The sequence below is a fragment of the Phacochoerus africanus genome, chromosome 5 (assembly GCF_016906955.1).
Source record: "Phacochoerus africanus isolate WHEZ1 chromosome 5, ROS_Pafr_v1, whole genome shotgun sequence".
Classification (NCBI taxonomy): domain Eukaryota; kingdom Metazoa; phylum Chordata; class Mammalia; order Artiodactyla; family Suidae; genus Phacochoerus; species Phacochoerus africanus.
Window position 1 is genome coordinate 62,600,575 of NC_062548.1, and position 144,179 is coordinate 62,744,753.

The following is a 144,179-nucleotide window of genomic DNA, read 5'->3' on the forward strand; positions in this document are numbered from 1 at the left end:
ATATATTTTCCAGGTCTCAAAGGATTCACTCCAACTTAAAAAAAATTTTTTTTATTATAGTTGATTCAGTTGTTTTTTTTTTTTTTTAAAGGGCTGCACTTTAAGCATATGGAAGTTCCAGGCTGGGGTTGAATCAGAGCTACAGCTGCCAGCCTACATCACAGCCACAGCAATGTGGGATCCCAGCAGCATCTGTGACCTATGTGGGGCAGCTGCAGGAACGTTGGATCCCAGTGAGTGAGGCCAGGTTCTTAATTAATTGGGTTCTTAACCCGCTAAGCCACAATAAGTCCCACACCAACTATTTAATATTAGAACTATAAATAGTTTGAGGTCTTTTCCTCCGAGGAAGTGAGAATGGAGGTTTTACTTTTTATAATGAACATGTACTACTATTTTTTAAGAGAACTTTTTGAAGTATGTTGACATAAAGTGTACATATTTAAAATGTCCATTTTTAAAAATTATAGTTGATTTACAATGTTCTGTTAGCTTCAGGTATACAGCAATGTGATTCAATTATATATATGTGTATGTCATTTTTTTCAGATTCTTTTACATTGTATGTTATTACATTTTATATACTTCCCTATGCTATACAGTAGGTCTCTGTTATCTATTTTATATATAGTAGTATGTATATCTATCTATTAATCCCAAAGTCCTAATTTATCCCTCCCTGCCTTTTCCCTTTGGTAACCATAAGTTTGTTTTCTGCCTGTGAATCTATTTCTATTTTGTAACTAAGTTCATTTCTACCACTTTTTTAGATTCAACATATAAGTGATATCACATAATATTTGTCCTTGTCTGACTTACTTCACTTACTATGATAATCTCTAGGTCAAACCATGTTATTGCAAATGGCATTATTTTATTCTTTTTTATGGCTGAGTAGTACTCCATTGTGTGTGTGTGTGTTTGTGTGTGTGTGTGTGTGTGTGTGTGTGTACACACATGCATGCACACCCCACATCTTCTTTATCTATTCTGTTCGACATTTAGGTTGCTTCTATGTTAAAGTGACAAATTTTTGATACTGCATATATGTGTGAAACCACCCCCACAAACAACATATTATCCATCACCCCCCAAATTTTCCTTATGTCTCTTTGTAATCCCTCCTTGCCGCCTCTTGGGAAACCAACCCCTGTCTCCTAACAACCATTAATCTACTTTCTGCCATTATAGATTAGTTTGCATTTAGTAAAATGTCACATAAATGAAATCATACAGAATGTACACTTTTTTGGGGGGGCTTCTTTCACTCAGCAAAATTATTCTGAGATTCACCCATGCTGTTGCATGTATCAACAGTTTCTTTTTTTATTGTCAAGTAGTATTCCACTGTACAGATCTAGCACAATTATTTTATCCATTCTCCTGTTGAGATGGACATTTGGATTACTTCCATTTCTTGGCAATTACAAATAAGGATACTTGTGTAAGTCTCTGTAAGGACATATGTTTCCCCCCCCTTGGATAAATAGCTAGCTGTGGAATGGCTTGAGATAGACATGTTTATTATTTAAACAACTTGCTAAAATATTTTCAGAATGGTTGTATCATTTTCCATTCCCACCAGAGATGGGAGTTGGGGTTGAGGCACTAAATGAGTGGACGCTTCACCATCAGCAAAGGAAGTAATTGTTGGTTCAATCAGGCTGCCCAGTAAAATGCGACCAGTCCTTTTTCGTCACAGATTCCTTTGAGAATTTGATTAAGGTTATGGTCTGCGTGGATTGAAGGACCACACAAGCACACACACAAATGGCTGGTAGGAATCATCCACGTTGGAAATGGCGATGGCCTGAACAAAGCTGTGACATTTGGCATTAGAAGGCTGGAGTTAAAAAGAAAAAAAAGTTACAGTTGTTGGGACCTGGTAAGAGGGGGAGAAGAGATGATACCCAGGTTTAGTGACTAAGTGATGGCAGAGACAACATAGGGAAGGAGAAGGTCCGGCGAGAGGAAGAAGAGGTCACTGCTGCCTTGCTACAAGTAAGGTACCTAAGGGACAGAAGGGTGAAGCCGTTGGGAAAGTGGTTGTAAAAGTACCTTGTTGGTAAAGATAAAGAATTCCGGCGCAACAATACAGCGCGAGCAACGCAGCTGTAATCACCAGGTGCAGTCAATAAAATCGCATCTTTCGGAGGAATCACCTCCCAGGCCTAAGAAAACACAGCTAACTCATCACCTGGGTCAGCAAATCCCCTCCCATAAAGTGCGCAATCGCGTCGATCTTTCAGCGTTGACTCCGCCGACCTAAGTCTGCGCATGAGTTCGGCGCATGCGCACCAGGATCCCAGCGGCCGCTCCCGACTCCGGGCGTCCAGCCTCCTCTTCTCTTACCCGCCCCGCCCAGGCGGCTGCCCGTGACCTGCCTGGGCGCAGGGAACGGAGAGCCGGAAGGGGCAAGACGAGTTCAGTTTACCATGGGGCTGTTTGGTAAAACCCAAGAGAAGCCGCCCAAAGAGCTGGTAAGGGCTACGGCGGCGGCACTGAGTGGGTGGGTTTGTGAGGGCTCAGTGGAGTTGGTGGTGGACTGGACCTTTTTTCCCCGCGGCTGGCCAGGTACCGCTCGGCCCCCATTTCCGGGGCCTCCCACTCGGCCGAGGGGCCGGAGGAAGTCTCTTAGGAGCCGGTTGTGGCGAAAGAAAACCTCGGTACCACAGCGCTCCGCAGAGGAGCCGAGGGCTGGGTTAAGAGTTATGCAGGCTCGGCACGGGGCGCGGAGGCAGCAGCGCCGTCCTGGCCTCTGGAACCCCTTCCTCTGCCGGCGTTGGTACGTCCCTCCCGGAACCTATCCCGGGCGCAGGCCCCGCCCCCTCAGTCCGCCCACGGGCATGGGCGTACCTGCCCGTGGCAGGTGATCTGTCCTCGAGGACCCCCTTCCCGATCACAGAGCGGTATGGGTGCCTGCCGCCCTTTCCCCACCCAGTGCGGCGTGTTGAGAGGTAGGCTCTGGTTCTCATTCCGCTTCCCAACAACGTTATGTTGACACCAACCGCACAGTCATAGCCCAGACCCCACTCCGAAGAGTGGTACTGAAGATAATAACTCTGGACCTGGCTTAGAGTTCTGAATCTGCCTGTCAGCTGAGATCACGTCGGGATACTGTGGAGCTGTTGAGAGTGCCCTGCAGAGGCAGTGTGCCTCAGTTTGAATCCTGGTTCTCCACATAATCAGCTTTGTGATCTAAGGAAATTTCATCTCTGTGTGCCTCAGTCTTGGATATCAAGCTGAAGGCGAAAGCATGATAAGTTTTAGCTACTGGTGCTAGTTAGGATAAATTATATATTCTACAACCCTCTAAAGTGCAGACCAACAGCATCAGCAGCAGCAGCATCACCTGGCAGCTTGTTAAAAAAATCTTGGTTCCTGTCTAAGATCTATTGAATCATAACGTTAATTCTGACAAGAGCGCCAGTGGTAAATATTTATGTTAAAGTGTCAGAAGCTTTACAGTACCCAGGCTAGACTTATACACAATGGAAAAAAAGCCTAAAATCTTTGAAGAAGTGATCTCACTTGTTCAGCTCTGGCAGGCAGATTTTAAAAACCAATGTGGAGTTCCCTGGTGGCTCAGTGAGTTAAGGATAGGGCATTGTTGGTAGTGAGGCTCGGGTGACTGCTCTAGTACAGGTTTGATCTCTGGCCTCAGAAGTTTTGTATGCCCAGGGCACAGCCAAAACAAAAAAATCCCAATATAGTACATCATACTGGCACATAATACATGTGTTGATGTCAATTGTATGTTAATTATTGGCTCTGAATAATAGATATTAGCTCCTTCAGGCAACTTACTCAGTTTTACTCCCTGGTAAAAATAAACATTGTGGAGCTTAAATGAGGTAGGAGTGTGTGACATTATTATGCAAACTCTAGAGCATTATATAGATGCATGTTTGGTGGCATATATATTCTAAGGTGCTTATTATTGTAGAAGTGTATTTTTGATGCTGGGAAAGACCATTACCTTCAATGTTTGGCCTTGGCTTTGCCATTTCATAAAATGAGAAGATTCCAGGAAAACAGTTTCATTACTATTTAAACTGATCTCTAGTATATATATATTACTTGTATAGCACTTAAGACTACTTTAAATGATAAATGTAAATTTATCATTGTAAATTTATCATTGTAAATTTATCATTGTAAATTTATCATTGTAAATTTATCATTGTAAATTGCTAAGAGCTTGATGTCAGTATAACTCTTGGGTAGGGTAACCTACCTGGGAAAGTAAATTAACACCTAAAAATCACAGGGTTGATGCCTGAGATTTGGTTATTTTAAATACACCTGCTAGAGGAATATTGTAAAGATGAAATAAAAAGCCGAGGAACTTAGCATCTAGAAAGTAAGATAAGCATTTCAAGAACAACTCTTGGGAGTTCCCTTTGTGACTCAGCAGTAACAAATCTGACTAGTATACATGAGAATGCAAGTTCTATCCCCGGCCTCACTCAAGATTAAGGATCTGGCGTTGCTTTGAGCTGTGGTGTAGGCCAGCAGCTGCAGCTCCAATTCAACCCCTAGCCTGGGAACTTCATCCATATGCTGCAGGTGCGGCCCTTAAACAAAGCAAAAGAAAACAATTTATGTGGATTGGGCATTCAGAGGTTGAAGTGATTTCCTCAGACTGGTGTGATTAGAAATGATGTGGCTCCACTATCATATTTTCCACACACCTCCCACCTGTGAATTGCTTCTTAGCTATTTAATAGGATTTTTAGTATTACTTACTTTAACTGGTTCTGGAAATACCCTGCCCACAATTTTCTTCAAGCCCCCTTCACAGTACTCCAAGCTCTCCTTTGAATTCCGATTATGTCTTGTTCTAATTTGTCAGAAGAGCGTCTCTGTTTACTTTAGGTTCAGCTACTACCAAGCTCTCTTTATACTTTGTGATTTATGACCAAGGAACGTATTTTGTCACCTGCCACAGTTATTTGGCATTGAATTTGTAATTCCAGGAAGTGCCAATAAAGCAGGAATGAGAAATACTTTTTTCCTCTGTAGAGCAGTGGAAACACAAGTATTGAGAAACAATATGTGAATAAGAAGACAAGTAATGTCTGATATTTTAGTTTTAGTTAGTTTGGCATTTTGTTAAGAGGGAGAAGGAGAAAAATTGATAAGTTCAACTTTATAAAAGCCAAGAAAAGGATACTTTAAAAAAATCAAGATAATGTTGGCAGGGAGAAGAGTTAAAGGAAAAAGTTAAAGGAATTGACTAAATGTTACAGAGTCAACTGGGCAACTCTTGAGTTAAGATAAATTTATAGGGAGTTCCTGTCATGGCTCAGTGGTTAACAAATCCATCTAGGAACCATGAGGTTGTGGGTTCGATCCCTGGCCTCACTCATTGGGTTAAGGATCTGGCGTTGCTATGAGCTGTAGTGTAGGTTGCAGATGCAGCTCGGATCTCGAATTGCTGTGGCTCTGGCCTAGGCCGGAAGCTGCAGTTCCAATTGGACCCCTAGCCTGGGAACCTCCATATGCCACAGGTGCGGCCCTAGAAAAGACAAAACAAAAACAAAAACAGATAAATCTATAGTGTGCCTTATACCAGAGGCTGGAAGATGAGGATGTGTGGGTCCCGGTGCCAGCACAGAATAAGCAGGGGCCAGATGCAGCCATGCCACACCATCATGGTTGTCATTTGGGCCATGTCGTCAGGTCAAGTAATATAAACATGTTATGGGTGGTGGTCCCAGAGCACAGAGTAGGTGCTACATAAATGTTGTGCGATGTTGAGTGAATGAGTATCTCAATAAGATTAAGATTCAAAATCAAGTAGTCCTGGGAATACCCATTGTGGCTCAGTGCTAGCAAACCTGACTGGTATTCACGAGGATGCATGTTCAATTCCCTGGCCTCGCTCAGTGAGTTAAGGATCTGCTATTACCATAAGCTGTGGTGTAGGTTGCAGATGCCGCTCAGATCCCACGTTGCAGTGGCTGTGGTGTAGGCTGGCAGCTGCAGCTCCAATTTGATCCCTAGCTCAGGAACTTCCATTTGCCACAGGCACGGCTCTAAACCCCACCCCCCACAAAAAAAAAAAAAACCCAGAAAAAAACAGTCAAGTCCTAAGATGGGCATTGTTTCAAGGGATATTTCAAAGAAACATTAGCTGTATAAGGGGCTTGACAGACTAAAGTCTTTGCCCCCAGACATCTCAGATACTTTGATGGAGACATCTTAGTAGTGAAACTTGTTCTATCTTAAAGTGTCAATTTAAGACCAGATTGGGTGGGCTGAGGATGAGGAGCCTTATAATCCATTTAGAGACCTTAGGATGTCTTGCAATAGGAATCAGAAGGACATGAGATTCTGCTTGAAAGAGATTCCTCTCTTGGACTTGAGGTTCTGCTGGAAAATTGTGCTATCCTTACTTAAGGACTTTGATGATTTAGCCTTTGGGTGGAGTATGTAATTGCCTTTTATGACATCAGAATTCTGAAATCTCCTAATATCCATAGAGTGAGTCATGATTCATTGTTGTGAGATGCTATCCAAAGGGAGAGGAAAATGAGAAAGGGAGATGGAGATGAAGAGAAAGTTTCATTCACTAAATTCATACACCAAACATTTATTGGGATATTTTAGTGTTCATTGGGTTGGACACCAGGTTTGCGAAAATAAGACACTGGATGACAACTTCAAAGAATATACCAAGTTTTGGAAGAAACATGTGAACAAATGCTTGTATTTTAGGGTAAGAGCAATAAGTATGTACAAGATCTTTGATGTCACAGTGGGGGGCGTGATTAACTGCTCAGAGTAGGGAAGAGGACCTGGTCAGGGAGGCTGTCGGGGACCTTTCACAAGAGGTGTTAGCCAGGTGGATGGCTTGGTGTAAGATTAGGCAAGGGGAGGCATTACAAGCAAAATGAAGTGCAAATGCAGGATATGTTTGGGTGGAACATAGATTAGAGGAACCAGGACCACTTTTTCCCCCTAAAGAGATCCTTTGATTTCTCATGCAGTGTTGAGAAGTTGAAAATTTGACAAGAGCTATTGAGAGACCCTGTGGTTAGGGCGTTCAAAAATTTTAGTTCAGGGTACATGAAGGATGAGGGAGTCAGTTAAGTTTCCAGGGCTTTTGGTGGGAACTCTGAAAGGATACGCCTTAGTAGTAACAGCTGGAAATAAACTGGCCTTTACAAAGACTGAAGTCCAGTTTCAAATTACCCCTATCACTAACTGGATTCATTAGGGTTAATGAAGAATCAGTTGCCGGTGTTCTTAGGCTAGATGCTTGCCAGAAGCAAATTAGGTCTTTGAAGAAGTAACATCCAGAAACAAATTCATCCTGTGGATTTGCAGATACAAAGTTTAGACTTGAATTAAAAAAAAAAAAAAAAGTTCCTGCTGTGGCTAGAAATGAACCCAACTAGTATCTATGAGGATGCAAGTTCGATCCCTGGCCCCACTCAGTTGGTTAAGGACCTGGCATTGCCTCGAGCTGTGGTGTAGGTCGCAGATGCGGCTCAGATTGGCTGTAGCTGTGGTGTAGGCCGGCAGCTGCAGCTCCAATTTGACCCCTAGCCCAGCAATTTCCATGTGCTGCACGTACAGCCCTCAAGAGAAAAAGATGTTCATTCCTAGGAAATCTTTATATATTCTGGATACAAGTCTTTATCAATGCTTTTAATTACCATTTATATAGTTACAAATGTCTTCTCCAAATTTCTGACCTTTTCCCTCCTTTAAGTGGTATCTTACAATGAATTAAAATTCTTAATTTCATTATAGATGTCTGTTCCTTAATTCCTTTTTATTGTCTTATTTAATAAATCCTTTCCTAATCTGAAATCATAAAGCTATTCTATATTGTCTTCTTTAAAGAAACAGTTTGCATTCCATATTTAAGTCTTCAGTCCTCTTAATTTCAGTGAAGGATGAAGACATTCAGTCATTTTGTTTTCCATTTCACTTAACTTTGTCTCCACACTATTTGTAGGAAATGGCTCTTACTTTAGTTTCCTGTGCCTACTTTGCTTGACATGGAGTAGACTCTATGAATACATTTGAATAAAGTATATATCTTGATAGTGTGTAACTCTCTGTAGATTTCTTGTGGTTTTCAGAGCATGCTATCTAATTTACAATTTGACTTCTTTATATCATACTTTTTGCTTATGTTCAGTTTAACTTAAAAGTTCTAAATTCTTTTGTTACTACAACCCCATTGGTTGTAAATAAAGGTTTATTAATTTTCCTTTTTATCAGTTTTCAGTTTCTTGTTTATTGTAGTGATCTTTCCAGTTATGAGACTTGTTTGATTTGATACAGTTTCTAGAACTCTTTCTTACAGGATTTTGTTTCACACTAACAGAACATTAGATTTACCTGGAGAAATGTTAAGTACTGCCTATCACTTGGGCTCTATTACCAGCCTAATTAAATTGGTATCGAGTGTCCCAGGTGACTTCTATTTGCAGTCAGGTTGAGAACCACTGATCTGGGTCATGGCTGGATAATTTTGGTTCTTCCCATTTCTCTTAGGTTAAGTTTTTCTTCCAGAAAAATCCCTTTTGATTTAGTAAGTTAAAAAAAATTGTTGACAGGTTTTATGAACCTTTTTATCTCTGACATTTAAAGACATACATAGAAAGTTTCTGTAGATTTTGGTAAATTGTTTCTGATGACAGAAATTTTTTTTTGTCTTTTTAGGGCTGCACCTGCAGCATATGGAGGTTCCCAGGCTAGGGGTCAAATCAGAGCTGTAGCTGCCAGCCTACACCACAACTCAGGGCAGTGCCGGATCCTTAACCTACTGAGTGAGGTCAGGGATTGAACCTGTGTCCTCAAGGATACTGGTCAGGTTCATTAACCACTGCACCACCAGGGGAACTCCTCTGATGACAGAAATTTTATGCTGTTTCCTCACAACACACACTTCATGCATTTAAATTCAGCAGGTAATTATTGAGCCTTTTCTTTGTACCAGACATTGTGCAAGGGGTTAGTGAATAAAAAAAGGTCTTTGAGGGAGTTCCAGTTGTGGTTCAGGGGGAAGTAATCCAGGTAGTATACCTGAGGATGCAGATTCAATCCCTGGCATTGCTCAGTGGATCAGGGATCCAGTGTTGCCATGAACTGTGGTGTAGGTTGCAGACACAGCTCGGATCCCACTTGGCTGTGGCGTAGGCTATGTCATAGGCTGGCAGCTATAGCTCCCATTCGACCCCTAGCCTGGAAACTTGGATATGCCCCAGGTACGGCCCTAAAAAGGAAAAAAAAGTCTTTAACCTTCTGGAGCATACATCCTATAATGTGTATACACATTAATATCAGTATATTATATATCATTAGATTAGTTTAACATAGTTAATACAGTGTTTACAGAAGAGAGGAGGTACAGGGTTCTATGTAATTATACTGTAAGTGGGATTAACTTATCCTATGGGTCATGAAAGGCCTCCAAAGTAGCATTTAAGCTGAGACTTAAAGACCAAGTTCAGAAAATGTTCTTTTTTGCTGACCATTGCTAACATTTAGGGAAAGAAAGATTTTCTGTTCTATTAGCTAGTTGCTACCTTTTGCATAGTTATTGAATTGCTTGAGTTCATGCCTCAGTGAATTAACTGGAGCCTTCTAATCATAGATATACTTCACCAAGTATAAATGTAAGGTAAAATTTATCATTTTAGGATGTTAATAAAATGGAGATTGAGCTTAATCAACACTATTAGAAAATTTGAATTTAGGCCGTTTCAGAGTTCCTTAGTGGCTTATTGGGTTAAGGACCTGATGTTGTCACTGCTGTGGTGTTGGTCCCTAGCCAGGGAACTTGCTGTGTGCTGCAGGAGTATCCAAAAAAAAAAATTAGGGCCATTTAAAAACTAGTTTTCTTTCATTGTGGAATGAATATCTATTTGTTATATGATCATTTGCATGTATTTGTGTGGGTCTAATTCTAGGCTTTCTATTCTGTTCCATTGATCCATGTGTCTGTTCTTTAGCCAGCTACTCTATCTTAAAATACTGTGGCTTTATACTGTCTTGAAATTGGGTAATGTGTAATCCTCCAGCTTTGTTTTACTTCACTGTTACCTTGGCTATTCCAGGATACTTGCCTTTTCATATAAACTTTAAAATCCATTCGAAGTCTACAGAATAGATTCTGGTGCTTTTGATTGGGATTACATTGAATCTACAAATGCAGTCAGGAAGAACTGATAGTTTAATATTTAATTTTATAGTCCATGAACATGGGATATCTCTCCATTTATTTTATTACTCAAATGAATTTATCACATCTGTAGTTGTATAATGATCATAACAATCTGATTTCACAGGATTCCCATCCCACAGCCCAAGCACATCCCCCCAACCCCCAAACTGTCTCCTCTGGAGACCATAAGTTTTTCAGTGTCTGAGTCAGCATCTGTTTTGCAGAGAAGTTCAGTCTGTCCTTTTTTCAGATTCCACCTGTAAGTGATAGCATATGATGTTGGTGTTTCATTGTATGGCTGACTTCACTTAGCATGATAATTTCTAAGTCCATCCATGTTGCTAAAAATGCCAGTATTTCGTTCTTTTTAATGGCTGAGTATTATTCCATTGTGTATATGTACCACATCTTCTTGATCCACTCCTCTGTCGATGGACATTTAGGTTGTTTCCATGTTTTGGCTATTGTAATACTCTGATAGGTGGATCTGAGAAGATGTTGCTGTCGTTTATGTCAGAGAGTGGCCTATGTTTTCCTCTGAGTTTTATAGTGACTGGTCTTACATCTAGGTCTTTAATCCATTTGGAGTTGATTTTTGTGTATGCTGTTATGGAGTGTTCTAATTTCATTCTTTTCCATGTGGCTGTCCAGTTTTCCCAGCACCACTTATTGAACAGGCTGTCCTTTCTCCATTGTATATCCTTGCCTCCTTTGTCATAGATGAGTTGGCTATAGGTGTGTGGGTTTAATTCTGGGCTTTCTATCCTGTTCCAGTGATCTTATTTCTGTCTTTGTGCCAGTACCATATGGCTTTTTTTTTTTTTTTTTGCTATTTCTTGGGCCACTCCCACGGCATATGGAAGTTCCCAGGCTAGGGGTCCAATTGGAGCTGTAGCCACCGGCCTACACCAAAGCCACAGCAACACCGGATCCGAGCCGCGTCTGCAACCTACACCACAGCTCACGGCAACGCCGGATCGTCAACCCACTGAGCAAGGGCAGGGACCGAACCCGCAACCTCATGGTTCCTAGTAGGATTCGTCAACCACTGCACCACGACGGGAACTCCCAACCATACGGTTTTGATGATTGTTGCTTTGTAGTATAGTGTGAAGTCCAGGAGCCTGATTCCTCCAGCTCCATTTTTCTTTTTCAGGATGTCTTTGGCTATTCTGGGTCTTTTGTGCTTCCAAACAAACTTTAAAATATTTTAAGTTCTGTAAAAAATGTCCTTGGTAACTTGATAGGGATTGCATTGAATCTGTAGATTGCCTTAGGTAGTATAGTCATTTTGATAATATTAACTCTTCCAATCCATGAGCATGGTATGTCTTTCCATCTATTTGTGTCATCTTTGATTTCTTTCATCAGTGTCTTATAATTTTCAGAGTACAGGTCTTTTGTCTCCTTAGGTTTACTCCTAGGTATTTTATTCTTTTGGATGCGATGGTAAATGGGATTGCTTCCCTAATTTCTTTTTCTGCTCTTTCATTGTTGTGTGTAGAAATGCCGTCGATTTCTGTGTATTAATTTTGTATCCTGTAACTTTGCCAAATTCGTGGATGAGCTCTGACAGTTTTCTGGTAGAGTCTTTAGGATTCTCTAGGTATAGTATCATGTCATCTGCAAATAGGGATAATTTCTTCCTTTCCAACTTGGATTCCTTTTATTTCTTTTACTTCTCTGATTGATGTGGCTAGGACTTCCAAAACTATGTTGAAAGAGTAATGGTGAGAGCGGACATCCTTGTCTTATTCCTGATCTCAGCGGGAATTCTCTCAGCTTTTCACCATTGAGAATGATGTTTGCTGTGGGTTTGTCATATATGGCCTTTATCATGTTGAGATAGGTTCCCGTTATGCCCACTTTCTGAAGGGTTTTTATCAGAAATGGGTGTTGGATTTTGTCAAAGGCTTTCTCCGCATCTATTGAGAGGATCGTATGGTTTTTATTCTTCAGTTTGTTAATGTGTTGTATCCCACTGATGGATTTGTGGATATTTAAGAACCTTTGCATCCCTGGGATAAATCCCACTTGATCATGATGTATAATCCTTTTAATGTATTGTTGGATGAGGTTTGCTAGTATTTTATTGAGGATTTTTGCATCGATGTTCATCAGTGAAATTGGCCTGTAGTTTTCTTTTTTTGTGGTATCTTTGTCTGGTTTTGGTATCAGGGTGATGGTGGCCTCATAGAATGAGTTAGGGAGTATCTCTTCCTCTGCCATTTTTTTGAAATAGTTTCAGAAGGATAGATGTTAGCTCTTCTCTAAATGTTTGATAGAATTCACCTGTGAAGCCATCTGGTCCTGGACTTTTGTGTGTTGGAAGTTTTTTAATCCCAGTTTCCATTTCAGTTCTTGTGATGGGTCCATTCATCTTTTCTATTTCATCTTGGTTTAGTCTTGGAAGATTGTACTTTTCTAAGAATTTGTCCATTTCTTCTAGGTTTTCCATTTTATTGGCATATAGTTGCATATAGTAGTCTCTTATGATCCTTTGTATTTCTGTGATGTCCATTGTTACTTTTCCTTTTTCATTTCTAATTTTATTGATTTGAGTCCTCTCTCTTTTTTGCTTGATAAGTCTGGCTAGGGGCTTATCAATTTTGTTGATCTTTTCAAAGAACCAGCTTTTTGTTTCATTGATCTTTTCTATGGTTTTGTTTCTATTTCATTGATTTCTGCTCTGATCTTTATGGTTTCTTTCCTTCTACTAACTTTAGGTCTTGTCTGTTCTCTCTTGAGCTGCTTTAGATGTAAAGTTAGCTTGTTTCTTTGAGCTTTTTCTTGTTTCCTGAGATGGGCTTGTATTGCTATAAACTTTCCTCTTAGAACGGCTTTTGCCACATCCCATAGGTTTTGGAGTGTCGTATCTTCATTGTCATTTGCTTCTAGGTATTTTTTAATTTCCTCTTTCATTTCTTAAGTGATCCATTGGTTGTTTAGTAGCATGTTGTTTAGTCTCCACGTGTTTGTGTTTTTTGTAGTTTTTTTCTTGTTGTTGATTTCTAGTCGTATAGCATTGTGGTTGGAAAAGATGCTTGATATGATTTCAATTTTCTTAAAGTTACCAAGGTTGGACTTATAGCCCAGGATGTGATCAATCTTAGAGAATGTTCCATGTGCACTTGAAAAGAATGTGTATTCTGTTGCTTTTGGATGGAATGTCCTATAAATATCTATTAAGTCCATCTGGTTTAATGCATCCTTCAGGGCCTGTGTTTCCTTATTGATTTTTCTGTCTGGTTGATCTGTCCATTGCTGTAAGTGGGGTGTTAAAGTCCCTGACTATGATTGTGTTATTGTCGATTACTCCTTTTAAGGTTGTAGGCAGTTATATATTGTGGTGAACCTGTGTTGGGTGCTTAGATATTTAAAATTGTTATATCATCTTCTTGGATTGATCCTTTGATCATTATGTAATGTCCCTTAGAATATTCTTCTTTTTAAAGTCTACATTGTCTGTTATGAGTATTGCTACTCCAGCTTTCTTTTGATCCCCGTTTGTATGAAATATTTTCTTCCATCCTCTCACTTTCCATTTGTATGTGTTCCTAGAAGTGAAGTGGGTCTTTTGAAGACAGCATAATATGGGTCTTGTTTTTGTATCCATTCAGCCAGTCTATGTCTTTTGGCTGGGGCATTTAGTCCATTACCATTTAAGGTAATTATTGATATGTATGTTCTTATTGCCATTTTAATTGCTTTGGATTTGTTTTTGTTGCTCTTTTTTCTTTCCTCCTTCTCTTGCTCTTTTCTGCCTATAGAAGTTCCTTTAGTATATGCTGTAAGGCTGGTTTAGTGTTGCTGAATTCTCTCAGCTTTTGCTTACCTGTGAAGGTTTTGATTTCTCCTTCAAATCTGAATGAGAGCCTTGCTGGGTAAAGTCATCTTGGTTGGAGGTTTTTTCCTTTCATCACGTTTAGTATATCATGCCACTCCCTTCTGGCCTGCAGAGTTTCTGCTGAAAAATCTGCTGATAACCTTATCGGGGTTCCCTTGTATGTTATTTGTTTCTTTTCCCTAGCTGCTTTCAAGATTTTCTCTGTCTTTAATTTTGGTCAGTTTGATTAATATGTGTCTCAGTGTATTCCTCCTTGGTTTTATTTTGTATGGTACTCGTTGTGCTTTCTGGATTTGAGTGAGTGGTTCCTTTCCCATGTGAGGTAAGTTTTCATCTATTATCTCTTGGAATGTTTTTTCTGTCCCCTTCTCTCTCTCTTTTCCTTCTGGCACCCCTGTAATACAGATGTTGGTGCGTTTAACGTTGTCCCAGAGTTCTCTGAGACTCTCTTCATTTGTTTTCAATCTTTTTTGTGTTCTGCATCCGTAATTTCCACTGATCTGTCCTCCACCTCACTTACTCATTCTGCCTCCTGTATTCTGCTGTTAGCTGCTTCTAGTGAATTTTTTATTTCAGTTATTGTATTCCGCATCTCTTCTTGTTTAAGTTTTGTATCTTGTATCTCTTTGGTCAGGGTTTCCTGTAAGTTATCCATCTTTGCCTCCAGTTTATTTCCAGTGTCTTGCATCATCTTCAGCATCAACAGTCTAAAGTCTTTTTCCTGGAGGCTGAGACTCTCCTCATGGCTTAGCTGATTTTCTGGGGTTTTTCCTTTCTCCCTTGCCTGAGTTACAGTTCTCTGTCTTTTCTTTTTATAGGTTTTTGGTGTGGTGACCTTTTTACAGATAAGAGAGTTGTAGCCTGTCTTACTTCTGGTGTCTGCCCCCCTTGTGGCTGAAGTTGGTATGGGGGGCTTGCTGTAGGCTTCTTGATGGGAGGGGCTGATGCCTGCCCACTGGTGGGTGGAGCTGATTCTAATCCCTCTGGTGGGTGAGGTTTAGTCTCTGGATGGGATTAGAGGCAGCTGTGTGCCTGAGGGGTCTTTAGGTAGCCTGTTTACTGAGGGGCAGGGCTGTGATCCCACCTGGATTGTTGTTTGCCCGGGCCTTCTCAGCGCTGATGGGTGGCACCCGGTTTTCCCAAAATGGCCACCTCCAGAGGAAGGCATAGCTGCTGAATATTGCTGAGAGCTTTGCTTCCAATGTCCTTCCCTCACAACAAGCCACATTCACCCCTGTTTTCCCAGGAGGTCCTCCAAGAACTGCAGTCAGGTGTGACCCAGATTCCTATGGAGACTTAGCTTTGCCGTGGATGGAACCCAGTACATGTGAAAGTCTGTGTGTGCCTTTTAAGAATGGGGTCAAGAATGCGCACAAGCCCCACTGGCTTTCAGTACCAGATGCTCCAGGGGCTCTTTCTCCCAGTGCCAGATCCCTACACGTGAGAGTTTGATGTGGGGCTCAGGACTCTCACTCCTGTAGGTGAGTCTCTGTAAACCAGTTAGTTTCCAGTCTGTGGGGCTTCCCACCTGGGAGGTGTGGAGTTGCTTATACCACGAAACTGCCCCTACTACCTCTTGATGTGTCCTCTTCTTTTTCTTCTGGAGTTGGATATCTTTTTTTTTTTTGTCTTTTGTCTTTTTTGTTGTTGTTGTTGCTATTTCTTGGGCCGCTCCCGCGGCATATGGAGGTTCCCAGGCTAGGGGTCCAGTCGGAGCTGTAGCCACCGGCCTACACCAGAGCCACAGCAACGCGGGATCGAGCCGCATCTGCAACCTACACCACAGCTCACGGCAACGCCGGATCGTTAACCCACTGAGCAAGGGCAGGGACCGAACCCGCAACCTCATGGTTCCTAGTCGGATTTGTTAACCACTGCGCCATGACGGGAACTCCTGGATATCTTTTTTAAGGTTTCAGGTCCATTTGGGTGAAGAATGCTTAGTCTTTAGTGGTGAGTTTTGTTGCTTTTAGGAGTGAAGTTGAGCTCCAGTCCTTCTATTCCGCCATCTTAATCCGTTCCCCCTCCATTTATTTATTTTCTTTGGTTTCTTTTATCACATTTTTGTAGTTTTCTACACATAGATCTCTACATACTGTTAGATTTGTACTGAGTATTTTAGTGTTTTGTTTAGTGCTATGGTAAATATCAGATGCCATTTATTTATTACTGGTATATTGCTGAAAGGCAGTTGACTTTTATTAATCTTCTTCAGCGTTGCTATACTTTTTTCTTAAAATGATTTTTATTTTTTTCCATTATACCTGGTTTACAGTATTCTGTCAATTTTCTACTGTAAAGCAAGGTGACCCAGTCACACATACATAATATACCTTCTTTTTTCTCACATTATTATGCTCCATCATAAGTGAGTAGATATAGTTCCCAGTGCTGTACAGCAGGATCTCATTACTTATCCATTCCAAAGACAATAGTTTGATCTATTAACCCCAAATTCCAAGTCCATCCCACTCCCTCCCCCACCCTCTCCCCCTTGGCAACCACAAGTCTGTTCTCCATGTCCATGATTTTCCTTTCTGTGGAAAGGTTCATTTGTGCCATATATTAGATTCCAGATGTAAATGATATATGGTATTTGTCTTTTTCTTTCTGACTTACTTCACTTACTATGAGAGTCTCTAGTTCCATCCATGTTGCTGCAAATGACATTATTTTGTTCTTTTTTATGGCTGAGTAGTACTACATCTCCTTAATCCATCTGTCTGTCAGTGGACATTTAGGTTGTTTCCATGTCTTGGCTATTGTGAATAGTGCTCCAGTGAACATATGGGTGCATGTGTCTTTTTCAAGGAAAGTTTTGTCCAGATATATGCCCAAGAGTGGGATTGCTGGGTCATATGGTAATTCTATGTGTAGTTTTCTAAGGTACCTCCATACTCTTTTCCACAGTAATTGTACATGGAAACAACCTACCAACAGTGCAGTTACTGTGGAAAAGAGTATGGAGGTACTTTAGAAAACTACACATTCCCACCAACAGTGCAGGAGGGTTCCCTTTTCTCCACACCCCCTCCAGCACTTGTTATTTGGGGCCTTATTAGTGATGTCCATTCTGACTGGTGTGAGGTGGTATCTCATAGTAGTTTTGATTTGCACTTCTCTAATCAGTGATGTTGAGCATTTTTTTCATGTGCTTTTTGGCCATCTGTATATCTTCTTTGGAGAAATGTCTATTCAGGTCTTTTGCCGATTTTTCCATTGGGTTGTTGGCTTTTTGCTGTTGAATTGTAGAAGTTGTTTATTTTAGAGGTTAGGTCTTGTCGGTTGCATCGTTTGAAACTATTTTCTTCCATTCCGTAGATTGTCTTTTTTTTTTTTTTTTTTTAATGCTTTCCTTTGCTATGCAAAACCTTGTCAGATTAGGTCCCATTGGTTTATTTTTGCTCTTATTTCTATTGCCTTGGGAGACTGACCTAAGAAAGCATTTGTAAGGTTGATGTCAGAGAATAAGTTTGCCTGTGTTCTCTTGTAGGAGTTTGATGGTGTCTTGTCTTATGTCAAAGTCTTTAAGCTATTTTGAGTTTATTTTTGTGCATGGTGTGAGGGTGTGTTCCAGTTTCATTGATTTACATGTGGCTGTCCAGTTTTCCCAGCACCACTTGCTCAAAAGACTCTTTTTTCCCATTTTCTATTCTTGCCTCCTTTGTCGAAGATTAATTGACTGTAGGTGTCTTGGTTTATTTCTGGGTTCTCTATTCTGTTCCATTGGTCTATGTCTGTGTTGGTACCAGTACCACACTGTCTTGATTACTGTGGGTTTGTAACATTGCCTCAAGTCTGGGAGAGTTCTGCCTCCTGCTTGGTTTTTGTTCCTCAGGATTGCTTTAACTTTACCGTACTTGTTTGTTAATTCTTGGAGATTTTTTTTTATTCTTTTTGGGATATATATATATGTATTTATATATGTGTGGATATATATATATATATTTATATTTATGTAAAATTTCATTGGAGAAAAAGACAGTTTAATTGTTTTGTTCTAAGTGCATATGCCTTTATTTTCTTATTGTGTTCTTTAGGACTTCATCACAGTGTTGAAGAGGAATAGAGAGATGGTATCCTTGCCTTGTTCCATACCTTAGAGAAAGCCTCTAATTTCTTGCCACTAACTATTACGTTAACTATAGTTTGGGGTGAGGAGGTTTGCAGGTTTTTTTTTTTTTTTTAATTGAGGAATTTTCCTTTTATTCAGGCTTCTGGAGAGTTTTTATTCTAAGTTTAGGATGTTGTCAGATGGTTTATCTGTGTCAATTCATGTGATGTGTGATGGATTACAGTGACTGGTTTTTGAATGTTGAACCAGCCTCGCATACCCAGAATAAATCACACTTGGTTGTAGCTTATAACTGTTTTTTATACATTTTTGCATTCAATTTGCTAACATCTTGTTGACGATTTTTGCATCTATATTCAGGAGAGAGATTGATTGGTCTTTAGTTTTCTTGTAATGAATGTCATTATCTGGTTTTGATATCAGGATAATGTTGGCCTCATGAAATGATTTAAGAACCATTTCCTCTTATATTTGCTTGAAGATTTTGTAGAGCATTGTTATTTCATCCTTAAATCTGTGGTAGAATTCACCAGTGAAACCTTCCGTGCCTGGTGCTTTTCTCTTTGGGAAGTTAGTAAGTACTGAAGCAATTACTTTAATAATAGTCCTGTTTAGATAATCTACTTTTCCTTGTGTGAGTTTTCGTAGGTTTTCAAGTAATTTACCAAATTCGTGAGAATAGAATTGGGTGTAATATTCCTTTATTATCATCTTATTCTCCACGGGATCAGTAGTGATGCCCTCTTTTGTGTTTCTGATGTTGGAAAACTTGTCTTCACCCTTTTTTTTTTTTTTTCCCCCCATGTTAGCCTGGCCTAGAGTCTTACTTATTGTATTGATTTTTTTTTTTTTTTGGCTGTATCTGTGACATATGGAATTTCCTGGGCCAGGGATTGACTCCAAGCCAGGGCTGTGACTTGTGCCATAGCTGCAGCAACACCAGATCCTTAACCCACTGTGCAGGACCGGGGAGCAAACCAGTGCCTCTACAAGGACAAGCTGGTTTGTTAACCCACTGCACCAGGGCAGGAACTCCATATTTTATTATTTTATTTTTTGGCTTTTAACTCAGTGAATTTTATTATATTTATAGTTGTGCAGTGATCATTACAACCCAGTTTTACAGCATTTCCATCCCAAACCCCCAGCCCATCCCTCCCCTCCCAGCCTGTCTCCTTTGGTAATCATAAGTTTTTCAAAGTCTGTGAGTTAGTATCTGTTCTGCAAAGAAGATCACTCTATCATTTTTTTTAAATTCTACATATAAGTGAAGCATTATGACATTGGTGTCTCACTAATTTCACTTAGCATGATAATTTCTAGGTCCAACCTTGCTGCTGCAAATGCCATTATTTCTTTCCTTTTAATGGCTGAGTAATATTCCATTGTGTTATTGTGGATATGTACCATATCTTCATCCACTCCTCTGTTGATGGACATTTAAGTTGCTTCCATTTCTTGGCTATTGTATATAGTGCTGCAGTGAACATTGGGGTGCATGTATCTTTTTGAGTCATAGTTTTCTCTGGGTAGATGCCCAGGACTGGGATTGCTGGATCAAATGGTAACTCTATTTTTAGTTTTTTTGAGGAATCTCTATGCTGTATTCCATAATGGTTGCATCCATTTACATTCCCACCAACAGTGTAAGAGGTTCCCTTTCCTCCACACTCTATCCAGAATTTGTAGACTTTTTGATACCTCATAGTAGTTTTGATTTGCGTTTCTCTAAAACTAGTGATGTTGAACATCTTTTCGTGTGTTTTGGACATCTGTCTTCTTTGGAGAATTGTCTGTTTAGATCTTGTGCCCATTTTTGATGGGGTTTGGTTTTTTTTGTTTTGTTTTTTTTTTGTCTTGTTGTTGTTACTGTTGTTGTTGTTGTTGTTGCTATTTCTTGGGCCGCTCCCACGGCATATGGAGGTTCCCAGGCTAGGAGTCGAATCGGAGCTGTAGCCACCAGCCTACGCTAGAGCCACAGCAACGCGGGATCCGAGCCGCGTCTGCAACCTACACCACAGCTCACAGCAACGCCGGATCGTTAACCCACTGAGCAAGGGCAGGGACCGAACCCGCAACCTCATGGTTCCTAGTCGGATTCGCTAACCACTGCGCCACGACGGGAACTCCTGTTTGTTTGTTTTTTTATTGAGCTGCAGGAGGTATATATATATTTTGTAGATTAATCCCTTGTCAGTAGTTTAATTTGCAAATATTTTCTCCTATTCTGTGGGTTGTCTTTTCATTTTGTTTAGGGTTTCCTTTTCTGCACAAAAACTTTTAAGTTTAATTAGGTCCCATTTGTTTATTTCTGATTTTATTGTCATTACTCAAGGAGGTGGATCTGAGAAGATATTGCTGTGGTTTATGTCAGAGAGTGGCCTATGTTTTCCTCTAAGAGTTTTATAGTATCTAGTCTTAGGTCTTCAATCCATTTTGAGTTTGTTTTTGTGTATAGTGTTAGGAAGTGTTCTAATCTCATTCATTTACATGTAGCTGTTTAGTTTTCCCAGCACCATTTATTGAAGGGACTGCCTTTTTGCCATTGTAAGGAACACTATATTTTATTGATCTTTTTTTAAAGAGCCAGATTTTGGCTTCATTGATTTTCTATTAGTGTTCTCTTTTCAATTTCATTGGTTCTATAATTTTTATTATTTCTTTTCCTCTGCTTGCTTTAGGCTTAAATTGCTCTTTTTTCTGTAGTTTTCTAAAATAGAATCTTAGATTATTGATTTTTGTTTTAGATCTCTTCTAATACATGAATTTAATACCATAAAAAATTTCTCAGTGCTTTCACCGCACTCTACACATTTTGATAAGTTGTATTTATTTTCACTTTCATTTAATTCAAAAAATTTTAAGTTTCTCTTGAGTTTTTCTTTGTTAATTTAGGTGTGTGTCTAATAGCCAAATATTTGGGGATTTTCCAGTTATTTTTCTGTTTATTGATTTCTGGCTTAATTTCTTTGTGGTCTCAGAACATACTTTGTGTGATTTATTTTTTAAAAAATTTGTCAGAGTGTGTGTGTTATGGCCCAGAAAGTGGTCTGTCTTGAGGAGTGTTTCCATATGAGCTTGAGAAGTCATAAGTATTCTGTTGTTGGATGAGTAGTCTTTAAATGTCAGTTAGAAAATTGGATTGTGATGATCATTGTACAACTATAAATGTAATAAATTCATTGAGTAATAATAAAAATAAATAAGTAAATGTCAGATCAAGTTGATTGATAATTCTGTTCAGGTCAGCTGTATCTTTACTGATTTCCTGTCTGTTCCATCTGTCAGTTATCTAAAGAGAGGTTTTTAATGTTCCATCTGTAATAGTGGATTTGTCCGTTTCCTCTTTCAGTAGGATCAGTTTTTCCCTCATTTGTTTTAATGCTCTGTTTTTAAGTGCATTCACAATAAGGATTGGATTCTTCGAACTGAATCTTTACTTAATGTCTGTTACCCTGATAAGTGTTCTTGTGTTGGAATCTTTGTCTTAACGACAGCTACCCTCCTTTCTTCTTTTCTCCCTCCCTCCCTTCCTTCCTCTTACCCTCCTTCCCTATTTTTTCTTTATTTTCTTTGATGTATAAATTTACATAGCATAAAATGGACCATTTTACACCCTAAACAAATCTGTGGCATTTGGCACATTCATAATGTGTAGCCACTACCTCTGTCTTGTTCCAAAACATTTTCATCACTCCAGAATAAAATCCTGTACTCTCTAAGCAATTACTGCTTATATTCTCATCTCCCCACAGCATCTGGTGACTACCTATCTGCTCTTGTAGTCTAATTTCTTATAAAGGAAAATCATACAGTATATGGGCCTTTTATGTCTGGCTCCTTTTCTTTACTATAATGTAAAGATGTAGCTGAATATCAGAAAGAGGGAAAAAAAGAACACAGTACAGAAAAATATCTGAAATAATGGCTGAGAACTTTCCAAAATTAATCATGGACACCAAACCACAAATGTAGGAATAAACAGAACAAAAGGTGAGTTAACAATTTAAAAAACAACAACTAGTTATACTCAAAATGCGGAACACCAAAGCAAAGAGGAAATTTTGAAAGAAGACAGAGAAAACAATACCTCACTTATAGAGGAACAAAGAAAAGAATTACAAAAAACTTCTTGTTAGAAACTATGTAAGCAAAAAGAGTGAAGTGAGATATTTAAAGGTTTTTTTTGGGGGGGGGGTGTCACCAACCTCTAATTATACATCCAGCTCTTTCAAAAGAGGTGAAATAAAGTCTTTATCAGACAAACAAAAATTGAGGGGAATGCACCACAGCAGATCTGGGCTAAATGATTTTAAAAAGGTCTTCAGGGAGAAGTAAAATTATACAGGTAGAAATTGGGGCCTATATGAATACAGAGTATTATGGAAAGAATAAATGAAGACAAAATCCTTTTCTTTTTTGGTGGGGGTTGGCCCAGCACCCGTGGCATATGGAAATTCCCAGGCTAGGGGTCAAGTCGGAGCTACAACTGCCGGCCTACACTGCAGCCACAGCAACGCCAGATCCAAGCCACTTCTGCAACCTACACCACAATTCTCAGCAACGCTGGATTCTTTTTTTTTTTTTTTTTTGTCTTTTGTCTTTTTTGTTGTTGTTGTTGCTATTTCTTGGGCCGCTCCCGCGGCATATGGAGGTTCCCAGGCTAGGGGTCCAGTCGGAGCTGTAGCCACCGGCCTACACCAGAGCCACAGCAACGCGGGATCCGAGCCGCGTCTGCAACCTACACCACAGCTCACAGCAACGCCGGATCGTTAACCCACTGAGCAAGGGCAGGGACCGAACCCGCAACCTCATGGTTCCTAGTCGGATTCGTTAACCACTGCACCACGACGGGAACTCCTGGATTCTTAACTCACTGAGCGAGGCCATGGAGCGAACCCGCATCCTCATGAATCCTAGTGGAGTTTGTTAACTGCTGAGCCGCAATGGGAACTCCTATTTTTCTTAACTGTTTAATAATAGTGGAGTGCCCTTCGTGGCTCAGCAGCTAATGAACCCCACTAGGATCCATGAGAATGCAGGTTCGATCCCTGGCCTCACTTAGTGGGTTAAGGATCCGGCATTGCCATGAGCTGTGGTGTAGGTCACAGACGTGGCTTGGATCTGGCGTAGCTGTGGCTGTGGTGTAGGCCAGCAGCTACAGCCCTGATTATTAAACCCCTAGCCTGGGAACCTCCATATGCCACGGTGCACCCTAAAAAGACAAAAGACAAAAGAAAGTATCTGCATTGCCTATGAACCAATATAACGACATTTGAAGTTAAATCAGTTAGGAATGTATATTTCAAAATCTGGGGCAATGACTAAAAACTTTTGAAGATACTTAATTGATGTCTTAAAAGATGAGATAAAGTGAATCTTATAAAATGTTCAGTTGAAACCAGACAAGGGGAGTTCTTTTGTGGCCTAACAGGTTAAGCCTCTGGTGTTGTCACTCTTGTGGTGTGGGCTCAATCCCTGGCCTGAGAATTTTTGCATGCCATGGGTGTGGCCAAAAAGTATTCCTCCTTGAAGAAGCAGGCTACCTTTGCAAAAATCTGGATCCATTTTAAAACAATAAAAATAAAAAAATTTTAGTAGACAAGGAAAAAAAAGGAAGAAAACGGGAAAAGAAACAAAGAATGAGTGTAACAGAGACAACAGCTACAACACCAAAGATTAAATTTAGTTATATCAATAATTTTTTTAAATGTGAATAATGTTTTAAATGCGAATAATCTAAATGAAGCAATTAAAAGACAGGAGAATAATAATTTAAAAAGAACCAACTATATGTTGTCTACAAGACTAAGGTTAAAAGTAAAGCAATGGAGGGAGTTCTGTTGTGGCTCAATAGAAACGAATATCACTAGTGTCCACGAGGATGCAGGTTCAATCCCTGGCCCCGCTCAGTGAGTTAAGGATCTAGCGTTGGGTGAGCCGTGGTATAGGTCGCAGATGAGGATGAGATCCTGCTTTGCTGTGGTTGTGATATAGGCTGGCAGCAGTAGCTCCAGTTTGGCCCCTAGCCTGGGAACTTCCAGACGCTGCAGGTGCAGACCTAAGAAGCAAAAAAAAATTTTTTTAATTAAAAAAAAGGAAAGGGATGGAGAGAGATACCATGTAAACACTAATCAAAACCAAGCTCTAATCCTGTCTTAAACAGTATATAGAAGTTAACTCTATAATCTAGATAAAGGAGCTAAAACTGTAATACTTTTAGAAGAAGGGAGTTCCTGTTGTGGCTCAGTGGTAATGAACCCAACTAATATTCATGAGGTTGAGGGTTCAATCCCTGGGCTCGCTTAGTGGGTTCAAGGATCCAGCATTGCTGTGGGCTGTGGCATAGTTTAATGATGAGGTTCAGATCTGGCATTGCTGTGGCTGTGGTATAGGCCAGCAGCTATAGCTCCGATTCAGCCCCTAGTCTGGGAACTTCATATGCTACAGGTGCAGCCTCCCCCCCCCAAAAAAAAAATTAAAAAATTTAAAATGGTATATCAAAGGATATTGTCAGAAAAACAATAAGATAATCTATAGAATAGGGGAAAACATTTGCAAATTATGTGCCTGATAAGGAACTTGTGCAACTCAACCTCAAAAAGCCCAATTAAAAAACATAAGGCATAAGACATACACAGACACTTCTCAAAAGGAGATACACAAATGGCCAATAAGCACAGGAGAAGGTATTCAACTTCATTTGTCATTAAGGGAATGCAAATAAAAACCACAAGATACCACTTCACATGTAACAGATTGACTGTAACAACAGAATTGCCTATAACCTAAAGTTTAAGTGTTGACAAAGATATAAATAAATAAGAACCCTTGTACATTGCTGGTGGAAATGTAAAATGGTGAAGCCACTGTGAAAAACAGGGATTTCCTCATAAAGGTAAATAATTCTTTATCAGGAGTTCCCGCTGGCACAGTGGGTTAAGAATCCAATTGCACTGGCTCGGGTCGTTGTAGAGGCTTGGGTTCGATCCCCAACTCAGCACACTGGGCTAAAGGATCCGGCATTGCTGTAGCTGTGGCTTGGATTCAATCCCTGGCCCAGAAACTTTCATAAGCTGCGGGTACAGCCATAAAAAGAATTATCACATGATCCAACACATCTAATCTTAGGTATATACCCAAAAGAATTGAAAATAGCTACTCAACTAATATTGGTATGAGAATGTTCCTAGCAGCACTGTTCACGACGGCCAAAGGTTGAAACAACTCAAATGTCTGTCAGTGGACAGATAGTCCACTGTATGCAACTCATTTATCTATTTTTCAGCCGTAAAAAGAAAGTAAGTACCAGCCTCACCATAGATGAACCTTGAAAACATTATCCTAAAGAGAAGATGTAACTGTGCTAAGAATGACCCTAGATGAGGAATTAAATCTGAGGCAGCCATTTCGTGAGGTTGTCGGATTTGCGCCTTGGGCACTCGTGTGACTATAGTACATGTACTTGACCAATGTCCTGGAAGCACCAGGCAGGTCACTGCCACATAAGAAGTATCCAGGTCCTAATAAAGAGAGGGCAGTAGTGGTGGCAATGGAGGCGTCTTTCTATGACTTCCTGTGAAATATTGATCTGGGCATAGGACGGTGTGGAGGCTACCTGTTTTTCTTCCTTGTTGTCTTTTTGCCTCTACTTTTGGAGAGTGCTGACAGCAGATTTTGGAATAAAAGATGAAAGAGGTCATTTTTTGGGCCAGTTGAGGTAAAACTTCCATTAGCCAAGGGTTGGTTGAGAGTCTGTTTAATCAGTCCAAAGGGTGTATATAGTGTGAGAGTTATTAAAGACAGATTATGTTCATATGTTTTTGTATGGCACTTTGGAAATTTTCTAAATGTTAGAGCGTGTTGCCCGCCAGGCATTTGGGGACCCATAGGCATCCATGTACCTGTAGTTGCATTGAGTGAGAGTGTGTGGTTGCAGTAAGAAATGTTCAGGAGTCCTAGGGGTAAGGACTGGTTGTAGTCTTATCTATGTTAGAAACTGAGAAAGGTCTTCTCAGCCAAATGAGTAACTTCCCCTGTCAGTTGAGAGACTCCTGGAAATTTACTTAAATCAGTCTCAAGCTATTGATCTTTTGGGAAAGTGGAGGCTTATGATAATTTAAAGTTAGGCTAAGAAGGATCTCAGTACTTAAAAAGGCCCATAAGACTGTTGAGGACTCCTGAAAAGTTTTCAGACAAATCCAGCCCTTGGTTAGATTAGTAGCCTGTGCTCTAGTCTGGACAGTAGGGGTGAGGGGATTGACGAGACCCTCCAGGAGAGGGCAGGTGTTGAGAGAGAAGTATGAGGGTTAGTAAGGTGGAAAAGGAAGATTTGGGGCTCTCATGCATGGGACAGTCCTTCAAGAAGGATCCAGAAGGCGCGTGATCCATCTCCATGGGTAGTCGCAGTCTGTGTAGTAGTGGTTCCCACAAGAAGCTGAGGACATGACTGTGAAGATACAAAGAGGCAGCAGCTCGTATAGATGGTGTTTGTAGAGGGAGGGGACAAGGGGGGTTAAAAGTTCGGTGGAAGCAGACTGGATAAGGACAGTATGGTCTCTTCATAGAGGACTGTTAATCTAGAGAGAGGGATCTGTTTTCCCAATAAATGCTTGGTGGAAGAGTATAAGAGGATCGTGTCACAGGGAAGAGTGAAGAAGAGAGAGAAAATGCCCCGAGTGCCTTCAGAGTTGTTAGAAAGGATTTTACCCATTGTTTGGAGAATCACGAATGTCCCTTAATGTGTGCCGAGCTTGATCCTTGGGTAGGAGGTACTTTGCTTGTATTGTTAGTCCCGCACCTTCCCTGACTGTTCCAGATGCTAAGAAGGATTGCTCTTCCAGGAGTGTTGTGCTGTAACATATGGAAGAGCTAGGAGTTGAGGGGAAGAGGCTTGGAGTAGAGCAGCCCTCTCAGCTTCTGTGTCTGCCTCATGGTTACCCTGAATGAGGGGATCACATCCCACGTGATGCCCCATAAATGAATGACAATAGCTGCCTTGGAGAAGCTTAAGGATTAAGGGAGCTTTGATTATGGGGAGCCCTTCGTGGTGAGGAACCCCCTCTCTTCCCAGATCTCAGCATGAGAGTGAAGGATATGGGAGGCATATTTGGAGTCGGTGTAAGTGTTTGCCTCTTGTCCTGCAGCTAAGACCAGGGCTCGAGTAAGGGCAATTACTTCTGCCTTTTGGGAGGTGGTTCCTCTTGGAAGGGGGTTAGATTCTGTGACCTCCTCAAGAGAAACCACCACATATCCTGCCACCCTCTTTCCGTCCTGAGAGGAGCCACCATCAATAAACCAGTTATGAGAAGCCTTAGGCAAGGGATGGTGTGAAATGTTAGCGAGGTACGGTGTTTTGAAATCTAAAATTTCCTCGCGGAATGTAAGGTTTCCTGTCTGGGATGGGTGAAAAGGTAGCCAGGTAGAGTCGGGCGGGGGCCTCTGGCTAAATGTATGTTGGGTGACGTGATAAAAGCCAGATAAAGCTCCTGTCTACCAGAGGGAGAAAGACTTTGAATGGCTTTATATGAGAGAAGGTCCGGGGGTTATATGTGGAATAGACTCTGGTACACTGTCCGAAGGTGAGTTTTTTTGCTCTCGAATGTTAGGAGGGCAGCTGCGGCTGGGGCTCTCAGACAGGCTGGCCATCCCCTGACCGTGGCATCTACCTGCTTTGAAAGGTAGGCAACAACTTGACTATCTGGTCCCTTATCGTGTCCCAACAGACCAAGTGCTCTTCCTTCTCTTTCTCTTGTAGAGTTTGAAGGGTTGTGATAAGTCAGGAAGGGAGCAAATAGGGGCGGAGATAAGGGCCTGCTGTAATTTATGGAAGGGAGCTGTAATAGTGACAGCAGGGTCCATTGGCTCCGTTAGAGCCCTTTTGTGGTTTGGTATAAGGGATGGACCAAAAGCCTGAAGTTGGGGATCCAGATATGGAGGAATTCCGCAAGGTCAAGGTAAGATAGGAGTTCCTGTTAGGAAGTGAGAAGAGAGAGAGAGGCAGTGAGCTGTTTTCTGTCCACAGTGATAGCACGATGTTGGGGCTGGGTGAGGTGGGGGTAGGTGGGTGGGTGATAGAGAGTCCGAGATATTTGACCTGGGGCAGAAAGTTGAGCTTTGGTGAGAGAGACCCGATATCCTTTGTTGGCCAGGTGATTTAAAAGTGTTGCCGTGAGTTGAAAAGAAGTGTCATGAGATGGGCTACAGAATAAGAGGTCATCTACTTGTTGAAGGAGGGTACTGGGGATGAGATCAAGAGTGGTGAGATCAGAAGCTAGGGCCTGTCTGGAAAACCCCGGGGAAGGACTATCCAGGTAAGCTGACTTGATTGGTAGGTGTCGGGATCTGTCCAGGTGAAGGTGGAAAGGTCCCAAGAGTCTGGGTGTAAAGGGATAGGAAAGAAGGCATCCTTCAGATCGAGTACCATGAAGTGGCAGGTATCTGGGGGAATAAGGGGTAGGATGGTGTAGGGGTTAGGAACCACAGGGTGAGTTGTAAGGACTGCCTGGTTTTTAATGGGGAGATCCTGGGCGAGGCAGTAAGGGCCTTCTGACTTTTTTACTGGTAGGATTAAAGTGTTCAGTGGGGAATGAGTGGGTTAGAGTAAGTTAGGAGAAAGAAGGTGGAGGCACCTTCTACTTTCAAGGGACAAAGGATATTGGGGTTGGCAGGGGTCTGTGGATGGGTCTTTTAACTTAATTTGAATGGGAGCATGCTGTCGAGCTGTGGAAGGGGTGGAGGTGTCCCATTCTTGGGCGAAACAGCGGAGTCTGGGAGAGGTGGTTTCTCAGGTTCTGGAGGAGTGAGAAGGAGGAGGAGGGGTTGGTGATGGAGGTAGGTGTGAGAAATGTAAGGGAGCCTCTGAATTTAGGTTGAATATCTCCCAAGAATTGGGGTTGGGCACCTGGGTAGTATCAGAATGAATGGCTGAAGGGTGTTCGTGATGAGGTGCAGTTTAGAGTGGGTGTCGTTAAGCATTTGGAGAGTAGGCCGTCAGTCCCCACAATAGAGACCTGAGGGGGGTGCGTGGGGCCTGTAAATTCAGGTAATGCCAGGTAAATGGCCCATATGTCGATAAAGAGATCAGCTCACCTGCAACCCGCAGAGTTTCCTGAGCCTCCAGTGGAGGGATAGGTGTGGGGGCTGAGGGGCCCGGGCACCCTCAGTCTCCTGTGGTCAGGCCAAGGAGGCTCGGCAGGTTGAGGTTTGATGATTCTGGTCTCTCCACAGGGAGGGATGTGGCCCTTCCTCGAGCGCATTGGTCACAGCCAGCCTTCCACTTGGCCTTTCCTGCCACACTGTGGACAAGGGCCTGGGGGAGAGCGAGGGTCAGGGCAGGCCTTGGCCCAGTGGCCTGCTTGCTGCACCTGTAACATGGGCCTGGAGGGGCCTTACAGTTGTTGTCCTTGTGAGGGAGCCTGTATTTTTGGGAGCCCTGAATGGCAGTTGCTAGCGTTTGGTGTTTAGCCTGATTTTGGCTTTCAGTCTCTTCACCCCAATTATTAAAGACTTTGAAGGCGAGGCTCAAGCGATCCCATTGTGGGGTTTGAGGGCCCTCCTCCCACTTGTGTAGTTTGTGCCTTGTGTCAGGTGCAGATTGAGTGATGGAGTGTTTAAGAAAGTCATCCTTCTACTCAAGAAGGGTCTAAATTTATATATTTTTGGAGAGCCTCTGTGAAGTGAGAAAGAAAGAGGACAGGCTTTTCATCTGAGCCGTGATGAATTTCCTTCGGTTTTTCATAGTTAACAGCTCTGTATGTCACTTTTCGGAGCCCTGCTATGAGGCAGGTTGCTCTGTGACTCAGTGTCTTCGGCTTTGGGAGGTGGGGGGGAATGTACATGATCGTCCCAGTTTGGGTCCTGTTTGGGGGCTGCTGCCCCGACTGGCTGGTGGTTATCTTGCCACTGGAGGTGGTCAGCGTGGGCCTGAGCGGCTAACCAGACCCTTTCTTTTCCTTCTGGGAGAGGGTGGAGGATGAGATGATATAGACTTCATGCCAGGTAAGGTCATAGGACTGGGTGAGATATTCGGATTCCTTAATGGAGGTGGAGGGGTCAGAAGAGAAGGAGCCGTCTCTTTCCACTTTGAAAGAGGTCGGACCTGGAGAAGGGGACATGGACCCGGATAACCCCTTCAGCTCCTGCAGCTTCTGGTGAAGGTGGTAAAGGAGCCGGTTGGGAGGTGTCTTTGGAGGCAGGAGGTCGGGTCCGGGACCGGGTATGAGGAGGGGAGAAAAAAGGGGTTAGGATCTGGATTAGGATCAGGAGGAGCTGAGGAAGCTGAGGGTGGAAGGGAGGAAGATGGTGAGCTGGTGGGAGAGCTGGCGGCTCAGAGGGGGTTATACGGGGAGGATGATGACCTGCAGGATCAAAGGATGAGGTATCAGAGGGAGGCAGCTGTGAATCTTTTGAATGAAGGAGAAGACTTTGAAGTGGGGCCAGAAGGGCAGAAGGAGGGTCGGGAGCAGAGGGTAAAGAAGGCAACTTCAGGCCACTTGCTGTTACAGTGACAAAAGTTATCAAGGTCATGTAAGCTATTAAAATCGAAAGTGCTGTTTTGGGGCCATTGAGACCAAGCGGTATTAAAAACTTAAGACGCTTGGACCTAATGTCTCCTCTTAGTCCAAGAGTATCTGAATTTCCTAAGAGGCGTGTTCCTGGAGGAGTGGAGGAAGTTATTCCCCATGATGAGAAGGAAAAAGAGGACTAAGAGGGGATGGAGGATCAGTAAGGGACCACCTTTGGGAGTGCCACTCCTCAGGCTGGGCATCTGCCAGGTCTGAGTAGTAGACCTGAGAGAGAGAGAGGTGGTCCTCTGATGTGGGCATCCCCAGATCAGAGGAACTGGGACCGAGTGGATGTGGAGTCTTCTGACCTAGTGCTAGGTTTGTCTGAGAGGGTTGCACCCTGATGTGTCAGAAGAACTGGGGCCCAGGGGCCATGCTGACAGAAGACCCGGAAAGGTGGCAATTACTCCCCCTAGAATTAGGAAGCTGGTGTTGGATGCAGAGTCAGTAATAGAAAGGCAAAGTTCTGATTCACCGTTCCTCCCTGGCTGGGTTCAAGAGGGTTTGGAGGGGAAAGAGCCTAAGTCAGAGAACAAACCTGGGTGGGATCCAGAGGTTAGCCACTGCCTGCTGCTCACTGGGTTGCAAACTGAGGGATTTGGGGCCCCGATGACTGGCTCCCTATTCCCTCGCCATTCCCTCCCAGGCTTCAGCACCAGATGTTAGGTTTGCAAAGGGAGGAACTCGAAAGGCCAAGTGAGTAAAGCAAGAGAGACTTATTAAGGCATCCGAGGCAGATGGACTGAGCTCAAGATGGTGCCAGTGATTGATTGGAGGTGTTAGGCTTATAATGGATCTGTGCTGGGGGTTTATGGCGGGAACTTAGAGTGGGAACAATGAAGAAGGAGGATGGGGGAAGGTCAAGGGAGGGGTAAGGGGTCGAGTCCCATGACACAGGGCAATTAATTATTATAGGTGGTTAATCTATGCAGGCAGTTGTTTTCTGCTGACTATTGTTTCTTGCTGCCCAATTTGAGCTTCCACATTCTGGGAGAGGGTGTAAATTTTGCACGGGCCCTACCCATGTCCACAGCAGGTCTCCAAGGTGAACAGCCACCTTCCGTGCAGTGTGTGTGTGGGGGGGGTGGTTCCTGTCACCATTTTCCTGGGAACCTATCAACTATGACACCAAAAGCACAAGCAACAGAAGATAACATAGATATTGGAATTCATCAAAATTAAAAGCTTTTGTGCATCAGAGGACATTACCAAGAAAGTAAAACCTGTAAATGGGAGAAAAATATTTGCAAATTATATTTGATAAGGGTCTGCTATCAGAATATATAAAGAACTCATACAACTCAACAATAAAAAAGCAACTGAAAATTGAGTAGAAGACATCAATAGACACTTCTCCAAAAGGAGTTTTATAAATGGCCAATAAGCACATGGAAAGATTCAACTTTACTGGTCGTTAAGAAAATGCAGGAGTTCCTATTTTAGCACAGCGGAAAGGAACCCAACTAGTATCTACGAGGACACTGGTTCGATCCCTGGCCCCACTCAGTGGGTCAAGGATCTGGTGTTGCCATAAGCTGTGGTGTAGGTCACAGATGTGGCTTGGATCCCAAGTTGCTGTGGCTGTGGTGCAGGCTGGCGGCTACAGCTCCCATTCAGCCTCTAGCCTGGGAACTTCCATATGCCGTGGGTGTGACACTAAAAAGCAAAAGAAAAGAAGAAAATGCAAATCATTTGGTGTTCCCACTGTGGCACAGGTGAGGGTTCAATCCCAGGCCCGTTGCAGTGGATTAAGGACCTGGCATTGCTGCAGCTGTGGTGTAGGTCACAGCTATGGCTTGGATTCAGTCCCTGGCCCAGGAATCTCAATATGCTGTGGGGTAGCCATTTAAATTCAAATCAAAATTGCAGTGAGATACTATTTTACCAGATCCAACAGATTGGCCATAATCAAAAAATTGGAAGACAAGAAGTGTTGACAAGGATGTAGAGAAATAGGAGTCCTTGTACATTGCTTGTGGGACTGTAAAATGGTGAAGCCCCTTTGAAAGAGTTTTGGAGTTCCTCAGAAATATGAAATAGAATTATCGTATGACCCAGCAATTCCACCCCTAGATAGATACCCAAAAGAATTGAAAATAGGTATTCAAACAAATACTTGTATGCATAACAGCACTATTCAGAGTAAACAAAAAATGGAAACAGCCCCAAGGTCTGTCATTGGATGAATGGATAAACAAGTTGTATGGGATGTGCATTTTAAGTGCTTTAATATTTCATCTGGGTGACATTTTAGTTGTTACATAATATTTTACACATAATGATTTTAAATTGTCACTAAATGTGAAGTTTATTGGAAATACATGTTAAGGATACAAATTTTTTAATGCCCTTTCGTTCCTGTATCTATCAATGAATGCTAAAGTGTTCAGCATCAATTCTATTCCTGTTTTATTTTTTTTACCTTAAATCCCACAACCATTGTTTATTATAAAGGTGAACCCTGATCTTCATGATGGGCTTATTGGTAGGATTTCTTTCTTTTTTTTTTTTTAATATATATTTTTAAATTTTCCCACTGTACAGCAAGGGGATCAAGTTATCCTTACATGTATACATTACAATTACATTTTTCCCCCAGCCTTTCTTCTGTTGCAACATGAGTATCTAGACAAAGTTCTCAATGCTACTCAGCAGGATCTCCTTGTAAATCTATTCTAAGTTGTGTCTGATAAGCCCAAGCTCCCGATCCCTCCCACTCCCTCCCCCTCCCATCAGGCAGCCACAAGTCTCTTCTCCAAGTCCATGATTTTCTTTTCTGAGGAGATGTTCATTTGTGCTGGATATTAGATTCCAGTTATAAGTGATATCATGTGGTATTTGTCTCTGTCTGGCTCATTTCACTCAGTATGAGATTCTCTAGTTCCATCCATGTTGCTGCAAATGGCATGATGTCATTCTTTTTTTATGGCTGAGTAGTATTCCATTGTGTATATATACCACCTCTTCTGAATCCAATCACCTGTCGATGGACATTTGGGTTGTTTCCATGTCCTGGCTATTGTGAATAGTGCTGCAATGAACATGCGGGTGCACGTGTCTCTTTTAAGTAGAGTTTTGTCGGGATAGATGCCCAAGAGTGGGACTGCGGGGTCATATGGAAGTTCTATGGATAGATTTCTAAGGTATCTGCAAACTGTTCTCCATAGTGGCTGTACCAGTTTCCATTCCCACCAACAGTGCAGGAGGGTTCCCTTTTCTCCACAGCCCCTCCAGCACTTGTTATTTGTGGATTTATTAATGATAGCCATTCTGACTGGTGTGGGGTGGTATCTCATGGTAGTTTTGATTTGCATTTCTCTTATAACCAGCGATGTTGAGCATTTTTTCATGTGTTTGTTGGCCATCTGTATATCTTCTTTGGAGAAATGTCTATTCAGGTCTTTTGCCCATTTGTCCATTGATTGATTGGCTTTTTTGCTGTTGGGTTGTATAAGTTGTTTATATATTCTAGAGATTAAGCCCTCGTCGGTTGCATCATTTGAAACTATTTTCTCCCATTCTGAAAGTTGTCTTTTTGTTTTCTTTTGGGTTTCCTTTGCTGTGCAAAAGCTTTTCAGTTTGATTAGGTCCCATGGGTTTATTTTTGCTCTAATTTCGATTGCTTTGGGAGACTGACCTGAGAAGATATTCATGATGTTGATGTCAGAGAGTGTTTTGCCTATGTTTTCTTCTAGGAGTTTGATGGTGTCCTGTCTGTCGTATATTTAAGTCTTTCAGCCATTTGGAGTTTATTTTTGTGCCTGGTGTGAGGGTGTGTTCTAGTTTCATTGCTTTGCATGCAGCTGTCCAGGTTTCCCAGCAATGCTTGCTGAATAGACTTTTTTTTCCCCGTTTTACGTTCTTGCCTCCCTTGTCAAAGCTTAATTGACCCTAGGTGTCAGGGTTTATTTCTGGGTTCTCTCTTCTGTTCCATTGGTCTGTCTGTCTGTTTTGATCCCAGTACCACACTGTTTTGATGACTGTGGCTTTGTAGTATTTCTTGAAGTCTGGGAGAGTTATGCCTCCTGCTTGGTTTTTTGGCGATTCTGGGTCTTTTGTGGTTCCATATAAATGTTTGGATTGTTTGTTCTAGTTCTGTGAAAAATGTCATGGGTCATTTGATAGGGATTGCATTGAATCTGTAGATTGCTTTGGGTAGTATGGCCATTTTTACAATATTGATTTTCCCAATCCAGGAACATGGAATATCTTTCCATTTCTTTACATCTTCTTTGATTTCTTATTAAATTTTTATAGTTCTCGGCATATAGGTCCTTTACCTCCTTGGTCAGGTGTATTCCGAGGTATTTGATTTTGTGAGGTGCAATTTTAAAAGGTATCGTATTTTTGTATTCCTTTTCTAATGTTTCATTGCCGGTATACAGAAATGCAACTGACTTCTGAATGTTCATCTTATATCCTGCTCCTTTGCTGAATTTATTAATCAGCTCAAGTAGTTTTGGGGTTGAGTCCTTAGGGTTTTCTGTGTATAGTATCATGTCATCTGCATACAGTGACAGTTTGATCTCTTCTCTTCCTATATGGATGCCTTTTATTTCTTTTGTTTGTCTACCTGCTGTGGCTAGGACTTCCACAACTATGTTGAAGAGCAGTGGTGAGAGTAGGCATCCCTGTCTTGTTCCAGATTTGAGTGAGAAGGCTTTCAGTTTTTCCCCATTGAGTATTATATTTGCTGTGGGTTTCTCATAAATGGCTTTGATTATATTCAGGAATGTTCCCTCTATACCCACTTTGGCGAGGGTCTTGATCATGAATGGATGTTGGACTTTGTCAAATGCTTTTTCTGTGTCTTTTGAGATGATCATATGATTTTTGACTTTTTTTTTTTTGTTAATGTGGTGTATGATGTTGATTGATTTTCGTATGTTGAACCATCCTTGTGAACCTGGGATGAGGTAGGATTTCTTATAGCAATTGGAGGTACCAGGGTCTCCACACTTTCGAATTTGCAGATACAGGGATCAGCTACTAGCAGTGTCCAGTCATAACTGGAAGAGGATGTTTTTGGCCTCCTCCTTAGAAGCCTATCCACATATATCTGGTAATAGGACACCAGGGCTTTGGAGGTGGGCTGATGGATTGCAAAAATCTGGGTGGGCTGTGTGGACACCCTTCTGATGGACACAGAGGTCCATGCCAGCTAATTGCTGCTTACCCAGTAGCAGAACTGGTGCCAGTAGCTTTTATTGCAGCCATGTTTCGCCTGAGCACAGTCAGCTCTTCTCTGGGGGTAACCCATTCACCTAATGAGACGGTTCCCCTATTTGTAGTGTGCCATGGCTATGGCCATCTTCTTTCATCCAGAGACCTGTACCAACTTGGCATGGCTGCAGGTGTAGAAAAGATCCTCATTGTGAGGCACCTCAACCAGAAGAAAGCCCTATTATATTTTCTTAGACTTAAGTGATGAGGAACATTGTTTTTTGGTTTGTTTGTTTTTGTTTTCTTTTTACAGCTTTTTTCTGTAATCTGCGGCATATGGAAGTTCTCAGGCTAGGGGTAGAATTGGAGCTGCAGCTGCCAGCCTACGTCACAGCCACAGCAACACTGGATCCGAGCTGCATCTGCAGCCTACACTGCAGCTTGCGGCAACTCCCCCAATCTACTGATCAAGGCCAGGGATCGAACCCACAACCTCATGGTTCCTAGTCCGAATCGTTTTCGGGAACTCCTGAAAAATCTTTATATACCTGCACGACACTGAACACTCTCAGATCTTGTATTAAGTGTTTCACATAACCTTCAGATAGGAATCTGATAGTTTGAGACTTCTGTGTACTGTGAATAAAAAAGATGAAAAAAAATTAGAATTTGGCCCTGAAGTTCGTTCTTTCAAAATGGGTTTATTTTCTTTCTAGATTGTGTCTGGAATAAATGTAGAATTAATTGAAAATTCTTAAAAATATGTGAATTGGGGGTATTGGCTTATTATAATTCCTTTTCTGAACTTTTTCCTAGGTCAATGAATGGTCATTGAAAATAAGAAAGGAAATGAGAGTTGTTGACAGGCAAATAAGAGGTAAATTATTTTTGTTTCCTAGTCTTTATCCTCTTGTTCAATTTTGGGTAAAATAGACTGCATCTACATTTATAAAACATAGCTTATATTATTTGTAGCTATCCTAATTATTTTGCTTTCTAATTAATATAAGAAAAACAGGATATAATGAACACAAAGAAACTTTACATTTTATAATAACTAAATCTTTCCTCTGACCCAGAATTTGGCTATTGATGGCGGCTGTATTCATTTATCTCTGATTTCCTAGAGACCAGTTTAGTGTTGGAAACAAAGCAGGTGCTCGTAGTCTGGGATAGATAGAAGAATGGCCTCCCAAAGATTTCCATGTCCTAATCCCCAGAACCTGTGGATGTGTTATCTTACATGGCAGAGGGAACTTAGAGATTTGGTTAAAGATCTTGAGGTGGGGAGATTATCCTGGGTTATCTCAGTGGACTAAGTGTAATCATAAGAGTACTTATAAGAAGGAGGCAAGATGTTGAGAAAAAAAATGAAAGAAAATGAGATATGACCACAGAACCAAATGATGTAATTTGAAGATGGAGGATGAAGCCACAAGCCAAAGAATGCAGTTGACCTCTAGAAAACTAGAAACAGCAAGGAAGTGGATTCTGCCCTAAAGCTTCCAGAGTGCAGCCTTTCCCTCCAACACCTCAGTTTTAGACTTTAGACCAGAATTAAAGAATAAATTTTTAGGAGTTCCCATTATGGTGCAGTAGTTAACGAATCTGACTAGGAACCATGAGGTTGCAGGTTTGATCCCTGCCCTTGCTCAGCGCATTGCCGTGCGCTGTGGTGTAGGTTGCAGACACGGCTCGGATCCCACGTTGCTGTGGCTGTGGCTGTGGCGTAGGCTGGTGGCTGCAGCTCCGATTTGACCCCTAGCCTGGGAACCTCCATATGCTGTGGGAGCGGCCCTAGAAAAGGCAAAAAGACAAATAAATAAATAAATAAATTTTTGTTGTTATAAGCCATAAAAAAAATAACTAAAGACTCGTCTTCCTACTTATGAAGAAATGGTTTCATGGAATTCAGTATGTATGTAAGGAATGCAGTGTTTGTTTTTGGTGGGTTTTTTTTTTTTTTTTTTAGGGCTGCACCCTGGGCATGTGGAGGTTCCCAGGCTAGGGGTATAATCAGAGCTACAGCTCCCAGCCTACACCACAGCCACAGCAACATCAGATCCGAGCTGCATTTGCAACCTACACCACAGCTCATGGCAAAGCCAGATCCTTAACCCACTGAGTGAGGCCAGGGATCGAACCTGCAACCTCATAGTTCCTAGTCGGATTGGGTTCTGCTGTGCCATGACGGGAACTCCAGGAATACAGTTCTTTCTTCTGTAGTTGTTTATCTTAACATGGCTGAAAATTGAGCAAAATGTATTTCTTTCTTTCTTTCTTCTTTTTTTTTGGGGGGGGCTCATTTTAGGGCGCACTTGCGGCATATGGAGGTTCCCAGGCTAGTGGTAGAATCGGAGCTGTAGCCACACTGTCACAGCAACAGGAGATCTGAGCCACATCTGTGACCTACCCCACAGCTCACAGCAACACCAGATCCTTAATCCACTTAGGGAGGCCAGGGATCAAACCTGCGTCCTCCTGGATCCTAGTCAAATTCGTTTCCACTGAGCCATGAAGGGAACTCCAAAATGTATTTCTACATAAAGTTGATTGTTTTTGAGTATTACTTAAAATTAGAGTGACTTATAGATAGTAATGTTGAAAATTTTTATGATTTTTAACACTTCTATGATTGGAGAAAAATTAATATCCTTTTAAAAAAGCATTAGAATACAGTATAGAGATAGAGGAATAAGAGGTACAAACAATTAGGAATAAAATAACTACAGGAGTTCCGTTGTGGCTCAGCAGTTAACAAATCTGACTAGCATCCATGAGGATGCAGGTTCAATCCCTGGCCTCACTCAATAGGTTAAGGATCTGGCGTTGCCGTGAGCTGTGGTGTAGGTTGCAGACTCAGCTTGCATCCTGAATTGCTCTGGCTCTTGCATAGGCTAGCTGCTACAGATCTGATTGGACCCCTAGCCTTGAACCTCCGTGTGCCCCAGGTATGGCCCAAAAAGACAAAAAAAAATTGTGAATCACCATTTTGTACACCTGTAACTTATATTGTAATAAAAATTTTTAAATAAAATATTTACAAATTAAATATTAAGAACAGGAGTTCTCTTCATGTTTCAGCAGTTAACGAACACTACTAGTAGTATCCATGAGGACACGGGTTCGATCCCTGGCCTTGCTCAGTGGGTTAAGGATCTAGCTTTGCCACGAGCTGTGGTGGTGTAGGTTGCAGACGTGGCTCAGATCTCACATTGCTGTGGCTGTGGCATAGGCTGGTGGCTGCATCTCCAATTGGACCCCTAGCCTGGTAGTTTCCATATGCTGCTGGTACAGCCTTAAACAAACAAAAAACAAAGAATTTGAGTTACTACATTTATATCCATGATGGAGTAATGGTTCTGGAGTTGAACTTGAACTCCCACTGTAAATAAAGAAAAAACTGGACAGAAGCTATGAAACATCTTTTTTCAAACATTGGATAATTATCTGTGGAGGACTTTGCTAACTGAGAGAAGGGAAAGAAAAGGACAGAGCCCTAATATGTTCCTTGTTTTTCTGCCTGGAGAAGCTTTCTGGGTCACAGCATGTGGAAAGCTATTCCAAGGAGAGCGTGGTGGTCTCACTGAATTGAGGAGACAGGTTCAGGGAGGCTGCAGCGGCTGGAATTTGTGGAGCAGAATAGCAGAACAAGGGCAGTATCCAGAGCAAGAGCACTAAATATCTGCATGGGGTCCCATTCAGTCTTTAGATGAGTACTGAACTCTGGATACCTAGAATGAGATTTCAGGAGGCTGGGCAAAGAACAATTACTGGAAATAGAACAATTACTAGGAAGCTATAAGCTAAAGAGTTCCCAGAGCTAACAAAGGATTGAGAGGTGGTAGAGTTCTGACCAGACCCAGAAAAGAGACTTTGTTGAATGTCTGGGACCCCAGAAGGGTCATGCCTGATTTTCAGGTGAAAGTAATCCTAAATAAAGGCTACCATAAGCCTATACCAACAAAGCTTAAAAAGAAATCTTCAAACTGAGTTGCCAAAATAAGCTGAACACTTTATAGAGGAAGACCAAAAAATACAGACATCCAAAAATGAAGCATTTCAAGTGTCCAGCATCCTATGAGAAATTACTAGTAAGAAGCAAGAAAGTTATGACACAAAATCAAGAGAAAAATCAGGAAATAGGAGTTCCCATCGTGGCTCAGTGGTGAAGGAACCCGAGTAGTATCTATGAGGACACAGTTTTGATCCCTGGCCTCGCTCAGTGAGTTAAAGGGCGTTGCTGTGAGCTATGGTATAGGTCACAGACACAGTACGAAGCCCACATTGCTGTGGCTGTGGCATAGGCCAGCAGCCATAGCTCTTATTCGATCCCTTGCCTGGGAACTTCCATATGCCATGGGTGTGGCCTGGGAACTTCCATATGCCCTGGGTGTGGCCCTAAAAAGATAAAAAAATAATAATAATACTAAATGAATTCAGTAGCAAGATACAAAACAAAAACCAATTGCATTATTCTATATGCTAACATTGAACAGTAGGAAAAGGAAATTAAAATAGTGCCTTTTAAAATAGTACTAAAAATAAGATAAAATATTTAAGAATTAACTAGCCAAGGAGAAAGAGTTGTACAATGAAAACTATAAAACATTGCTGAAGGAAAGACACAAACACATGGAAGGACATCCTATATTCTTGGATCGGAGTATTTAATATTGTTGATACACTTTGAAATTAAAGTATAGTTTAATTACAATGCTCTGTCGATTTCTGCTGTATGGCAGGGTGACCCAGTCACACACATACATTCTCGTTCTCATATTCTAGTCCATCGTGTTCTATCCCAAGAGATTGGATATAGTTTCCTGTGCTGTACAGCAGGACCTCATTACTTATCCATTCTAAATGTAATAATTTGCATCTACTAACCCCAAACTCCCAGTCCATCCACTCCCTCCCCACTTCCTCCTCCTTCTTGGCAACCACAGGTCTGTTCTCTGTGACTGTGAATCTGTTTCTGTTTTGTAGATAAGTTCGTTTATGCCATATTTTAAATGATATCATATAGTATAATTTCTTTCTTCACTTAGTAGGAGAATCTTTAAGTTACAGCCATGTTGCTGCAAATGGCATTATTTTGTTCTTTTTTATGACTGAGTATACTTAATAGTGAAGATGTCATAGCACCTTGTGTGATCTACAGATTTATTACAACCCCTATGAAAATCTTAATAATCTTTTTTGTATAAATGGAAAAAATTATCTTATTTCATATGGAATCTCAAGGGACTTCAGAGAGCCAAAGCAATCTTGAAAAAACAATAGCTGCAGCAAAATTGGAGAGTCATGCATCTCTGTTTCAAAACTTAATAGATAAATACAGACCACTCCATCCAAAAGCAGCAAAGTACATATTCTTTTCAAGTGCACATGTGACATTCTCAAGGATAAATCACATGGTAGGCCACAAAACAAGATAAAAAAAAATCACCCATCTTTTCTAGCCACAATGCTATGAGAATGCAATGCTATGAGAAATAAACTATAAGGGGGGGAAAAAAAACCCTGCAAAACATAACAAACACATGGAGACTAAACAGTGTGCTATGAAAAAGCTGTGGGTTATTGAAAACTCAAAGAGGATATCAGAAAATACCTGCAGACAAATGAAAATGGAAACACAACAATGACAAAAAAAAAAAATGATAAAGAGGAATTTAAAACCGACACCACAGAACTACAGAGAATTATAGCAGAGTACTATGGACAACTTAAAAAGAAATTGGTAAATTCTTAGAAATGTACAGTCTTCCAAGACTGAATCAGGAAGAAATAGAAAACATAAACAGACCAATTACTGGTGATGAAAACTGAAGCAGTAATAAAACAACTCCCAACAAATAAAAGTTCGGGATCAGACAGTTTTGTGGTTGAATGCTACCAAGTATCCAAAGTAGAGTGCGCATCTACCCTTCTCAATCTATTTCAACAATTTGAAGAGGAAAAAACATTTCCAAACTCATTCTAAGAGGCCAGCGTCAACCTAATATCCAAAGCAGAAAAAGATATCCTAGAAAAGAAAACTAAAGGCCAATATTACTGATGAATATAGATGCAAAATTTCTCAACAAATTTAGCAAACCAGAGTTCCTGTTATGGCTCAGTGGAAACAAACCTGACTAGTATCTGTGAGGATGCAGGTTCGATCCCTGGCCACACTCATTTGATTAAGGATCCAGTGTTGCTGTGAGCTGTAGTGTAGGTTGCAGATGCGGCTCAGATCCCTCACTGCTGTGGCTGTGGCTGGCAATTGTAGCATTGATTAGACCCCTAGCCTGGGAACTTTCATATGCTGCAACTGTGCCCCCCCCCAAAAAAAAAATTGGCAAACCAAATTCAGCAATACATTTCAAAGGATCATGGATTAACCTATAGGCTGTTATGCCAAGTGAAATAAGACAGAAAGAAAATACCATATGATTTCACTTATATGTAGAATCTATAAAACAAATCAGCATAACAAAACAATTATTGATACAGAGAACAAACAGGTGGTCACCTGGGGGGATGAGTGAGATAGGGAGATTAAGAGGCACAAACTCCCAGTTTCAAAATAGATGAGTCACATGCATGAAATGTACAGAGTGGGAATATAGTCAATAATAATAGGAGTTCCCGTTGTGGCTCAGTGGTTAACGAATCTGACTAGCACCCATGAGGACACAGGCTCAATCCCTGACCTTGCTCAGTGTGTTAAGAATCTGGCGTTGTCTTGAGCTGTGGTGTAGGTTGCAGATGCGGCTTGGATCCTGCGTTGCTGTGGCTGTGGTGTAGGCTGACAGGTACAGCTCAGATTAGACCCCCAGCCTGGGAATCTCATATGCCACAAGTGCAGCCCTAAAAGAAATAAAAATAATATCTTTGTACAGTGACAGACAGTAACTAATGATCACCTTGAGGTGATTGTTTTGTAATATCAAACCACTGTGATGTGTACCAGAACTATCATAGGTCAATTACAGTTCAAACAAACCACAAATTCATAGAAAAAGAAATCAGTCTTATGGTCACCAGAGGTGGGGTTTACCAGGAGTGGGAATTGGATGAAGGTGGTTGAAAGGTAGAAACTTCCAGTATAAGATAAATAAATACTAACAATGTAATATATGAGAATAAATATAATTAACTATGTTATATATGCTATGTTATATGTGAAAGTTGTTAAGAGAGTAAATCCTAAGAGTTCTTATCACCGGGATGAAATACTATTCTGTGTCACCTTTTATTCTGTATATGAGAAGATGAATGTTCACTAAACTTTGATCATCATTTCATGGTGTATGTAAGTCATCATGCTGTATACCTTAACATTTATTCAGTGCTGTATGTTAATTATATCTCAAAAAAAAAAAAAAAAACCTGTAAGAAAAAGTCTTTCTACAAAACTGCCTAAATAAAACCATTATGCTACTGCCATGAAGACAGTCATAAAGACCAATGAAAGAGAGTAGAGCACCCAGAAATAAACCCTCACACATTACGGTCCAGTGATTTCCAACAGGGTGCCAAGACCATTCAATGAGGAGAAGGTGGCCTTTTCAACAAATGGTGCTGTATAAACTGGATTTCCACATGCAAAAGGATGACCAGACCCTTACCTAAAACCATATATGGAAATTAATTAAAAAATGGATGAGTTCCTGTTGTGGCACAGTGGTTAACGAATCCAACTAGGAACTATGAGGTTGCAGGTTCGATCCCTGGCCTTGCTCAGTGGGTTAAAGATCCAGCGTTGACGTGAGCTGTGGTGTGGGTTGCAAATGCAGCTCGGATCTGGCGTTGCTGTGGCTCTGGCATATGCCGACGGCTACAGCTCCGATTAGACCCCTAGCCTAGGAACCTCCATGTGCCGCAGGAAGCAGCTGTAGAAAAGGCAAAAAGACAAAAAAAAAAAAATCAGATAGGAGTTCCCGTGGTGGCTCATTGGTTAATGAATCTGACTAGGAACCATGGAGTTGCAGGTTCAAACCCTGGCCTTGCTCAGTGGGTTAAGGATCCAGCATTGCCATGAGCTGTGGTGTAGGTTGCAGATGCGGCTCAGATCCCAAGTTGCTGTAGCTGTGGCGTAGGCTGGCGGCTGCAGCTCCGATTAGACTGGGAACCTCCATGCGCCGTGGGTGCCAAACCAGACCAGACCAAAAAAAAAAATAGATCAGAGACCTAAATGGAAAACATAAACTAGAAAACCCCTAGGCAAGAAGTTCCTGTCATGGTGCAGTGGTTAACAAATCCGACTAGGAACCATGAGGTTTCGGGTTTGATCCCTGCCCTTGCTCAGTGGGTCAAGGATCCGGCGTTGCCATGAGCTGTGGTGTGAGTCGCGGCCACGGCTTGGATCCCGATGTTGCTGTGGCTCTGGTATGGGCCGGTGGCTACAGCTCCGATTCAACCCTTAGCCTGGGAAACTCCACATGCCCCAGGAGTGGCCCAAGAAATGGCAAAAAAAAAGACCAAAAGAAAACCCCTAGGCAAAAAAAAGGACAAAAGCTTCGTGACTTTGAATTTGGCAGCGATTTCTTGGATATGACCGTAAAGCCACAAGCAACAAAAATGTCTAATAGACAACGTAGACTTCATGAAAATTAAAAATGTTCTCAAAGGCACAGTAAAAAGAACAGGGTAAAAAGGCAACCCATAAATTGGGAGAAAATATTTGCCTGTCATGTATCTGATAAAGAATATCTAGAATATATATAGAATTGTAAACTCCTAAAACTCAGCAACTTAAAGCCCTATTCAAAACCGGTCAAAGGATTTGAATAGACTTTCAAGTCTACAGAATACTTCTTCAAAGAAGGTATTCCAGTGGTCAGTAAACATAAAAAGATGCTCAACATCACCGATGATTAGAGAAATACAAATCAAAATCACAGTGACCTTATACCCCTTAGGATATCTGCTGTCAATCCAAACAAAACAAAACATAACACATGTTGGCAAAGGACGTAGAGAAATCAGAAGCACTGATCACTGTTGGTAGGAATGTAAAATGGTGCGTGGAACACAGATGACTGTTCCTCAGAAAGTTAAAGAGAATTACCATGTGATCCAGCAATTGAGTATTGCTACAGGCTGAATGTTTGTGTCCCTCCCAAATTCATGTGTTGAAGCCCACACCTTCAATGTGAAGGCATTTTGGGGTGGAGGGGAGAGCTTTTAGGAGGTGATCAGGCCATGAAGGTGGAGCCTCGTGAACAAGATTAGTGCTCTGATCAGAAAAGACACAGTCAAGATCATCTCTGTCCTCCCTGCAAGAGGGGACAGCAGGAAGGCCTCCATCTGCAGAGGAAAGGCTTTCATCAGGAACTGAATTTGCCAGCACCTTGATCTTGGACTTCCCAGCTTCCAGAACGGTGTGAAATAAATTCCTGTTTTTTAAGCCACCTAATATATGGTATTCTTATTTTAGCAACCTGACTGATCTAATACAGATATTGGTACCAAGAAAAAGGGTGCTGTTGTAACAAACACATAAAATACAGAAGCAGCTTTGAAATTAGCTTCATGGGTAGAGGCTAGAAGAGTTTTAAGGTGCATGCTAGCAAGAGCCTCCTTTGCCCAGAATGGTCCTTTAAGGGTGATTCTGGTGAGGACTTGAGGAAAAAAAAAGGAGAGCTGGAGAGAAAGCCTCCATTTTCTCAGAGAACACATAATTAACCATGTTACATGATGCTGGAAGCAATATGGACAGTAAAGGCCATTCTGATGAGATCTCAGCTGGAAATGAGGGACATGCTAATGGAGTGTGGCAAAGGCAATTCTTGATAAAGTGGCAAAGAACTTGGCCGAACTGTGTTCGGGGTCTAATATTTTGTGGAAGTTAGAACTTGCAAGCAATGAAATTGTATATATATGTTTAGCTGAGGAGATTTCTAAGCAAAGTATTGGAGGATTGGCTTGTTTCTTTCTGACTACTTAGAGTAAAATGCAAGGAGAGAGAATTGAATTGAGGAAGAAATTGTTATGCAAAATGGAACCAGAATTTAGAAGATTTGGAATAATTTCAGTTTGTCCATATTGCAAAAAAAATGAGAACACATGTTCAGAAGAAGACACCAAGTACCTGGCTGACCTGTGTGACTGACCATTTGATCAGGAAATTAGTACGGTGTATCCCCTGGACTTTTATCAGCTACCCCAGCAGGGTCACTGCCCATCTGAACTGAAGGAGATGGATCCAGGTCAAAATCAAGGAAGCCTGTGGGACGTCTTAGATTTGACAGGACAGGACAATAAAACTTAGGCTTTGGACTTGCCGCATTCTTCAAGGAAAGGAAAGAGTATCCCCAAATCTGATTCAGACATCATCACGGCCATTACATCAGTTCCAAATTTCGTGTGTCAAAGTCCTAATCCTAGTGTGATAGTATTTGGAGGTGGGGCCTTTGTGCAGTAATTAGGTCATGAGGGTGGAGCCCTTATGAATGAGATTAGTACCCTACTAAGAGGAGCCACACGAGATGAACTCTGCCTCTGCCATGTGAAGATACAGCAAGAAGGCATCCACTTGCAAACCAGAAAGTGGGTTCCCACCCAGAACCTTGATCTTGGACTTCCCAGCCTTCAGAACTGTGAGAAATAAATTTGAGCCACACAGTCTGTGGTAATATAGGTATATATACAAATGATTTGAAAGCAGGGACTCAAAAAGATACTTGCTTATTACTCTTCTCCGTAGCAGCATTATTCACAATAGTTAAAAATTGTAAAAGGAACCCAGGTGTCCATCAGTGGCCAAATGGATAAACAAAACTTGGTATATACACATGATGGAATATTCAGCCTTTACAAGGTAGGGCATTCTGACACCTGCTGCAATGTGGCTGAACCTGGAAGACTGTATGCTAAGTGAAAGAAACCAGTCACACACACACAAAAATTCTGTGGGATTCTTTTTATATAAGGCACCTAGAGCAGTCAACTTCATAAAGACAGGAAGTAGCATGGTATTTGCCAGGGGCTGATGGGAGGAGGGAATAGGGAATTATTATTTAATGGGTTTGAGTTTCAGGTTTTGTTTTTTGTTTTTTTGTTTTTTTTGGTCTTTTGTCTTCTTAGGGCCACACCCAAGGCATATGGAGGTTCCCAGGCTAGGGGTCTAATGGGAGCTACAGCTGCTGGCCTACACCACAGTCGCAGCCACGCCAGATCCAAGCCTCGAGTGCAACCTACACCACAGCTCATGGCAACACCAGGTCTTTAACCCACTGAGCGAGGCTGGGGATCAAACCTGCGTCCTCACGGATGCTAGTCAGATACGTTTCCACTGAGCCCCAGCTGGTACTCCTTTCAGCTTTGAAAGCCATAAAAAGTTCTGGAGAGTTCAGAGGGTGGTGATGGTTCACAACAATATGAATGTACTTGATCCTGCTGAACTGTGCACTTCAGAATGGTTAGAATGGTAATTTTTATGTCATATATATTTTACCACAGTAGAAAGAAAATCTCTACTCTTCACAAGACACATAACATAGATATATCCTACCTCTAGTTGAAGTTATTATCCTACTTTTAATATGTTCAGGTTTTTGGTAAGTTGCAGGGTTTTTAAATCATTAATGAATGTACTGAGATTGTACCCCTATAATTGTGAGAATACTACTTATTGATTATTAGAACAAACTCTGGAATGCATGTACAGTATTTTTGAAGTTCCTTGGTACCAGTACAAACAAGTGTTAGAATAAGCTTTTGCAAAAGCTGTTTTGAAATTTTGTCTGGTGAACTAGGATCTACTTTTCTATTTACTCTTATACTGCTTTTAATGATGTTTCTGGCCATAATGAATAGCCACCACTTTATTTTTATTTTGTTTGTATTCTCCTACCTGGTTTCTTATTTAATAGACACATTTAGATCACAATAAGAACAGATTTCAGGAGATCCTGCCGTGGCCCAGTGGGATCGACAGCATCTCTGCAGCACTGGGACACAGGTTCGATCCCTGGCCTGGAGCAGTGGGTTAAGGATCGATCATTGCCACAGCTGCAGTGTAGGTCACAACTGCGGCTCGGATATGATCCCTGGGCAGGGAAATCCATATGCCACAAGGCAGCCAAAAAAAGAAAACAAACAGATTTCAGTACCAGTAAGTTTCCTGGTCTACCCTTAATTTTTTTTGTGTGTTTTGTGTTACATGCTAAACTTAGATATCCAAAGAGAAGAAGAAAAAGTGAAACGATCTGTAAAAGATGCTGCCAAGAAGGGTCAGAAGGATGTCTGTGTGGTTCTGGCCAAGGAGATGATCCGGTCGAGAAAGGCCGTGAGCAAGCTCTATGCATCCAAAGCGCACATGAACTCCGTGCTCATGGGGATGAAGAACCAGCTGGGTAAGATGCTCATCAGCACTAGTGCCCTTGCTGTTGTTTACAACACTGGTTTCCTTGAGGAGGAAGAATGGTCTCAACTCTGGTTTTTATTTTTTGCATTGTCTTAGTTGGGGTGTTATAAAAATGCCAAATATACTTAATTACTTTCATTTTTATTTTATTGTTATTCATTTTCCTTTGCCAGTGTTGTTGAAGTAATGGAAAAAAAAAAATCTGTCTAGGGAGTTCCCATCATGGAACAGCGGAAATGAATCCAACTATCATCCGTGAGGATTCGGGTTCGATCCCTAGCCTTGCTCAGTGGGTTAAGATCCGGCTTTGCCGTGACCTGTGGTGTAGGTCGCAGACACAGCTCAGATCTGGCATTGCTGTGGCTGTGATATAGGCCAGCAGCTGTAGCTCCAGTTTGACCCCTAGCCTGAGAACCTGCATATGCCGTGGGTGCCCCTAAAAAGCAAAAAAAAAAAAACTGTCTAAATGTGCTTCAGACTGTATTTCCTTACGTGAACAGTGTTGTAAACTGACCTGAGAGTTGATGAGTCACAGGAATAAAAAGGGCCCCCCCCAATGTTTTTAATAAAATAAAATAAAAATGTTAGGAAATAAGAAGTTGACTCACACCTTAGAGGGAAGATGAAGAGGGTTTCCTCTGCCCTAGGCTCAGAGCCACCCCCCGCACGATTTTAATGATCTAAATTTGGCTTTCACTCACTTCCTTTTCTGCCTCATCTCTGGCTCTCAACCTAATGCTTTCTTATGTCTTAGGAACCTGCAGGCTCTGTGTTGGGTGGTCGGTATACGTGTGAACTATCAATTTAATTTTTTAAGATTCTTTATAATATTTAAAAGTAATCGTAATTTAGTTAACCTCTCAGTGTCCAGTATAATACCATTTATCATCTTTCACAGGCATCTGTCTCCATGCTACTGGCAGCTTGAGGTGTAGGTTAAATTTTACATCCAGTGGTTTCTTTTCTTACTCAAATTTCTGTTAAATGAAGAAATCTTAACTCAGAATTATAGTTCTTTGAGAATGGCAACAAATGACTGTCAGATCATTAGACTCAGGAACTACAGGGAAATATTTCACTAAAGAATATATTCAACTGTTAGGTACTATGCTGATGCATCACGCTCAAAAGTTAGAAGACTTGGAGTTCCTTTTGTGGCTCAGTGAGTTAAGAACCTGACTAGAATCCATGAGGATGTGGGTTCAATCCCTGGCCTCACTCAGTGGGTTAAGGATCTGGCATTGCCCCAAGTTTGGCATAGGTTGCAGGTGTGACTTAGATCTGCTGTGGCTGTGGCTGGCAGCTGTAGCTCTGAATCGAACCCTAGCCCTGGGACTTTCCATATGCCACAGGTGTGGCCCTATAAAGAAAGAAAGAAAAAAAAAAAAAAGATAACATGACTGTTTCATTTCAGAAGCCAGTACCAAATGAGTACCTGATCTATTATTTGGTTGTATTTGGCTCTGAAAGTATTCCTTTACGTTCAGTTTTAACATTTGGTTTCTCCTTCAAATCTGAATGAGAGCCTTGCTGGGTAAAGTCATCTTGGTTGGAGGTTTTTTCCTTTCATCACGTTTAGTATATCATGCCACTCCCTTCTGGCCTGCAGAGTTTCTGCTGAAAAATCTGCTGATAACCTTATCGGGGTTCCCTTGTATGTTATTTGTTTCTTTTCCCTAGCTGCTTTCAAGATTTTCTCTGTCTTTAATTTTGGTCAGTTTGATTAATATGTGTCTCAGTGTATTCCTCCTTGGTTTTATTTTGTATGGTACTCGTTGTGCTTTCTGGATTTGAGTGAGTGGTTCCTTTCCCATGTGAGGTAAGTTTTCATCTATTATCTCTTGGAATGTTTTTTCTGTCCCCTTCTCTCTCTCTTTTCCTTCTGGCACCCCTGTAATACAGATGTTGGTGCGTTTAACGTTGTCCCAGAGTTCTCTGAGACTCTCTTCATTTGTTTTCAATCTTTTTTGTGTTCTGCATCCGTAATTTCCACTGATCTGTCCTCCACCTCACTTACTCATTCTGCCTCCTGTATTCTGCTGTTAGCTGCTTCTAGTGAATTTTTTATTTCAGTTATTGTATTCCGCATCTCTTCTTGTTTAAGTTTTGTATCTTGTATCTCTTTGGTCAGGGTTTCCTGTAAGTTATCCATCTTTGCCTCCAGTTTATTTCCAGTGTCTTGCATCATCTTCAGCATCAACAGTCTAAAGTCTTTTTCCTGGAGGCTGAGACTCTCCTCATGGCTTAGCTGATTTTCTGGGGTTTTTCCTTTCTCCCTTGCCTGAGTTACAGTTCTCTGTCTTTTCTTTTTATAGGTTTTTGGTGTGGTGACCTTTTTACAGATAAGAGAGTTGTAGCCTGTCTTACTTCTGGTGTCTGCCCCCCTTGTGGCTGAAGTTGGTATGGGGGGCTTGCTGTAGGCTTCTTGATGGGAGGGGCTGATGCCTGCCCACTGGTGGGTGGAGCTGATTCTAATCCCTCTGGTGGGTGAGGTTTAGTCTCTGGATGGGATTGGAGGCAGCTGTGTGCCTGAGGGGTCTTTAGGTAGCCTGTTTACTGAGGGGCAGGGCTGTGATCCCACCTGGATTGTTCTCAGCGCTGATGGGTGGCACCCGGTTTTCCCGAAATGGCCACCTCCAGAGAAAGGCACAGCTGCTGAATATTGCTGAGAGCTTTGCTTCCAATGTCCTTCCCTCACAACAAGCCACATTCACCCCTGTTTTCCCAAGAGGTTCTCCAAGAACTGCAGTCAGGTGTGACCCAGATTCCTATGGAGACTTTGCTTTGCTGTCGGACCCAGTGCATGTGAAAGTCTATGTGCCTTTTAGGAATGGGGTCTCCATTTCCCCGAGTCCCATGGAGCTCCTGTGCACAAGCCCCACTGGCCTTCAATGCCAGATGCTCCAGGGGCTCTTTCTTCCAGTGCCAGATCCCCACACGTGGGAGTTTAACATGGGGCTCAGAACTCTCACTCCTATAGGTGAGTCTCTGTGAACCAGTTAGTTTCCAGTATGTGGGGCTTCCCACCTGGGAGGTATGGGGTTGCTTATATCATGAAATCGCCCCTCCTGCTTCTTGATGTGGCCTCCTCTTTGTCTTCTGGAGTTAGGGTATCTTTTTTTAAGGTTTCCAGTCCATTTGGTTGAAGGTTGCTCATCATTTAGTTGTAAATTTTGTTGTTTTTAGGAGAGAAGTTGAGCTCCAGTCCTTCTATTCTGCCATGTTAATCCCATCTCTCAATGGTATGGATCCTGTGCCTGGACTCACAGAGGTTCAGGTTCTTCATGTTTCCTCACAGAAGGAATTCAGCAAGAGACAAAGTCAGTTTTTTAGCATTTGGATGTGGGGTTTGTTAATATGTCATGTAGTGAATATATCAGTTTCTTTCTCCAGATACTGAAGAAGATAATCCATGGATTGAGAAAGAGTAAAACAATAAGGCAAACTGTACCATATCTTCTTAATTTTTAACAACTGTGTTATTTCAGCCCTAAAGTGATGTATTTAGGCTCTTTAAATATTGGGTATGTAACCTGGATATATGCCTTTTGGACAGCTGAGTATTCAGTACCTTGAAGAAATAGACTAATCTTTTCTGTCATTTTGAAAGCTTAACTAAGTACACTTGCCTTTAACAGCCATCACTGAAAGTTTCATATTTATTCCCTATTTTTATTTTTTTTTTTTGCAACATGCTGAAAAGGTAAATGTTCCCTTAACCATGATAAGCTTATTTTTAAAAATTTCGGTATTTCCTTTACTGAATCAATACCAGAAAACATAAAACTTATTTTACCTTTCCTCCCCCCCATGAATAAAGCACTGTATGCATAGACTCTCCCTCTCCCTAATTGCAGAGATTATAGCCCACAGGATAAAATGTTACCTAATAGCCAGAACCAGTAAAATTTGACATTTTGTTATATTTGCCTCAGTTTTATATCATAAAAGAAAGCAAGCAGTATTACTAAAGTTGACTCTTCCTTAATACTCCTTCCCAGTTCCATTCCCTTCTCTTTTAACCTCCCTAGAGGTCCCACTATTATGAAGATTTAATTTGTATAAGTGTTATTATAATATATGTACCATTCTGGATCTTTTCTTACCCATTTATTACTGTGTTATTGCAATACACCCATAATGATAAATGTATTTTTACCTCCTGTATAGTATTCCATCCTTTGCCTGGATTGCATTTTATTTTGCTCTTCCCTGTTGACGGACATTTAAGCTGTTTCCAGTTTTTACTATCACTAACAGTGCTGCTCTGAATGTCTTCACTTTTGCACATGTGTTTCTTTAGGACAGTTTCTACTCAATAGTAAAATTGCCAGGTTGAAAATAGGTTTAAATTTTGCTAGAACTACAAAATTGCTCTCCAAGGAGGCTTTACTAATTTATATTCCCACTAGCAGCAGATAAGGGTTTTTTTTTTTTAATGGCCTCACCCATAAATTTTTTTTTGATTATCACCCCTGACATATGGAAGTTCCTGGGCCAGGGATTAAATCTGAGCTGCAGCTGTGACCTTTGCCTTTAAACACTTTAACCCTCCGCAGCTGGGCTGGGGATCAAACCTGCACCTCTGCAGCAACCTGAGCCACTGCAGTCAGATTCTTAACCCACTGCACCACCACAGGGGGAACTCCTGTGAAGGTTCTTTTTTCCATACTTTTTCACCAGCACTTGTCAAAACTCTTGGGTTTTTGTTGTTGTTGTTTTGTTTTTTTGTCTTTTCTAGGGCGCAGCACATGGAGGTTCCCAGGCTAGGGGTCTAATTGAAGCTATTGCCGCCAGCCTACGCCAGAGCCATAGCAATGTCAGATCCGAGCCGCATCTGCGACCTACACCACAGCTCATGGCAATGCCAGATCTTTTTTTTTTTTTTTTTTTTTTTTTTTTTTTTTTTTATTTTCCCACTGTACAGCAAGGGGATCAAGTTATCCTTACATGTATACATTACAATTACATTTTTCCCCCACCCTTTCTTCTGTTGCAACATGAGTATCTAGACAAAGTTCTCAATGCTACTCAGCAGGATCTCCTTGTAAATCTATTCTAAGTTGTGTCTGATAAGCCCAAGCTCCCGATCCCTCCCACTCCCTCCCCCTCCCATCAGGCAGCCACAAGTCTCTTCTCCAAGTCCATGATTTTCTTTTCTGAGGAGATGTTCATTTGTGCTGGATATTAGATTCCAGTTATAAGTGATATCTATGGTATTTGTCTCTGTCTTTCTGGCTCATTTCACTCAGTATGAGATTCTCTAGTTCCATCCATGTTGCTGCAAATGGCATGATGTCATTCTTTTTTTATGGCTGAGTAGTATTCCATTGTGTATATATACCACCTCTTCTGAATCCAATCACCTGTCGATGGACATTTGGGTTGTTTCCATGTCCTGGCTATTGTGAATAGTGCTGCAATGAACATGCGGGTGCACGTGTCTCTTTTAAGTAGAGTTTTGTCCGGATAGATGCCCAAGAGTGGGATTGCGGGGTCATATGGAAGTTCTATGGATAGATTTCTAAGGTATCTGCAAACTGTTCTCCATAGTGGCTGTACCAGTTTCCATTCCCACCAACAGTGCAGGAGGGTTCCCTTTTCTCCACAGCCCCTCCAGCACTTGTTATTTGTGGATTTATTAATGATAGCCATTCTGACTGGTGTGAGGTGGTATCTCATGGTAGTTTTGATTTGCATTTCTCTTATAACCAGCGATGTTGAGCATTTTTTCATGTGTTTGCTGGCCATCTGTATATCTTCTTTGGAGAAATGTCTATTCAGGTCTTTTGCCCATTTGTCCATTGATTGATTGGCTTTTTTGCTGTTGGGTTGTATAAGTTGTTTATATATTCTAGAGATTAAGCCCTTGTCAGTTGCATCATTTGAAACTATTTTCTCCCATTCTGAAAGTTGTCTTTTTGTTTTCTTTTGGGTTTCCTTTGCTGTGCAAAAGCTTTTCAGTTTGATTAGGTCCCATGGGTTTATTTTTGCTCTAATTTCGATTGCTTTGGGAGACTGACCTGAGAAGATATTCATGATGTTGATGTCAGAGAGTGTTTTGCCTATGTTTTCTTCTAGGAGTTTGATGGTGTCCTGTCTGTCGTATATTTAAGTCTTTCAGCCATTTGGAGTTTATTTTTGTGCCTGGTGTGAGGGTGTGTTCTAGTTTCATTGCTTTGCATGCAGCTGTCCAGGTTTCCCAGCAATGCTTGCTGAATAGACTTTTTTTTCCCCGTTTTATGTTCTTGCCTCCCTTGTCAAAGCTTAATTGACCCTAGGTGTCAGGGTTTATTTCTGGGTTCTCTCTTCTGTTCCATTGGTCTGTCTGTCTGTTTTGATCCCAGTACCACACTGTTTTGATGACTGTGGCTTTGTAGTATTTCTTGAAGTCTGGGAGAGTTATGCCTCCTGCTTGGTTTTTTGGCGATTCTGGGTCTTTTGTGGTTCCATATAAATGTTTGGATTGTTTGTTCTAGTTCTGTGAAAAATGTCATGGGTCATTTGATAGGGATTGCATTGAATCTGTAGATTGCTTTGGGTAGTATGGCCATTTTTACAATATTGATTTTCCCAATCCAGGAACATGGAATATCTTTCCATTTCTTTACATCTTCTTTGATTTCTTATTAAATTTTTATAGTTCTCGGCATATAGGTCCTTTACCTCCTTGGTCAGGTGTATTCCGAGGTATTTGATTTTGTGAGGTGCAATTTTAAAAGGTATCGTATTTTTGTATTCCTTTTCTAATGTTTCATTGCCGGTATACAGAAATGCAACTGACTTCTGAATGTTCATCTTATATCCTGCTCCTTTGCTGAATTTATTAATCAGCTCAAGTAGTTTTGGGGTTGAGTCCTTAGGGTTTTCTGTGTATAGTATCATGTCATCTGCATACAGTGACAGTTTGATCTCTTCTCTTCCTATATGGATGCCTTTTATTTCTTTTGTTTGTCTACCTGCTGTGGCTAGGACTTCCACAACTATGTTGAAGAGCAGTGGTGAGAGTAGGCATCCCTGTCTTGTTCCAGATTTGAGTGAGAAGGCTTTCAGTTTTTCCCCATTGAGTATTATATTTGCTGTGGGTTTCTCATAAATGGCTTTGATTATATTCAGGAATGTTCCCTCTATACCCACTTTGGCGAGGGTCTTGATCATGAATGGATGTTGGACTTTGTCAAATGCTTTTTCTGTGTCTTTTGAGATGATCATATGATTTTTGACTTTTTTTTTTTTTGTTAATGTGGTGTATGATGTTGATTTTCGTATGTTGAACCATCCTTGTGAACCTGGGATGAACCCTACCTGGTCATGGTGTATAATTTTTTTGATATGTTGTTGGATTCGGTTGGCTAAGATTTTGTTGAGAATTTTTGCATCTATATTCATCAATGATATTGGCCGATAGTTTTCTTTTGTGGTGGTATCTCTGTCTGGTTTTGGAATGAGGGTGATGGTGGCATCATAGAATGTCTTTGGGAGTATTCCTTCTTCTTCAACCTTTTGAAAGAGTTTAAGGAGGATGGGCACCAATTCCTCTTTATATGTTTGATAAAATTCGCCTGTGAAGCCATCTGGTCCTGGACTTTTATTTGTAGGGAGTGTTTTCATGACATCTTCAATTTCATTTCTAGTGATCGGTCTGTTCAGTTGGTCTGTTTCTTCTTGATTCAGTTTTGGCAGGTTGTAAGAGTCTAGAAAATTGTCCATTTCTTCCAGATTGTCAAACTTGTTGCCGTATTCTCTTATGGTTTTTTGTATTTCTGCTGTATCCGTTGTGATTTCTCCTTTTTCATTTCTAATTTTGGTTATTTGGGTTCTTTCTCTCCTCTTTTTAATGAGTCTGGCCAGGGGTTTGTCAATTTTGTTTACCTTTTCAAAGAACCAGCTCTTGGTTTTATTAATTTTCTCTATTTTTTGAATCTCTATTTTATGGATTTCTTCTTTGATCTTTATAATTTCCTTCCTTCTGCTGACTTTTGGTCTTTTTTGTTCTTTTTCTAGTTCGTTTAGGTGGAGGGTTAAGTTGTCAATTTGGGATCTTTCTTCTTTTTGGAGAAAGGCCTGTATTGCTATAAATTTCCCTCTGAGCACTGCTTTCGCAGCATCCCATAGATTTTGAGAGGTTGTGTCTTCATTATCATTTGTTTCAAGGTAGTTTTTAATTTCCTTCTTGATTTCCTCCTTGACCCATTGGTTTTTTAGTAGCATGTTGTTTAGTCTCCATGCAGTAGGTTTTTTCTCTTTCCTTTTTCCATGGTTGATTTCTAATTTCATGGCATTGTGGTCAGAGAAGATACTTGAGATAATTTCTATGCTCCTAAATTTATTGAGGTTAGCTTTGTGTCCCAATATGTGGTCGATTTTTGAGAATGTTCCATGAGCATTTGAGAAGAATGTGTATTCTGATGTTTTTGGATGTAGTGTCCTGAAGATATCAATGAAGTCTAACTTTTCTATTGTTTCCTTTAGGATCTCTGTTGCTTTATTGGTTTTCTGTCTAGAGGATCTGTCCATTGATGTGACGGGGGTATTAAGGTCTCCTACTATGATTGTATTCTCATCAATATCTCCCTTATGTCTGTTAATATTTGTTGTGTGTATCTGGGTGCTCCTGTATTTGGGGCATATATGCTGACGATAGTAACATCCTCTCCTTGGATGGATCCCTTAATCGTTAAATAGTGTCCTTCTTTGTCTTTCTTTATGTCTTTTGTTTTAAAGTCTATTTTGTCTGATATGAGTGTTGCGACTCCTGCTTTTCTGTCATGTCTATTGGCGTGAAATATTTTTCCCCACCCCTTCACTTTCAATCTATATGTATCCTTTGTCCTAAGGTGAGTTTCTTGTAGGCAGCATATTGAAGGTTTTTGCCTTTTTATCCACTCAGCCACTCTGTGTCTTTTGATTGGGGCATTCAGTCCATTGACATTTAAGGTGATAAGTGATTGATGATTATTTATTGCCATTTTGAACCTCGTGTTCCAGTTGATTCTATGGTTCTCCATTCTTCCTTTTTTTTTTTTTTTGGTTGGATGGTCTCCTGTTATTATCTGCTTGAGTGTTTTTTTTTGTTTTTTTTTTCATTTTTTGCTAATGCAGTGTTTGGTTTTGGTTTGTGGGTGCCCTGTTTTTTAAGTATGCTAACCCCTTCCTATAATTGTGTGTTTTAGCCTGATGGTCCTGTAAGTTCAAACACTTCATTACTATATTAAAATTAAGAAGAGAAACATACAAACAAACAAAAAGAGTTATTTATTTCCTAACATCCCTTGCCCACATTTTATGATTTTGATGACTTTTTTTTTTCTTTTTAATTTTATTTTGTTTGAAGCATGTTCATGATTAAATCTGTATGCTGGCTTATTTGAGTGACTGCTCTCTGATTGCGGTTTTCTCAGTCCTAGTTCTTCCTCTTCTTTTTTTTTTTTTCCCTTTTTTCTTTCCTTTCCTTCCTTTCTTTTTGGTTTAGAGAAGACCTTTCAGTATTTCTTTTAACCTGGGTTTTGTGTTGCTGTATTCTTTTAGTTTTTGTTTGTTGGAAAAAAATTTTAATTTCCCCTTCTATTTTAAATGATATTCTTGCTGGATAGAGTATTCTCGGTTGCACATTTTTTCCTTTTAGCACTTTAAATATCTCTTGCCATTCCCTCTTGGCCTGTAGTGTTTCTGTAGAGAAATCAGCTGATAATCTTATGAGGGTTCCCTTGTAGGTAACATTCTACTTTTCTCTTGCTGCCTTTAGGATCCTCTCTTTATCACTAACTCTTGCCATTTTTATTATTATGTGTCTTGGTGTGGGTCTATTTGGGTTCAATTTGTTTGGGGCCCTCTGTGGCTTCCTGTATCTTGAGCCCAGTATCCTTTAGATTTGGGAAGTTTCCAGCGATAATTTCTTCTAATATATTTTCCATTCCCTTATCTTTTTCTACTCCTTCTGGAATTCCTATTATGCGTAGATTGGCCCGCTTTATATTATCCCATAGGTCTCTTATATTGCTTTCCTGTTTTTTGATTTGGCTTTCTGTCTGCTGACCTGATTGGGTGATTTCCATTATTCTATCTTCCATATCACTGATTCGTTCTTCTGCATTATTCATTCTGGTCTTTACTGCCCTTAGTTCAGTTTGTATCTCTGCAAATGAATGTTCTAGTTTTTCTTGGCTCCTCCTTATATTTTCTAGTTCCTTCCTGAGGGTATCTGCATTACTGTTCATATCTTCTCTTAATTCCTTCAGTATTTTCACTATTTCTCTTTTGAACTCCAGGTCTGTCAGACTGCAGAGATCTGTTTCATTGTTGACTGTCTTAGGTGAGTTCTCCTGTTGGTTTGACTGGGGGTGGTTTCTCAGCTTCTTCATCTTGCTTGTTGTTTTCTTTCTCCTGAGGGAGTTGTACTCTCCGTGACCGGGCAGTGTTTGCCTTGTCACTGCCGTGGAATGTTCCCTGAGGGCTAGTGTTGTTGGTCAGTCTTTTTTGAGGCAGTGTGGCTTTTCTGGAGTGTTGATGGGGCTAACAGGTCTCTTTGAAGCAAAGGAGGACTTCCTGAGGGCAGACAGGACTGGGAGGTCCACACCACGATGGTAGCATATTTCACTCGGTCAGGCAGAGCTTGCTCTGGTGTTTTTAGGCTGTGGGGTTCTTGTAGGGGGTTGGCAGTGTTGGGCAGCTGTTCCTCAGGAGTGCAGCACACCCTGAGGGCTGGAGCAGCTATCTGGGTCACTGAGAACCCAAGAGGCTCTTCCCTAGGGCAGCCCAACTCAGAAGGATGGCCTGAGAATGTAGGAAGATATTTTCACAGTCTGGCCAAGCTTGTTGTAGCTTTTCTGGGCTGCAAGGGGTCCTGCAGAGAGCTGGCAGTCCTTTGCAGCTGTTCTGCAAGAGTGCAGCACCCCCTGAGGGCTTGGGTGGCTAGCTGGGCCGCTGCCAACCAAAGAGGCTCCTCTCCAGGGCAGCCCAACTCAGAAAGACCATCCGAGAATTAGGGGTAATGCCAGATCTTTAAGCCACTGAACGAGGCCAGGGATTGAACCCATAACCTCATGGTTCCTAGTCGGATTCGTTTCCACTGTGCCACAACAGGAACTCCAAAACTCTTGAATTTTTGAGAAATGTTATAACATTCCTCTAGGAACTACTGGGCTTAATTGATCACTCTCTTATGTTCATTTTTTCTCCCTGTGTGCTGATATCAAAATATCTTTTCAAGCAGTCATAGCTCATAAATATTCGCTAATCTACATGAAAAAAATCTCTTCTCCTGTAGCATATACTTTCAGTAGTGAACGTAACAGCATAAGAGCCTATTATTCTTTAAATATACATCCTTGACAATATATTATGTTGTTTCAAATGTATGTTATATAGTGGCTTTTTCACACCTGGAAAGTAAAACATCTGCTGGTGGATACTTACATGTTCAAGTGCTCTAGGGCTTTCTTTTAGATCCTCTGCTCTTTCCCAACCTCCTCTCTCCCCTAGGTGATCACATCTAACCTCATGCCTGTAAAGGCCGTTGCTTTCCAGGTTTTTATCCTTAGGGCTGCCTTTTTCGCCTAGTGTATGCTTGACATTTCTACTTATATCTTAATGGTTGTGTCAGAATTAAGAAGACTCTTGACTGGTCTTTCCTCTGTATTGCTGCCTGCTCCCTGTATTTTCCCCTGGGAATCCAAGACATCATTTGATCTTATCTGCAGATATCTCCACTTGCCTTTCTAAAAGACAAGTTTCTATCACTTCTGTTCCTTGGTCCTTCAGTTTTCGGATAGGTTCTTGTGATCATTGTCTTTCCACTATATTTTCTGTTCTTTCTGAAAGGAGAAGATTTTATTCAGTGGTTAGACTTCTCAGACTGATCCTTTAATTTTTTTATCTTTCCTATTTTCCACTTTGAAAATAATAAGATTGTTCCTTCCTCATAAGATTGTCCTGAGACTTTTCAGTGCCTGGCTCATGGTAACTGCGTATATATAGTTTCTAAATAATATTGTCATTATCATTATCAGTTTTGACTTGGTGTTCTGTTTTCTGAGAAATTTGCCCAACTTTATTTTCTGTTTTCTTCTATCTTTTTATTTTGTCTTTTTAGGGCCATACCCTCAGCATATAGAAGTTCCCAGGCTAGGGATCGAATCAGAGCCATAGCCTCCAGCCTACACCACAGCCACAGCAATGCCAGATCCAATCCGCATCTGCAGCCTACACTATAGCTCATGGCAACACGGGGTCCTTAATCCACTGAGTGAGGCCAGGGATTGAACCTGCATCCTCATAGTTACTTGTCAGGTTCTTAACCCACTGAGCCACAATGGGAACGCCTCCATTTCTTGTCTTGAAATCTTTTGGCCCTCTTGATTTATAATTTTCAAGAAAGAGTTCTCTGATAGTTCTTTTTTGTTGTCGATGTTGTCATTGTTACTGTCTTTTTGTCTTTTTAGGGCCGAACCTGTGGCATATGGAGGTTCCCAGGCTAGGGGTCCAATTGGAGCTATCGCTGCCGGCCTACACCCCACCTCACAGCAACACCAGATCCTTAACCCACTCAGCAAGGCCAGGGATTGAACCCACAACCTCATGGTTCCTAGTCGGATTCGTTTCCCCTGTGCCATGACGGGAACTCCTGATAGTTCCTTTTTAAAAAGATAATCGTCTTGTTCTTATTTCATGAATACGATGGTTTTTTTTAATTATTGATAATCTTAAAATTTTTTTTCTTACGTTCCTTGCATTGTTTCTCAGAGCTCCTTCTCCCCACCAAACCTTTCTTCCTTATCTCTTTCTTCTTTTTTAAGGGTGAGAGGGAAAGAGGCCGGATTAAGTGTATGTTTCATGAGAACCTTCTCCAGTCTTCTCAGGCAGGTACCCTAAGCTACAAAGAGAAAAGTGGTAATTCGTGTAATAAATCCATTTCTTTTAGCCCCTGTTATGTGCCAGATTTACTACTTTTTGCTGGGCACCAGAGATAAAATGATGGACATTGCAGGCACAGTGGTTGCCTTCTAGGTATGGGGTGAAAAGCAAAATAGTTAAATTTAATAAAAATACCTAATAAATAATGAATACTCAAATGGATATTTATAAATGCAAACTGTGATGAGCACTAGGAGACTGTGAAAGGCAGTCAGGGGTGGCTTCTTTTAGGTACTGATGACATCCGAGGGAGGATGAGTAATTAAGCAGGAGAGTGGTGTTTGTTCCAGCCTGAGTGTCAGTGTACACAAGTGAAGGCTCTGGGGCCAAAAAGAACTGTGCACTTAAACTTGAAGGAAGATCTGGGAGATTGAGGTGATGGGAGCAGGGGGAGAGCTGTCTGGAGAGGGTGAGCAGGGAGGTGAGGAGACAATTGAGTTGATACAGCTGGTAAGTGAACAAGGGTTTTCGGTGACAGGTTCAGATTGATTCATGCTCTGGCAAATTGCAGTGGGAGTCCAGAGGAGTAGCTGGGGGGAAAACCAGAGAGGCGTCTGGGTAGAGAGCTTAGGGTGTACAAAGGCACAGGTGAAATAATTCAGGTGTTTCAGCAAGCCAAGTGATTCAGTCTGACAAGAGTGCATGAAAGCAGGCAATGGGAGATGAGGTAAGAAAGGTGACTTGGGCTCAGAGTTTGGAGAATTCTGCTGAGTTGTGGCTTTATCTCCCAGGCAGCAGGGAGCCTCGTACACTGTAAACAAGGGCTGCTGGTGCAGCCAGGTGGGAAAAAAGGGGGACCTGAGAGGGAATGAGCAGGCCCAGATGGTCTGTTTAGTGGGATGGGCAGGAGAGGAGACACTGAAGAGGGTGCAGAGGAAGTGGATGGGGTGAAGGCAGAAATAAGCCTGAGGTGCTCCAAGCCCTTGAACCTGCAAAGATTGGTTCATTAAAAGACACTGGAGGAGTTCCCACTGTGGCACAATGGGTTAAGAATCCAATTTCAGTGGCTCGGATCACTGCAGAAGCACAGGTTTAATCCTGGGCCCAGAAACTTATATAAGCCACAGGTGTGACCATTTAAAAAAAAACAAAACAAAAAAAAACCACTGGAAACCCAGAGAGAGGAGCAGACCTAAGAGACACATGATATTCCATTTGGGGCTGTCCAGACCGTCTCCATGGAGGGTCACCCTGCTACCCCAGCACCTAAGGACAGCGCCTGGCGGGAGGAGTCCCCAGGGAGGGTTGTTGAGAGGGTTACAGGTGAGAGGTTACAGTCAGATGTTGTCTGTTGGCAAATTAAATACAGGAAAGAAGGCAACTGATGATAGAACCCAGAACAGAGTAGGAGGGAGGAGTCTGCATCCTGGCAGGGAGAAAAGAGAAAACTAGAAATACTGTGACTAGAGTTCCTGAGATGTCTTTGACCTCCAGTGTCCCCCATCCCACCCCGGGACTTGCTGCTTTGAAAAGCTACCTTTTGATGAAATCAAGATGTTCCTCTATTAAAATGCAGATGTTCCCGGGAGGGGTAACATGTTGAGCCTTGTCAGCTATTAATATATTTGTAATGATTAGATGTTTTCCAAGTGATGGCTTTCTGACAGCAGCTTCATGCAGAACAAGACAGGTGATGAATGTGTTCTGGTTGAGGGAGAAAGTTGGGAGAGTTGAGAAGGTGGGGCAGGAATTAGACTTACCATGTGATCCAAAAATTCCACTTCTGGGTAAGTACCCAAAAGAACTGAAAGCAGCAACTCACACAGGTACGTGTATGTCCATGTTCGTAGCAGCATTATTCATAATAGGCAAAAGGAAAAAGCAATGCCAGTGTCCTATTGAAGGATGAGTGGCTAAACAAAACATGATACATACACGATGGAATATTATTCAGCCTTTAAAAGGGAGGAAATTCATTTTTTTTTTTTTTGTCTTTTGTTGTTGTTGTTGCTATTTCTTGGGCTGCTCCTGCGGCATATGGAGGTTCCCAGGCTAGGGGTTGAATCGGAGCTGTAGCTGCCAGCCTACGCCAGAGCCACAGCAACGTGGGATCCGAGCCGTGTCTGCAACCTACACCACAGCTCACGGCAACGCTGGATCCTTAACCCGCTGAGCAAGGCCAGGGACCGAACCCGCAACCTCATGGTTCCTAGTCGGATTCGTTAACCACTGCGCCACAACGGGAACTCCAAAAGGGAGGAAATTCTGACACAGTACCACATGGGTGAACCTCAAAGGCATTATGCTAAGTGAAATACGCCTGTCACAAAAGGACAAATACTACGTGATTCTACTTCTTTGAGGAACATAGAATAGTCAAATTCCTGGAGACAGAAAGTAGAATGGTGGTCTCCAGGAGTTGGAGGGAGAGGGGAATGGGAAGTTAAAAGAGTTTAATGGGAGCAGAACTTCAGTTTGGGGAGATGAAAATGTTTTGGAGATGGATGGTGGTGATGGTTGCACAACAATGCAGACGTACTCAGTACCATTGATCTGTACACTTAGAAATCGTTAGCGCAAGAGTTCCCACTATGGCACAGAAGGATTGGTGGCATCATGGAGACCCTGGAACACAGATGTGATCCCGACCTTGCGCCGTGGGTTAAGGATCCAGTGTTGTTGCAGCTTTGGCTTAGATTGAGCAGTAAATGGATAGAGCAGTAAATTTTATGTTTATTTTGCCACAATTAAAAAAAAGGGGGGGGGGGGGCTAGGCAGGCCCAGGTGCTGAGTCAGGGTGGGGTCCTGGTGACAAAGACTGAAGGGCCCCCTTGGTGCTGGGGCTAGAGGGGCCATGAAAATGGAGGCCCAGGCCGAAAAGTCATCCGTCCACCTCAGTATCTGGTGGGATTTCCTTTGCTGGCCTGTTTCTTTGTTTTGTTTCCTAGCTTTGATTAGAGCATTTGCAAGTAAGTTTGCAAAGTATAAATCTTTGAGGCAAAACATAACACTTGTGAAATTTAAACCTGTGTTTAAACCTGTGAATTAGAACACATTTTTAAATAACTTTTTAGTGTTTGTAATTTAAGTTATGCAGGCTTGCTATGAAGAAAAAAACTACAGAAATATATAAAATAAAAAGTAAATGGTCACCGAGTTCCCTGGTAGCACAGTGGGTTATAGATCTGGCATGGCCACTTCTGTGGCTCGGGTTCAGTCTCTGGCCTGGGAACGTCCACATGCTATGGGTGGGGCCCCCCCACAAAATAAAAAAGTAAAGGTTTATCAGTTCCCTTGTCTTGGTTTCAGCTCTCTTTTCCAACAGTAACTTCTGTTAGATTACTATCTAATATGTTTAGTCTAACAATATGTCATTATACACACACACACACACACTTATTACCCAGGTCTACAAGTCCAAGCCCTTAAATAAATAAATTGGAACATATTTTACCTTCATTTGGCATTAATGTTTAATAATGATCTAGCAAATGTAAGATTAAATTCAGTTTCTTTAAGGCTTGCTGCACAGTGGTAATCTCCTAAAGTAAATACCTGTCTGTGTTACTGTGGTCCATAGTGATGTTTAATCACTGATTTTAAATGTTTTCCCTCAAAAATTTTACAAATTCAAATTCAGTAGAACTAATTGTCTTTTTTCAAATGAAATATCTTTGCTTTGCACAAACAAAATACAATGTTAATAGAAATTTTTTAAGGGCAAAAAACATCTCCCTCCCTAACTGATTTTTTTTGCATTTGTTCTCTATTTGATTGTGGTCATTATTCATATGAATGTTTATTTTACTCAGCCGTAAGTGTCATGTAAGAACCTGTGATTGGCATTAGGTGAAAGTGACTGGAAATAGCTGTCCCTTTAGAATTTAAAGCCCTGTCTACCCCTGTAGCAGGTGGGATTATCAGAAAGCCACAAATCCAGCCCTCTCACTTAGGCTCCTCATTGAAATACCTTTTGCCGAGCTGTGTTTTCTTATGGGTTTTTAATAGATAAGAAACAGCCATAGGAAGAATATTTCTATAAGTTTGATACAGTTACTGGTACAGTCAGTAAAGATTGTGGTTCAAAATTTATTTTAGACCCTAGTGCTGGAAAAAATGATCTTTCCTGGTAGGATAGTATGCTTCTACCACCAGTGTCCTGAACCACCCTCCGCCCCCAAACAAATCATGTGCCTTAGCTGTTGAAATGCTCAAAGCTAAATTTATTCTCACTTGAGAAAGCTCTGCTAGCTAAGGTCAGTGGTTCCCAACAGGAGGCAGTTTTGCCCTTCAGGGGACATTTGGAACATTTGGGTTGTCACAACTAGACGAGGAGGAGTGTTGCTACTGGCATCCACAGCATCTAGTTGGTAGAAACCAGGGACGTGGTTTCTACCAAGCATCAAATTGCCTCCTACAACAAGGAGTGTCTGGGGTTCTCACTGTGGCTCAGTAGGTTACAAACCTGACTAGTACCCATGAGGAAGCAGGTTCAATCCCTAGCCCTTGATCAGTAGGTTAAGGATCTGGCATTGCTGTGAGCTGTGGCATAAGCCACAGCTCTGATTCAGCCTCTAGCCTGGGAATTTCCATATGCTGCAAGTACAGCTACTCCCCCCCGAAAAAAAAAGAGGGAGCTGTCATTAGTCATGCCATTGCTGAGAGACTCTGACCTTCATTTATGTAATCAACTTGCTCTTTTTTTTTTTTTTTTTTCCATTTCTTGGGCCACTCCTGTGGCATATGGAGCTTCCCAGGCTAGGGGTCGAATTGGAGCTGTAGCCTCCGGCCTACACCACAGCCACAGCAACGCTGGATCTGAGCTGCGTCTGCTACCGACACCACAGCTCACGGCAACACCGGATCCTTAACCCACTGAGCAAGGCCAGGGATCGAACCCGCAACCTCATGGTTCCTAGTCGGATTTGTTAACCACTGAGCCACAACGGGAACTCCCAACTTTTAGCCTTTGTATTTCGCATACCTGCTCTACATGTCTTTTTAATAAACTGCTTCAGATTGCTTTTTCAAATGGTAGGCTATACATTATAAATAAACTTGTCTTTAAATTTTCAAAGTTTCCCAAGTGTGCATGGTTCCAGTAATTGTGTTATTTTGTAATTCCCTTTATGGCCTTTGGTTTGGGTTTCCCATATTATAGAATGTACTGTCTTCTTTTCCTTTTAATTTTTATCTTTCTCTCCTTCCTTCCCCCTCCCTCCTTTCTGTCGTCTCTCTGCCTGTCTGTCTGCCTTTTTAGGGCTGCATCTGGGGCGTATGGAAGTTCCCGGGCTAAGGGTCAAATAAGAGCTGCAGCTTTGGGCCTGCACCACAGCCACAACACCACCAGATTCAAGCTGCATTTGCAACCTAGATCACAGCTCATGGCAATGCCAGATCCTTTAACCTGCTGAGCAAGGCCAGGGATCGAACTCATGTCCTCATGGTTACTATTCGGGTTCTTAACCCACTGAGCCACAATAGGAACTTGTCTTCTTTATTTCTTAATACTCGTTGGATGTTTCCTTGTCAGTCTTTCAACTGTTTTTAACTTTGTTATAAGGAAGAAGTATTACCTTTGAGGCTTGGATGTTTTTAATAGCATTTCTCTGAGCTCTCTCTTGTTGTTTTTGTGAAACATCATTGTACAGTCCATGTTTTCTTCCTTTTTTTCCTTTTTTCTTTTTTTTTTTTTTTCTTTTGCTATTTGGAACCACACCTGCGGCATATGGAAGTTCCCGGGCTAGGGGTCAGATCAGACCTATGCCACAGCCATAGCAACTCGATATCTGAACTGTGTCTACAACCTACACCACAGCTCATGGCAATGCTGGATCTTTAATCCACTGAGAAAGGCCAGGGATCAAACCCGAATCCTCATGGATTCTAGTTAGGTTTGTTAACCCCTGAGCCACAAAGGGAACTCCTCCATATTTTCTTTCTTTTTGTCTTTTTTTGTCTTTTTTAGGGCCGCACCTACAGCATGTGGAGGTTCCCAGGCTAGGGGTCGAATTGGAGCTGTAGCCACCAGCCTACGCCACAGCCACAGCAACGTGGGATCTGAGCTGTGTCTTCGACCTATACCACAGCTCACAGCAACACCGGATCCCCAACCCACTGAGCAAAGCCATGGATTGAACCTGTGTCCTCATGGATGCTAGTCAGGCTCATTAACCACTGAGCCATGACAGGAACTCTCCTCCATATTTTCTTACAATTCATTCTACTTATAATTTCCATGTTTAAGATGTCTTCTAACAATCACAAATCAGACTAGTTTGTGTGTTGTTCCCCTGGACACTTGCCATCAAGGAGCTGTTGATGCCATTTTTTAATATTTAATTTCTTTTTCTAACGTTTTAACTCTGATTGTCACAAGAACCTGTGATAAGTAGAGCTTCATGTTTTGTTGCTTTGATTATTAGTATCAGATTCTTTTCAGAATATTTCCCTTGGTCTTTGCATCTACTGATTATGAAGCTAAATCTGTATTTGGCTACTTTGTTGGTTATTGTTATGATATTCATAGCAGAACTTGTGTTTTTATGTTTTTTGTTTTTTTATTTTCCCATCTGTATCTCTAGTCGGCATGGAAACATAATGTTGATATGTTTTTTGGTTTTGGGTTTTTTTGGCCATGCTTGTGGCTTGTAGAAATGCCTAGGCCAGGGATCAAACCCATGCCAATACCTGAGCTGCAGCGGTGACAACACTGGCCCCTTAACCTGCTGCATCACAGAGATATTCCAGTGTTGCTTTGTTTTCATATAGTCTTTTCTGAGGGTTTCTTTAAGTTCTTTGAGAGAATTGTAGATTCACTTATATATAGTTGTAAGAAATAATATAGAGATTCTGTGTATACCCTTTACCCATTTTCTCAGTGCTAAAGTCTTGTGGAGTTACAGTAAATATCACAACCAGGATGTCAGCATTGATGCGGTCAGACTTTAGAATGCATTTAGTTTCCGCCGCTACAGGGATTGCTCTTGGGCTGCGCATTTATAATCACATCCACTTCCCTCCCATCCTCACCCCTTCTTATCTCTGGCAGTCACTAATCTGTAATCCATTTTATAATTGTATCATTTTAAGAATGTTTTATAAATGGAATCAGACCATATATAACCTCTTGGGATTGGCTGTTTTTCTTTTTTTCCTCCTTTTTTAACAAATTGAAGTATAGTTGGAACTAGACTCTTATACTAAGTGAAGTAAGTCAGAAAAAGAAAGACAAATACCATATGATATCACTTATATATGGAATCTAATACATGGCACAAATGAACCTTTCCACAGAAAAGAAACTTCTGGACTTGTAGATGCCAAAGGGGCAGGAGTGGGATGACCTGGGAGTTTGGGGTTAATAGATGCAAACTCTAGCATTTGGAGTGGATAAACAATGAGGTCCTGCTCTATAGCATAAGGAACTAACTATACCTCGTCACTTATAATGGAACATGATGGAGGATAATGTGAGAAAAAGAATGTATATATATGTGTGACTGGGTCACTTTGCTGTACAGTAGAAATAGTTAGAACACTGTAAACCAAGTATAATGGAAAAATAAAAATCATTTTAAAAATGAAGTATAATTGGCGTACAATATTATACTAGCTTCAGATGTACAGCATAGTGATTGGACATTTTCATACTTTATTTTCATACCTTGATAAATCTAGTAACCATCTGTCACCCTACGTAGTTATTACCATATGTTTTACTGCAATTCCCTGGAAATTAACTCAGGTTTTTGCTTGTATCAGTAGATTATTCTTTTTCTCTTGCAGAGTAATATTCTGTGGTATGGATGTACCACAGTTTAACTGTTCACCTGACGGACATTCAGGTTGTTTCCAGTTGTTAGTTCTTATGAGTAAAGCTGCTATAAATGTGTATGGGTTTTTGCATGAACGTAAGTCTTCATTTCTCTGGGCTAAATGGCCAGTAGAACAGTTGCTGGGTTTTATGGTTGCATATAAGAAACTGTCAAGCTGTTGTCCAGAGTGGCGGTACCATTCAAAATCCCCACCTGCCAGTGTATGAGTGATCCAGTTTTTCTGCATCCTTTGCAACATTGGGTGATGTCACTGTTTATTTTAGCTCTTCTGATGTGTGTGTAGAGCTGTCTGAATATGGTTTTAATTTGCATTTCCCTAATGATTAGGAACATTTTTCCATGTGCTTATTTGCCATTATAATTCCTTTGGTGAAGTGACACTTCTCTACTTTTGTGTATGTTTGAAATTTTCCACCATGAAATGCTAAAAGATCAGCCTCTTTAAATACTTTTATACTTATTTCTGGTTTTAGTTTCGTTTCTTCTTCTTTTTGGCCTCACTCGCAGCCTGCACAAGTTCACAGGCCAGAGATCAAACCCGTGCCACAGCAGTGACAGCTATCCTTAAACCAGTAGGCCACCAGAGAATTCCACTGATTTTAGTTTCTTGTCCTACATCTGATTATCTGTTTTTGTTACAAGTTGTAGTCATTCTGTATGTGTAATTGAAAATTTGGAGAGAGCTAGTTTCTGTTTGTTGAAATCTCTCACCATCCTTTTGCCATATGAAATTGGTCACTATTTATTTCTATAATGAAATATTCTGCAGTTTTTGTGTTGTGGTCAGTACAAAAAAGGAAAAACATATGTGTATATATATATATTTTTTTTTTTTTGTCTTTTTTGCTATTTCTTGGTCTGCTCCCGCGGCATATGGAGGTTCCCAGGCTAGGGGTCGAATTGGAGCTGTAGCCACCAGCCTACGCCAGAGCCACAGCAGCAACGTGGGATCCGAGCCGCGTCTGCAACCTACACCACAGCTCACGGCAACGCCGGATCCTTAACCCACTGAGCAAGGGCAGGGACTGAACCCGCAACCTCATGGTTCCTAGTCGGATTCGTTAACCACTGCGCCACGACGGGAACTCCGGAAAAACATATTTTTGACCTAAATATGTCATTTTATGTACCAACACTGGAGTCTTTATAGAACCACCTTGGTGCTATTTGCTGTGACACTAATAGGTTCAATTTTTTAAACCCAATTTGAATATGATATTTTTCTCTGTTGTTCTCTAAACCATTCATTGGTTTATTCAGTAAATATTCGCAGGCCAGCTGTGTCATGCATGGTGCTAGGCACTGGGAATAGAATCGTGAGTCTACCTCCAAATAAAAAGAGACCCTGCGCTCTCTTGGGCAGCACATGTTCCAAACCGAGAACCTTCCTGAGGAGAGAGATTAGCGTGGCCTCTGCACCAGGCTGACTGGCAAATTCATGAAGCGTACCATGTCTGAAAAACAAAAAAATAAATCTGTCCACCAAGTCCCCACTGTAGAGAGATGTCCGAGGGGCCCAGCACTTGGCACTGAGGGAGCCTGGGACACTGGAGGGCCTGCGGGAAGGCTGGGTGGGTGGTGGCGGGGCTGAGCACAAAGAGCTGTAACCACAAAGCGCTGCTCATTCCATTTCACAACCCCCTTTGTGTGACTTTGATCTTTCTAAGTTTAAAAGTCAGCTAGTTTTTATAAGGCTATCTTATTAATGTTTGTAGAATTGTAATTTTTTTATTTTGAAGATTATTTTATTGTGAAATATATACAGCTAAAAATTTTCTGTGCTCTGCCTGTTCTTCCCTCCCACTCTAACCTGGGAAACCATTGATTGTCTAGCTCCATAATTTTCCCTTTTCCAGAATGTCATATAGTTTGGGTTGACGTCGTTCACTTAGTAACATGCATGTAGGTTTCTCCGTGTCTTTTCATAGCTTGATAGCTCATTTCTTTTTAGTGCTGAATAATTTTCATCATGTGGATGTATCACACTTTATTTATCCATTATTATTGTTCACTTGCAAGCAACATCTTGGTTGCTTCCAGGTTTTGGCAGTTTTGAATAAAGCCATGATCTACACCTGTGTGTGAGTTTTCTGTGGACCTAAGTTTTCAGCTCTTTGTGTAGATACCAAGGAAGCCAGTTGCTAGATCATATGGTAAGACAATGTTTACTTTTCCAAGGAACTGACAAACTGTCTTCCAGAGTAGCTATGCATTCCCACAAGCAGTGATTGAGAGTTCCTCTTGCTCCACATCCTCACCAGCATTTGGTGTTGTCACTGTTTTGGATTTGGTCATTCTAATAAATGTGTGGCAGTATCTAATTGTTGTTTGAATTTGTATTTCCCTTGTAGCATATGATGTTGAACATCTTTCTATTTGCTCTTTTGCCATCTGTATATCTTCTTTAGTGAGGAGTCTGTTTAGTTCTTCTGTCGTATTTAATTGGGTTGCTTGTTTTCTTATTGTTGAGCTTTAGAAGTTCTTTGTAGGAGTTCTCTGGTGGCATAGCGGTTAAGGATCTGGCATTGTCACTACGTGGCTTGGTCCACTGCTGTGGTGCAGGTTCAGTCCCTGGCCTAGGAACTTCTGCATGCCATGGGCACAGCCAAAAAAAAGAAAATAGACTTCTTGGTATAATTAGATAACAGTCTTTCATCGGGAATGTCTCTTGAAGATATTTACTTCCAGCTTTTTGCTCGTCTTCTCGTTCTTCTGAGGAAGTAACTATTTTTATTATAAATTTTTTTTTCCTGCCACATTTGCTTTTTTCCTTGTGGGACATAGATGATGCATTTTAGTCTAGTCTTTTATTATTCTTATATATGTATCTTCTGGGGTTTGAGTTTCCAATGTACAACGTACGTTTATTTTGTCCTTTTAAAAATCTGCTTCCCCAGAGTTCCCGTTGTGGCTCAGAGGGTTAAGAATACAACTAGTCCATGAGGATGCGGGTTCGATCCTGGCCTCGCTCAGTGGGTTAAGGATACAGCATTGCTGCACACTTCAGTGTAGATCACAGACGCAGCTCGGATCCCACACTGCAGTAGGCCAGCAGTTGCAGCTCTAATTCGACCTGGGAACTTCCAATATGCTGAAGGTGTGGCCCTGAAAAAAAAAATCTACTTTTCCAATCCTTTTTTAATTGGGTTGCTCATCCCAACTGGTTGTCAAATTAAATATTATTGATATTATTGGAATTAGTTTTATTTCTAAGTTCATTTTTGCTTCCTCTTCTTTCTTATATTTTCTCTTCCTTGTTTTTTTAACAATCAGAAATTTCCCTTTTTAAAATACAAATGTTTCAGTATTTAACACTTGTCATGCCATTTTTTTCTATCTCCTTTTTATTTATTTTTACTAATTCAGCTCAACATGTTATATTCAGCCACACTCTCTGGGGTAGACTCAGATGCAAATTAGAATGAAACATGGGCTTGTGTAGATGTCAGACTTAACATCCAAATGGAACTATGCGGAATTGGCTTTATTTTTTACTCTTCTTCTTTTCTTTCCATCACTGACCATTTTACAATGGTGAATAGTAACTTTAACTTTTTTTTTTTTTTTTTTTTTTTTTTTTGCTTTTTAGGGCTGCACCCGTGGCATATGGAGGATCCCAGGCTAGGGGTTGAATCGGAGCTACAGCTGCCAGCCTACACCACAGCCATAGCAACACCAGATCCTTAACCCACTGAGCAAGGCCAGGGATCGAACCCATAACCTCATGATTCTAAGTCAGACTCCTTTCCGCTGCACCACAACCGGAACTGCGTAACTTTAACATTTTAGAAGTTGTCTTTCTTTTATCATTATAGTGGCATATATAATTTATGTTAATATATATGTTAAAAATATAACTTTATTTCAGCCATATAGATTTCTGGCATGTCCCCTATGATTATGTTAATCTCAATGAGTATTTTACTTTCCCTTTCCAAAAACGTCAGGGGACATGAAGTATTCTCTGCAACTAGCAAACTTCCTTACTCCTTTAGAAAAATCGCAAAATGCTGTGCATGTCAGACAGGTGTGTCCCTGGTCACTCTTATTTCCTTGCCCCTTGTTTTCCAGATGTGAGAGCTGCCTGGAGTCTGGATGCAGGCAGAGGTAGATGGGGGGTAAATCCTGCTGTAGCCAGGTGCTGCAGTGCTGGGGGGGCCTGTGCACCGGTTTTGATGAACAACTGGATGTGTAGCAGTTCTCAGAACTGGGGGGTTTGTTTGTTTGTGCTTTTTAGGGCCACACCTGCAGCATATGGAGGTTCCCAGACTCAGGGTCTAATCAGAGCTATAGCTGCCAGCCTACACCACAGCCACAGCAACACCTGATACGAGCCACGTCTGCGACCTACACCACAGCTCATGGCAACACCAGGTCCTTAACCCACTGAGCGAGGCCAGGGATCAAACCCACAACCTCATGGTTCCTAGTCAGATTTGTTTCTGCTGCGCCACGATGGGAACTCCTCTCAGAACTTTAAGTTTGATGAACTTTCCAAACAGATTTGAAGGGTTGCCAGCTCTTTTGACCTTAGAGACTTTAGCTGAGAGAAATAAGCATTTGTTACCAATTTTGATGTTAAGAGACTTTAGCGAGGAGAAATGATCATTTGTTACCTCCATGATTTCTTATAAAGAATGTTTAATGTATGTATGATCTCAGACTACAGAAAATTTTTGTGACAAGGAACTGTAACCACCTGACCCTGGAAACACATTTTCTCTCATTTTCCTGTTAGTGGCAGGTTCCTCCCATCGCAGCCGCCGTCCCTGGGCTGTTGTGTGCAGAGCACTGCTTGGGTCATTTCCACTGTGGCCCCAGCAAGGCCTAGAGCCTTCCTTCCACGTGTGACTCGTCCTGGGTGCCATGCTCATTCCTAGCTGGCGTCCTTCTCTGCAGGCCACTCCAGTTTGGCTGGTTAGAGTGGGTGCTCAGAGAATTTGTACCTGTCATCACTGAAGTAGCACACGATTTAGAAAAGCCAGTCTGGAAGTTCCCGTTGTGGCTCAGTGGTAACAAGACCGACTGGTATCCATGAGGATGCGGGTTTGATCCCTGGCCTCGCTCAGTGGGTTAATAATTCTGCGTTGTTCTGGCTGTGGTGTAGACCAGCAGCTGTAGTTCGATTAGACCCCTAGCCTGGGAACTTCCTTATGCTGCCAGTGTGGCCCTAAAAAGCAAAAAAAAAAAAAAAAAATTAGAAAAGTCAATCTCGGTCAGCCAGTACAGTTACTATATCAGCAGGTACATAAATAGCTTTGGGAGGCCACCCACCACTGACTTTTATTAGACTAGCTTGTGATTTGACTTCTTTATTCCATCCTGCGTCACATTCTGTTGAGCAGCCCTGTCTGTTGCCCTTTTCCTTTCAGCGGTTTTGCGAGTGGCTGGTTCCCTGCAGAAGAGCACAGAGGTGATGAAGGCCATGCAGAGTCTAGTGAAGATCCCAGAAATCCAGGCCACCATGCGAGAGCTGTCCAAAGAGATGATGAAGGTGACCTGGGCAGACCCTGCGTCCCACTCCGAAGCACCAGGAGGCACTCAGCAGGCAGCAGGGGCCAGGGCCAGGGGTGGGCAGGTACCAAGGGACCCCTGTTGTCAGACAGAAATGCTTTTGAAGACAGCAAAGCAGCTGGTAACATTGGTTGAGGCCATCTGAGCTGAGCATGGCGGAGGCTGGGCTGGATGGCCTCAGTGTTCCTTAGGAGACGCGAAAGTGAGCCCAGAGCCCTAGGGCAGGTGGGGGATCCGGGCAGTGAGGGTTCATAGACTCTCTCATGAGCAAGGAAACAGGAACAAGCCCAGGTTCCTCCGTTTGTTCCCCAGGAGGGTTAGTGAAGCTGGCAAAGGAGGTGATTCTAGACCAGGGATTGGCAACTTTGTAAAGGGCTGGGTAGTAAATGTTGTACCTGAATCTCGGTACACCACCAGGGCACGTGGTAGGTAACACCTCCTGGAATTCAGCCAGGGATGCCTGAGAGCAGCGGTAGCTAATGTGCCAAGGAATGAGCATGACCGCGTTCTAATAAAACCGTATAAAGTAGGCGGTGGGCAGGATTTGGCCAGCAGGCTGTAGTTGGCTGACCCCTGTGTAGGCTAGAAAAGAGGACTGAGAACCAAATAGAAAGCAGTAACCCACCTCCCCAGGATCAGGGCCTGGTGGGGACCTGCACTGGTGGCCTTGAAATGGCTCAGCAGGGCAGTTAACTGAGTCCCGCCAGCTGGGTGCAGGGCACACACTGTCCTGGTGTCCCTCCAGCCACCTTGGGGGACTTTCCCCTGTTTTTTATAGGAGTAGGAAACTGAGTCTTCAAGTTAACCATGTAACTTACCTCGGTGACCTTAGTAGAAGGTGGCAGATCTGGGGTCAGAGCACAGATCTCTGAGCTGCCTCAGAGGAAATAAATGGCCATAGGAGGAGCCTCATCAGGTGCTGTTTTCACGCTTTCAACCCATGGCCTGAGACCCAAGGCTGTGCACCCCAAACTCCTGTGGGCATGCAGCTTCTGCAGAGAAACTGCCTCCCTGCCTCCTAGGAATTTCATAGATAAACTTGAATTACATAGAGGGCCCTAGGGCATGGGAGAGAGGAACTGAAGAAGAAAACTGATGGAAGAGAAAGGGCCAAAAAAAAAAAAAAAAAGGAGTTCCCGTTATGGCTCAGTGGTTAACGAATCCGACTAGGAACCACGGGGTTGAGGGTTTGATCCCTGGCGTTGCTCAGTGGGTTAACAATCCGGCGTTGCCGTGAGCTGTGGTGTAGGTCGCAGACCTGGCTCGAATCCCGAGTTGCTGTGGCTCTGGCGTAGGCCGACAGCTACAGCTCCGATTTGACCCCTAGCCTGAGAACCTCCATATGCCACGGGAGCGGCTCTAGAAAAAAAAGGCAAAAAGACCAAAAAAAAAAAAGTAGGAGGAAACCTAAGAAGTCCAGTGCCCAGGTCTCTGGAATGAGAAGCCCTCAGGCAGAAGTAAGGAGGGAACCTGGGCAGCATGGTGTGTCCTTGGTAAGGGGTGTGTGGCGGTCCCATCCTCAGGCCATGGGGCCCTCCATCTAGAACTGGGTAACAGGGTAATTCTGGGTATGACGTCAGGTCTGCTTGCTCTGACTCATGCATACCAGGATCTGAGCAGAGGAAGCCTTTTTTTAGAATCTGGGATTGTTTCCACAGAAGTTTCTGAATACTGAAAATAACATAGATTTGGAGGAAGGCCTGCATTTGGTAGATAGCACATCCTTCCTGAATTCATCCAAGGATGCACCCCCAGGTACAGACTAAAGCCTCTGGTGAGGACCCAGTGCATCGAGGCCAAGGGCATGATCTTAGTCTTTGCATTTGCTCCCAGACCGTGGCCTATTGTGTAGCACAGAGCGTACGTTTGACAAATGGTTGCTGGTTAGGTGAATGAATAAATACACAAGCACTTGTACCTCCAGAATGTGGGGGCTATTAGAGTCAGGGTTCCCATAGGCTCTTTTAACCAGGTTGGTGAGTATGTATTGACCCTCTTCTCCAGTAGCCTCCAGTACTAAGGAGACATCTATTCACGGAGGCCAGAGGGTGCCACTTATAACCTTGAATGTGAACTTGTTCATTTTGGTTGTAAGGAAAGGGTCTAAGAACGGGCAGAACGTGGACCTAGCTAGATTCACATCATTAGGAGTCACTTGAGTGGTCTGATAGTGGAAGGGCAGGCAGGAGAGAGAGGGTGTGCTTCGCATCTGACACCGGCAGCATCGTCAGGGAGAGGCACGCCCTGGGCCAAGGGCAGGGGAGCCACGGCTAGACCTTCTGCTCCCCGACACAGCCCAGCTGGGAAGACCCCAGGGCCTGCCTGTGTTGGCCGGTGGTAGCAGTTTTCTTGTGTCCACAGTGGAGCCATGCTCTTGAGAATGAAGGAGGCTGCCTGGCTGGCTCCAGGCCACCAGGCATAGGGCTTGCAGTAGAATGTGTGGGCACCGCCTTGTTGGGTCCAGAAACGCTGTCTTATCAGCTCTCTCAGGCTTTAGTGAATTGACTGATCCTTACCAGACCCACCAGACTGACCTGTGCCAGCAGCCGTAACTTGCATGTGCAGAGATACAGGTCTTCTCGGGGGTCCCTGAAGCCCCACCCTACTCTTGGTGTTTGTCTGCTATAACTCCAGCCACTTTGCACCCTGCATTTCAGCTCCTGTACTCACAGACTCGTGGTGTCAGGGAAAATGCTGCCCAAGGCAGCGCACTCTCATCTTAGGTTGTCCCCATGTGCTCCCATTATTATCTGAGTTATTTGTGAAACTCTGCTCATGGAGGCCTCCCCTCAACCTTGGTGCTAAATTTGAGGAGAATTTCCCCCTGGCCTTTGGCATCCCTGCAGAGAGGGCAGACAGTATCCGTGTTCCCCATGGCCTGCTGCTGCAGGGTAGCCCTGGAAAGGGTGGCTTGACTTGGAGGCACCAGAGCTCAGTTGATTGTGGACCCATACAGGTGCCTTTTGGGAATGGATTTAACCGTCGTGGGCAGTGACGTGGTTCATTCTGTGTTCAGGCTGGGATCATAGAAGAGATGTTAGAGGACACTTTTGAAAGCATGGACGATCAGGAAGAAATGGAAGAAGCAGCAGAAATGGAAATTGACAAAATTCTGTTTGAAATCACCGCAGGTATGATCTGAGTCTTCCTCTTTCTCCCCTCTTTTTATGGCTGTACTTCCCACATTCACAGAATTAACTAGCAGCTATTTCTTTAGGTTAAAACTCCCTGCTAGATTTCTTATTTTAGATTATGCAAGTTATTACTTGAAAAATAAACATATCTCTAACCACTTTTTATAAAACAGAATTTTTTGCTCCCACATACTGCCTCAGGAGCTTAAATTAGTATAGACTTTCTTGAAAGCAGTGTGGTGGTAGCTGTCGCAAGCTGTTGACGTCACATACTGGCTTTTAGGACTTTAGTAATTAAGGTTTAACTCCAGGATGTCTGTAGTAGCATTATTTATAAGATCGAAAAGTTTGAAACAAGCTAAATGCCTAATAATAGAATATAGACTAATAGAATATTGGTTCAATCAATTGTGTTAAAACTATTGTAATGGAGTACTTCATAGTTGTTATAATGTAACAACTATGGAAAGATGTTCATGACGTTATGTGAAGAAAGCATGAAATACACACTTTTGTTCAAGACCCAAGGAAAATGTTTTATGAAAACTTAGAAATAGTTTAATTTTGACACCGAATATTTAACATCTTCGTGAATCTTGAAAATTAAGTATTTAGTAGTGTTTAGGGAGTTAGATCAAGAGCCTCAGAACCAAAATTCTTACAATCAAAATCTTACAGTTGGAGTTCCTGTCATGGCGCAGCAGAAATGAATCTGACTAGAAACTATGAGGTTGCGGATTCCATCCCTGGCCTTGCTCAGTGGGTTAAGGATCCAGCGTTGCCGTGACCTGTGGTGTAGGTCGCAGACACGGCTCGGATCTGGTGTTGCTGTGGCTTTGGTGTAGGCCAGAAGCTGTAGCCTGGGAACCTCCCTATGCCGTAGGTGCAGCCCTAGAAAAAAGGAAAAAAGACCAAAAAAAAGTCTTACAGTTATTGTGTCTTCGATATTAGAAGTTGGTGTTTGCACATTTGTCATAGCACAACCCCCCAGAACAGCTGTTTTGCTGCCCCTTTTCTGTTTCTTATCAAACTGATGCAGGTATGAAGGGCAGGGACCACTTGTTTAAGCTGATGATTTGTTGATCTGTGTACTGTTTCTTTCAGGGGCCTTGGGCAAAGCACCTAGTAAAGTGACCGACGCCCTCCCAGAGCCTGAACCTCCAGGAGCGATGGCTGCATCGGAAGATGAGGAGGAGGAAGAGGCCCTGGAGGCCATGCAGTCCCGTCTGGCCACACTCCGAAGCTAGGACCGCCCGGCTGGGCCACAGGCTCTCTTCCTGGCCCAGGCACCACCATTTTATTTGTCTCTTGCACTACACTCCTGGGGGAGGCTCTGCATTCTGGAGAATGTTCTCCGCTAATCTCTCTTCACTCTCTGCAGAGGTTTGGGATCTCAATGGGATGGTTCTGGAGAGGTGGTGTAATAAATGCATCATCTTCAGGAGTATAAACAGAAGTATCTCTTGAGGGGCGAGGGCAAAGAAATCTCACGAAGCGCTTCTGAGGATAGACTTGATTGCCTGAATGTTGAGGACTGTACATTTTTTTTTGTCTGTAAAACACTATATAAATGGATTTTAATAAATTTCTGCTTTAACATTTGGTTGTTTTGTAGATTGTCAGGTGCAGTGAACTTTCAAGGGGTTTGCTGTCCGGAATTATTTCACACATTGGCCTTGGAAAGAGAGGAGGGTACATGGGTCTTGGAAGCTCAGCAGCAGCAGCTTCTGCTCGCTGGACGCTGCTCCCCAGCCTTCACGGATGTGTTGGGCGAGCTACTCGTCTGCCCTTTGTCATCTGTGTAAGCAAGAGGATGCTTGGGATTGTGACCCCGTCTTGTGGGCTGGGTGGCTTTATTATGTATGTCCTGAGGGGGGCTGTGTGTAGCTTTCCTTCCCATTGCAAGTTGCAGACAGCTGTGAGATCAGGACTTTCAACCCTCTGGTTGCTTTTCCCTGCATTACCCTGGTTGTCCTGGATGCATGTGGGATATGGGCCTACACGCCACTGCTTTCTCGAAGGCAGGAGCTGACCCATGAGAGAGGCTCAGTGTAGTCATTCACTGTAAATAGCCTGCACACACTCCTAAGTTACATTTTTAAATAATTCAGCAGTAGCAATTTAATTTGCGTGCATTTGATAGTTGATGAAGTTGTTTAACATATGTGATCATTCAGTTTTCACAAATTAGGAAGACAGCTCAGCTTGCTGAAGTGACATGTCCTAAGTCACAGTCACCAAGTGGCAGAAACTGGGGTTCAACCCAGGTCTCTCTGGTCCAAATCTTGTGTGCCAGAAAGTAAACAGGTAAGGAAAAAACCCAGTCACTCCCTCCCAGGTGGGTTTCTGCAGATCACGTGGAGACATCCTGCTGGGTCAGATGAGGCTGCAGTGAGAGCCTTCTATCTCATCATGCAAAATGGGACTCTCCAATCCAGGGGACCATCCTATTACTCTTGATTTTTTCAGGATACAGTTTGCGTTTTTTGTTTGTTTGTTTTTGGGGTTTTTTTGGCTTTTTTTTTTTTTGCTTTTTAGGGCCGCACCTGCAACATATGGAGGTTCCCAGGCTAGGGGTCAAATAGGAGCTGTAGCTGCCGGCCTACACCAGAGCCACAGCAACGCGGGATCCAAGCCGCGTCTGCAACCTACACCACAGCTCATGGCAATGCTGGATCCTTAACCCGCTGAGCAAGGCTAGGGATCGAACCCGCAACCTCATGGTTCCTAGTTGGATTCGTTAACCACTGAGCCATGACGGGACTCCAGTATCCCATTTTTTTAATTTGCATTTCTCTGATGGTGTATAATGTTGAACATCTTTTTATGTGCTTTTCTGCCTTATGTACATATTCTTTGCTGAGGTATCTATTTAGATCTTTTGGCCATTTTTAATTGGGTTGATCATTTTCTTATTGTTGAGGGTTTTTTTATTTTTATTTTTATTTTTTTTTAGTAACTTACCTGTGGCACAGGGAGGTTCCCAGGCTAGGAGTCAAATTAGAGCTGCAGCTGCTGGGCTACACCACAGCAACACAGGATCTAAGCCGCATCTGCAACTCACACCATAGTTCATGGCAATGCCAGATTCTTAACCCACTGAGCAAGGCCAGGGATAGAACTCACAACCTCATAGTTCCTAGTCAGATTTCTTTCCGTTGCACCACGACAAGAACTCCCAAGACTTCTTTGTATACTGTGGATAATAGTCCTTGGTCAGAAATGTCTTTTGCAAATATTTTCTCCCAATCTGTGGCTTGTCTTCTCTTCACATTGTTATCTTGCAGAGCAAAGTATTAACATTAATGAAGTTCATCTTAACCAATTATTTATTTCATAATAGTGTCTTTGGTGTTGGATCTTAGAAGTCATTGACAAGGTCATCTAGATTTTCCCCATTATTTTGTCAGTGGTCTTATAGTTTTGCATTTTACATTTAGCTCTGTGTCTGGATATTACTTTTCATGTGGATATCCAGTCATTCCGGCACCATTTATTGAAAAGACTCTCTTTGCTACAGTGTATTGCTCTTGCTCCTTCATCAGAAGTTAGTCGACTATATTTATGTGTCTCTGTTTTGGAGCTCTCTGTTCTATTCCATCAACATAGCTGGGAGACGGTGGCAGAGGAGGAGCAGGGCCAGCAGGAGGCAGTGGCTTCGATCACACTGGGGTGCTGGTGCAAGTGCTTGGGGCCGGCGCAGAACTGCCCCGCTGAGGGGCGCTTGGTCCAGGGTCTGCAACGCCACGCTGCATCTCTCCCGGACGCAGGCGGGAAGATGCTGAGCAGGTTGATGAGGAGCAGCAGGAGCCTCCAGCGTGAGTACACCTGCACCATCCAGCTTTTTTGAACAGAAGGAGTCTCTTAGTATAAGAACACAGCTCGGATGGGATTAAGATGGCAGAATAGGACTGGAGCTCAACTTCTCTCCTAAAAGCAACAAAATTTACAACTAAGGGCTGAGTAATCTTCAACCAAATGGACTGGAAACCTTAAAAAAAGATACCCTAACTCCAGAAGACAAAGAGGAGGCCACATCAAGAAGCAGGAGGGGCGATTGTGCAATATAAACAACCCCATACCTCCCAGGTGGGAAGCCCCCACATACTGGAAACTAACTGGTTCACAGAGACTCACCTATAGGAGTGAGAGTTCTGAGCCCCATGTTAAACTCCCACGTGTGGGGATCTGGCACTGGAAGAAAGAGCCCCTGGAGCATCTGGCATTGAAGACCAGTGGGGCTTGTGCACAGGAGCTCCACGGGACTCGGGGAAATGGAGACCCCATTCTTAAAAGGCACACACGGACTTTCACGTGCACTGGGTTCCACAGCAAAGCAAAGTCTCCATAGGAATCTGGGTCACACCTGACTGCAGTTCTTGGAGGACCTCCTGGGAAAACAGGGGTGAATGTGGCTTGTTGTGAGGGAAGGACATTGGAAGCAAAGCTCTCAGCAATATTCAGCAGCTATGCCTTCCTCTGGAGGTGGCCATTTTGGGAAAACCGGGTGCCACCCATCAGCGCTGAGAAGGCCCGGGCAAACAACAATCCAGGTGGGATCACAGCCCTGCCCCTCAGTAAACAGGCTACCTAAAGACCCCTCAGGCACACAGCTGCCTCTAATCCCATCCAGAGACAAAGCCCCACCCACCAGAGGGATTAGAATCAGCTCCACCCACCAGTGGGCAGGCATCAGCCCCTCCCATCAAGAAGCCTACAGCAAGCCCCCCATACCAACTTCAGCCACAAGGGGGGCAGACACCAGAAGTAAGACAGGCTACAACTCTCTTATCTGTAAAAAGGTCACCACACCAAAAACCTATAAAAAGAAAAGACAGAGAACTGTAACTCAGGCAAGGGAGAAAGGAAAAACCCCAGAAAATCAGCTAAGCCATGAGGAGAGTCTCAGCCTCCAGGAAAAAGACTTTAGACTGTTGATGCTGAAGATGATGCAAGACATTGGAAATAAACTGGAGGCAAAGATGGATAACTTACAGGAAACACTGAGCAAAGAGGTACAAGATATAAAACTTAAGAGATGCGAACTACAATAACTGAAACAGCAGAATACAGGAGGCAGAAGAATGAATAAGCGAGGTGGAGGACAGATTTGAAGAAATTACGAATGCGGAACAGAAAAGAGAAAGAAGGTTGAAAACAAATGAAGAGAGTCTCAGAGAACTCTGGGACAATGTTAAACACAGCAACATCCGTATTATAGGGGTACCAGAAAGAGAAGGGGACAGAAAAATATTCCAAGAGATAACAGCCGAAAACTTCCCTCACTGTGGGAAAGGAACCACTCACTCAAATCCAGAAAGCACAACAAGTACCATGTAAGATAAACCCAAGGAGGAATACACCGAGATACATATTAATCAAACTGACCAAAATTAAAGACAGAGAAAATCTTGAAAGCAGCTAGGGAAAAGAAACAAGTAACGTACAAGGGAACCCCAATAAGGTTATGGGTAAATTTTTCAGCAGAAACTCTGCAGGCCAGAAGGGAGTGGCATGATATACTTAACATGATGAAAGGAAAAAACCTCCAACCAAGATGACTTTAGCCAGCAAGGCTCTCATTCAGATTTGAAGGAGAAATCGAAACCTTCACAGATAAGCAAAAGCTGAGAGAATTCAGCAACACTAAGCCAGCCTTACAACAAATACTAAAGGAACTTCTCTAGGCAGAAAAGAAAAGACAGCAACAGGAAACAAAAATTCCACAAATGACAAGGCTCACCAGTAAAGGTATATATACAGTAAAGATACAAAATCATCCATGTACAATTATGCCACCAAAATCAGAAATCATGAGAAGAGGTGGGTACAAATGCAGGACACTGGAGGTGAACTTGCAATTAAGAGAACAGCAACTCAAAACAATCTCATATACATATAGACTCATATCAAAACTTCAGAAATAACTGCAAACCAAAAATCTACAATTGATGCACAAACAAAAATCAACTGAAATATAACAGTAAAGATAGTCATCAAACCCAGAAGAGGAGAGAACAAGAGAAGGGAAGAAAAAGAGCAACATCAATATATCTGCCTACTCTCTGGCCAACACCATACTGTCTTTACTACTGTAGCTTCATGGTAAGTCTATTCAGGTAGTGTCTGTTCTCCAACTTTGTTCTTCTTCCATATTGTGTTGTCTACTCTGGGTCTCTTGCCTTTTTTATTTAAACTTAAGAATGTATCTGTCATAGAGTCCTTGTGCGGCTCAGAGGGTTAAGAATCTGGCGTTGTTACTGCAGTAGCTCAGGTTGATGGGTTGTGGTGTGGGTTCAGTGCCTGGCCCAGGAACTTCCACATGCTGCAGGCATGGCAAAAAAAAAAACCCAATAAACTTTAGACATAAAAAAAAAACTTTAGACATTAAACTCTCATAATCTGCAAAATAACTTGCTGGGGTTTTGATTGGGATTTCTTTGACTCTCAAAATCAAGTTGAGAACAACTGAACTGAACAACTGAGTCCTAGGATTGCATTTTTCTGGTGACTTTATTCCCAGAATGATTCTTGAATTAGCGAATGCTCATAATCCCTGAGCAGTTTTATTCTTATGTGGATAATCAAACTTTAGCCAGATGGATGGATGGACAGAATAATGACAACCACCTTTTCAGCCATTCAAATGAAATGATCTAAATGTCGGGTTGGTTTGTTTTGTTTAACGGGGTCCTGTTTTCAGGCTAAGGAAAGAGCATTGTTGGCTCATTATGCCACACATTCCATTTTCCCTCAGTACTTTGTTGGGCATCATTGGAAACAAGGTGAGTCAGATCCTCTTCTGGTCCTGGAAGGGGCCACAATCTGGGAAGGTAAACCGTGGTGTTGACATCTGCAAGAAAAGTTTTCCTCTAACCCTCAGGCCCTTAGCACTAGCAGCACCACCCCAACCACAGACATAATGAATTGTTTGCCCCCCAAACAATTAAAACTTTGAGTACTCGGACTAGCATTCCATGGCCACCAACTGATTTATTTTGTTTTCAGACACAGCTTACTTTTTAAAAGTCTTTGTCCAGGAGTTCCCGTTGAGGTTCAGCATTAACAAACCCAGCTAGTATCCATGAAGACGCAGGTTTATCCCTGGCCTCGCTCAGTAGGTTAAGGATCCAGCATTACCATGAGCTGTGGTGTAGGTCGCAGACCCAGCTCAGGTCCCGTGTTGCTGTGGCCATGGCACAGGCCAGCAGCTGCAGCTCCGAATGGACCCCTAGCCTGGGAACTTCCATGTGCCACAGGTGCAGCTGAAAAAAAAATAAAAATAAAAATTATTGTCCAGCTCATGGTGATCACATCAGTTCACTCCAGGCATATTAAAACTTCACTTCCTCTGTCTATACTCTGTTGTCTATTAAAGATGACTTTCCGAGCATTTGCCATTTATACGGTTCAAATGGCCTTAGGCCTCCTTTCTTGTCATATATTTACAGGTGTGTCTCAGAACTCCTGGAGAGAAGGGGTTATGACTCATTTGTTCCAAAATAGTACTAGTCATGCCTGCTTCTGCACCTCTCCCTAACATCCAACCCCATAACTGTATTTATGGAAACAACTGTGAAAAATCAAAGCTTTGAAGAACCGGACTGTTTTTCTTGTCCTACCCTAAGTGACAGATGCTCTTCAAATGCTAATCTGTATTACCAATAATAAAGGCTCTTAAGGGAAAATAAACTTGGGAAATGTTTGGTTGAAATAAACATAAAGAAGTTTTCTTAACTTTTCACAGGATTTCATGTGCTTTTTCCAAATTTATTTAACCAGTTTTCTTCTGAGATGCCAGAATTAACATTCCCTAGCCACTTTCAGAAATGCAAGTCTAAACCACAGTAGGGAAATAGCTTTTTCCAAGCTAAGGAAGTTCTTGTTTACATATAATTATTATAGTTTTATAATATAGAATGATGTCAGCAAAATGGAGTAGACAGCTCCAAATACCCATCCCTTCAAGGAAACATTGAAAAAAATACCTGAAACTAAGAGAACCAACTGCATTAAGAAAATTAAAAACAGAAAGCCTTGTGGCATTTTTACTTGCCCTTGCCAAATCTCTCTCTCAGCTTGGCAGCAGTCTTGAAGACTTGGTTCCTAGTTCCAGCACAGCAGTGACAATGCCAGATCCCTAACCTACTGAGCCACCAGGGAATTACACAGGTTTGCTTTTTTTTAATGTGTAAAAAAACTTGGGGCAAAAGATTATAGTTGAGACACGGGTTTTTCTCAAAACCTGGGAGGAAAAGCCAGGGAAATGGTTTCTTGGTGATGTTAGTGTGTTCAAAAGCAACTGTGTATACTGGAGAATTTAGAAAGCCAGGCCAGGAAATATGTCAGAAAAGACCTGAGAAGACCCCAAACTTTCATGACAGGCTGATATATAGGCTTAGTGCATTTAGCAAGTGAAGGCTGAGACAGAATGTAAATGGTCTAAGTGTTAAATAAAGATGTTCCAGCACAGAGCCAATCCATAGAAGACAGGGACAGGTGTTTTTGTTATTTTCTAAAAATCCTGGTATTCAAGGAAATCTCTGCCAAAACGTTGGCTCAACACAGCTAAGCCTTCAACAATTCAGAACTGAAAATTCTGGGGAAGAGGGAAGTTGTGACTTACAGAATTATTCTGGAATGTTCAAATGTCCAGTTTTCAACAACAAAAAAAATCACAAAGCATACAAAGAAAATGGAAAACATGGGCCACCCAAAAGAAAAAAAAAAATTTATAGAAACCATCCTTGAGGAAGCCTGGACATTGCACTTGCTAGACAAAGACTTTAAACCAACTGTCTCAGATATGCTCAAGAGGTAAAGAAAACTGGGAAAATAATATATAAACAAAATGAGAATATCAATAAAGATAAATTATAAAAGGGAAACAAATTCTGGAGCTGAAAAGTACAATAACTGAATTCAAAAAATACACAAAAAATTGAACAGCATATTTGATGAGTCAGAGGAAAGAATAGGTAAACTCGAAGATGGAACAATCAAAATGATCCAGTCTGAGAAACAGAAAGAAAAATGAAGTGAACACAGACTAAGGGACTTGTGGGAGACCATCAAGCTCACCAATGGGAGTGCCCATCATGGCTTAGCAGAAACAAAGCTAACTAGGAACCATGAGGTTGCAGGTTCGCTCTCTGGTCTTGCTCAGTGGGTTAAGGATCTGGCATTGCCATGAGCTGTGCTGTAGGTCACAGACATGGCTCGGATCTGGCATTGCTGTGGCTGTTGTGTAGGTCAGAAGCTGTAGCTCCGATTCAACCTCTAGCCTGGGAACTTCCATATGCCTTGGGTTCAGCCCTTAAAAAGCTAAACAAACAAAAAACAAACAAACAAAAAAACCTCACCAACATATGTGTTATGGGAAGACCAGAAGTATAAGGGATAGAGAAAAGAGCAGAAACAGTATTTGAAGAAATAATGACTGAAAACCTCCCATATCTGAAAGATGTTAATCTACACATGCAAATAGCTCAAAAAAATTCCAAGCAGAATAAAATCAGAGGGATCCACAGGCACATTACAGTCCAACTGTTGAACAATAGAGACAAAGAATCTCAAAAGCAGCAGAATAGACGCAACTCCTCATGTAAGAGGGATTCTCAATAAAATGAACAGCTAATTATTCACTGGAAACCAGGGAAGCCAGAGGCAGTGGGGTGACATATTTAAGGTGCTGAAAGAAAAAAACAATGGAGAAGGCTATATCCTAGACACACTAACAAAACTGAAGAGTTGACAATCTGAATAGGATTATATACTAAGATTTATCCCAGGAATGCAGGTGCAGATCAATATGAAAATGTAACACAACCATACTTAAAGAACAAAGAAAAAACCCCACATGGTCCTTGTAATTGATGCAGAAAAGGCATCTGACAAAATCCAACAACTTTTCAGGATGGAAAACAGACTAGGAATAGAAGGGAACTTCAACGTGGCAAAAGACATATTAAAAATACACAGCTAACATCATACTCAACAGTGAAAAACTGAAAGCTGTCCTCTTAAGATTATAAACAAGCCAAGAATACACGTTGGAGAAAACGTCTCAATAAATGTTGGGAAAACTGCAAAGAAGAGTGAAACTGGACCATCTTAGATCATACACACAAATTAACTCAAACTGAATTAAGACTTAGCTGTAAGATCTTAAAGCAGAAAACTAGAAGAAAACAAAGATAGTTAAGTTTCTTAAAGATCTTGAAAATGTTTTTGGGGTTTTTTTGGTTTGTTTTTTAAGGGCTGTACCTGTGGCATACGGAATTTCCCGGTCTAGGAGTCAAATCTGAGCTGCAGCTTCTGCCTACACCACAGCAACACAGGATCCCAAGGTGCATCTGTGACCTACACTGCAGCTCATAGCAACGCCTGATCCTTAACCCATTGAGCAAGGCCAGGGATTGAACCTGCATCCTCATAGATACTAGTATGGTTCATTACCACTGAGCCACAATGGGAACTCTGGAAATGATTTTTTGAATTTAACACCCAAAGTAAAAGCAACAAAAGCAAAGATTAAGCGGTGGGACTACATCAAACTAAAAAGCTTCTGCACAGTAAGAGAAGCCAACAACAAAATAAAAAGGCAACATATTTGCAAATGACATATCTAATAATGGGGTTGATATCCAAAATATATAAGGAATTCATGCAACTCAATAGCAAAAAAAAAAAAATCCAATTTAAAAACGTGTAGATCTGAATAGACATTTTTCCATAGAAAACATACAGATGGTCAATAGATACATGAAAAGATGCTCAACATCATGAATCATTAGCGAAGTGCAAATCAAAACCATAGTAAGATCAACCCACAGTTGTTAGAATGGCTATTATTAAAAACACAAAAAATGTTGGCAAAAACATGGAAGAGAGGGAACCCTTTTGCATTTTGGGGAATGTCAATTGGTGTAGCCACTATGGAAAACAGTATGAGAATTCTTCAAAAAATTAAAAAGTAGGGAGTTCCCGGCGTGGCGCAGTGGTTAACAAATCCGACTAGGAACCATGAGGTTGTGGGTTCGGTCCCTGCCCTTGCTCAGTGGGTTAACGATCCAGCGTTGCCGTGAGCTGTGGTGTAGGTTGCAGACGCGGCTCGGATCCCGTGTTGCTGTGGCTCTGGCGTAGGCCGGTGGCTACAGCTCCGATTCGACCCCTAGCCTGGGAACCTCCATATGCCACAGAAGCGGCCCAAAGAAATAGCAAAAAGACAAAAAAAAAAATTAAAAAGTAGAACTACTATATGATACAGCAATTTTACTTCTGAGTATTTATCTGAAGAAAATGAAAACACTAACTCATATGCACCCCTATGTTCACTGCAGCATTATTTAAATAGCCAAGAATTGGAAACAACCTAAAAAAAATCATGAACAAAACAGAAGATGCCTGCTTTCACTGCTTTTATTCAACATGTAACTAGAAGTTCTAGCCAGAGAAATTGAGCAAGATAAAGAAATGCACCTAAATTGAAAGGAAGATGTAAAATTCACAGATGACATGATCTTATATGTAGAATATTCTAAAGATGCACACACAGATATTGTTAGAACAGATACACAAATTCAGCAAAACCTTCAAAATTCAACTGAAAAAAAAACAAGTTATATTGCATTTCTATACACTAGCAATGAACAATACAAAAAAAAAAAAACTAAAGCAATTCCACATTCAATAGCATCAAACAGAAGAAAATATTTAGGAATAAATATAACCAAGGAGGTACACTAATCACTAGAAAACACTGCTGAAAGAAATTCAAGCCACCAGTAGGCGATCACTTTGCAACATATAATGTATCAAATCAACATGTTGTACACCTTAAACTTACACACTGCTGTATGTCAAATATATCTCTGTAAGGGGGGAGAAAGACGCCAATAAATGGAAAGATGTCTTAAGTTCATGGATCACAAGACAATATTGTTCAGATGACAGTACTACTCAAAGCAATATATGTAGTTTAAATGCAATAATCTCTATAAAAATCTAGATGGCATTTTTTTTTTCGGAAATAGAAAAAACCCCATCCCAAAATTCATATGGAATTTAAAGGGACTCTGAATATCTAAAGCTGTCTTGAAAAAGAACAGGTTAGAAGACTTATGGTCCTTCTTGATTTCAAAACTTACTGCAAAGCTATAGGAATCAAAACAGTACAGTACTAGCATAAGATTGTTATTTCATTTTATTTTAGTCTTTTTGCCTTTTTTAGGGCCGCTCCCATGGCATATGGAGATTCCCAGGCTAGGGGTCTAATGGAGTTGTAGCCACCAGCCTATGCCAGAGCCACAGCAACTCGGGATCTGAGCCACCTTTGCAACCTACACCACAGCTCACAGCAATGCCGGATCCTCAACCCACTGAGAAAGACCAGGGATCGAACCCACAACCTCATGGTTCCTAGTCAGATTCATTAACCACTGAGCCACGACAGGAACTCCAAGATTGTTATTTTAGACTAATTACAACTAAACCCTCATATCAATGGTCAGTTGTTTTCTGACTAGAGTGCCAAGACTATTCAATCAGGAAAGAAAATTTTTTCAACAAATGGTGTTGGAAAACTAGGTATCTATTCTCAAAATGAAGTTTGACCCTTACTTTAACACCACATACAAAAGTTAACTCAAAATGGATCAAACCTAAATTTAAGAGTTAAACCACAAAACTCCTAGAAGACAACATAAGAGCATAGCTCATGACCTTAGATCTGGCAATGGTTTCTTAAATATAACACAAAAAGCTCAGCCAGAAAAGAAAAACGTAAGCTAATTAAGATTAAGAATTTAAGAATTTTTTTTGCATCAAAGAACACTATCAAGAGGGTGAAGACAACCCACAGGATGGAGGGAAATATTTGTAAATGCTATATCTGATAATGGTTTAATATCCAGAATGTATAAAGAACTCATAACTAAACGACTAAGAGACAACTCAGTTAAAAAATAGGCAGAGGACTTGAATAGACATCTCTCCAAAGATATATATCCGATATGTACATGAAAACTTGCTCAATATCATTAGGGAAATGCAAATCAAACCACAATGAGATAAAACTTCAAACTTACTAGGATGAACTACATGTGTATTTTTTTTCTGGCTTCCCTGTGGCATATGGAGTTCCCAGGCCAGGGATCAGATCCAAGCCAGAGTTGCAACCTATACATAGCTGCAGCAATGCCAGATCCTTTAACCCACTGTGCCAGGCCAGGAATTGAACCTGCATCCTGGAACTGCAGAGACACTGCTGATCCCATCACACCACAGTGGGAACTTTGGGCTGCACTTTTTTTTTTTTTTTTTTTGGCTTTCATTTGCCTTTTCTAGGGCCGCTCCCGCAGCATATGGAGGTTCCCAGGCTAGGGGTCGAATCGGAGCTGTAGCCACCAGCCTACACCAGAGCCACAGCAATGTGGGATCCGAGCCGCATCTGCCACCTACACCACAGCTCACAGCAACGCTGGATCCTTAACCAACTGAGCAAGGCCAGGGATCGAACCTGCAACCTCATGGTTCCTAGTCAGATTCGTTAACCACTGTGCCACAACAGGAACTCCTGGGCTGCACTTTTAAAAAGTGGAAAATAACCTACCTCAGCAGTGAGGTGGAGAAATTGGAACCATCATCATGCCTTGCTGGTGGGAATATAAAATGGTACTGCCATGGTGGAAAACAGTCTGGTGGTACCTCAAAAATTTAAATGTGAATTACTTTGTGACCCAGAAATTCCACTCCCAGGTATGTTCCCAAAAGGGATTGATAACAGGGACTCAAACAGATACTTATACACTCATGTTCATAGCAGCATTATTCATAACAGCCTAAAAGTAGAAGCAAGTGTCCATCACCATATGAATGGATTAACAAAGTGTGGTATATATAAACAGTGGAGTATTACTTGACCACAAAAAGTGAGGTTCTCTGATACATGCTACAATAAGTATGAATCTTGATAGCATTTTGCTATGTGAAATAAGCCAGACACAAAAGGAATAATATTTTATGATTCCATTTATATGAATTATCTAGAACACACAAATTCACAGACAGAAATAGATTAGAAGTTATCAGGGACTGGTGATAGGAGAGAAAAGGGAATTATTGCTTAATGGGTACAGAGTTTCTTTTCAGGATGATGAAAAATTTTGAAAACGGGTAATAGTGAGGGTTACAAAGACTTGGGAATGCCACTTAATTGTACACTTAAAACAGTTAAAATAGCACATTTTATGTTATATATATTATACCACAATAAAAAACAGTAAAATATAAATCTATGTTGAATTTTACTAAATGATTTTTTTTTTCATACAGGCATACCTTGGAGATATCAAGGGTTCAGTTCCAGACCACTGCAATAAAGTAAATATCACGAAAAAGCAAGTCACACAATGCAAATAAAAGTTTTGTTTACACTCTAGTCTATTGAGTGTGCAATAGCACTATATCTAAAAAAACAATGTACACACCTTAATTTAAAAAATATTGCTGATAAAACAATCATTTAAGCCTTCAGCGAGTTGTACTAGTAACACCAAAGATGACAGCTCACCATAATAATGAAAATGTTTGAAATATTGTGGGAATTACCAAAATGTGACACAGAGACACAAAGTGAGCAAATTCTGCTGGAAAATGGCTCAGACAAACTTGCTCAGTGCAGGGCTGCCATAAACCTTTAATTTGTGGGGAAAAACAAAAACGCAAGATCTGCCAAGCACAATAAAATGAGAAATGCCAGTTTGAGATGATCACATAGATTTTTCTGCCACCTTCTGTTAATACGGTGAATTAATGTATAAATATTCTGATATTAAACTATCCTTGAGTTCCTTAATCTTTTTTTTTTTTGGTCATAACATCCATTTTTCATACATTGCTCGGTTTTAATGTGCCAATAATTTATCTAGGATTTTTGCAAATATTTTTATAAGTAATACTAGCCTGTAATTTCCTTTTCTTGTACTGCTCTTAAGTTTTGCTATCAAGTATACTAGCCCTACAGAACCCACTAAATAGTCCTCTGTTTTCTATTTTCTTGGCTGTTTTGAATAAAATAAGAATTATCTCTCTTCTAAGTTTTGTTCAAATTCACTTGTAAAATTGTCTGTGCCTGGTGCCTTTTAGAGGGTATGGATGGTGCAGAGATTTTTCATTAACACTTAAATTATTTTAATAACATTTACCCAGATTTTCAGTCAGTTTTGATAATTGCTTTCCTAGAATGCTATTTCACTTATTTTAAATATAACATTAACAGAATTCAATTATTTTAAAAATCTCTACCATTTGTACATTTTCATTTCATTTTTAATACTGTTCATTTTCCTTTTTTAAATTGGTCTTAATCAGAAATTTGTCTTATTAATGAATACTTTTCAAAGTCAGCTTAAGATTCTGTACATCATTCTATTTCTTAATTTTAGCTTTCATTGTTACTAACCTCTCTTGTGCGCTGTAAGATTACTTTGTTTTTCTAGCTTATTGAGTTTATTTTCCTTCAGTCTTTTTCATTTTCGAATTAATGTTTTTAAGGCTCCACATTTTATCCTACATTATTCTTCAGCTGCATTCTACAAACATTTTCTCCTATATACATACAAGCTAACAAGTCAACCTACCACATTTTCCTGCATGCTGATAAAATTTTTCATTATACCTTCAGTATGCTGAGGAGATGTGTTTAGAATTATTGATCATAGAGCATCACTGATTTATTCCTGCCCTTAGGGAGAAGGCAGTAAGTATTTCACCATCATGTTTCATTTTAACTGTAGTTTTTCCATAAATATCCTTTATCATATCTACAGATCTCCCTCTGCTTATGAGGTTATGTCCCAATAAACCCATAAAATAAAAATACTGTTACATCAAAAAAATGCATTTAATATACCTAACCTACTGAACATCATAGCTCAGCCTAGCCTACCTTAAACATGCTCAGAACACTTAGGTTAGCCCACAGTTGGGCAAAATTATCTAACAAGTGTGTTTTATAATAAAGTGTTGAATATCTAGTGTCATTTGTTGAACCCTGTACCAAAGAGTGAAAACAGAATGGCTGTATGGGTACTCACCATTCATGTACACAGCTGAGAGCACACTGGATCTGAAGAATATTTGAAATGATGAACTAAAATTAATTGCTGGATGATGGGGATGCTACAGTGACAGGGTCGTCAACCTCTCTTCTGATGAGGCTTGAGAATAACAGGTAGAAGGAGCTGGCGCACTTGTTGGCTTGTTGGCTTAGCAGGCATAGAGTTCTTTGGGAAGATAAGCAGTTTTGACAGGACAGGTTTTATTATATATTTCTCTATGGCAAGCAGGAACAGCCGGTATCTGCCTGCCAGGTCTTGGCAACCTCTCACAACTGACATCCATTTCTTCCAACAGGAGCACACCATGGGTGAGAGCAGCAGACGCCTTTGCCACTTTCTTTGCTGTGGACTTTCTTGGTGCCTCTGGTATAACTTCTTCCTCTGCCTCAATGCCGAGAAGCTCATGAATATCCTCTTTATCAATGACCGATTCTAGCTGTTTCCTGCATACTAATATCCTGTAACTTACTATATCAGCAAAAGCAGATTCTTTGTTAAAAGCCTTTGAGTGTGTTCACTCCTTCAAAACTTTCTTTCAAATGCCATTGCTGGGTGATTTCTTCCCTTGCTGCAGTGACGGTTAGCATTTAGATTGTGGTTGTCTTCGGAGGCAAACACAACCTTTACATCAGGGTATGTGTTCCAGATAGAATAGATATTCTGTGGATGCCCTGGAGCATTGTCTAAGATGGGATGAATCTTTTTTATTTTTCTTTTGTCTTTTTAGGGCCACACCCACGGCATATGGAGATTCCCAGGCTAGGGGTCTAATTGGAGCTGTAGCGGCTGCCCTGCACCACAGCCACAGCAACGCGGGATCCCAAGCCACATCTACAACCTACACTGCAGCTCACGGTAACGCTGGATCCTTAACCCAATGAGCGAGGCCAGGGATCAAACCTGTGTCGTCAGGAATGCCAATCAGATTCGTTTCTGGGAGCCACATGGGAACTATTAAGATCAGAAGAATCTTGATTGAGATGTTGTTTTGCCTGCAGTGTTCTCTTGCCTGACATACAGTTCTTCAAAAAAACTAGTCTTCAAAAATGCTGTCATCTGGACCTCCTTGTTATGGCCATAAGAAATGAGAAGTTGGAGTTCCCGTCATGGCGCAGTGGTTAATGAATCCGACTAGGAACCATGAGGTTGCGAGTTCGATTCCTGGCCTTGCTCAGTTAAGAATCCGGCATTGCTGTGAGCTGTGGTGTAGGTTGCAGATGTGGCTCGGATCCCACGTTGCTGTGGCTCTGCTGTGGCTCTGGTGTAGTCTGGCGGCTATGGCTCTGATTCGACCCCTAGCCTTGGAACCTCCATATGCCGCAGAAGCGGCCCAAAAAATGGCAAAAAGACAAAGGAGGGGGGGCGGTGTACGATTGCTCACATTCTTGAATGCTCTAGGCTTCTCTGGTACATCTGGAAAGGCTTTATTTTGAACCCTGCAACATTTCTACCCCAACACAGTGTTAAACAGTCTCTGAAAGCCTTGAATCCTGGCATTGTCTTGGACTCTGTGATGAATGTGTGTGTGTTCTGGCACACAGTTCCAAAACCAGCTTGTTTCATCAACATTAATTTCTTGTTCTGGCAAAATATTTCTCATCCTGGAGTTCCCATCGTGGCGCAGCGGAAATGAATCTAAGAATCATGAGGTTGGCAGGTTCGATCCCTGGTTTTGCTCAGTGGGTTGAGGATATGGTGTCGTGAGCTGTGGTGTAGGTTGCAGACGAGGCTGGGATCAGGCATTGCTGTGGCTGTGGTGTAGGCCGGGAGCTGTAGCTCCAATTAGACCCCTAGCCTGGGAACCTCTATATGCTACGGGTGGGGCCCTAAAAAGAAAAAAAAAATTTCTCATCCACAATCATCCCATATAACTCTTCCTTAAAAAAGCTTCGGCCCCTTCAGCGTTGGTACTTGATGCCTCATGGCTTCCACGTTATGAAAATTATGATGCCTTTTGAAGCACTGAAACCTCCCATGACTTGCTATAAACACTCATGTAGAAAGAGCAAATTGAAAAGCCCTCTTGCCTTAGCCTGGATCATAAGTAGGCTAAACAGTAGGTATGTGCTTCTGAATCTGGTCATCCGGTGACAAGTACATTTTCAGTATTGTCCATTGGCCCAGCTCTTTTCATCATGACGACAGTGTATTTAATTAATGCTGACTATCTTGCTGCATCACTGATTTACTTCTTATTTTTTCTTTTTAGGGCCGTACTAGCAGCATATGGAGGTTCCCAGGCTAGGGGTCCAATCAGCGCTACAGCTGCCAGCCTACACCACAGCCACAGCAATGCCAGATCCTTAACCCACTGAGCAAGGCCAGGAATTGAACTGGCAACCTCCTGGTTCCTACAGATTCATTTCCTCTGCGCCATGAAGGTAACTCCTACTTCTTATTCGTCAAGATGGTTGAGATCATCAATTGCCAAAGTCCTAACTCGCATGTGATGCTCATTATGGTCTGCCACCTTCATGCTGGGCAGTTATCTTAGGTTTTATCTCATGAGTAATTGCCTTCCTCTTCTCCCCACCAGAAGCAGCAGACACCAGTGGCATTTTGTAGATATCACAGAATGTGAAAGCATAAACCACAATATATAATACACTAGTAACACAGTACACTCAAGAGTATCAACTGTTTACCTTCGTGATCATATGGCTGACAGGGAGCTGTCAACATCCACTTCTAATTAAAAAACTCTCAACAGGAGTTCCCGTCATAGCTCAGTGGAAACGAATCTGACTAGCATCCCTGAGGATGCAGGTTCAATCCCTGGCGGATCTGGTGTTGCTGTGGCTGTGGTGTAGGCCAACAGCTATAGCTCTGATTCGACTCCTAGCCTGGGAACCTCCATATGCCACGGGTGCAGCCCTAAAACAAACAAACAAAAAACCACTAAATTCATTGTTAAAAACATTCCTATGGCAGGTTCTCACTGATGAAGTGTTTCTACTAAACATTTTTAAAGATTACTATATATACATTTAGAGCTGTAAATTCCCATCTGTTATAACTGAATTCCACCATTTTTTAAGGGTTGTATTTTTTACTACTCAGTTCCAAATATCTCGTTTCCATTCTGATTTCTTAATCGAGGTACTTAGAAGTATGTAGCTTAATTTTTCAACATTTAAGGATTTTGTAGTTATCTTTGTTTCCATTGTCACCATAGAACTTATTCTTTAATATGATTTCAACTTGTATACTCCTTTGAAATTTGCATTTGCTTTTTGGGCAGTACATAGTGGTTCTTGGTGAATAATCAACGTGCACTTGCATGTGTATTTTGTAGTCATTGGCTTTGGTGTTTGGTTTTTCTTTTTTTCTTTCTAGGGCCGCACCTGCAGCATATGGAGGCTCCCAGGCTAGGGGCCGATTCAGAGCTGTAGCCACCAGCAATGAGGGATCTGAGCAGCATCTTCGATCTACACCACAGCTCACAGGAACATTGGATCCTTTACCCACTGAGCGAAGCCAGGGATGGAACCCACATCCTCATGGTTCCTAGTCGGATTGTTTCTGCTGTGCCATGATGGGAACTCCCCAGTTCAATTATTTTATATTTGTATTGGTTTCATGTCTGTTTATTATATCAATTACAGAAACAGGAGGGTTAGAATCTCCCAACTATGACTGTGAATTTGTTTTCTCCCTTAATTCTGTCAAATTTTGCCTCATATTACTTTAAAGCTCTGCTAATTAGGTACACACCTCCTTAGGATTATTCTATCTTCCTGCTGAACTGATCCTTTTATGATTGTGAAAACTTCTCTGGTAAAACCCTATCTTAAAATCACTTTGGCTTTAATATAGCCATATTTGCTTTCATTGATTAGTGTCTGCATGATATAACTTTTTCCATGCTTTTGTTTTTAACTTACAATCTGTATCTTTTTTTTTTTTTTTTTTTTTTTTGCCAGAACCCACGCCAAATATAAGTTCCCAGATGAGGGACTGAACCTGAGCCACAGCAGTGACCTATACCACAACTGCGGCAACCAACGTCGATCCTTTAACCCACTGCGCCAGGCCAGGGATAGAAAACCCATCTCCACAGTGAGCAAGATCCTTAATCCACTGCACCATAGCAGGCACTCCCAAACTATATCTTTTATAAATAGCATATAGTCTCTTATTTAATCCAGTCAGACCATTTTTATCTTACAGTTAGAGCATAGGTACCCCTACTTTCCGAATGTTCGCTTTACACCACTTTACTTTTATGAAACACCTACATCAGTACCTGTTTTTGCTAACTAAAAAAATCTGAGGAGGATTTTTGCTTTTATCAAAAAAAAAAAAAAAATAGACTTCCCTTCGTGGCTCAGTGGTTAACGAATCTGACTAGGATCCATGAGAATGCAGGTTCGATCCCTTGCCTTGCTCAGTGGGTTAAGGCTCTGGTGTTGCCGTGAGCTGTAGTGTAGGTTGGCAGCTGCAGCTCCGATTAGACCCCTAGCCTGGGAACCTCCATATGCTATGTGTGCAGCCCTAAAAAGCAAAAAAATAAATAAATAAATAAACTGTGTGCTTTATGCCAATTCATTTTGTGCATCTGTTAGCAAGATGTGTCCTAAGGTACCTGCTGCTGTGCTTGTGAAAGGTTTCAGAAGAAACTTGTACTTTTGATACTTTTGAATAGTAGGGGAAACCTGTATTTAGAAAAACTGCACTTCTTCCTTCTTTCCTTCCTGCCCTTTTAATCAATTAAAAGTAAGAATGCCATTTTCTCATTCAACTTTAAAGGCTTTTCCTATTTGGAGTTAATATTTATTTTGGTTAAAATATACATAATACAAAATTGGCCAATTTAATCACTTTTAAGTGTACAATTCAGTGGTAAGAAGAGCATTTACAATGTTGTACAACCATCACCATCTATCTCCAGAAAGTGTTCTATTATCCCAAATAGAAACCCTGTACCCATTTAACAGTAATTTCTATTTCCCTTCCTCTAAGCCCCGGTAACCATCCTTCTACTTTCAATATCTATGAAATTTGACTGTTCTGGGAATACAACTGTTCCTCATGTAAGTGGCATCATACAATATTTGTCCTTATGTGAAATAATCTGCCTTACTTAGCTTATTTTCAAGATTTGTTCACGTTGTAGCATGTGTCAGGATTTTTTTCAAGACTGAAAAATATTCTATGATATGCATATGCCACATTTTTATCCCTTCTCCTGTTGGGTTAGTTCCACCTTTTGACTCTTGTCAATAATGCAGCTATTGAACACAAGTGTACAAGTATCTGCTTGAATCCTTGTTTTCAATTCTTTTGAAGATAAACCTAGGAGTGGAATTGCTGGATCATATATCAGTTCTATGTTTAACTTTTTGAGGAACTTTATCCAGACTTGGAAAAATATAATTCCACTATTGCTTAAGTTTATATAGAAATTTACAATTTCCCTCATACATCATTTTTTCTTGCATGTTGTGGGTTAATTTTCATTTCTAAGGATATTCATTCTTTTTTTTTTTTTTTTAGGGCCACACTAGCAGTATATGGCGATTTCCAGGCTAGGGATCAGATCAGAGCTGTAGCCGCTGGCCTACACCACAGCCACGTCTGAGACCTATATCATAGCTCTTGGCAATGCCGGATCCTTAACCCACTGAGCAAGGCCAAAGATCGAACTTGCGTCCTCACGGATGCTAGTCAGATGCATTTCCGCTGAGCCACGATGGGAACTCCCCTAAGGATATTCTTAAAAGGTCCTTCAGCAAAGGGCCTGAAAAGAAACTCTGGTTTTTATCCGAAAATGTCAGTAAAGAACAGGGAAGATAACTCTGCCATGTCTAGACTTATTTTCAACCATGTTCTCTGGCACAGTAAGAGTGGCACCTACTTTCTTGACTCGCACTGCTGCTGTTAGGAAGCCAGCTGGTAGTCTGTCATGTTTTGAAGATCAGGATGCCCATTCCGGATACTTTTAAGAGCCTATTTTGTTTGAGGTCCTCTTTTCACTTAGTGCTACGTCCCACACAGGTGTGGGTGTTTTATTTATCTTGCTTGATTTCATTGGGCTTCTTCAATCTGATGACATGTTGCTGGTACCAAGAAAACTCCAGTCTCAGCATGTCACCCTCCCTCGCTGCTCTCTCAGTTCCCTGTCACTGACTATCAAACCTGTACTTTTCTCTTTATAAATTCACACTTCTTTACAGCCTCCTGTTACTCAACAGTGTATTGTGTATTTTTACCAATCTTCCAATTTGTAAAAAGAACTTTTTTTCTGCTGCTTACTTCATCTGCCGAATTTCTGATTTTAACCATCATGTCTCATTTCTGTTAGTTCTATTTAGCTTCTTTCCAAATCTGGTGAATTCTGAAAATCTCATTCTTTCATTATATTGCTATGCTCTCATTTCTGTAGGCATATTAAAGACATTTCAGAATATAAATTAAGTACTGGATCATTCCAGAACCTACAAAATTTGTAGGTTTAATATGGCAATTTTCAGGTTTGCATTGACTCTTGCACATGGTGGCTTTCAGTTTTATATTTGTTGGTACAGTGCATTTGAGTGTGAATAAAAGTCTGGAACTATCTGTGGGACTCCGTTGAGGGCTGGTTTGAGGGTCATTTCCTCTAAAAAGAACCGAAGTTTTCCTCTTCTTTTAGCTATTGGAGATTTCCAATCAACAGTGCCAGTTCTAGATCCACAACTGTATAAAGGAGCTTCTGATAAGAAATTCCCAGGGAAGACACTTCCCTCTAAGATGGGTAGATAGTTATTCTTTTCAGAAAAGTTTATGTTTTTGAAAGTTCATCCATTAACTTTGGCTTGAAGTGGATTGGCATCAGGCAAGGACCTTTGACCTCCTACTCTGAACTCACAGGTAAAACCTAGGTTCTAGACCTTGTCTACACTACTTGATTTCAATTTAATTCCTTTTAATACAGCTAGAGCTGTCTAGGAGAATCACTGCGCTATAGAAATAGAAAGGTGGCTTCTTTATGAATTTTCTTCCTTCACAGAAATGATTATTTTCAATACCACTGTTTGAAAACTTCTAATAATTTCATTTTGTAAATTCTTAAATTATGAATGGCTAGAAGAGAGACAAAGTATTTCAATCTCTTACCTTTTTAGAACCATTTAACCAGTCACTATTTGGGTTTTTTGGTTAATTCTCACATCTAAGGGTAGTTAAACTGTGGTGTTTCTTTACAAAAGTGTGAGAGCAGTTTCCACTTGGCTGGGGAGAAACTTGTTTCCATATCAGCATTGTAATAATCACTCAGAAATCACTATAGCATTGAATTTCTGTGCTTTTAAGACGAGTTCCTGGAGCAAACTCTTACACCTGTAACATTCGATGAAAGGTGTATTGAATCTACAACCAGAGATAATGCCAATAAACTGAGTCAAAACATTATATGAATACTTTAATGCAAAATGCTTAACACTTAAAATTAGCAAAGCTTCATTTAAATTAAAACTCCATTTGACTAAAGATGGTTAACCCCAAGAATTGCACAGTAGTTGATTTCTGCTATATAATGCCAGTCCTAATGCCATACAGTAAGCACTGCATTGCTGGCGGTTGTTTCCTCCACTGCTCTTCTGAACCCTAAGGGGTGGGGGAGAGGGTACGCAGACAGACACACAACAAAACGCAACCCAAATAAACTGCGCAGTGATTCCTAATCGTTATAACCCATCTGACGAAGCGGTCAGATCAAACAGCCAGGGAACAACTGCAGGTGGTTTCCAGAGCTGATAAGAGGTTTCATTTTTACGGCTTGGTAGAAGCTCTGCACTGGGTGAGCAGTCACAGTTTAAGGATGCATGTTCTGTAAATAGTTACTACATATACACATTTAGTGTCTGTAAACACTAGAAATATACATTAGACAGAGTACCCTTACCAGGTGGGTACAGTTTAAAAAAGAAGATGAGGTAACATGAATCTCAAAGTCCACAGGAATCCTGCCTGAAGAGTTTGAACAGCTGCCAGTAATTCACTTCCAATGTGCAGGGGGGGTTAGGCGCCTCTGGGACCCCTAGGGTTTGCCAAAACTGGATTCACTGGCTTTCAGCATAGCAACTGCATCTTTCACTGCGTGGTAGATAACATTCTTCACCTGAAAGGAGGAGAGAAAATGTGGTCAGTTTACCATTAACTCGAAAATCTGTGGCTAAGAATAAACTTCCCCCTACCAATTTTATAACCATTTAAAACTCAAAATTCAATGTGAAGTGTTAATAATAGCTGAAAGGCTATTTAGGGCTCCTTGCTAGTATTTCATACACATTTTAAACCCAGGCCGCCTTTGAAAAACTTTTCCCCTCCATAGGCTTTGATCGCACATGGCCCTGCCCCCAGTGAGTGTGGGGAGAAGCAAGTCCCAGGGTATATATAACTCTAGTTTTCAGAGTTTCTTTACTGCCCTGGTTTCCCACATTATATAATTCACTAAGGAAAGCCTCTAAAGACCCCACTCTCTGAGACCCTCTTTGGACTGCAGAGACTCTGTTCTACTCTCCCCAAGGCTGAGAACACTATAGCACTAAAGGACTTTGATCAAGACCCCTGTCTGGCAGCTGAGCCACAATCCCAAGTCAGACCTAGTCATTTTCAAGACTAAAGCCTTTCTTTGGGGACACAGCCCCTTACAAAGTCTAAACAATATCAAACCAAAATGAGATTTTGTGTTTATTCCTCCTTTGCCTAAGTGGATGGTAGACCTAGATAGAAAGCCAGTTCATCAACTCATCGTACTGAGTGTGATATGGCCAAATGCACTGATTATTTTTATAAGGTCAGTAATGGGCCATGAAGCCAGGATCAGAGAATGCCAGGAATCAGTGCTATTTTTACCTGTAATTTATCTTCATGATTCGTATGAGTCTGTGACAGATAGCGGAATTCCTGAGTGAGCCAGAAGCAGTGTTTAACATGCTCTGGAGAAACGAAATCTTCAGCCACTTTGATACAACTATATAAGTTATGAACCTGGAAAGTGACAAACCACATCAGTTAAAACGTGCAAAAGTTTACAGTGTAAAGAGAATAAAGAATAAAGGAATGGTTCTTGCCTGATGTGGAGCTCCGGCTGGGATAAATACCACATCTCCAAGAAACTGCACAATAGCCCAGCCTTGAACTCCATACTCTTGATGAAGACGCTTTCTTAATGATCGGTCTAAATACCAGCTCTGATCATGAATGGGATCGTGATCTGCAGGGTTTTCCTGACCTTGCTCCTCTGATACCTGGAACACATACAAAATATTATGAAACTGAGCAACAGGCTGAGGCTCAGGGAAGACATTTTGCCCCCCTGAACAGTGTGGGTGGCCAGGAAATGTCAGGCCTCCTTGAATACATGCCCCTGATGGCAGAAAGAGACCAACAGTAGTCGAAGACATTAACAAAATGAAGCAAGAGAAGAATGAAGGGAAATGTGGCTTGCCTTATGTCATTTCCTATAAATCATGACTAGCAGAGTCTTTTTTTGTTTGTTTTTTTGGCTGCACCCACGGCATGTGGAAGTTCCCAGGCCAGGGACTGAACCCCCACCACAGCAGCAACCCTAGTAGCCACAGTGACAATGCCAGATACTTAACCTGCTGTGCCACATGGGAACTCCCAAAGGGATTAACCTTGAGCACAAAAATCTCCAAATGCACTCACATAGGAAAAAAGACAAGTCCCCCTCTGTTCAGAGTGGTGAGCCTAATCATCTAGAAATCACTGTTCCTTAGCAACCAGCCTCAGACTATCCAATCTGAGATGCAAAGACTTAACTTCTGAGGTTGTGATTATTCCCCAGTAACCCGGTCAGTTCTTGACACGTAGTAATTGATAATCCTGCATGCCACAGGGTAAGGAGCACACCTTTTTAAGAAATTCTCTTATCTTCTCTGTGTCTTTAGCAGCATATATGTGCCAGAGGGCTCCTGGTTTCTCTTTTCCTTCAATAAATCTCTTTATTGTGAGTTCATCAGAATCTCCATCTTGGATGGTTTTAAGGACTTCTGCAACAAAAAGAGCAAATATCAGACCACACGTTCTAGTTCAGAGAGAAAGCTCCACTTTCAGCCTCAGCACCTACCTTCCTCTTGGTCACACTGTCCTTTGGGAATCCCCACATAAACCATGACATTCGCTGCATCAGATACATCTAAATGAAGATTTGTTGTTCCATATTTCCGATCTTCTGGTGTAATTAATCCTGCAAACAGAAAATGCCTTAGATTTACTGGGACAGCAAAGGCTGACAGTTTTTCCCACTCCCTGGGATAATGGTCACAAAATTTAAAAGCTGCCTTTCTAGTCATGTACAAATAACACAATCATATTAAACATGAAATTATTTTATCTTTCCAACTTTGCAAAGAATCTCTTATTAACTAATTACAAAAATTAAAAACAAAAAACAATTTCTAATACTAGGACTTGTTTCTGGTAACAGGCAAAATACAAGTTTTCTCCTTCTGAGAAATGAAAATCCTAGATGAAATTACGAAATTTTTTTTAATGAGTCAATATGCTGGCAAGAAAAGAAAGCTAAAGCTAGAAAGTGTAGCCAAGAAAGAAAAAAGAAAAAAAACAAAAGAGGTGAGCCGGAACACAAGGTCCATGCTGGTGCTCAGTATTGAGACTCTGATCTCTCACCCCAGAAGGCCCACTTTGTTCAGCATTGACCTTGAAGCTTGGATGCCCATCCTGACATGAGGACACTGCTTCCTGAATGGGCAGCACAGAGAAGCATGGCTGGTGGTGGGCGAGCCAAGGTGGTTTTCTAACCTGCCTGGCCCTTAAACAACCCTGTCTTCTTTGGAGGCCAAGGAATTTCTCTCTGTAGTTTGCAGGCCTGTGGTTTTATGAGCAGAGGGTACCTTATAATTTCAATCTGGGATCAAGGCCCTAGGGCCTTGCTGTGCTTTCCTTTCCTTGCAGTTTGCTGAAGTATCAGATTTATATTGGGCAAAAATCACAGGATAAATGAGATTTTCTTTACAATGGAAAAGGAAAAATATAAAGGGAAGAAACAGTGAAACAATTATGGAGGAATATATGGGAAGTCACTGTACTAGGCTCTCAAGTTCTCAGTGCATTTGGAAATTTTTTTTTTTTTTTTCTTTTTAGGGCCGCTCTTGCGGCAGATGGAGGTTCCCAGGCTAGGGGTCTAATCAGAGATACAGCTGCCGGCCTACACCACAGCCACAGCAACACAGGATCTGAGCCGTGTCTGTGACCTACAGCACAGCTCATGGCAACGCTGGATCCCTAACCCACTGAGCGAGACGGGGATTGGACCCGCAACCTCATGGTTCCTAGTCAGATTCGTTTCTGCTGTGTCATGACAGGAACGCCTAGAAAATATTTCTATAATTAAAAGTAAAAATATAAAATCTAAGAAGAAAAAAGCAGTTAACATGATAGAAGACCAATGAATGGAAATAACAGTTATTTCATGGGACATGGACAACGTGGATAAAGATCCAAAAGTTTGATTCTATTTACTTTATGAAACTCAAATATGATTAAAAACTGAAAAAGTATTTTGCAGGAATACAAATATGTATGTTAAAACTAGAAATGTAAGGACATGATAAACACAAACTTCAGGATGCTTGTTAACATTGGGGGCAGAAGGAAGGAGATGAAATTGGGAGAGGAGTCGGGAAAAGGAAAAGATCTCAGAGCCTCATCAGGAGCTGCCTGCTGGTTTGGCTATGCCAAACAGTGAAAAGAGGAAGAAAGGGACCTCTACCCAGCCTTCAGCCCAAAGCCCCTTCCAGTCCTAGCAATGGGTGACTGCACATTGATAAAACCAATCTCTAAATGGAGAGAGCCTCTAACACAGATGGAACCAAAAGCAATGGTCCCAGGGAAAGGATTCCCAGAAAAAAAGAAAATCCTGAAACAAAACACACCATGGTCCTTTTTTTTTTTTTTTTGTCTTTTTGCTATTTCTTGGGCTGCTCCCGCGGCATATGGAGGTTCCCAGGCTAGGGGTCAAATCGGAGCTGTAGCCGCCAGCCTACACCAGAGCCACAGCAACGAGGGATCCGAGCCGCGTCTGCAACCTACACCACAGCTCACGGCAACGCCGGATCGTTAACCCGCTGAGCAAGGGCAGGGACCGAACCCGCAACCTCATGGTTCCTAGTCGGATTCGTTAACCACTGCGCCACGACGGGAACTCCACCATGGTCCTTTTATGAAAGGAACATAAGCTGATACAGTAAGGGTGCTGTGGCAGAGCCCTGGGGCTGGAGGTAGGCTCCAGCCTGGAAATTAGTGGCAGCCCCAGACCTGCCACTCTCTGCCCCTTGGATATGTGATCAGGTCAATGTCCCCCCTATCCTCTTGAAGTCCTGCTTCCCGTTTGTAAAACTAGTGGAGCTGGAGAGAGGCCGACCCTACGCTCTTTCCAAAGAGCCTTTTCTCTACTTTGAGGAGTCAGCTTAGTCACCTAACTTTTGAAAAGTGACTGCTTTTTTAATTAAATGATGTTTAAGGTATAAAGTATTTGAAAATGAACACTTTTTCATTGTTTCCATCCTGAGTGCTTACTCCAAATGGGAACAATTTTGATACTGTAAAGCTATTAGAGAGTAACACTGCCATCTATCTATTGGTGTTAGGGGAAAAATACACTTGTAAAAAATATGCTGCTGTTTATTTTGCAAACATCTCAGATAACCAACCACTTCTACTCTATAAGGCTTTGAAATTTCTGTAAAGCATGGATAATCACCGTGCAACACTACACCATTTGCGTTAGTGGAAAAACGCTTCCACTTACATAAGTTCATTATAAACCCCCACTGTGAATAGAATCGACCTGAGATCCCAGCCATCAGCTGCTCTGAGGGCTCGGGGGAGGGGAACTAAGCTAGGGAGCATGCTGCAGACCCACAACCTATGTGGAGCTCTCTAAACTGAGACCTGAAAAGCAAGGGGGCTCTGCCAGCTGGGTCCTCTCTTCCACAGACCAGGTCTCACCCTACCCCGGCAGAACTATCTTGGGCATAAAGACTATGGGAACTTCCCAACATAAACTTCCCTCTCGGAATGTTCCCTGACCTCACTTCCCTAGGCTGACTCCACCGTCACAGAAGAAATGTGGGGCTGAGGTCCAAGCCCTCGCTCCCTCTCCCCCGCACAGTGTCCGGAGAACACAGCAAAGATGCCAAAAGACTGTGCTACCACCCTCAAGTCTGAGAGACTGGAGTTGGGATAATTATGGAAGGAAGGAATAAAATCAAAGAGATACAATTCAAAGGGTGCCTTCAGTACTAACTATGACCCACCAACACAGAACACTGCATTCAAGGAAGCAGGTGTTAAAATAGCTGAATGGTAGCAGACTAACCTACAAGTCCACCAACATTGAAGCAAGTAATGACAATCATGCAATGATGTACCACACAACCATCAAAAATGATCACACTAAAAACCATAAGTGACATGCAAAGGTTTAATAAATCATCATTGGGTATAAGAGAAAGTTTTTAAATGACATAGGCCCTACGACTGCCACTATGAAAGGGAAATATACATACACATGGCCAAGGGATGAAAAGAAATATGCAAAAACATCCCGTGCTGTGTTAATGGTTAGGATCATGGATGTTTTCCATCTTTCCCTCCCCCAAAATCAATGTTCCAAACATTCTGATGTGCTTTATTTCCATAATAATTTTTTGAAGCCAGCCATTTCTTCCTTACCGTAAGCATTATACATCTTGGGACCCAGATCCGGCCTAACGAAGTAGTTTGGCAGTCGTGAAGCCAAGTTCAGTTTGCCGTCTCTCCTTGTGTATTCAGGCAGTGGAATGTTGGCCATCAGATCATCAAACCTAGGACAAGGGAACCATGAATTTGCAAAATAAACTTGTGTTTCTGACACATTGTGGGATTTTCTTTTTTCCTTCTTCACCAAGACAAAGTTATCTGTTCTAGTGAAGATGGAGGGAGCTATCACTAACAGTATTTAAGATCAGAGTTACAGTGGCTGTGAACAAAGATGTCTTCTTTCTCTCCCACAGCACACAGAGGTATCAAAATGACCTAGACTATTTCAGACAAAAGATTTGGGCAAAAAAAAATTTTTTTTGTCTTTTTTAGGGCTACACCTGTGGCATATGAAGGTTCCCAGGGTAGGGGTCTAAGAGGAGCTGTAGCCACTGGCCTACACCAGAGCCACAGCAACGCCAGATCCGAGCCGGTCTGTGACCTACACCACAGCTCACGACAATACCAGATCCTTAACCCACTGATCAAGGCCAGGGATCAAACCCACGTCCTCATAGATGCTAGGCAGGTTCATTAACTGCTGAGCCATGATGGCTACTCCGGACAATGTTTTTGATGATAAAGTTCATTCACAAATCAAGAAAATGGACCTAGCAGTTGTGCTGTCTTGTCATCTAATGTCTTAGGCAATGACAGCACCATCTTATACCCAGAGCCAACATGTTCTTCCTGCCTCCTGCCTCCTGCCTCCAAATCAGTGCATGCACAGTGGAGCTGGCCTCTCCCTGGAGGAGCACTACAGTGGAGGTTTTCATTAGTGAGCCAGACTTGGGTCAGTAACAACTTCATCTCACTGCGTCAAAAAGAATTTATCCTACCAAGTCAAGGACAGGATCATCCCCTCTCCCCATCTTACCTGGAGGGCATCATATCTCTAAAATCTTCTCCTGGTGGCCAGTCCTTAAGTTTCAACACCATTGGCTCTTTTTCATTTTTCAGGCGGTCTGAAAGGGAACCAGAATTACTGACTTGTTACTACTCATAACTCAGAAACAGACCAAAGTCAATGGCAAATTAGCACTTTATGCCTTAACAATCCAAATAAAATTTATCTCTGCAAAATCCTCAAATCATGATACATTTAGTGTATTATTTTCCTTTAATACTCCCCTCCTGCAAATTGCCAACCATGTTATTTCTACAGTGCCAAGAAATCCATTCATACCCAGGAAGCAGCAAAGGGTACGTAGCAAAATAAAGATTAGCAACTAATTTGTATTAGACCCCTATCTTTTCTAGATACTTATTAAACTGCTACTTGTCCTTTTGAGATTTCAAACACTCCCTTTTGTCCATGCCACAAAGGTGGTTTTTCAAGAGATCCAGCCTCCTGTTCTGTGTTCTAGAAGTGAGCAGCTCCGCAGCTAACAAACAGCAATGCACTTTAACAATCAAAGGCCACAGATGTTTAGAAACAGGACCCATACAGCCCACTCGGCCACCGCCCCTCCGCCCCCAATCTCCCCATCTTCTGGATGATACATACAGGGTTTAGTTAAAACTACTTTCTCGTAAGAGAACAATTACCCACTGCAGGTAATGCCAAGGAACCAAGAACCAAGGAGCTCTAATTGAAAAAGATATGTTGATAATTATTAACTGCAATGACAACTATTATTCATTGCTTGCTGTGTCCCAGTCTCTGCTAAGTGTTTTAACCATTTAGTCCTTGCAACAAAATCCAACACCCCAATAAGATCAGGCACTATTTAATATTCCTACTTTGGGATGAGGAAATTGAGATGCCTGAGATGAAGCAGCAGAACTGGAACTGGAATCCTGGTCTAATTTCAAACACTAAATGTGTGTGTGTGTGTGTGTATTTTAATACATTTTATTGGCATATAGATGACTTACAAAGTTGTGTTAGTTTCAGGTATACAGCAAAGTAAATCAGTTATACATATATCCATTCCTTTTCAGATTCTTTTCCCATATAGGTTCTTACACAGTACTGAGTAGGTTACATTTGTACAATGTTTCATGGTCAACCAAGTACTGTCCATAATCTAGTTTAAATAGGTATCCACTCTAGGAGACAACACACACAGGAAAGCACGGGGTACAGTGTATGTTCAGCATGCCAGTGGCACAACAGTGTGGACGGTGTGCTGGTGGTCTGGGCAGCAGAATCATCAATGTGGAAAAGGCAAACTGCATAGACTCTGTGCTACCTTAACCAGCTACAGGCATGAGGAAGTGTGGGGCCCCGAAAAATCAAAGTACTCAAGCTCAAGTACACAAGTACATATCAGGAGTTAGGATTTGAACCCAGGCCTATCTGGAAAGTGCACTGTGGTAGCTGTGCCTCCCGATCCCCTTTCAAAGGACCATCTGGGAGTTGCCATCGTGGCTCAGTGGAAACAAATCTGACTAGTATCCATGAGGACGTAGGTTTGATCCCTGGCCTTGTTTTGTGGGTTAAGGATCCGGCATTGCCATGAGCTGTTGTGCAGGTCGCAGATAAAGTTCAGATCTGGCTTTGCTGTGGCTGTGGTATAGGCCAGTGGCTATAGCTCCGATTCAACCCCTAGCCTGGGAACCTCCATAAGCTGCGGGTGCAGCACTTAAAAGGAAAAAAAAAAAAAAAAAGACAGAAACAAAGGACTGGCTGCCCAGACATGGTTTTGGGGTCTGCCTTAGCTGCAGAGAGCTATCCCACAGGTCACAGCCTTCACAGGGCACCACTACCCAGAGACAGGGGGGGATAAAAGCCGTGACATTTCCCACTTCAGCCCAACCTGAGGCAATGAGGGGCAGTGCTTGCTCCAGAACCCCCTGCCAGACTGGCTGAGATTTTGCTGAGTCTGCACCACACCTGACTCCCTTTCCTACCCCATCCTGCTTCCCCTCGCCTCCATTTCAGAGGCTGATCTCCAGATAACTATCCCATCTTCACATCTACATGTGGAAAGCCCATCATGCCTTATTTAAGAGTTAGCTCTACTTGTTATAAAGTTTGTTGACAATATGGGACCGTACATGTGGGTAAGGGGAAATAAAGAAGCAGACGATTACAAGATAAAAAGTATGTCTCCAGAGAATGAGAATGATAAGTGAGCAAACTAGAATTACTCAGAGTTTAAAGAATGAACTGGCCAAATCCCAGGAGGGATGGGCGGGGGCGGGAAGACGAGTGCCCATGCTGATGGGAATCCCAGGGTCCGGCGTGGATGTGACGTTCTCGGAAACGGTTCACCGACTGGCCAATCCACGCAAAGGGCCCCGACTCAGCTCCAGTCACAGCTGTCTTACCCCACAATCCCCCTTGCCCAGAAGACGTAGGCAGTGACCAATGTGGGTTGAGAGGACTCACATTCTCTGGCACCTTCAGGTCTACTTACCTTGTTAAACAACAATTAAAATTTTAACAAAGTAAAAAGCTAAATAAAGGCACCAGCTTTGAGTCACAAGTCCTGGCTTCTATGGGCACAAGTGGACCCACAGCATTTCTGTCACAGGACAGACAGGGAGTCACCTCAAGTCCAGATGACCCAAACCACACCCCTCTAAGGAACTACGAAGGGAACCTGGCTCAGCCCCAAAACAGAACTTAAGGGCGAGAGGAGATAAGACACTAATTGTAAACTCCAGTGTCATAAAAAATGCTCTTATTGCCACTGAAGGGCCACCAACTCCTGCAACTCCTGTGCCCACCCCGCTTCAAAGGTCTTTAATACATACTCGGAACATCTTCAAATCCATCCCAGAAGTCTCCTACTGTGGCTCCTGTGATGATTTCATTGGTTCTGCAATTAACTAGGTCAACTTCCTGATTCCCAAACTCTTTCCTGAAGGACTCGGGTTTCCAAAGTTCAGTGTTCAGTTTATGGTGCACTCCTGACACCATCACTGGCTAAGAGAAAAGAACGAAGACTTTAGTTTGAGCTTCCCCAGCCCTGTCCCCACACCCGTGGCAGCCCCTCCTCTAATAGCTGCTGATTTGTTTTTCTCTGGCTGGACTTCAGTCTCAAAGTGACTGTGGGGTCAAGGATCCCAAAGTGAAAGCTTAGCTCTCTGTGCACGCTCAGCATTTCTTGCCTTCGCCACTCAGCCCTGCTCATGTTCTGCTCTCAAACTACATTAGTGAGCTTCTAAGGGCAAAGATCATGCCTTCTGACTCCAATCCCTACTCACAGAAAACTGAGTCAAAGGCTCAAGGGCCAGGCAGGGGATGTGAGGGACAGACAAAGGTGGCAGGAGTGCCCTGTCCTATGAAGGTGCTGCCACTGGCCTCCAGCCTGTGGCCTTGAGGTTGCCAGGTCTTTTGGCTATCCAAGACAAGCTAGAAGTCCTGATCTTTACGTGAAAAAACCTGACTGAAATATTGGCAACAAGTTTGCATTTTTAAAAACACTATGTAATCCAAACAAGACACTAGGGATGCAGACTGTATTCATTTTGTCACTGCCATTATGAGCAAGTCTTGTCAGAATACATGACTGAAAACAATTTTTTTTGTTAAATGCATACTTTTTGCTACTAGCAATTCTCCAAGTCCTGGCCTTGTCTAAGAGCAAAATGTTTCTCCAGTGAGGACTCCATTTGGTCCAGAAGAGACGATAAAGATTCAGAAAACATAAATCCAAACAAGAAAGCAGAGGAGCAGGTCTACAAAGCCACACATCCATCTCCTAAACCAGCGACCAATACGGAGCATCGCTGCCCTTGAAAGCAGGCCCCTTCCCTTGGGGGACTACACACCAATTCCAGGACAATACCACATGGCTCAGGACCACCTACAAGGGCCTCAACACAAAGGTTCTAATTCATGCAAGAGAGATGCCGGATTTTTATCCAGTTTTTGTCTAATTCCCCCAAACCGCACTGGCCTTAGTCACACTCCCACTTCTCCTAGCGAGGGTTAGCACACCAGAATCATGCAGCCCAGAAAGCTCTCATCAAAAACCCGAGGAGGACTGGTCAGAAACCATCAAAATCTCACTGGAAAATGCAGCTCAGGAATACATGCTGTAAAAAAATAAGACTCAGAGCCATACTCTGCACTCTAGTTATATTTACCCTAAACATTCAAGTACAGTAAAAGAAATATAGTATATAGCATCTATAACCCGGAGGAGGGGCCGGAGGTGGGGTGGGGTTATCAGAAGTGTTCTAAAAGCACCAGAAGGGGATCCAAGTGGGCTGGGCAGTAGGGGCCTCTCTTACCTGCCCCTGTTTCCAGCACTCCCTAAACACATTCCAGTTGCTCTTGTTGTTGGGATCTTGCAGGCACAGCAGGCGATTATCACACAGCCAGTAGTGAGGGGTGTCAAAGCCCAGGATGCTGGGCTTAATGGTCAGTCCTTGAGGCCTCTTTGACAAATCAGAGCAAGTCTTATTTTGCACCAAAGAGGCAAAGATGTCATCAAGGATTTTTGGTGTATTCTTGAGTCCATTTTCTGTCTGAATTTGAAAAAGAGCACAAGTCTTAAGTATGTCGTTCCCTACCATCAAAGAACGCATTCCTCTAACGGTAGGATGAGCAAACACTACACATTCAGGAAGGAGTCCAAGCCAGGACCCTCAGGGAGCTAAGTCCTCTTCCTCTACCCAACATCACAGCTCTCAGAAGTGGGTTCAGGAAAAGGTGTTAATGGGAGAAAATGACCCAGCCCAGAATTATAATCCTGTGAAGCCCACCTGCCGATGAAACAGCCTTCGGTATCCACGAAGGAACACATGGGACTCACAGTTGCCTTTCTACTTTCTGTTTCAATTTCCCTAGTCTCTTCCTATTCTGACTATTCATCTTTATAAGGTGGCGCATAAACAATAAAAGAAACACGTACCTTTCCTGTAGAGGAATTCAAGAGATTTCGCAGGAAACCAGAATTGTTGTTGCTTACAGGTGTCAAAATTGTGCTGTTAAAGGTGTGGAGGACTGTGCTGGATTTGCTCAAGGGGGGGAGGGGTGGAAGGCATTTGATTTCATTCTTTAAAATTGGCATCGTTGGCTGTTTTTCTAAAAACAAAACCAAAAACATCCAGATGGAAAAGCTTCTGAGGCAAATCCCTTCCTCACTAGTCGTCTATTAATAGAATTACTTGGAACTTGGTTTTCACTTACTAGAACCAAAAAACTTAAGAGGATAAAAACTAATGACATTATTGATATGGACAGGGATTTCTAAGTGCTATTAAAATATATATATATATTTATATATATATATATATTAAATATATATATATATATACACACACACACTTCCAATATCTAAGGTGATACCATGGTAAACAGTATTTTTTGTTTGTTCCTACTACATAAAATACAATTGTTTTTTGTAAATTAACATTGTAACTATTAACCCTGATAGATATGCTTATAAATATATTCTCTTAGATTTTTCACATGTATAATTAAATTGTTTACAAAAATCAACAGTTTTATTTTTTTTTTTACCATCCTAGCTTTGTTTGCCTTACTGCAACAGCCAGACACCAGCGCGTTTAATAAAATAGTGAGAGCAGGGAGTTCCCGTCGTGGCGCAGTGGTTAACGAATCCGACTAGGAACCATGAGGTTGCGGGTTCGGTCCCTGCCCTTGCTCAGCGGGTTAACGATCCGGCGTTGCCGTGAGCTGTGGTGTAGGTTGCAGACGCGGCTCGGATCCCGTGTTGCTGTGGCTCTGGCGTAGGCCGGTGGCTGCAGCTCCGATTCGACCCCTAGCCTGGGAACCTCCATATGCAGCGGGAACGGCCCAAGAAATAGCAACAACAACAATAACAACAAAAAAGACAAAAAAAAAATAGTGAGAGCAGTTATCTTAAGGAAACTGTTAAAAATATTCAACCAATTAAAAAATTCAATCATTATTTATGATGTTTGCTATTAGTTTTACTGTAGAAATTCCTAAGATTAAGGATATTCCCTTCCATTCCTTATTTAAGGTTTCTTTAAAAATTATAAATAGATATTGAATTTTATTCTTTTTGTGACTCCTCACATGACCCTTACCCCACTTTTTTAATTTTAAAACTACACCTTGGAGTCCCCTTTGGCGCAGCAGGTCAAGAATTTGGCATCGCCACTGCAGCAGTTTGGGTTGCTCCTGTGACATGGGTTCAATCCCTGGCCCAAGAATTTCTAGTCTATCAATCAGCAAAAGTTCTCCTTTCTGGTGATGCACTTTGAAAACACTTGCATCTGTGTCAGGTCACGGGATAACTACAGGGAACCACGTTCCATTCCCCATGACCTCTAGCCACTCTGTTTTCACAACAACCAAGGCTGCCAGGTCCCTCTGGGGACAGATGCAAGTTCTCCAGAACTAGTAGGAAAGCAAGAAACACTCACCCTTGTTTTCTTTGTTGACATTCCCGCTGGTCAGGTCTGCCAGCCAGTTCAAAGGAGAGGTGCTGGCTGGACAGGCAGGCTTCACACTGTTGGCGGGCTTGGAGGCAGCTTCCCCACCCACAGCTGCTGGTTCCAACGCTGAGGGATTCTGTGGGAGCACGGCACCAAGAGTTGATTTTTCTCCAGCTAAGGAAGTCTGTGGTGAAGATAAAAGGAGACTTTTACATGAGCTGAGAAATTGTATTTCCCTTTTCTTCTCTCCTCCCCTAACTGCTCACCACCAAGAGATAAATATCCAAAACATTACAACTGCACTAATTCTGCAGTAATAGAGCAGAACTGTAATGTAAGAGGGATTTTAATTTTTGCCTTCTAAGAATTATAGTTCCCCTATGAACTCATCCCAGTGTCCTGAACAGGCACTCACAACCTGGTGGCTGAGTGAGGGACTGAATACATGAGGCGGCGGGGATGGGGGGTGGGGTGGGGGCAATACAGCTGTGAATTAGAAGGAAATGGGATGCAGAAAAAAGAAAATGCTCTTCTGATTTAGTGTAGGAGTCTTTAAAGTGTGAGGAACAGCCTTTAAAAGACTGCAAACATAAACTGGAGGGGAAAAAAAACAACACTGGACAGAACATATCACTTATATTTCTGTTACTTAAAAAACTGGCCTGACAACTCAGCTAGTGAGTTTACACACACATATTAAGAAGAAAAAAGAATAGTCACACTCCTGCTGTGGTCCTGGCCCTTGCTTTACATGTGATACAAACATGTGATGCCCAATGACCAGTATTGTTTATTATTTCTCTACTGAGAGGAAGCTGACGTTCATCTGAGCTGAACTTATGCAACTAGAAAACGGCAGGAAAAGAATTCTGATTCCAAAGATCACAATTCTTCCACCTGTGCTGCCCCTGATACACAGCTTTATGAAAATGTAAAATAATTGCTAAAAGCGATGTGGGATGAAGATTACTGGGGTGAAGAAGAGAAAGGAGACAGTGGGGAGGAAAATGTGACGGTGCCACCGGTGAAGGAAAAGGCCTCAAGCACTAAGCAAATGTACATTTTTTCACTTTGAGTGATAGCTACAAAAAGGTTCATTTCAATAGTATTTCCTTCAATTCTTCATATATATAGATAAAATATATTCAGTAATTTATTTTAAAGCTTATCTGAATAATTTTAACTCTGTAAAACATGAGGTTTTTTTTTTTTTTTGGTCTTTTTAGGGCCACACCCGTGGCATATGGAGATTCTCAGGCTAGGGGCTGAATTGAAGCTACAGCTGCCGGCCTATACCACAGCCACAGCAATGCCAGATCTGAGCCATGTCTGTGACCTACACCACAGCTCACAGCAATGCCGGACCCTTAACCCACTAAGTGAGGCCAGGGATTGAACCCACAACCTCATGGATCCTAGTCGGATTCGTTTTGCTGCACCATGATGGGAACTCCTGAGAAGTTTAAAAAAAAAAAAAAAAATACCCATACAAAATTCACAGCAGCTTATAGGTAGACCATATATAATAGAAGAGGATTTTCCTTTTTCAAGGAACAAAAATTAAAACCTACTAAAAGAGGCTACAGATGAGGTCCACAAAAATAATGTGAAAATTGAGAATGGGCTTATGAAATGTCACATGAAACATGAATTTATCTCTTTCCACCCACAGCTCTCCCCATGTTCCTTTCAAATATATTATATAAATCCTTGGGTTATTTGAAAACAGACAGACAACAATCACAAGGATGGTAAATCTAGCATAGACAGTAATACCTGTTTTATGTCTTCCTTTGAGGCTGGCTTTGAAAAGAGTTTGAATTGCCTGTTTGAACAGGGACAATTTGCCTTTATTCCCCATTTTGCTCTTACAGAATGAACAATGTCTCCAACATCATAGAGGGCTAAAAAAAGGGCACAGGCAAACATCTGAACAAGGATATTAGGTACTTTCAACCTCAACATTACAACGCAGAAGCTGCTATTTCCAAAAGGAGAACTTTTTTTTAGCATAATACTCTAAGGGGCTTACATTCCCTCCTTTTCTTCCTAAGTATGCCTTCCCCCAAAAGTGCCATTTCCTTTCCTACAAAATTATTTACAAGGCCTTTATCAAAAAGTTTGGGGACAGTATTTAATAATTATTTCTGGATAATTTATGGTACATACTAAAATAAAGTTAGAAAGTAATTATACTCCATAAAGTAACCAAACTAGCAGCCCCTATGAGCTAACCAAAACAGGGGAAAAAGAAAATCGTTACACCCCATGAGGTACCTTTTCCAGGAATGATCTGTGTAGGCATGAGGTTCTCTGGTTCATGTATCTGACTCTTCACACATCTCAACCATGAGAAAGTCTTGTAGGCAGCACCTGCAAATAACTGATTTGTAGTAACTGCTCTTCACGGACTCTGGCCCCAAAAGCTTCAGAAATCCATCAGCCACAAATCAATGAAAGGCTTTTTTTTTCTGGCTGCAGCTACAGCAAATGGATGTTCCAGGGCCAGGGATCAAACCAGAGCCGAAGCAGTGACAATGCTGCGTAGTTATGCTGTAGGCCACCAGGGAAGTCCAGTGAAAGGCTTAATTTAGGAGTACAAGGGGCTTGGAGAAGAATCAAGTCAGTTCTCACCCTGTTGGCAATTTTTCCTCTTCATCCGATAGCAATCCACACACACTCCAAACCCACACCGAGGACACACCCAGTGCAAGTTGAAGATGGTGGTGTCACACACGTCACACATTTCTCTAACACCTTTGACAGCTCGCTTCCAAGCAACCTGTCCTGCAAAAATCAATAAATCACTTAGTCTAGGGGAGGTAAAGGCTTCTGAAATAAAACACGAAGAGGGAAGGGAGCTGGTGTCATTCTTCTCTCACCAGAGTTCCCATTAACTGTTCAGCCTCCAGAGCCCATCTCAAATGCCTCCCTGGCCATGAAGCTCTCCTGGACTCCATCAGCACTCCTATCAACTTGTATCTGTACTTCAGACTCAGACCTCTCACAGTATACAGCCAGGTACAGTTTTACTTCCCTCTGGCAGACCCAACTCCGTGCAAGCAGAACCCGTGCTCCTAGGCCCTACCTAGGCATCCCCGCTCCCGCTCCCACCCCGGAGCTCTGCACACTGCTGGCGTGTATGTACTTAGGACCGCTGAGTACATCAATGAAAAAAGCAGCAATGGTTACACAGCTGGAGTTCAGATACAGCTATAAGAGAGCAGTGGTTCTTGACCTTCTGCATCATGAGACTCTTTGAGACTATAAAGGCAGCATGGATCACGCCTTCTCCAAAGGAAAAAAAAAGACTCAGATACACAAACCCAAGCTTCAGCAGAGTATCAGGTAACTGATTCACAGGTGCCCTAAGTCTACTCAGGCCATTAAAAACCCCAGGGCATGTTAAGAACCTGGATGGAGCAGCTGAGCTGGGTTCCTCCCATCACATTTCTTGACTTATCAGTCTCTACTACCCCAACAGAACAGAGTGCTTCTAAAGCTGCTCTTCACGTCAGGAGGACTCCGGCTACCCTGGTTTCCCACCTAGCTCTGAATTTCTGCTCCTGGGAATGCCCCAGTTCCCATTCCTTGGACTCTGAGACATAATAGCATTCAAACTTATCCAATAAATTATTGCTGTGCTTAAACTAGCTTCACTTAGTTTCTGGAACCTACAACCAAAATTCTTAAGACTGGTATGTGGGGATGCTTACAATGAAACATACATAAATGTTATGGAGAGTCTGAAAAGAAATCTACCCAAGGAATGGGAAAGCTTCATTTTTAACTCTCAATCTTTTGGGAAAGATAAAATGATGGAAGAAAGTGTGATACTTAAAAAGACAGATGCCCTGGAGTTCCCATCGGGCTCAGTGGTTAACAAACCCAAGTGTCCATGAGGACACGGGTTCAATCCCTAGCCTTGCTCAGTGGCTTAAGGATCTGGCGTTGCCGTGAGCTGTGGTGCACGTCGCAGAAGCAGCTCAGATCCTGAATTGCTGTGGCTGCGGTGTAGGCCGGTGGCTAGAGCTCTGATTCCACCCCTAGCCTGGGAACCTCCATACGTCGTGAGTACGGCCCTAAAAAGACAAAAATAAAAATAAAAAGCCAGATGTCCTTTGGTGCTTGGGGCTGGACACCTCACAGATGGGTGTGCTATGTATGTCCCTGGACATTATACCCTGAGATGCCATGAGGGAGTTCTGGCTCTAACGTGTCACCCACACTGATCTCTGTGGCTTACTGGGCTGCCAGATCAGTGTGAGAGAGCTATTAGAGAGTGGAGGACACTGCACACGCCCAGCTGGAACCTCCAAGTATTTCTGTAATGTTTCCCTGAAACACATTCTTGATTAAGAACCTTTGTCTGAGTGGCAACAATGATGGCAGGAGTGAGTCAAGGGTAAAAGCATAAGGAAGGGTGATCCTAGGGAGGCAGCTGAGGGAAGGGAAGCTCAGGCTTCCATGGGCTGTACCATCAGAACCTGGTGCTTTCAAAGACTTTTGTCAAGGAAGAGGACTAAACAAGGTGTCAGGCAAGACTTGCTAGTGTGGCAGGAATTAGTTCAAATGATTACATGAATAGTCAATCAGGAAGCGTGAAGTATAATTAGGAGGCTGGGAAATTACCCTCAGGAAGGAAATGGTTGTGCTGTGTGCGCTACTGGGACAGGGATTCTGAGTTGGTTACTGATATTCAAACACCTGCACTAATAATTAGGTGTGTTCATGAGATATGAGTGGGATGAACTTTGAGAGACATTCCAGATGAGGGTAAAAAGCCCCAGGATTAAAGCTACTTTGTGAATCCTAGAGTGGGAGGGAGACATTGTGAAATAAAGTTAAAAGCATGAGCGTTGGAAATTAAAAAAAAGAAGAACTTTTGTCTCAGACCAATCAGAGGCCCCACCCGCTTTGGGTGAGCCCATACTGTTGGTAAGGCTGTGCAAATTCTACCACCATCTCACCTTTACCTTTCTTAACAAAAAAGGAGTTCCACTCCTTTAGTAATTGTCCCCAAATAAACCTCACAGAGAGGTAACTGACTCTGATGAAGTCAATAGGCAGAATCTGTTACAAAAGGAAAAATGTAACTTCATTATACCAAAGTCATCTAAACTTATGGGTGAAAAATGGAACCCATGCAATTAGGACTTAGGTGTCATTTAAGAATGAAAATCAAGTTGGACTCAAAAATCCTACCCCCTAAGAGATGCTCTTACTGTGTGGCTCAATAGTTGACATAGCTTCCTTTTCAGAAATCACCATTTGACAGAAGTGGTCTCCAATGTTGGCCAGGATATACTTTGCCGTGTCCAAATCAGTCCCCACAACATTTTTGGTTAAAGGCAACCACAGGCCGATTGCTTCACTATCATACTTGTTTGGTGTTAAGAAGCCTTCTACCCGCAATACACCATGCTTATTGAACTGTAACCTAGAGAAAGTAGGAAAAAAGAGTATTTGTCACTCAAAATATTAATAGCTTGTTGTTACCATTTACATGTTATTCAATCAACCAATTCCTTCCCAGTTTTCTATAGTCTTCATGGCTAATTACAACAATTGCTACTTGGCAACATCAACAGAAAGATTTTTAAAACTTCCAAGTCTTCCACCAAAAGAGAGGGGGACTGGTAGGGAGAGGGAGGTGACTTTGCACTTGAACCAAGAATCTACTCATATTGCCTACAGTGACAGCTACTGAACATGTGTGACTTGAAACTTAATAGCAAGGAAAATCACAAGCCACCACAGAATGAAACTGATAACAACCAGAAGGTGATAAATAATCTGACCAGATTTGAATACAACTACTGCTTCAAGAATAATGCTCAGCAAGGGAAGGCCAAGTCTAGACATCACTGAAGCCATGACCACCTGGAGCTTTAGGAATCCTAGCTGCAAATTACTCTGCAACCTTCTGGAATGACAGGCAGTGTTCAGATGGACCTTGGTACCTATGAAAGTGGACCAAAGAGCAGGATATTTCTCAGAATATTCTCTTTCAACATCTTGGACATTTGAAGTGTTTTTTCTATGTTATGTATTAGTTTTAGATTTAAACACAACATTATATATCAATCTAGCTGAAGACACAGAAGTAGACACAAAACACCCAGTCAAGCAGGATGTGACAGGCATCCCAACAGGCACTGAATCCTACAGGAGCCAGAGAAAGAAGTACTGACTATGAGTTCCATGGGGCTAATATGAAAAAGACTCCACATAACAAAATTACTTGTTAAGTAATTAAGTCTGGCCTTGCAAGAAAAGGTAGACATTAAGTAAGAGAAGCCATGTCAAGGGAAACGGTATTTCATACAAAACCAAGAACAATGCAGGGACCTGGATTTCTTTGCTAGTCATTGGGCAGCTGCCAGATTTCTTTGAGCCGAGAAGACATACATAAAGTTGTGTTTGAGAAAGAGTATTTGTCCAGAAGAGTGTAGAACGAACAGGAAGGACACTGGGAGTTGCATAACAGATGCAAATGTATTTCTAGGAATCCAAAGAGAGATGCAAGTTTTTAAGTGACAGCCTAAATCAGAGATAGTCAAAATTCTAAAAACGAAATCTGAAAACCATTTCAATTGGGGAGGAGATGGAAAACAGAATCTGGCAACTGAGCTTCACCACTGAGACCCACCCTATGCTCTCCCTTTCATCCGCAGAATTTAATGACAAACTTGATGAGAAGACTAATGACAGTCTCAAATCTTCACTCTAAACATCAGGGGGAAAAGGCTCTGCTTTTAAAATTATGATATTCTTTTAACCAAAGAAGTGAGTTTGTTCTGGTTTCTATTATACTGGCTTCTGCTAGACAATATTAAATAAAGGCACTTTCCCTTCAAAGAAGTAAAAAAAATGGGAAAACAGCTAAGTCATAAAACTAGTGGTTTCTATTTAGTGGCAAAATAGTAGTCTTTTAAACGCTCTAATAATATTCAAAAGAAAAAATTATCATCCCCTCCCTAAAATACCTCTGCAACTTAAACTAAAACCGAACAATTTACCTAGTCCCATTTCTTCCAGTAGAAGAGACATAAGAACATGAAATCAACTTTATAATAGGAATACACAGATCTGTATAGAGCATAACCATTTTGTGTACTCTTCAAAATACATAAAAGTACCCCAAAATGCATATATACCTTAACACACTTACTATGTAAAAATAAAAGTCTCCAGAGAAGTTGACAAGACGTCACCTTTACTGAGTACCTATTCTGAGCCAGTTGTTATTCAGAATATATTCTAATATAAGGGTATGCTACCACATCAAGAGTTCTAAATGCACGCACACACACACACACACACATTATCATGGTGTTTTTCAATTCACCCAGGAATGAACAGAACAAACTATCTTAAAAACTGTAGTTCATTAAATAAGCTGAACTCTGAACGTTCCTAGCCCAGATATAATTAATGATCTAAAATACCTGTGCATTTAATTTAGGTCATCAGTAATCTTTAATCTTGATTTTAAAAGGGGGGGGGGGGGAGTTCCCATTGTGGCGCAGTGGTTAACGAATCCGACTAGGAACCATGAGGTTGCGGGTTCGGTCCCTGCCCTTGCTCAGTGGGTTAACGATCCAGCGTTGCCGTGAGCTGTGGTGTAGGTTGCAGACGTGGCTCGGATCCCACGTTGCTGTGGCTCTGGCGTAGGCCAGTGGCTGCAGCTCCGATTCAACCCCTAGCCTGGGAACCTCCATATGCCGCAGGAGCGGCCCAAGAAATAGCAACAACAACAACAAAAGACAAAAAAAAAAAAAGACAAAAAGACAAAAAAAAGGGGGGGGGGAGGACAGAAATAAATAAAAGTCAAAACTTCTGTTAATGATTAGAACTAGCTGGGCCTGAAACTACCTAGATTTCTGAGAAAATGTATCAAATCTAAAAGCGTATCTAGGAGTTCCCCACATGACTCAGCAGAAACGAATCTGACTAGCATCTGTAAGGACACAGGTGTGAACCCTGGCCTTGCTCAGTGACTTAAGGATCTGGCATTGCCATGAGCTGTGGTGGAGGTTGCAGACGTGGCTCGGATCCCTCATTGCTGTGGCTGTGGTGTAGGCAGGCAGCTACAGCTCCTAACCTGGGAACCTCCATATGCATGTGCTGTGGATTCGGCCCTAAAAAGACAAAATACAGGAGTTCCCGTTGTGGCGCAGTGGTTAACGAATCCGACTAGGAACCATGAGGTTGCGGGTTCGGTCCCTGCCCTTGCTTAGTGGGTTAACGATCCGGCGTTGCAGTGAGCTGTGGTATAGGTTGCAGACGTGGCTCGGATCCCACGTTGCTGTGGCTCTGGCGTAGGCCGGTGGCTACAGCTCCGATTTGACCCCTAGCCTGGGAACCTCCATATGCCATGGGAGCGGCCCAAGAAATAGCTAAAAAAACAAATAAATAAATATATAAAAAGACAAAATACAAATAAATAAAAATAAATACAAACATATCTATACCCAGAACAACACTGCTCACTTATATATCAAAACAAAACAAACAAAATACCAGAAGGTTACTTTTTTCTTCACTCAGGACAGAATTAATTTTAAAGAAAATCTGGCTTACAAAAAAAAAGCAATGTAGGAGTACTCATTGTGGCTCAGGGGGTTAAGAAACCAACACAGTGTCCTTGAGGATGCAGGTTTGATCCCTGGCCTCACTCAATGGATTAAGGATCCAGCGTTGCTGTAGCTATGGCACAGGCCTGCAGCTGCAGCTCTAATTCTGACTCCTGGCCTGGGAACTTCGATATGCTGCAGGTATTGCCATTAAAAAAAAAAAAAAGAGAGCAATGTAAAAATCAAAATTTTGGGAGTTTCCATCGTGGCTCAGCGGTTGGTGAATCTGACTAGGAACCATGAGGTTTCAGGTTCGATCCCTGGCCTTGCTCAGTGGGTTAAGGATCCAGCGTTGCCGTGAGCTGTGCTGTAGGTCACGGACGCGGCTCGGATCCTGCATTGCCATGGCTCTGGTATAGGCCGACGGCTACAGCTCCAATTCTACCCCTAGCCTGGGAACCTCCATATGCTGCGGGAGCGACCCTAGAAAAGGAAAAAAAAAAAAAAATCAAAGTTTTTGCCCATAGAAGTAGAAAATATATATATTTTTTAGAAACACCTCTTCCTGCTGGCAAAGGTACGAAGAGACAGGAATACTCAAACACTGCCAGAGGGCATGGACACAAGTAGGTAACCTTCATGCAGGGCAATTTGGCAAAACCTGCATATCAAAGCCTTAAAACACCCACACCTTCAGACCTAGTAATGTCACTTCCAGTAACCCTTCCAAAGTAAATAATCAGAGATGGGGACAAGGAGATGATCATTTCTCCACTCTTTTTCATGGCAAAAAATACATAATAACCTTAATACCAACAAGGGTTAAGTGAATTTAAGTGAATTTTTAAACACTGTATTTATGGGCTTTTGCATAGTTATTCAAAAGCATTTACATGGAGTTCCCTTCATGGCTCAATGGTTAACAAATCCGACTAGGAACCATGAGGTGGCAGGTTCAATCTCTGGCCTCGCTCAGTGGGTTAAGGATCCGGCGTTGCCATGAGCTGTGGTGTAGGTCGCAGATGAGGTTCGGATCTTGCGTTGCTGTGGCTGTGGTGTAAGCCGGAAGCTACAGCTCCAAAAAGACCCCTAGGTCTGGGAACCTCCATGTGCCGTGGGTTCGGCCCTGGGGAAAAAAAAAAGTATTTACAGCACAAAGGTTAACATCATCAAATGGTTCCTACTGGAAAAGTATGTATTAGGATAAGCTAAGATTCAAAACAGTATACACAACCCACCACATAGGTAATGGGGTTCATAATATATTTATGAACACATAAACAGTAAAATGCACTGAAAAGTTAATAGTAGTTATTTTGGAGGTTTTTTTAAACTTTCAGAATTTTCCTATGTTTGTTATTTTCAGATATTGAAGTTTTCATTTTTAAGCTTCTTTGCTTTTAAAAAAAAAAAAAAAGGAGTTCCCATCATGGCACAGCAAAAAATGAACCTGACCAGGAACCATGAGGTTGTGGGTTCGATCCCCAGCCTCGCTCAATGGATTAAGGATCCGGCGTTGCCATGAACTGTGGTGCAGATCGCAGACATGGCTCAGATCCTGTGTTTCTGTGGCTGTGGTGTAGGCTGGCAGCTACAGCTCCAATTTGACCCCTAACCTGGGAACCTCCATATGCCACCAGTGTGGCCCTAAAAAGCAAAAAGCAAAAAAAAAAACCTGAAAAGGAGAATGAGAAAGAAGTGATGTGTAATAAGATCTAGATTTCTAACCCTGCAAATTAAAAAGAATAATCTCTACTCTTTTCAGTTTTAGCCTTGCTGTTGACAGAAGAGGAGGGGGAAAGATACAGTACCAGGCCAGGTGATCTCAGCTTTTCCCCATGACCTTACCTTCTGAAGTGAAAGAAGCGGCAAAATACTGGCGAGTCTTTCTGTTGTTCCTTGTCCTTTCGGAGGCTATCCAGGCGACATTCCCGGCACTTGGGCAGCTGCGCAACAATGTTCACACAGGAGTCATCCTGTACAAAGGCCTCACCACTCTGCTGCAGCTTCTTGAGTTTGGCTGGGTCTGATAAAACTGACTTCCGGGACGGGGCTACAATAATTAGATGAAGGAAATGGAACCTCAAATTTTTAGAAATCACTAAATATTTGACTGAATATTTGACTGAATTCTATTCAAAGGGTCAGTTTCCTCAAAGGGAGAACTCTTCTCAATTACTGGTTCAACTGTAATTTCTAAAAGAAGACAACTGGGAGTCCCTGTCGTGACTCAGTGGTAATGAACCTGACTAGGATCCATGAGGACGTGAGTTCAATCCCTGGCCTCCCTCAGTGGGTTAAGGATCTGGCGTTGCTATAAGCTGTGGTATAGGTCACAGACACAGCTTGGATTCCACGTTGCTGTGGTTGTGGTGTAGGCCAGTGGCTACAACTCCAATTCGACCCCTAGCCCGGAAACCTCCATATGCTACAGGTGTGGCCCTAAAAAGCCAAAATAAATAAATAAATAAAAATAAAAGACAACTGTCAGAGGAACTAGAAGTTTTCTCCTTAGAAGTATTTCTCATTTGGTGAATCATTTAGCAACTTACAACCCCAAATTCAATATCTAAACTCATAATTGCAAGTTAACACATACTTCTAGTCACAACCCTAGATGATAAGATAAACACTTGGGGAAGACTTTCCCAAATCAGGTACTTAATTCAAACTCACTGCAAACTTAGTAATACACAGAAATAGGGTCACCTCAAAAAACATTAGACTGTGCGGAAGTCAATTTTGTCACTAAAAAAAAAAAAAAAAAAAAAATAGACTGCCCTAAGGTATGTTTCTACAGCACTCTGCAAAAGCTACCATTCTAAATATAACAAAAACCAAATAACTTTCTTGAACAGTCCCCTTGATCTATAAGAGTTACCTTCTCTTTTGTCTCATTTTTGTCTTTTCTAGGGCCGCACCCATGGCAAATGGAGGTTTCCAGGCTAGGGGTCGAATTGGAGCTGTTGCTGCCAGCCTAAACCAGAGCCACAGCAACGCAGGATTCAAGCTGTGCCTGCAACCTATACCACAGCTCACGGCAATGCTGGATCCTTAATCCACTGAGCGAGGCCAGGGATCAAACCCTCAACATCATGGTTCCTAGTCAGATTTGTTAACCACTGAGCCATGACAGGAATCCAACAAGAGTTACCTTCTAAATGCTTCCAAGAGATGTCAATTTCCCTCATATGCATGTTCCATTCAAGATTAAGAGCACTGGCTAAAGACAGGATTTTGATTCTAAGTGAATGCATAGTTTAAGTTTTAATTTACAATGGGCAGAAGAACTTGAAAGGAAATGATAGTATGGTTTCTAAAGAAAAAGAGAAAAAAGTAGAGATGTCACAGAAAAGGGCACCCACTGTGTCAGCACAGAAGGGAATCCATTTATATAAGTCAGGAGCCTTGAGGAATACAGGGGGGCTCAACCAACCAGACTGAAAATACTACACAATCTGATGTCAGTTGAATCTACAGACTCAGAACCTGCGGACAGCAAAGGAAAACCTGGGACTTGCCTATTCTCGGATGTTTGGTATCTACAGGAGTGGGGCAGGGAATCCTGGAAACAATCCCTCTCAGACACTGAGTGACAACTGTATTTCATATAAAACCAACCAAAAAGACTTTTTCTTAGGGTCCAGGGGAGCTGAGAAGAGGAAAGTAGATTCTTATGCAAACAAAAAACAAAGCCAGAACTTTTGAGGAAGGCTGGTATATAGTATAGTCTTGGAAGAAACTGGAAGTCCTTGAACCAAAGGCAGCTTTAAATAGAAGAAGCATCTTTAATAATTCCCTAGAGGTGTTTTGATCTTACTTCTTTCTTAAGGCAGGACTAGAGCACACTGTAAATGCTAAACAGATGCTGTCAGGCCTTGACCCCTTAAATACTCTTGTTCAGTTAGTGAAGTGTGAGAAAGGAGAAAAAATAAAGAGATCAGTAGTTCATGATGGAGTTTTAATTACTCAGATACTGAAAACACACCATCCTTGGAGTTGGACTGGGCTTTCCCAAGGCTGAGTCCAAAGGTTATCTTATCTGTCCTGCCTGGGCTCAAAAGAAGAAATATCTAGAAATAAGCAAGTTGAACTATCTGTATCTAGCTCTTCAGTGAGGAGAGCAATCGTTCTCCCATCAATGATTCAATTCAGAGCAGACCCAAGGAGGAGAAAAAGCAAACTTCTGAGGAGCCACACATCTACCAAACAAGAAAAGGGCAGCTCTTCAACTCCAGCTTGCTTTTGTCTTCTAGCCCCTAAGCAAACACTGGCACAAGGCACAAAAACAGTTTCCATGCCCAGAAGCAACAGTGGTAGAAATAGCACAGAGATCCTGGTAGGCTCACACCTCTTCTTACTCCCAGCCTCAAGTCCCAGTAGACAGCATGCACCACAACGTAATCAGGTTTTTCATTTCTATTCAAACCATTTTAGTGGGAGCACAGCTGCACAACATATTAAGTGAGACAAAAGCTGGACCCCGTAACTCACTTGTATACCTATAATGTGCTTACCAGTCTAGAACTTTTACTGTTTCTTCACATAATATTAAAATAATTTGCCTTAAAAACTAGCTCAATGTGAAGGCTGATGACTCAAAAAGGATAAAAAAATAGAACAGGGACTTGGTTATGAATATTCACTTTCTTTGGAGCGTTACATAACTCCTGAGGAACAGTATAATCTTATGCAATTAATTTTATGCAAATTAACAGCTTTATCAACTTAAGTCTCAAAAATGAAGAAGCTAGGTTCCAAGTACTACTCAGCAAGGAAAATTCTTTTCCAATTCCCCCAATTCCACTTCAAAAAGACCCCCAGTCAAATCCACCCATCTTTTCCCTCTACTTTCAGAGTCTATGGTAAAAGTTGAAGTGTAGACTATTCATTTTTTCTTTTTTTTTCTTTCTTTTCTTATGGCCATACCTATAGCATACGGAAGTTCCCAGGCTAGGAGTTGAATCGGAGCTGCAGCTGCCAGCCTGTGCCACAGCCTCAGCAACACCACATCCAAGCCATATCTATGACCTCATTGAAGCTTTTGACAATGCCAGATCTTTAACCCACTGAGCAAGACCAGGGATTGAACCCACATCCTCACAGACACTATGTCAGGTTCTTAACCAGCTAAGCCACAACGGAAACTCCTGGCTATTCATTTCTTACGTATCTAAAAGAATAACATTTTTATTAAGGTTTTTTTGAAAGTTAATTTTCCCACACTACTGACAGTTATCAAATGTATTTTTAAATTGTAACAGATCTGAACCTTTTGACATAGTGAAGCCATTTAGCTCTACTAATTCTGGTAAGAGAACATCTGATAACTACCATTACCGGAATGCATCCTAAAACTTAAGTAGTATGAAATGCAATTTTCTCTAAAGAAGAGTACTTAGTTTTAAATTCTAGGTGCAACAGGACCTCCCCTAAATCAGAGACTCTGTTGTCTCAGTGCTCTTTAAATTCTTTACCTAAAAATCCCTCTTCTAGAGGTGGGAATACAATTCCCTTTTTAAAAAATTCCAAATGTGGACTACCTGAGTATGAAATTTTAATTACCTTCTCCACCCCAACCTGGATGTTAAGATCAGTGATAGGCTAAAGATAAAGCAATCACCATATTGTTTTCGATTTTTTAATTTTTTGTGTGTTTTTAGGGCTACACCCACAGCATATGGAGGTTCCCGTTCCCAGGCTAGGGGTCAAACCAGAGCTGCAGCTGCCGGCCTACGCCACAGCCACAGCCACAGCCACAAGGGATATGAGCCACATTTATGACCTACACCACAGCTCACGGCAACACCGGATCCTTAACCCCACTGATCGAGGTCAGGGATCAAACCCATGTCCTCGTGGATACTAGCTGGGTTCGTTACCACTGAGCCACAGTGGGACCTCCTGTTTTAAATTTGATTTCAAATTTTTTTTTTCCCTTATTTTCATTTTGTGTGTCTTGTTAAGGGCCACACTCAAGGCATATAAAAGTTCTCGGGCTAGGGATCAAATCAGAGCCGTAGCTGCCAACCTACACCACAGCCACAACAACACTAGATCCAAGCCTCATCTGTGACCTACACCACAGCTCATGGCAACGCTGGATCCTTAACCCACTGAGTGAGGCCAGGGATTGAACCCGCATCCTCATGGATGCTAGTCAAGTTCTTATCTTGCTGAGCCACAACAGGAACTCCTCAAAATTATTTTCTTACAAACAAAAATTGGAAACCACCTAATAGGAACCAGTTAAGTCTTACAGTAAATGCACACAATGGAATCCTTGAAGCATTTAAAAAGTTGATAGACACCTATACTAATCCACTGGGTAAAACTGTTGGTATAAACTCATTTGAGTAATACAGTTTATCTGTGTTTCTATATATACGGAACCAGGGCCACCAAAATATTAACAATAATCATTTCTGAGAAGATTTGGGGATTTTACTTTCTTCTTTGAACTCTTCTGACTGTATATGAACTTTCATATACAGTCACTGTCAGATTATTTTCTCATAAGGAAAGAAGGAGATATGTATGCAGCCAGTACCATCTCTTACCTTCTACAAATAAAGATATGAAGAAACACTCACCACTCTGGATTTTATTGTTGCTTCTTGTACAACAGCTCTCAACATCTCCTTTTACCAAAGACTCCTTTAAGTTCTGCGTCTGGCAACCTAAAGTTGGAGGCTCTACCTTTTTTTCCACACAACTATTGGAGCTATTACTACTGACACCTGCTTTCTCTTCTGGCTTATTTGAAAGGACATCAGATGTGGAAGGTGCATGTTCTAGGTGCTTCTGCAGTTCAGGAGTACCAGCAATTTCCGCTTCTGCTGTAGAAGGCGGCTTTGTAGGTGAGCACTCCTTAGGAAGGCCAGATGATGATGGAGGAAGAGGCTCCAAGCTGTTTTCCTGACCAGTGCTGGTCTTCAGCTGGGTACAGCTTCCTTTTGGTTCACTCAGGGTTTTTAGGTCTCCAGTTCCAATCTGAGAGGACTTTGAAGATAGCAACCCTACTTTACAGACAACTTCTGGTTTTGTTCTCAGTATTTCAGGTTTTGTATTTAGACAGGAAGAAAGTTCTGGTAAAATCTGTTTATGACATCTGAAAAAGACAATACGCAAAACTAGCATCCAGACCCTCTTTCATTTCTTCCTTATCTTCCAAAAACAATTATTTGGCTCTCTAAGGTCACCAGTGTGAAAGAGAAAAGAAAACCAACTGTATAAGAGAATTTAGGATAGGTTTCTGTGAGCTGGAGTTAAAAGTAATCGGTTAATGGCTATGCAAAAATTATCCTTAACCCTAAGAAAAATACAATCCTAAATCTTATCTGCAACTCTTCATACATCTTTTACTACTTCAAGTTATTTCTGCTTCTTACAGCATAATGAACCTTAGCTTTCCCTCAAAACAAACTGAACATCACATGGAACCAAAACCACCACCAGCACAAAACCCTGTCTGGTTTTGAACATGTAACCAGCCTTAGCACTGGATAATTTCATTCTTGTTTAGTCAGTGATCAGGACCCACAACAAATAGAAGAGTTGGCTGACTGTTCACAGAGCAAGCTGCTGTCCCTTCAACCCCAGCAGGGGTATCCTTTTTTTTGTCTTTTTTCCCCTCTGCTTCCCAGGACTGCATCTGAAGCATATGGGAGTTCCCTGGCTAGGGAATCAGAGCTGCAGCTGCTGGCCTAAGCCACAGCTCACACCATGCTGGATCCTTAACCCACAGAAAGAGGCCAGGGTTTGAACCAGCATCCTCATGGATACTAGTCAGACTCGTTACCAATGAGCCACAATGGGAACTTCCAGGGGTATCCTTAAAGAACTTTCGTGTCTCTAAATTTCATCCTAAAGTTCTTTCCCCAGCAAAATGCAAAGTCCTTCCTGCTCCATCTTTTTTCCTGCCTCTAACGAAGGATCTTATCATTGGGAAGTTCTCATTTAAACACTCATCCTGGACATCTTTGCTCAGATACCAAACTTCTTAACCCTTCCCTCTTTCTGCTCTGAAGAATACTCTACCCTCTATCCGACTGCTATGCCATCCTCCACGCTCTATCCCAGGCAGCCCACTTTCCTCCAGTGAACCCACCTTACTGCAGTGGTTCTTCAAGCCCACCTCTCTACACCAGTCTCTGACCCATATCTTGAGGCTTTATCAACTGCCTACACAGGCCAACACCCCTTCTAAAAGAGACCCTTTCCTTAAAACTCTTCTGTAAACCTTGTAACCACTTGAAATCTCGGGTTAGATTTTTCACCTTCAACTATAAATTAGTAACTCTATCTCCTAACTATGGCTTCCTCATTTCTATGACCTAATATTTTCTCTGCTGCCCCATTTCTCACCTACACTTGAAGTCCCAGCTGATGAGAACCACTCACCGGAACCATGTCTCCCCTCCTCCACACTCCCATTGACCTCAGGCTTTAACATACAACCAATCTGCTCCCTATTCCTTGAAAGTAGATGTCTATTCTACAACTGTCTACAGTATTTCAATTAACCATTCTCACTTTTATCAAGTCAAGAAAGCTGCCCTTCCGTCTTATCCCCTTCTGTTCTGTAACCTTTTGTATGCAGTTTTGTATATGCCCCAATACCCTTTTCACCTCTGAAGGCACCTGAACAACATGGAAACTAATGTCCCTGGACAATCTGAGGTACAAGAAACAGCAAGTCATCGCATCAAGTTTTAGCTTTGCTAATACTCTATGAAACACAGAATGGAGGGTCAGTCTTGCCATCTGAGTAATGTCAGCTGAGATAGAAAGAACCATGGCCAGAAGAACCTTTCTTCATATCAGGATAAAACACTGTTTTTTGGTTTGTTTTTTTTTTTGTCTTTTTGATATTTCTTTGGGCCGCTCCTGCGGCACATGGAGGTTCCCAGGCTAGGGGTCGAATCGGAGCTGTAGCCACTGGCCTACGCCAGAGCCACAGCAACGCAGGATCCGAGCCGCGTCTGTGACCTACACCATAGCGCATGGCAACGCCGGATCCTTAACCCACTGAGCAAGGCCAGGGATCGAACCTGCAACCTCTTGGTTCCTAGTCGGATTTGTTAATCACTACGCCACGACGGGAACTCCAGCATAAAACACTATTAACATCTAAGTACTCACCCTTGAGGAATTTTTGCTCCAAGGTTAGGTGGAGAGTTGGCGGCTTGAGGGGTGTTCTGCTGTCTCGGGTCCTTACTCGGCGGAGTTGCTGCAGTACAGCCAAGCAGTATCTCCTTAAAAACTGTTGTGGGAACAGACTGTACTGGACACACACTGGGAGAGGCCTAAAAGATACCAAACCAAACAGGTATTAAAAGGAAAGCCTCTAGCTGAGGCATTACAAAGTGCTAGCAAGATTCAACTTCATTTGCTTGGTTTAGTAGCAAACAAGCACAATACCATCACCAAATAAAAAGAACAGGATAGGAGAACAAGTAATAAATCACAAAATAAGGCCTTATACCTGAGGGCTATTAAATAAGTCACTCCAGCTTTTCACAAAACTTGAGTCTTCCTATAAAAGATCACAAAAGCTGATCTTTTACAGATCTCTGAATCATTATGCCAGGAAAATGCAGCCATGTGGCAATTACTTCAACAATGCAATGCACAGAAGTGAGCTTATAATCGACAGTCTTCAAATGGTGGCAGCTTCACATGCATTCAGTTCAACATTACTGAGTGCCCACCACGCACTTACTGCGCAGACTGGCAGGAGACCAGACCACATAGGACTCTTGCAGGCAGTGGTGCCTACTGGGTACCAACATAAGCCTTTACAATGCAAAAGGGTTGAGGACATGGTTCTTGCTCGTATGTTGGCTCATCGAGTCATAAAGGTCATCCCAAGCTGCAAAAAATATCAAGTCATGACAGGCCTGTGGGACAAAGTTAGGACACTTGTCCCCTTCCCTTCTTGTGTAGTTGCATCTTTACAAAAATGTAAATAATGGATCAACTTCTTCCCAGTTCATACTATCCAAAAAAACTTCCCACCACAGAAGAAGAAGGAAGAGATAAAACTCAACTGCAGACACCTATACGGCCTCTGACTAAAGCAGGTGAGATCTACCAACCATGGTCGCCAGCCTCTTCACAGGTGCTTACATTTCAAGTCACAGCCGACTCCATCTCCCTCACCACAATGACCTTTACATTCACCTCACCTTCAAATCTAAACCTGAAGAATTTTCAAAGCTGTTTCCATCTTCTGGTTACTACTAAAAGTTGATGCAGAACTTCCCTTAGTAAGTTCTTAAAACCTCACAATTCTGAATGTCTTTTTTTGGCAGACATTTACTCTAATAGCCTTGAAAATACTGTCTAGTACATGCTAAATAAAAATATCTGAAAAATAAGACTTTACTTAATCACTATTTTAAGTTTTGGCATAGCTTCCAACTATGTAAAATAATAAATTGCCAGATCACACAGGAGACTACTGTCAGCTCCATGCTGGTTAAATATTAGCTTAGTGCTCCCCAGAAAGACCTGGGGAGGATGCTCTGGACACTGCTTTAAGGATGTCCTTGGGATAGCCTACTTGACCTCTCTGGGCCTCAGTTTCCCAAACCTTAAAATGAAGAAATTAGATAAATTTATTCCTAAAGTCCTTTTCAACTCTATTTCCCAATTCTCTGGTAATCGTCTATAAAAGTTTAGCCTCCCCAGGTTTAACTGCCAAGTCATTTCAAAATGCTTATTCAAGATTCACTTTTGCCACGCATCTTCCCTCACATCACCTTCCTTATTCTGAATGATGCTTGGGGTTGATGCACTGATAGAATATCCTTCTTAAATTCCTCTCTTAAGAGTAATGTACTTAAGTAATTTAGATCACAAACTTTGGCATAAATTTTTATTCTGTACGATATCCATTGAACTGCTCAAGCAAAAAAACTCTCCATCTCATTTCCCATATCTGACCAATGAACGAGGAAATCCTGTCTATTTCCAAAATGTTTGTGGAATCTATAAATTTCTTTCCATGCCACCACTACCACCATCTTTTCCCCTAGTATACTAACTGGCCTGACTTCGTTCCATTTTTGCCTGAACCTTCTACCTCCTTTCTAAAATTTATTCCACCACAGAGCACTCTTTATAAATCAATCAGATGGTGGAGCTGCCTACAAGAATTCTATGTGGTCTGGTCTGCACCAACCCGCACCACTCAACTCTACCAGCTTCCTTTCTGGTCTTCCAGCGTTTTAAGCTCTTTCTTGCCTGCATCTCTGTACTTGCTATTCCCTCTGTCTGGACAGTTTCCATATGGCCAGCTGGTTCCAGTTCCATCCTTCACCCTCAAATCTGCTCAACTGTCACCTCAGCATCTCTGACCACTCTTTCTGAGGCAGTGACCCACAACCTTATGGTTTATGGCATTACCATGTTTTTAGCTTTTGTTGTACTACCACACTGTGAAAGTGCCTGAATTTCCTTTTTTACTATCAGTCTCCTCCCAATGAACCGTCAACTCCTATGGGCAGAGACTGCTCTTACATCCACTGTTATACCTTCTAAAGCCAGGCATGTAGCAATTGTTCATAAGACTGGTGGAGTGCATGAATGAAGAAATGCTATTAGCACTTGTTATTTCAAAATAGCTAGAAATAAGTCTTATGAGTTACCTCAAAAGCCAGGCAGTAGTGCTCACCAACGTCTAGCACATATTAAATGTTCAATAAGTATTTGTTAGCGAGTGGGACGGAGAAACAGAGGGGAGGAAGGAGGACTCTGTTGTTTTCACAATGGAGCCTCAACACATCAAGAAAAAGATGTGGAGAGGAGTGGCAGCAACAGCAAAGGATTTAAGAGCATTGGGTCCTGGTGTTAGGCCTGGTTGGAATCCAGTCTCTGACACTTCCTGGCACACTATTTAACCTCTCTAAGCTTTGGTTTCCCTGGTCGTAATGAGTAATGAATGAGAGTACTAACAAAGAAGGAGAGTAGTGACACATACTATACAGGACTGTGCTTTACCACAGTGCCTGGCCCACAGATTAGCTGTCCCAGAGGAGAAAAATATCATGAAACATTTCTCAGTTCGTCATCATGTGTAAGAATTAGCATAACCTAGGATAGTGTTCCTTTAAGGAACTGAAGCATATCACTCTACAGCTTTCCTAAGGTTTAGCTCGACAGGGATAGAGCTCCAATCCAAAACCCGTCTCCACGTGCAACCACTGCACTGGCCTCTGACTTGACAAGGGTCAAAATTTCTTCTTACCTGAAGAGTTTTCCCTGAAGGTCTTCTATACCAGTCATGGCAATAGTTCCTCCCTGCCAGCAGACGGAGATAATATAATTGAGTGTATGGAGGTATTCTAAAAAAGACACTGCTGGCTCACACTCCTCAGCAGACTCACTCTGTTAACTGGGCAACATCCTAACTCTGAGGAATAGTCTGCTAGGCAGAGAAGACCTTCAAGGAGCCAGATGTTACTGGCAAACAGGTTTACCTTCTCCAAAAATATCCATCGAGAGTCTCATCTACCTAACCCCAAACTCCTATCATCCAAAACCACCAAACTTTGTGCCAGTCCAACACATCTGGAAAGTGCAAACACAGTAAGATGTGTGCCAAGGGTGTTACTGTACTCACCTTTCACTCACATTTAAATGACCTCCCTTTCTTTCCCCAATTCTTCCTTTACCTCTCCATCTTTCTTGAAATCTATGCTAGGCCAGTGTTTCCAACAACTTGCCTGATTACAAGAATCACCCAGGATAAAAAAAGAGCATTTACTGATATGAAAAAATACAATGTACTACTGTAAAGGAATCAAGGAAGCTACACAAGAGTATGGTTTTTAGTTTATTAAAAGAAAGAAAGAAAGAAAGCCTCCATGAATATAAAGGGAAAAGAACAAAAATAAATAAAAAATAAAAACCAGGAGGAGGATAGGTATTCCAAAACATGAAGTGTGAAAGTCTCTGAAAAGTATGACAGTGAGTGCTGTTTCTTTTCTTTACTATGCCTTTCTGGGTTAGCTATATATTTTTAAATGAGAATAATCTTTCCTTTAATATAAGAATCTTTATTTTGAAAGTAAGTGTAATATAAAGAATAACTTTCATAAAAAAAGTAATGTCTAAAACATCAATATCCTGTGAAAATTTACTCTCCCCAACTTCCTTTAGAATGAAAAAATGACCAGCATAGGTCTTAAGAGCTGAAGCAGACATTTTTTAAACATCAAATTTATTTTCAGATTTTAGAAGCAGAAATTAAGGCTCAAAGAGGTTGAGGGACTGACTAATCTCCCAGCCAAAGGTCAGGCTCTTCTGAAAAAGTATCTTCTACTGGGCCCAGCAATCAGTTCGGCAGCACACAAACGTACTGAGCTGGACCATATGCTGACAGACAGCAAAAAGACGTGCTCCCTGCCCTTCAAGAGTGTGAGTCACGAAGAGAGGATCACTTATCTAGGTATGTATTACCATACTGTACGAGCACCTCCTTCCAAGTTATAAATTTACTTGCTTAATTACCTATCACATCACTGATAAACTTGACATTCTGAAGAAATGGCACCTTGCCCAACAGGAGGTCAACACCAGCCCTGCTTGGACCCCAGGTTGATTTCTCCATGATACATCATCAGGATGCATTTCTATTCCCTGCTCCCCTCCCTAACATAACGTTGTGTGGTTCTCCTTTTCATCTCAATATTTATACTGATGCATTCTCCATGACAGGCAACACCCAATCGACTTCTCCAACTGCCCTTTTATCACCTCTACCCCAAGATGGCTAACAATCTACCCAATGCCAAAACCTGACAGGTTATTATTATTCTACTCTGTTTCTCTTTCAGCTTTTAATACCATGGATTACAGGACAATATCCCATGTGAGATTACCACTAAGATGCAATAATCATATCCTCAATTTATAGTCCTTAATACATTACCTCCCCCTTGAAAACTGTAAGGACAAATGAAATACTAATTTTCATAATCAACTCTTCATTCTTTCCTGAACCACCTAAGGTCAAGCCTACACACTTGGAAGGAAGACAGAGGTATTAGATACCTTGGTTTACAAAGCTTCTGGTCAAGTGTCAAAGCTCCTGTTTCCTGTACATAGGCTTAAGACACGGGAAAGCCAATCAGTCTAGCTGCCCAGATTCTTAAGTATCTGTGTAGCACATGCTGACTTTTGTTCTAATTGATGTTGTAGTCCAGTCTGCCCCAATCCAAAACCGTAGATTCATTAATTGACCCTGACCCACTCTCTCATGCCATCTCTAACTCTACCTTGCTCCCCCAGACCCCAATGGTCCCTCTAAAATGCTGCCAACAATCATAATATAAACTTGGTCAATTTTGAAATTCTAAACTCCAACCTGGAGCAGAGCATCATAAAGGCGTTTCTGACCACTTTAATGCAGTAAACTATCCATGTGACACCAATGCATTTGGATACCTAAGCTGTGAAAGTTATTTGAATTGTAATAGGGCCTAAAGATTCAACTCACTTAAAAAGGAATCAGTCTTAGCCCCCGTCCCCTTTCCCCCCCACCTCTTCACCATCAGATTTCTAAATCTGTCCCTGTCATTTATAACCCAGTTTATCCCAGTCCCCCAGTCCCTATTTGGCTAGTCAATCTAGCCCAATCCTTTGGGAATTCTGAATAAAACTGCCCCACTGCTTACGCTGTGATGCTATGAAGACCTGTACTAAATACAAAGCATAGTAAAATAGAGCATTTGATCTGGTCTGGTTTATAGATTAAAGTGATGGTAGAGATATTAGGTATGGCTTCCCCTGAGGAAGCAACACCACATTAGGAAGATAAATGAGAGTTAATTAGAGTGAAGATGGAATTAGAAGAGAAAGGAGAACAGTGAATCCTGAGGTTGGAGAAAGCATGAGATATATGAAGAGCTAAAGAAAGCCAGCTTCTCTACAACACAGGAGAGGGAAAAGCTGACAGCCTTAAGTTTCTTGATCCAAATCCTAACTATTTCAGAACAGAATTAAAGCTAGTACTTGAACTTAACAATGTCATTCATAGAAATCTATAATTTTCTAGGCAGAAATTACTAATGGCAAACCAACCACTTCCTTCAAAAAGCAAGTGTGTTGTGATTCACCTAATTATAAATGACCAATCAAATCTCTCTATTATTGAGAGGGGAACTCTATCTCAACACCGAATCTACTCAGAATTCTAAGGTTCCTGCCCTTTTCTTATGCTGTTACAATTTGATACACACAACTCAATTTATCTTCACAAACATCTCCATAGGGAGAAATGATTAAATCTATTAAGAATTTTAAGCAAACATCAAAAACTAAACTTTCTTTTACAAAAATCGTGAACCAGAAACTTATATTATCTCCATCTGCTTCAGTGTAGAAATTATGGCCAAGATCTGGGACTAGCAAAAAGCAGACACAACAGCACAGAAGAGCAGAAAAGAGAGCTTTATAACCACTAAACACACTGGCCATGCACTGTGAGAATTAAAGAAGACTTTACACAAGTGACAAAGATAAATCAAGGTTACCTCAGAGCAAGACTTTGCTTGTTTGGAAACCAGGCTTCCATTATTCTCAGAAGACTTGCGTTTTACAGCTCCAATTCTTGTAGAATTACCTAAAATAGTTACAAATAGGTAAATTGGCTTCTCTGTTTCTCTTTATGTGAAAAGGAAAAAGGAGAGCAAAGATTTTAAACAATATATCTTACCACATGTCACAAAGTTATCATGTACAACTTCAACATGAATCAGTGATGGATCGACAATTTTCAGTGCTGGAATCTTAAAAATAAATAAGAGAAAGATCCTGGGAAATTTTTAAATGCTCAGTAACATACTTGAAATTAGCTCTATTAAAATAACAATGGGGACTTCCAACACATCATTTATTTTTAAAATAACGGTGGGAGTTCCCGTGTGGTGCAGCGGAAACAAATCCAACTAGGAACCATGAGGTTGCAGGTTCGATTCCTGGCCTTGCTCAGCAGGTTGAGGATTCAGCATTGCTGTGAGCTGTGGTGTAGGTCACAGACACGGCTCAGATCTGGCATGGCTATGGCTCTGGCGAAGGCCGGCACCTATAGCTCCGGGTGGACCCCTCCCCTAGGAAACTCCATATGCCTTGGGTGTGGCCCTAAAAAGACAAAAAACAAAAATAAAATAAAATAAAGGGTTGTATCTTTTTATATTACAGTATTTTAATATAAAAGAATAAAGATGTTTAGCTCCTATATCATAATTCCTTTTTATAATTTTCTTCCCCTGTCAAGTTATCTTACGTGCAATTATCATCTTTACCTCCTCACAGTTGACTTGAAGAGTTTTTGATGCTGGGTTTCCATTTACAATGGTTGCAGAAAACCACTGGGTAGATGGGTCCAAGCTATAAATTTTCACTTCTGAACCAACTAAGTTTTTGTCGCCTTAAAAAAAAAAAAATCCTTAGAACAATTTGCATTATCTCCCCACCAAACCATTATCCAAGATAATCTTTTTCCAAGTCTTTAAAAAATGCAGTAGACAAAAGTAAACATTAAAAGATATTGCTATAAACACAAGAAGATAGACATTTCAGTAAAGCTAGGGGGACATTTAAACTTTTATTTTAGAGCTTCATTTTCCTATTGGTTTATCTTATTAAGAGTTGCAATATATTTATCCTGGCATTTATATCAGACCACATATCAGATAACTGATTTTGAGACTTAATTCACTCTGCTATGCAGAGTTTTAGAGGATCCAAATTCAGGAACCTCAAAAAACTGTTCAATCTGCTGAAATACTTATGATTGTGAAATTCACCAAGAAAATCAGCAACAGTAAATGGTAAGATCGGGATTACCAAATAGACATTTTATCAACTTTATAAGACTAAAATCCCAAGCATGTCAAATTCCACATCAAAATATAGCTGAGCTTGTTTTCTGTTTGTTTGTTTTGGCCACACCTGCAGCATGCAGGAGTTCCAGGGCCAGGGATCAAACCCATGCCACAGTTACGACCTGTGCCACAGCTGCAGCAATGCCAGATCCTTAATCCACTATGCCTCAAGGGAACTTCCCCAGCTGAAGTTTTTAAATATCTACTTTACTTTTATCATTTCCACATAATCTTTAAGCTTTCCAAATTGCAGAAGCTTTAGATATATTATACATAAGGTCTTCCAATCATCTAGTTGCATGAGAAAAGCAGCAAAGGGATTTCTAAAAAATTAGAAATTGTAATGATCAAATGAGTGAGAAGGGCTAAAACATAGCTTCTTATAGACCACAACTATCATCAACAGATAATCCACATACCTTGTAAAAGATGGCTTTCATCCAAATGTTTTACAATCAAAGCTTGAAATTCTTTACTGACATTCTGATTATCCATAAGGGAAAGTCGAAGATTGTTTACATCCTGAAAAATGGAAAATCATTACATTTTTAGTAACAAGAATAGCTGTTTAAATTACAGTGGATATTTCAGTTTAATCAGAGAGATTAAAATAGTGTCAAAATTAGTCATCTGATGGCACCAAATCACAGCCACTACAATGACTGGACAGGTCAAATGGTAAGAAAACATCAAGGTATCACAGGCATAAGGCAGAAAGTGAAGTCACCCCAAGCTAAGAGAATGACAGATACCAAGAGTGGCTCAAAGCTTAAGTGTAAATAGGACACAACTTGGGCTATGGGAAATATAAGCAAACCAGTGGGATGAACTGGGAGTTTGGGGTTAGTAGATGCAAATTATTACATTCAGAATGGATAAGCAATGAGGTCCTACTGTATGGAAGAGGGAACTATATCTAGTCTCTTGAGAGAGACCATGACTGAAGATAATATAAGAAAGGCCAGGTATATATATGGTATATATATGTATGACTGGGTCACTTTACTGTACAGCAGAAATCGGCACCAATTGTAAATCAATGCTACTTTAACATTAAAAGAAAAAAAAACCACACAGATCCTTAGTGTCAATTCATTGAAACTGCTATTTTTAACAACAAAAAAAAATCACTTCACACAGATTCATTTAACCAAACTAGAATTTCAAACATATTCTTCTTTATAAAGGGTGATAAAACATGATAGAAGATAATATGAGAAAAAAAGTATATATATATGTATAACTGGGTCACTTTGCTGTACAGCAGAAAGCGACAGAACATTGTAAATCAACTATAATGAAATTTTTTTAAAAGGAATAAAAACAAAACAATAACAACAACAACAAAAAAACGGTAAAGGGGGGTGGGAGAGACAAAATCTCAATGGAGTTCCGGTCGTGGCACAGTGGAAATGAATCCGACTAGGAACCATGAGGTTGCAGGTTCGATCCCTGGCCTTGCTCAGTGGGTTAAGGATCTGGCGTTCCATGAGCTGTGGTGTAGGTGGCAGACATGGCTTGGATCTAGTGTTGCTGTGGCTCTGGGGTAGGCCGGCGGCAACAGCTCCAATTAGACCCCTAGCCTGGGAATTTCCACATGCTGCGGGTGCAGCCCTAAAAAGAAAAAAGACAAAAAAAAAAAAATCTGAATGAATAGCCTAAGTCTTCAGCAAGCCAGTTCTGAAACATTCGGATTCTTGGCAGCTCTATTTCTGGCACGATTCCATAGTGTTCTGGCTTTGAGTGTACACTTGGTTATGATAAATGTATATGGAAACTGTCAATAGGAATAACCTGCCAAACCCAAACTATACAGCACTGAAGCCCTTCCAATAGCAGGCCTTCATGCTTTTCTGCCACTGTGAAATGAGTACATAGTGATCAAAAATAGTTCATCCGTTTCTCCCACTGGCAAGAAGAGTCTGTCAGGGAGACCATGGTTGAAAAATGCATTTCTTAAGCCAAGTAACATTAGACTTAATCTAGAGTCTTCAGAAAAGCTCAACATTAATTACCAGAATGGGCCATGTGATTTTTTTTTTTCCTCCTCGTGCTACTGATATTTCAAAATATTTAAAATGTGTTCTCCAACTCCTACTATTAGACAATATAGCATGTCAATGGGGAGAGTGGCAAATAAGGTAGAATAATTGTACTCTGCCTAGAAGAGTTTTAGGACTCTTTACAAGTGCCAGATAACCAACCTGGATACTTTGTCCTTTTTCTTAGCCACCGATAACTAAGACATTTTCAATCCAAAAGACAGACTTAAGTTTCAATTCCAAATTCTGCATATGCCAAATGATTTTCAGATTCTCTGTTCATTACTTAGGGCAAGCATCCTACTGTGGTAACTACATTGCCTAGAATAGTTTCACACAGTAGAAGCCTTATGTGATCATCAGTATCTACAAGAGAATGCTCTGAAGCACTAAACTTTGGCCAATATTATCATTAGTGAAAGTCAAGCGCCTACATCATAGTCCTCCTCTATTAGTAACAACACCCACAATGACAGCACAAAGAGAACCTCCCTGAGAATAAATAAAACTTACTGATCTTTTTTAATCTCAAGAAACAAAACTGAAAAGGTTAGACACATGAAAAATGTAAAAAAAAAAAAAAGAAAACCTGTCTCCAAAACAATGCTAAGAAGTAAAAACTACTCTACTGCTCAGTAAAGCAGATATTCACAGGCCCTCCTGTGTGTTCTGTGATCCTTAAGAATAGGGAAAATATTAAGATGCCTTTCTGACATATGAAAGTAACTTGCATCTGCAATTAAGCAAAAGCATCTTCCTCTGTTCCATTTACTTAAACACTACCAAGTTCAGAGTGTGAATCTTGTTCTCACTCCCTTTCAGGATATGGAGATAAAAGTGAGACTTGAGTACAGAAAAGCTGGCACTCTTGAGTTTTCCAATACAGGCCCAGCAATGGCAATGATCAATGGCTCTAAACTGCCTTTTAGCAATTAAACTGGCCTAATTATTCACAGCCATAGAAACAAGTCAGGCAACAAAATACAAGTGGGTAAAGGGGATTATTGAGTTTCATAAATGACATCTAAAAGACCAGTGTTATTATACAGCCAACATTATTCCTGAAGTACTGATCTGCGGAGATAATCTGTGTGTTCTTCCCCTCCATCCCTACATTTTTATAATAAAAGAAAAAAACCACATATGAGCAAGACCCAAGAGCCTAAATGTTGTGAAGAAAAATGTGGGAGTTTCGCGAGCTAACTATAAAGAATATGAATACACACACACACATTTGATTCATATTGTTTGTGGTAATTATGGTCTTTACGTCTCCTCAACCCTGCGCTGGTGAATGCTGGCTGAATCACTGCTCCTAGAGGAAAGATGGGTTAGGTTCCTTCAAGCCTCTGGTCACGACATTTTCATCAACCAATCAACACATAGCCTTGTTTTTTGTGTCTCTGTTGAGAAACATTATATAGTATATAGTACTACATTACTAACCTTGAATTCACAGCCACTATACCTCACGGCTGAATGAAACTTACCTAATACATGTACTTTCTCCCTAAACACATCACAGCTTCCTTGCGCTTCAGCACTACACTTGGGGGCCACTTCAACAGTAAAATCAACAACAATAAAAGCACAAAAATTCACTACTAAATAGACCTTAAAAAGGACACTTGCAGCAGGAGAGATGAAACAAAAGGCAGAGCGTCACCTTACTTGACCTCAGCTGGGAACATGTGTCACACAACTCAAAATTTTCACCACTCTGCACATGTCTGTGAACGGCTGTGAAAGCACCAAAGCACTGATTTGGGACTTACAAATATATTTTAGCAAGTAAGCAAATTCCCAAATATAGAATCCTTAAATATTGAGGACAAACATGCTTACAGATATTATGTGTGTTTGTGTGTGTGTGTGTGTGTATGAATGATAGTCAACCTTTAAAA

General features: G+C 41.6%; 2 protein-coding genes across 4 annotated transcripts in view; one reads left to right on the forward strand and one right to left on the reverse strand.

Moving 5' to 3' along the window:
* Positions 1-2,265: 2,265 nt before the first annotated feature.
* CHMP3 (charged multivesicular body protein 3) lies at positions 2,266-79,138 on the forward strand. The gene is made up of 6 exons (XM_047781586.1): positions 2,266-2,480; positions 36,657-36,717; positions 48,011-48,190; positions 74,264-74,385; positions 77,422-77,536; positions 78,644-79,138. Exons 1-6 carry the CDS (start codon positions 2,436-2,438, stop codon positions 78,784-78,786), a joined length of 666 nt encoding a protein of 221 aa, XP_047637542.1. The 5' UTR covers positions 2,266-2,435; the 3' UTR covers positions 78,787-79,138.
* Positions 79,139-101,048: 21,910 nt separating this feature from the next.
* The window catches only part of KDM3A (lysine demethylase 3A), a 53,367-nt gene continuing 10,236 nt past the window's right edge, over positions 101,049-144,179 (reverse strand). For 2 of the 3 annotated variants that reach the window (XM_047781587.1, XM_047781588.1), the window contains exons 5-26: positions 140,653-140,755; positions 139,652-139,776; positions 139,063-139,135; positions 138,881-138,969; positions 132,483-132,646; positions 129,932-130,449; positions 125,187-125,391; positions 119,985-120,199; positions 117,394-117,546; positions 117,037-117,132; positions 116,536-116,663; positions 114,748-114,943; positions 113,244-113,416; positions 112,621-112,857; positions 111,136-111,307; positions 108,308-108,395; positions 107,365-107,495; positions 103,736-103,855; positions 103,519-103,658; positions 102,717-102,893; positions 102,499-102,633; positions 101,049-101,761 (exon numbers count right to left, since the gene is read on the reverse strand). In XM_047781587.1, the coding sequence (XP_047637543.1) occupies positions 101,681-101,761; positions 102,499-102,633; positions 102,717-102,893; positions 103,519-103,658; positions 103,736-103,855; positions 107,365-107,495; positions 108,308-108,395; positions 111,136-111,307; positions 112,621-112,857; positions 113,244-113,416; positions 114,748-114,943; positions 116,536-116,663; positions 117,037-117,132; positions 117,394-117,546; positions 119,985-120,199; positions 125,187-125,391; positions 129,932-130,449; positions 132,483-132,646; positions 138,881-138,969; positions 139,063-139,135; positions 139,652-139,776; positions 140,653-140,755 (3,519 nt within the window). In that variant the 3' untranslated portion in view covers positions 101,049-101,680. Of the gene's footprint in view, positions 101,762-102,498; positions 102,634-102,716; positions 102,894-103,518; positions 103,659-103,735; positions 103,856-107,364; positions 107,496-108,307; positions 108,396-111,135; positions 111,308-112,620; positions 112,858-113,243; positions 113,417-114,747; positions 114,944-116,535; positions 116,664-117,036; positions 117,133-117,393; positions 117,547-119,984; positions 120,200-125,186; positions 125,392-129,931; positions 130,450-132,482; positions 132,647-133,062; positions 133,213-138,880; positions 138,970-139,062; positions 139,136-139,651; positions 139,777-140,652; positions 140,756-144,179 lie in introns of those variants that run through there. The other variant, XM_047781589.1, reaches the window with a different exon arrangement.

Bases quoted from the DNA above. Each gene is read 5' to 3' on its own strand.
- CHMP3 (XM_047781586.1), top strand. From the start codon at position 2,436: ATGGGGCTGTTTGGTAAAACCCAAGAGAAGCCGCCCAAAGAGCTG. The intron at 74,386-77,421 runs GTGACCTGGGCA...TTCTGTGTTCAG, and splicing joins TGTCCAAAGAGATGATGAAG to GCTGGGATCATAGAAGAGAT. The intron at 77,537-78,643 runs GTATGATCTGAG...TGTTTCTTTCAG, and splicing joins TCTGTTTGAAATCACCGCAG to GGGCCTTGGGCAAAGCACCT.